The sequence below is a fragment of the Solanum lycopersicum genome, chromosome 9 (genome assembly GCF_036512215.1).
Source record: "Solanum lycopersicum chromosome 9, SLM_r2.1".
Taxonomy (NCBI): domain Eukaryota; kingdom Viridiplantae; phylum Streptophyta; class Magnoliopsida; order Solanales; family Solanaceae; genus Solanum; species Solanum lycopersicum.
In genome coordinates this window covers 37,013,472-37,157,650 of record NC_090808.1, presented here as the reverse complement: position 1 = coordinate 37,157,650, position 144,179 = coordinate 37,013,472, and the positions used below count along the sequence as shown (strand labels likewise).

General features: G+C 37.0%; 1 protein-coding gene across 1 annotated transcript; it reads right to left on the bottom strand.

Annotated features, from left to right (window-relative positions):
• Positions 1–61,715: 61,715 nt before the first annotated feature.
• On the bottom strand, positions 61,716–104,591 carry LOC138338492 (uncharacterized). Its single transcript, XM_069289458.1, has 5 exons — positions 104,465–104,591; positions 104,193–104,400; positions 103,774–104,076; positions 101,628–101,643; positions 61,716–62,054 (listed from the first exon to the last, which is right to left on the bottom strand). The coding sequence occupies exons 1-5, from the start codon at positions 104,589–104,591 to the stop codon at positions 61,716–61,718; spliced, it is 993 nt and encodes a 330-aa protein (XP_069145559.1).
• Positions 104,592–144,179: the final 39,588 nt, after the last annotated feature.

Below are 144,179 nucleotides of genomic sequence, written 5' to 3'. Positions count from 1 at the left end.
TCCTCAAAATCGTGAAGTTACTCCTAGGGATGGTGGAGATAGTATGGCGCGAGTTGAGGATATGTTGCACAAAATGATGAGGAGGTTCTATGCTATTGATGAGCACATTAAAGAATTAAGGGGTGATTTAGCTAGTATTGGGCAAAAAGTGGATACACACGCAATGTCGATTAAACAGATCGAATTGCAAGTGGCCCAATTATCTGCGACAGTGAACACACGGCAACCAGGCACTCTTCCTAGCAACACTATCAAAAATCCAAAGAATGATGCACACTGTATGGCAATTACTACTCGGGGTGGTAGGCAAACCATTGACTCACCCATGCCATCTGCTGAGAAAAATGTGAGAAAGGATAATGATAAGGTGGTAAAGGGTAGTGGTGAACCAGATGAAAGTAATGGAACAGATGCAGAAGTACCCATCAAGGTAATCCCCATGCCTAGGCCACCACCACCCTTCCCTCCAATATTAGTGAAAAAGACTGAGGATGGTAAATACCGGGGCTTCATAACAATGTTGAAGCAGCTCTCTATCAATGTCCCTTTGGTAGAAGCTCTAGAACAAATGCCCGGTTATGCCAAATTTATGAAAGATTTGGTCACCAAGAAAAGATCGGTCACGTTTGAGTATGATGATAGATTGCAGAATTGTAGTGTTATCGCTACAAGATCCCTAGTACAAAAGAAAGAAGATCCGGGTGCTTTCACTATTCCTTGTACAGTTGGGTCATTACATTTTGCGAAAGCATTATGTGATCTGGGGGCAAGCATAAATCTAATGCCCCTCTCAATTTACAAGAAGTTGGGTTTGGGGGATCCAAAACCCACTGCGATGCGGCTACTGATGGCCGATCGGACTGTGAAAAAGCCCATAGGGATAATCCATGATGTGCTAGTAAAAGTGGAGTAATTGATCTTTCCAGCAGATTTTGTTATTCTTGATTGCGAAGTCGATTTTGAGGTGCCCATTATTCTTGGAAGGCCATTCCTTGCTACAGGTAGAGCCTTAGTTGATATGGAGAAGAGACATATGAAATTTCGGTTGAATAATGAAGAAGCCATCTTCAACATTTGTAGGACCATGAGGCAGAGTGGTGAGCTCCAATCGGTATCTGCCATATCCCACAAAGGAAAGATGAAGAAGGGAACTGAACAACAAAATTAAAAAATGAGAGTTTATGGTCGGGGATTTAGTGCTTCTATTCAATTCCAGATTGCGCTTGTTTCCAGGCAAACTCAAGTCCAAATGGACTGGTCCTTACACGGTTACCCAACTATTCCCTCATGGAGCAGTCGAGCTGGAAACTAAAGAGGGTGTGCGGTTCAAGGTGAATGGACAACGCATAAAGCATGCTGAATTGGTGAATGATGTGATCGAGGCATACCATCTTGATGAAGTCTGAGTAATCAAGTGGCCCAAGTCGTGCCGCGACGTTAAATCTGGCGCTTGTTGGGAGGCAACCCAATACTTATCGTCTTTTTAATAATGGTAGCATTTTTCTATAAATGGGTTTTAAATTTGCAGGCACATCACCAGGAAATTCTGCAGAAAACTACTCCGCAGTAGCCATTGACGGATACAACGACGGACCGTCGCGACTGAAACGGACCGTCGTATGCACTGTCACACCAGGTACGTATTTCATTCATTTTTGAAATTAGGGCACGCACGATGGAAACCACGACGGGGCATCGCATGTGCGATGGACCGTCATCGGGGAACCGTCGTGCGATTAATGAATTAACCCGACCCGACCCGGCTGGACCCTTTTAAACATTTGACCGTTTATACTCTCCACCCGTCCATATTCAACCCCATTACTTCCAACTTCCTTTCATCTCCCCTCTCTTTTCCACTTCCACACTTCCCCCACTGATCATTACTCCCACAATCTCCCCAAACCTTATTACTATCAGTTACTTGTCAGTGCTGCTGCTTTTAGGTATCTACCTTGCCACCTGAATCATTCCCCACTTGTGTTTTCTCCATCTCCAAGGTATGTGTCTCTAAATTTATACTCATTTCTCTTGTATTTTTGTTTATTAGTTAGTATTAGATTCGTTCCTAGTCGTATCTTGTTCCGTTGATATGATTATGTCTAGACCTAGGCTCTAAATGTTTGAATTTGCCATGTTAATAACCCCAGACATAGGTGATTTCACATTAATAGTTTCCTAAGTAGTTGGGATAGACACATAGAGGTCCACAACACTACAAGACCATGTGTGTTCATTGGGGTTGCTTAGGGTACCTACAGTTCTGTCTCTGATATTCAGAACGAGACCCCGATGACGGTCCGTCGTATACACGATGAGCCGTCGTGGGGTCCGTCGCATAAGCCCTAGCACCCTCCCCCAACGACGCCTGTGACGGACCGTTGTCTTTACGACGGTCCATCCTGCACGGTCGTCATGATGGTCAGAGACCCCTCTGAAAAGGGTCTCCAAAAATTTTCCAAGTGTCCAACGATGGACACTTACGACAGACCGTCACACCCACAACGGTCCGTCCTGCACGATCGTCATGATGGTCAGAGACCCCTCTGAAAAGGGTCTCCAAAAATTTTCCAAGTGTCCAACGATGGACCGTCATACCCACGACGGTCCGTCCTGCACGACCGCCATGATGGTTAGAGACCCCTATGATAAGGGTATCAAAAAATTTTCCAAGTGTCCAACGAAGGACACTTACGACGGACCGTCACACCCACGACGGTCCGTCCTGCACGACCATCATGATGGTAAGAGACCCCTATGATAAGGGTCTCCAAAACTTTTCCAAGTGTCCAACGACGGACACTTACGACGGACCGTCACACCCATGACGGTCCGTCCTGCACGACCGTCATGATAGTCAGAGAACCCTCTTCTGAGGGTCTCCCATCATTTTCTAAGTGTCCTACGACGGACCCTTACGACAGACCATCATACCCACGACGGTCCATCCTACCTAACCGTCATGATGGTCAGCGACCCCTCCTTCAGGGTTCCTTATATATACATATACCAAGTATAACACGACGAACCTCATGAGGGTCCGTCATAGTCACGACGAGCCGTCATAGGTCCCGTCGTGTGATACAGTTTCAATATTACTAACACAATTTTTTTCAAAGTTTCATGTCAAATGATCTTGCCTGTTTTGATTGCCACTACTCATACTAATATTGCCCCTTTACAGGTACTATCGACTATGGCACCCAAGCAAGACCGCACTTATGCACGCGGGCAATCTAAGTCTGTCGCCCCGTCTGCCAGCATGGTCATCGACTCTGACGATGAGCGGGACCCTGAATACATGCCCCCAGGCACCTCTGCCCCTTCCCGTGCTACACGTTCCCCCAGAGCCACACCCAAGACGGTGGCGTCCGGCATAGTCACTGCCTCCCAGTCTGATGAGGAGCGCACACTGGCCGGCACACCCTCTGGGTCGGCCACAAACAAGGAAGGAGCGTCTTTCTCCTTGGGAGTATCTTGGTCCGAGGAAGCTTCAGGATCTGTTGAGGTTCGCGCACCCGCCACTGCTGCAGCGTCGGCCCCGTCTGATGAGGCTGATAGTTCAGACTCCACATCCGGCGCACTAGCCCCGGTCCCCACCCCAGCCTCTGACCAGCCAAACCGGTGGTGTGTTGAAGGCCAGTTTCAGGTTTACTTCGACGCGAAGTTCTTGACCGATAAAGGAGTAATGACTTGAACACTCACCCTGGAGCGGCGGGTACTTACAGTGAGTCTCCCCTCGATGCCGGAGATCCACAACATATTCACCAGGCATCGCCAAGAGTGGACAACCCGTCCGTTGGGACGATACAGTAAGGAGATGGTCCGAGAGTTCTACGCGTCCTACGTAACGACTCTTCGATCACAGATCGACAGGCGGGCTGCTCCCACGAAACAGGCCCCATTAGAGCAGGTTCTAGTCCGGGGCGTGCAGGTTGACATTTCCCTGCCTGCCATCCGCCGGTTCCTATACGGCGAGAGTGCAGATGCTACTCGGACCCCCACCACTGCGGAGTTTGACTAGCGCTGGCAGGTAATGAAGGATGGACATTTCCTGCGAGAGCCAGCACTGAGGGAGACCACCAAGCGGTGGATGGCCCTACACTTATTAGTCGACGGAGAGGGTGCCGATTGGGTTACCGAGCCGAAGGAGGCCATCAAGAAGGACAACCTCACGTTCGTCGCCAAGTTCTTGTGGCTTATCGTGCGTCACTGCCTTTCCCCCACAGCTGCTAATAACATAGTCACCTGGGATCGAGCAGTGCTGATGGTGGCAATGATAGCCGGCTTCGAGGTGGACTATGCATGGATTCTCCAGGCAGTCATGCACGAGAGGGAATTCAAGGTCACCACCACCTAACCCTTTCCGTGCATGATCTTTGCCCTTTGCAGGTCTGCAGGTGTGCCCATATGGCACATAGATCAGTTGAGGACCCCGCCGGGTACTGTTGACGTCGGCCTCATCAGAGACGAGGCCAATGAGATTGCTCGACGTCGAGGGCCCCGTCCAGAGCTGCCACCACTATCTGATGAACTTGCGGATACGGTGGCCCAGGCTCGCACAACTACACAGGCATCTACGGACACTACCCCAGTCGAGTCTATACGGGGTAGCAGCACAACCCCTCTACCGACACCGGCCCCGCTTGCCCGAGTCCAAAAACTGGAGGCACAAATGGGCACTCTTCTGCATCATATCCTGCCGTGGATGCAGAAGTCTATTGCTGAATCTGAGGCGCGTATGGATAGGCAGATGCAGCGGAAGATTGCTGAGGTTAATCAGCGCCTCGATGCCTTTGAATTGAGAGTATTAGCTCGACCAGCCCCTCCGGTAGATGTGTCAACTCTCTAGGCTGCAGTCGTCTGTCTTCGTGCAGACATTGACACGATCCTAGCGGCAAGAGTGTCAGAGTCTGTCAAGCCTGCTGAGGATACTTTATTGGTGTCTCTGTTTCCTACTCCAGACAATCCCCCATCTTCCCCGAGAGAGAGTGCCAAGAGGCGGAGGGGTCGATCAGAGGATGAGGCGCGAGCAAGAAAGAAGGAGCGTCGAGAGATACAGGCCGCGAGGAGAGCCTCACTTTCTGAGGCGGAGGCACACCAGATCAGAGCATCGCAGATAGCGGCTGGGGGGTCTAGCTCCCGCACTGTAGAGACAGCAGGAGGCACTACTGAGGGTGCAGTTGTTGCTGAGGACATCACTGAGGGTGTCCAGATTGCAGATGATGTGGGTTCTGGGAAACCAGACCCACCAGCTTGTTGATCGATGGCGCTATGCGCCACAAGTTTTCTTCACCTACCCCTCTAATCATTAGATTTTTTTTATGCATTGGGGACAATTGCATGCTTTTTTGTTGGGGGTGGGGTAAATGGAAAGTGAGTGTTACGGTGAAGTCTGAGTAGCCCAACTCACTATCCTCTTTTGGGGTTTTCTTGCCTGTTTTCTTTTTCCCCAAAAGACTGATTACTTTTTCTGTTGAACCGGCACGTTATATCTTTTGTACATAGTTTAACTATGAAGCATGATGGCTGAAATGATATCCCGATAAAACTGGAAAAGGTTGCACGAAAAGGCGTAGTAACTGATAATTGTGTGGATCTAAACATGAAATAGAGTTACACCATTGCACTACCCTAAACCTTCAAGTCGAACTAGGTGTCTGATAATCTGGTATAGTGATGAGATGTCAAAGTGAGTGTGAGGAAAGTTGAATAGTCCACTACTGATACAGAGCTATAACTTTCCTTGTTAGTCCTGTTAAAAGTAAGCTGTAACATACAATTAGGAAAGGATCATAGGCCCTTATTCAATATAGCCCATTTCTAGCCTAATTAAAAGAAACCATATGAAAGTTATCCTTCGTTGATCCAAATAATTTGAGCTTAAAATTAGACCTTTCTTTTTGACCACAAGTGATCTTTTCGGGGAACAATATGTTGGCCCTGGTCCCTCCTTGGACATGTGCACCTTAGCTTATGCCAAAAGCATAAGTTGGGGGTGGCTAATGTATAAACAACCTTCGTTATGGCCCTGACCCGATTTTGGGTATTGTGTACCTTGACTCATGGCAAAGCCATGAGTTGAGGGTGGCTATTTTGAGGATCGCTCTTGAAAGTGGGGTTGAAAGAACAAAGAGAGAGAAAGAACAAAAGTAAAGTGACTCAAGAACTCATTGAAAAAAAACAAATATTCAAGAATTACAAACAAAAAAAGAAAAGAGTCACTTACACAAATGAAGAAAGAAGGGAAACAACAAGGTGAAAGAATAGGAGAAACTGGGCGAAATAAAATGATATAGAGCGGAAGGTTTAGCCGATATGTCAAGGAGGGAAAAAAGTCACTAAAGTATACCTAAATATACCCTACCTGACTCTGAGCCTACGTTACAAGCTAAAAAAGTCCTATCGTGATCCTAAGGGTTGTATAGCGAAATTATGGCAGTGAAAATAAGGGAAAGCTTATGGCAATAGGTGTGAATGTGTGTGACTTTATTCTGAGAGCGAGTGTTGAAATGTAATCCATATACTCAAACTGAAATCATTGTGTGAAAAATGAGGATTTTGGTCTAAAGTGAGGACACTAGTTGCAATATCGGAATTGTTAGCACCTCGGTGAGAAATTGAAGAGGATAGGTGTTAGTGCATGGTGAGTCTGTGTCATGTTCGAATCCCACAAAAGTCAAGCCTAATAGTGATAGCATGCATAGATTTGATGGGATTAGTCGGGATTGATAGCCAAATGATTGCAAAAGATAAAACATGAATATTATTGTACAAAAATTGTGTAGTGAGTCATAGTGCGTCGCTTCAGGACAAACAACGAATTTAAGTTGAGGGTGTTGATATACCGTGGTTTCACGGTATAGTTAATACTTTTTCCTTAAGTTTAGTGTGTCCGAAAGTCTTTTTGTGCAAATTTTGATATAAGTTTTTCTTTGTTTTGCAGGAAATCTGTCTAAAGCTGAATGCGGAGATTTTGAGAGAAAAATGCAGAAGAGACCACATACGGAGCTTATGACGGTCCGTCGTGCTTGTGACGGTCCGTAGGTGGCAGCGTAGAGAAGCTGCTGAAGGAAGATGGGGAAGTCTGACCAAGTGTGGGATTACGAAGCTTGTGACGGTCCATCATGGATATGACAGTCCGTCCTGCAGGTTCGTCGCAAAGATCAGAGAAGTGATCCCAGTACCCAGATTCCAAGAGTTGAAGTATTTTGTAACGAAGACCCTCGATGGACCGTCGTGTCTATGACGGTCCGTCACACTTTCCGTCGAGGGGAATGAAGAAAGCAGCAGAAGAATTGCACCAAGTATGGGGCGACGGAGCCCACGACGGTCCGTCATTACCACGACGTTCCGTCGCGTGGTCCGTCGACCCAGCCGCGTTTTGGCAGATTTCCAGTAATTAGAATCCTTGTTTAATTAGGTTTTTATTTATTATAAATAGTTCAAAAAACCTCGTTTTGGAGGTTAGACTCTTGGAGATTAAACATCATATTATTAGACTTTGTTTTTCTGAGTGTTTGATTGTTGGAGATTCTTACAAGTAACTCTTGTTGATTAATTAAGCAAATTTTCAGACTTTATTCTTTCTCATTAAAGTAAGTACATGAATTCTTGTTTAATATATTTGAATATTGTGTTTATGGCTATGAGGAACTAAACTCTATAACTAGGGTTGTGGGAACCATAGGCAAATAATGATATAAACCCTAGCTAAAATAACAATTCTAGAATAGTGTCTTGCATGTATTAATAATTCTTTCGCTTAGAAGTCTTTTTAACGGATGATCAACGTTAGAACTCGTGTTAATGCTACTTGTCGGACGAAGGAGGTAGATAATAGGAAAAGAATTATTAACATAGATTTAGTGTATACTATTTAATAGGCTAGTATTGATTGGTACGAGGTAATAACTGAGTCAAATATCGAATATGATGCTTAATATGAGGTAAGGATAAGGGTTAGGAAAGCAACACACGTAGCCGGACCAAGGTGCGGAGTGAGATTTTCTAGATGCCGGACCAAGCATTTAGAAATACATAACTTATCACTTTGCATGCAAGATACTAGGAAAGAATTGTTATAGCTAGAATTATCAAGTTATGAACCTGTGGGGAACACGTAAACCCTAGTTACTTTGATTACTTGATTAAAACTCAACATTAAAAGGTGTTAAGTGTCTCTCTCAAGTTCGTTAGTTATTTTTATTGGGGATTTGTACTTCCTAATAAAATAAAAATAACTAACGAACTTGACAGAGACACTTAACACCTTTAAATGTTGAGTTTTAATCAAGTAATCAAAATAACTAGGGTTTACGTGTTCCCCACAGGTTCATAACTTGATAATTCTAGCTATAACAATTCTTTCCTAGTATTTTGCATGCAAAGTGATAAGTTATGTATTTCTAAATCCTTGGTCCGGCATCTAGAAAATCTCACTCTGCACCTTGGTCCGGCTACGTGTGTTGCTTTCCTAACCCTTATCCTTACCTCATATTAAGCATCATATTCGATATTTGACTCAGTTATTACCTCGTACCAATCAATACTAGCCTATTAGATAGTATACACTAAATCTATGTTAATAATTCTTTTCCTATTATCTACCTCCTTGGTCTGGCAAGTAGCATTAAGGCGAGTTCTAACGTTGATCATCTTTTAAAAGGACTTCAAAGTAAAAGAATTATTAATACATGCAAGACACTATTCTAGAATTGTTATTTTAGCTAGGGTTTATCTCATTATTTGCCTATGGTTCCCACAACCCTAGTTATAGAGTTTAGTTCCTCATAGCCATAAACACAATATTCAAATATATTAAACAAGAATTCATGTACTTACTTTAATGAGAAAGAATAAAGTCTGAAAATTTTCTTGATTAATCAACAAGAGTTATTTGTAAGAATCTCCAACAATCAAACACTCAGAAAAACAAAGTCAAATAATATGATGTTTAATCTCCAAGAGTCTAACCTCCAAAACGATATTTTTCGAACTATTTATAAAAAATAAAAACCTAATTAAACAAGGATTCTAATTACTGGAAATCTGCCAAAATGCGGCTGGGTCGACGGACCATGCGACGGAACGTCGTGGTCATGACGGACCGTCGTGGGCTTCGTCGCCCCATACTTGGTGCAATTCTTCTGCTGCTTTCTTCATTCCCCTCGACAGCAAGTGTGACGGACCGTCATAGGCACGACGGTCCGTCGAGGGTCTTCGTTACAAAATACTTCAACTCTTGGAATTTGGGTACTGCGATCACTTCTCTAATCTTCGCCACGAACCTGCAGGACGGACCGTCATATCCATGACGGACCGTCACAAGCTTCGTAATCCCACACTTGGTCAGACTTCCCCATCTTCCTTCAGCAGCTTCTCTACGCTGCCACCTACGGACCGTCACAAGCACGACAGACCGTCATAAGCTTCGTAGGTGGTCTCTTCTGCATTTTTCGCTCAAAATCTCTGCATTCAGCTTTAGACGGATTTCCTGCAAAACAAAGAAAAACTTATATCAAAATTAGCACAAAAAGGCTTTCAGACACACTAAACTTAAGGAAAAAGTATTAACTATACCGTGAAACCACGGTATATCAATAACCTCCTAAAGTCTACCTCTGGGGTATGAACAACTAAACTCACCTCCCTTACAAAACCTCTTAAATGTCGATGTTGTGGTGAAGTCGTCTCGCTTCACCCCCTCTACCCTTATCATAAAATAAATCACTTCCTGAAAGAATTTTTCTGCAGCAGCTACATGTAAGGCTGGAATCTGCAAATCTGACCTCAATCCTTTAACAAAGCGGCGAATCTGTTCTTGTGGACTGATGCAAAGCTGAGTGGAATACCTGGATAGTGCACAAAATTTGGCCTCATAAGCAGCAACAGACATCCTTCCTTGCTCTAGGCTCAAGAACTCATCTCCCATCTTATCCCTTAACTTCCGGGGTATATATTTCTTCATAAATAAGCAAGAAAATGATGCCCAAGTCATAGGTGGTGCCCTTGCTGGTTGACACTCAACATACGACCGCCACCACATTTTTGTATCCCCCTAAAACTTATAGGTCACAAACTCAACACCGAATCGTTTTACTACGTCCATCTTATGTAGCAGCTCATTACAATCAACTAGAAAATCATAGGCATCTTTAGATTCAACACCCTTGAAGACTGGATGTTTCAACCTTAAGAACATAATGAAAATTTCATGCAGATCACCTATCTTTATAGGCCCTATAGTCAATCGAGGAAATGAGCCTACTTCCAATGATGCATCCATGCGGGGAGCCACAATAGTTTTAATGTTGTACTCCCTGAACTTGAGGTGCTGGTGCAGAAAACACTGGAGGTGTTTGGCCTTGATCAGTTAACCCTCTAAGATAAGTAAGAGCCTGATTAATCATCTCAAGATAGGCTGGGGTTGTAATTCCTTATCCTGAACCTGCTCAATTTCCCCTTCCTCACCCTCTTTCACTACCTCATCAGTCGGTGGAGGAGTCACTGATCTATTTCTAGATGGACCAGGTGTTTTTCCTCTACCTCTAGTGGGTGTCCTCCTGTGACCTCTACCACGGCCTCTTCCACTGCTCCTCCTAGAGTTACAGCCTTAATAGTTGGCTCAGACGCACCCTATCTTGCCGGTGTTGGTGTTGGCACAGTTGTTGCTGTAGTTCTAACCATCTGCAAAATAGAGTGAGAATGTAGATACCAATTTGTATCACCTAGACACCAATTGGATCCAAGTAATAGCACGAAAGGAAGAAAGAATGGAGTTTTCCTAAAGTCTTATAGTCTCTCGAAGAAAAGTAAAGGCGTCCCCATTCCGTTCCTCAAGACTTTACTAGACTTGTCCTTTTGTGATGAGACCAATGAACCTAACGCTCTGATACCAAGTTTGTCACGACCCAAAACGAGCCGTGAGTGGCACCCACACTTAACCTACTAGGTGAGCGAACCAAAAAATCTAAACCCCAACATTTACCAATAGTTCAACTATGAATAATAAAAATAATACGGGAGATCCAAAACTTTTTACTTTAACCAATTAAATAAACTTCTAAAGTTTAACACTTACTATCCCCAAAATCTGGAAGTCATCACATCAAGAACAACTATCCTCAAATTACCAAGTCTAAGCGTAATTAAGAAACCAAAATAAGTAAAAAGATGGTCCATGTGCGAAATTCAAGAACATCAAGACGTGAATGACAGAATCCAACACGAGCTAGAAATAATAGCTCACCCTGAGCTCTTATGTGCTGGAGACTTGCTAGAGCTGTGGGCGAGTCAAAGCCGATGGTGTACTTGCTGCACTCCACAAAATAACAAAGACAAAAATACAAGTAGGCGTCAGTACAAGGAACACGTATTGAGTAGGTATCATCGGCCAACTCAAAATAGAAACCAATATATATTGAATAATAATGTAAAATCAATTTCAATAGTTAACAGGTGGCCAACAACAAACACCTGAACCATTTACAACAACACCATAATAGTACACCGACAATCACAACATCAAGCACACATGTGCGGACTCATGTCTCCACACCATACTCATTTGAAAAAATAGGTTCTTTGAGAATTAGTATATTGAGTTAATTCAAGATTTCTTTCATTTAATGTTATTGTGTCGGAACATGACACTCCGATCCCATAATACCATGTTCGAACGTGACACTCCGATCCAATAATACCGTGTCGGAACGTGACACTCCGATACAATTATCTCATTATTTTATTTCATCAAGCCTTCTTTATTCAAGGCGTCATTTTAATAGAGAGGTTTCAAGATTAGAAATTCAACTGTCTTATAATTTTAGGTCAACCACAAACCACACAATCAAAACGTACAACTAGAAAATCAAGTACATAGGAGACTTTACAATATCACTCAATACATATGAATCGCTACATAGAGTTTATCTATCAAATAGAAATAAACCATAACCTACCTCCACCGAAGAACCGAAGTCAAGCAACTACTTCTTCAACTCTTTTTCTTTCCTTATTGCCTCCGAACTCTTGCAATCTATCAAGTATAGATATATACATGAGGTGTAAGTTGACAATCCCATAGACACTCAGATTATTCTGTGTCCAACCTATACCCATTAATTTACCTAATTATATGATCAATTTCATAAGATTCAAATCTAAGATTAAGTCCTAATTCCTTCAGTTTATATAACTTTAATGGAATTTAAATAATTCGATACACCTAATACTTAATTACCTATCTCCATATATGAAACTTGAATCAAACAACTATAGAATATTGAATAGTTATACTTTGAATTGTGCCAGCACTAACCTTAACTACAGAAACAGAGGACAAAATATGGCAAAACACTTACACGCTCACAAACCAATTCCAATTCTAATGTTTATATATTAATTAACTTATCTCCATTTACTAACCATAATTCAAATTGTGATAATAATTATAATAATAACGAAGGTCATAAACAACTACTAACGAAAATAAGTGCAAAATTTTTAACACTAAAATAATTAATTCTAATCCACTAAGCAATATAATTGCGGTAATGTCCAATCCTTTTATAGTTACTGTAGGTACACTTCCTAACTTCCTTATGCATCTCAATATTATAATAATATATAATAATTCCTCCTATATACTTTATAATAATATTTGTGATTCTTAATAACAAACTATAGCTTTCCAATCCCAAGCTATATAAAATATATATATTAAATCAAGTAACACCCTATTAGGAACAATAATTATGCTATTAATTCCCACTTAAAATATGTAACGACCTGTTTAGTCATTTTGAGCAGTAGAGTTTATTTCTGGCAATAGTTGTCTAGGTCGACGAATCCCACGACAGACCCTCATGGGCACGACGGACCGTCGAGGGGGTCTATTTCCAAAACACTTAGACTCAGGAAATTTCTTCTTTGTTATTTGTGTAGTGCAGCAAACGTGCCATCGTCTTCAACTGGTCCTCTACTCTTGCTAGTCTTCATCACGTCAGATTTCAGGGTGAGCTATTGTTCCTAGCTCGGACTGGATTCTCTCTCATTCATTTCTTCATGTCCTTGAAGTTCGAACATGGACCATCTGTTTACTTATTTTGGCTTCCTAGACACTCTTAGATTTAGTAATTTGAGGATAGAATGTTCTTGTGGTGATGACTTCCAGATTTTGAGGATAATAATAACTATTGAATTTTAGAAGTTATTTATTGGTTATATTAATGTGTTTTAAGTCTTCCGCATTGTAATCTGTTTATTATGGTAGAAATTTTGGAGTTTAGATTGGTTGGTTCACTCACATAGGAGAGTAAGTGCGGGTGCCACTCGCGGCCCGTTTTGGGTCGTGACAAACTTGGTATCAGAGCATTAGGTTCGTTGGTCTCATCAAACAAGAAGGAGTCTAGTAGAGTCTTGAGGAACGGTAGGGACGCCTTTACTTTTCTTTGAGAGGCTATAAGACTTTAGGAAAATTCCATTATTTCTTTCTTTCGTGCTATTACTTCGATCCAATTGGTATCTAGGTTATACAAATTGGTACCTAACCATCTTCACTCTATTTCGCAGATGGTTAGAACTAGAGCAACAACTGCGCCAACACAAACACCGACAAGACAAGATGCGTCTGAACCAGCTACTGAGGCTGTAGCTCGAAGAGGAGCAGTGGAAAGAGGTTGTGGTAGAGGTCGCGGGAGGACGTCCTTTAGAGGAAGAGGACAAGCACCTGGCCCATCTTGTACTAGGGCGGTGACTCCTCCACCGACTAAGAAAGTATTAAGAGAGGGTGAGGAAGTGGAGAATGAACAAGTGCAGAGTGAGGAATTACCACCCCAACCAACCCCAGAGATGATTAACCTTGTTCTTGCTTATCTTAGCGAGTTATCCGATCAAGGCCAAACGCCTCTAGTGTTTTTTGCACCAGCTCCTCAGGTTCCGGGAGTACAACATGCAGCTGCTGTGGCTCCCCGCATGGATGCCTTAATAGAAATAGGCACGTTTCCTCGATTGACTACAGGGCCTATAATGATGAGTGATATGCACGAACTTTTCAATAGGTTCATGAAATTGACACCTCCTGTCTTCAAGGGTGCTGAATCTGAGGATGCCTATGACTTTCTGGTTGATTGTCATGAGTTGCCACATAAGATGGGCATAATGGAACACTTCGGTGTTGAGTTTGTTACCTATCATTTTCAGGGAAATGCCAAAATGTGGTGGCGATTGTATGTTGAGTGTCAACCAGCACAGGCACCACCTATGACTTGGGCATCATTCTCTAGCTTATATATGGAGAAGTATATACCCCGGACTTTGAGGGATAGGAGGAGAGATGAGTTCTTGAGCCTAGAACAAGGCAGGATGTCGGTTACTGCGTATGAGGCTAAATTTCGTGCATTATCCAGGTATGCCACCCAGCTTTGCTTCAGTCCACCAGAGCGGATTCGCCGTTTTGTGAAGGGATTGAGGTCAGATTTTATGATTCCAGCCTTACAGGTAGCTACAGCAAAATCCTTTAAGGAGGTGGTAGATTTTATGATAGAAGTGGAGGGAGTGAATCCAGACGACTTCACCATGACATCAGCACCTAGGAAGTTTCGTAAGGGAGGCGAGTTTAATGGTTCTTACTCCAGAGGGCAGGGTTCAGGACGTTACCCAGCCCGACCTATTCAGTCGTCACTGAAGGTTGTAGCTGGAGGTCCACCGCAGACCAGTCAACATTTCTCGGAGTTTTGAGGTTACTCCTAGACTTCATTATTCTCACAATTACCTATGCTTGAATCAACAGAGTGTTATGGATGTGGGGAGACTAGACATATTAGGATGTATTGTCCAAAACAGAGTTACAAACCCAGAAAAGTCAGAGGTAGAGGTGGTCATGGAAGAGGACGTCATTCTGGAGGATGTGGTGGCCGAGGTAATGGTGGTCACCAAAACAGCCGGGGTGACGGGCAAACTGGAACTACTGTAGTGCAACATGGTAGGGGAAACGGGCAGACAGGTGATAGGGCCCATTGTTATTCTTTCCCTGGGAGGTCTGAAGCGGAGACATCTGATTCTGTTATCACAGGTAATCTTTTTGTTTGTGATTGCATGGCTTCTGTATTATTTGATCTTGGCTCCACATTTTCATATGTATCTTCCTCATTTGCTACTGGTCTTAATTTACATTATGAATTGCTTGACATGCCTATTCGTGTTTCTACTCCGGTTGGTGAGTCTGTGATATTTGAAAAGGTGTATAGGTCTTGTCTTGTAACTTTTGTTGGGAGCAATACTCATGTAGACTTGGTTATCTTAGAAATGGTTGACTCAGATGTAATTATGGGTATGACTTGGCTTTCTCCAAATTTTGCAATCTTTGATTGTAATGCTAAAACTGTAACGTTGGCCAAGCCTGGGACAGATCCGTTAGTGTGGGAGGGTGACTACACTTCCACTCCAGTTCGTATCATCTCCTTTCTTCATGGTAAGAGAATGGTTAGTACAGGGTGTTTAGCTTTCATGGCACACCTCAGGAATGATACTACCCAAGTACCTTCAATTGAGTCGGTTTCGATAGTCCGTGAGTTTCTGGATGTGTTTCCTACATACCTTCCTGGTATGCCACCGGAAAGGGATATTGACTTTTGCATTGATCTGGAGCCGGGTACACGCCCCATTTCCAAACCCCCTTATAGAATGGCTCCCGCTGAGTTAAGAGAGTTAAAGGCCCAACTTCAAGAGTTGTTAAGCAAAGGCTTCATTAGACCAAGTGCATCTCCTTGGGGTGCTCCTGTTTCGTTTGTGAAGAAGAAGGATGGAAGTTTTAGGATGTGCATAGACTACAGGTAACTGAACAAGGTAACGATTAAGAACAAGTATCCTCTTCCTCGCATCGATGATTTGATCGATCAGTTACAAGGTGCTTGTACCTTCTCAAAAATCGATTTGAGATCTGGTTATCATCAATTGAAAATACGGGCAACGGATGTGCCCAAGACTGCCTTTTGGACCAGGTATGGGCAATATTAGTTCTTAGTAATGTCTTTTGGACTTACGAATGCCCCTGCTGCTTTCATGAGTCTGATGAACAGAATTTTTAAGCCATATCTAGATCTCTTTGTCATTGTATTCATTGATGATATACTGGTATACTCAAAGAGCAGGGAAGAACATGAGAAGCACTTGAGAATTGTATTAGAAATGTTGAGGGAGAAAAAGCTTTATGCCAAATTCTCCAAGTGTGAGTTTTTGCTAGATTCAGTGTCCTTCTTGGGGCATGTGGATTCTAAGGATGGAGTGATGGTGGATACTTCTAAGATCGAAGCAGTGAAGAGTTGGGTAATACCTACTAATGTTACAAAGGTAAGGAGCTTTGTTGGTTTAGGTAGCTCCTACCATCGATTTGCCAAAGGATTTTCTTCTGTTGCTTCCCAATTGACAAACTTGACTAAGCATAGTGTTCCATTTGTATGGTCGGAGGAGTTTGAAGAAAGCTTTCAGAAGCTCAAGACTATGTTGACTACTGCACCAATTCTTACCCTGCCAGTGGAAGGTAAGAATTTCATTGTTTATTGTGATGCATACTATTCTGGGTTGGGTGCAGTGCTAATTCAAGATAAGAATGTAATTGCTTATGCTTCGAGGAAATTAAAGGTGCATGAACGTAATTATCTGACCCACATTTTGGAGTTTGCTGTGGTAGTGTTTGCATTAACGCAACGGAGACACTATCTATATGGAGTTAAGTGTGAAGTCTATACTGATCATCGCAATTTACAGTATGTATTTACTCCGAAAGATTTGAATTTGAGACAAATGAGGTGGATGGAACTACTGAAAGACTATGATATTACTATCTTGTACCACCTAGGAAAAGCTAACGTTGTGGCAGATGCGTTAAGTAGAAAAGCAGGGAGCATGGGAAGTCTATCTTACTTGCAGGTTTCTAGACGCCCATTGGCTAGAGTGGTTCAGACTCTGGCTAACGAATTTATGAGGCTAGAAGTAAATGAGAAAGAAGGATTTTTGGCCTGTGTGGAGGCAAGATCTTCCTTTCTTGACAAGATTACGGGAAAGAAGTTTACTGATGAGAAACTGATCCGGATTCGAGATAAGGTATTGCCACGAGAGGCTAATGAAGAAAAAATCGATGAGGAAGGTGTTCTGAGAATTAAGGGAAGGGTATGTGTGCCCTGCGTAATTGACTTGATTTACACTATTCTTACAGAGGCTCATAGTTTAAGGTATTATATACATCCTGGTGCAACAAATATGTATCGTGACCTAAAGCAACATTTTTGGTGGAGTAGGATGAAGTGTGACATTGTGGATTTTTTTGCTCAATGCCCGAATTGTCGGCAGGTAAAGTATGAACACCAGAGGCCTGGAGGGACACTTCAGAGAATGCCCATTCCTTATTGGAAGTGGGAGAAAATTTTAATGGACTTCGTGGTTGGTCTTCCAAAGACAATGGGTAAGTATGACTCCATTTGGGTAATCATTGATATGTTAACTAAGTCTTCTCACTTTATTCCGGTTAAGGTGACTGACAATGCACAGAAGTTAGCCAGGCTCTATATCTCAGAAGTCGTTTGGTAGCATGGAGTTCCACTTTCCATCATATCAGATAAAGGTACACAATTTACTTCTAAGTTTTTGAGAACATTGCATGATGAACTATGTAATAGGTTGGATCATAGTACCGCATTTCACCCTCAGACCGATGGTCAGTCTGAGCAAATGATTCAAGTGTTGGAAGATATGCTTCGTGCATGTGTGATAGAGTTTGGTGGTCATTTGGATAACTTCTTACCCTTAGCGGAGTTTTCATACAACAATAGCTATCACTCAAGTATTGATATGGCCCCATTTGAGGCACTGTATGGGAGAAGATATAGGTCTCCCATTTGGTGGTTTGATGCATTTGAGGTTAGACCTTGGGGTACTGACCTTCTAAGGGAATCATTAGAAAAAAGTGAAATTCATTCAAGAAAAGCTTCTAGCGGCTCAAAGTAGACAGAAAGAATATGCAGATCGAAAGGTTAGAGACTTGGAGTTTATGGAGGGTGAACAAGTTTTGCTGAATGTTTCACCCATGAAAGGGGTGATGCGGTTTGGTAAGCCAGGTAAGCTTAGTACGAGGTATATTGGTCTATTTGAAGTTCTGAAGCGCGTGGGGGAGGTAGCTTATGAATTAGCCTTACCTCCAGGACTGTCAGGAGTGCACCTGGTATTTCATGTGTCTATGCTAAAAAGATACCATTGGGATGGAAACTACATTATTCGTTGGGATCCAGTTCTTCTTGATGAGAATTTGTCTTATGAGGAGAAGCCTGTTGCGATTTTAGATAGAAAAGTCCGCAAGTTGAGATCAAGGGAGATTGCATCCATCAAGGTTCAATGGAAGAATCGGCCAGTTGAAGAGTCCACCTGGGAGAAGGAGGCTGATATGCAAGAATAATATCCACACCTGTTTACAGATTCAGGTACTTCTTTTCGTCCTTGTTTTTCTTCTTGTGATCGTTCGAGGACGAACGATGTGTAAATTGATATCTATTGTAACGACCTATTTAGTCATTTTGATGAGTAGAGTTTTTTCTGGTAATAGCTGTCTGGGTCGACGGATCCCACGGTGGACCGTCATGGGCACGACGGACCGTCGAGGGTGTCTAGTTCAAAAACACTTAGACTCTGGAAATTTGGGTACTGAGATCGACTCTCTGAACTTCACGACACAATGGCAGGATGGACCGTCGCTTGTACGATGGACCGTCACACATCTTTCCACAAAATTAACTCTCTGAACTTCGTGACGGACCTGCAGTACGGACCGTCGTAGGCACGATGGACCGTCACAAACTCATCAGTGAATTCGACATTCTGAACTTTGTGACGGAAGCAGTAGGACGGACCGTCGCAGGCACGACGGGCCGTCACAGGCTGCATAACCCTGACTGAGTCGGATTTCTGTTAAAAGTTTTTAAGGGTTGTTTCGGACTATTCCTGTTTATGATTATAAAGTTAGTAGTTTAATGTTAATAATTCCATTTCTTGGGGGTTAAAGGAGATAACATTGAAATAAATAGTGGGATACTTTTACCATCTTTTATACTTAATTATATGATAATTAGGGTAAAAGAAAAAGAGGTTGAATAATGAAAAATAGAAAAAACAGAAGAAAAGAAGGGAGAAACGAGAGAGAGAAAGAAAAGAACGCAAAGGAAAACAAAGGTTTGGGGGATAGCTTGCTTGATCACGATTCTTCGGTGGAGGTAGGTTATGGTTTATGCTCTATCATAATTAACTCTAAATAGTGATTGATATGTATTGGGTAGTATTGTAAAGTCTTCTATATGCTTAATTGTGTGGTTGCATGATGTGATAAAATAAGCATGATGAGGCTGTTGAATCTCAAACCTTAAAACCTCTTTGTTAATGATGATGTCTTGGCATAAAGGAAGGTTGATGAACTGGAAATTAAGTAGATTAGAGGATCGGGTGTCACGAACCGACACGTAGTATTAGGGGATCAGAGTGTCACGTTCCGACACCAGGATAGTAGGGGATCAGAGTGTCACGTTCCAACACCAGGATAGTAGGGGATCGGAGTGTCACCTTCCGACACCAGGATAGTAGGGGATCGGAGTGTCACGTTCCGACACAAGGATAGTAGGGGATCAGAGTGTCACGTTTCGACACCATGATAGTAAGATGAATGAATATTGAGGGGATCGGAGTGTCATGTTCCGACACCAGGATAGTAAAGAGAATGAATCTTGAATTATGCTAAGATACTCAGGTTTGAAGAACCTAATTCCTAATTGAGTATGGTGTGGAGGCTTGAGTCCTCATAGATGTGCTTGGGTTGTGGTAAATGGTTATGGTACTTGGTGTTGTCACCTGTTTAGTGTTATGGTTGATTTTATGTTATTATCTGATATATATTGCTTTCTATTTTGAGTTGACCGATGATATCTATTCAGTACTTGTGCCTTGTACTGACCCCTACTTGTAATTTTCTTCTTTGTTATTTGTGGAGTGCAGCAAACGTGCCATCGTCTTCAACTCGTCCTCAACTCTAGCGAGTCTTCATCACGTCAGATTTCAAGGTGAGCTATTGTTCCTAGGTCGGACTGGATTCTCTCTCATTCATGTCTTGATGTCCTTGAAGTTCGGACATGGACCATCTGTTTTCTTATTTTAGCTTCCTAGACACTCTTAGATTTAGTAATTTGAGGATAGAATGTTTTTGTGGTGATGACTTCCAGATTATGGGGATAATAATAAGTATTGAATTTTAGAAGTTATTTATTGGTTATATTAATGAGTTTTAAGTCTTCCTCATTGTATTTTGTTTATTATGATAGAAATGTTGGGGTTTAGAGTGGTTGGTTCGCTCACATAGGAGAGCTAGTGCGGGTACCACTCGCGGCCCGTTTTGGGTCGTGACAAAATATGTCCAATTATTTGATGATAAATGTGAGTCATTACTGACATTGACCGACCTCTTAAGAAGAAAATATAACAACATTCTATTCATCTTTATATGCTAATACAAAAGTAGCTAATTCTTTCAACATTGAAGCATTATCAATTAAAAACTGTACCAGTTAAAAGACACTTTCGACGGCTCTTTCTCATAGTTCCTCTCCTCAATTTTTTTTCTTCAACAGTCGTGCGCCTCTCTTTTTATTTTGTTTTGTACTAGAGGTTAATTATACCCTAATTATTATATATAACTAATTATAAAAATAGGGAAAGTAACCCACTATCAATTTTAATATTATCCTCTTTAACCTCCAACTTTATAAATTATTCAAAACTACCCCACTAATTTCATAATTATATTTATTAATAGTCCAAAACACCCACTTAAATCTATCTAAAAGTATTTTCTAACATAGAAAGTTCTAATGCTAAAATCGACTAAATGGGTTCTTATACTTTTATACATACCTTATCTTAGCTTATCATTGATTGCCTCTCCATTAACCATACCATATGCTTCACCAAAATTCAAACCCTACTCATTTCTAAATTCAATAGTACAACAGAACTTGTCATCTCACTCAAGTTGAACGTCTCTACACTCCTCTCTTAAGTTTTATTCAATAGCTTTTAACCAAGCTGATTAACCTGTTATGCTATTACCTTACCAAAACAAAAAAAAATTATACATTTCTAAACCCAATTCTCAACCCCTTAGAAGATACATTTTTAGTTCTTAAAATCAGAGAAAATATTCCTTCTCTCACATATTTTTTCAAGGCTACACATCCCACAAGTTTTATCTTAATTTAATTATGATTCAAGCTCCTTTAAATTCTATTCGAGCGTTGACCCAACATCTCTTAAAACTTTTCATACACCCACATTACTCACAAAATAGTAGAAATCACAAACTTATATACTCTCAAGTCTTTATTACATACAAAATTTATTTAACCAACAATCATAATCATATAATTTCATCCCAATTACAATTTATCACGAATTTTTATTTCCATCATGCTCAGCTTACGCTTTTATGTCCATGAAGTGAAACTTTTCCTCTATTTAACACCTTAAACATAGGTATACCAATCAAATTCAAGTGACTAACCCAATTTATATGCACTTTCTTTCTAAATATTCAATTTACTTAACCCTAGTATATCCACCAAAAGTTTCTTTCCCTATAAGTTTTGTCATTTTAGTATCAATCTACCTTTTGAAGCTTAAGATAAAATCGTCAGTATTCAATCAGAACCCTCAAGATACATTTTACAACCTAAATGTATTAATATTGTACCAAATATCCACCACTAAAATTTTCCTTTAAAATAATGCTCAATCTAGGTTCCTGTAGTAATAAACTAGTTTGTTTCTCAAATGTGAATGCAACATTAAAAGTTATTATCAGACCATGTCGTACAACTTGTAACTCCTTTAGTAATTAGTATTCATACTTGACAATCGACGTACCTGTTTTAACATAACCCTAGTACTTCCACATCGCGAATGTCCGTTAGATATCTCACTAGAACACATTATACATGTCCATAATATGGTACTCAAATATACCACATATTTCTACCCATTGAATAATTGCAAAACATTATCGAATATGTTCTCTCTCTAGATCAAACAATTTGTTTTACTTCTTAGATAAATTCAATAACAAAATAACACACTTCCTAACTCTAACAAAGTAAGCATCGATGACTTTCTCTAATATACCCTCACTCTATGAAGTCAAAGTAGTGTCTCTATCAACCAACACTCAACATGAGACTACAACCACATTTTGCGATCGAGAAAATATATCTATTTCTAAGGACTTATTTTTTTTCTTTCTGTTGTTGCTATTTCAACTTCAAATACTATAGTAGTAAACATATTTGAAATAGAGTGAAGAAGTTTAGATACCAAATGGTATAACCTAGATACCAATTGGATTCAAGTAGTAGCACGAAGGAAAGAAAGAAATGAGCTTGCCTAAAGTCCTATAGCTTCTCGAGGAAAAGTTAAGGCGTCCCCTTTTCTTTCCGCAAGACTCTACTAGACTTGTCCTTGTGTGATGAGATCAACGAGCCTAACGCTCCGATACAAAGTTTGTCAAGACCCAAAACGAGTTGTGAGTGGCACTCATACTTACACCCCTAGGTGAGAGAACCAACAAATTTAACCCAACTTACAAACTACAAACATAATTCGGAAGCTCAAATATCTTACTAAATATCTTTTCCCGAAACCTGAAAGTCATCACAACAAGGACATCTAATCTGCAATTTCTGAGTCTACCACTATCAAACACTAAAATAAATGAAATAAAGTAATTCGTGTCCGAAAACTAAGGACATGAGGTTATGACTGAGAGAATCAAACTCAAGCTCGAATGAATAGCTCACCCTTGAATCTAATATGATGATACTTGATAGAGCTGAGGGCGATTCAAATTCATTGTTACGATTGTGGCACTCCATATAAGGAAAACAAAGAAAAATACAAGTAGGGCTCAGTACGAGGCAACATGTACTGAGTAAGTATCATCGGCCAACCCAAAATAGTAACTAACATACACTAAATAATAGTATAAAATCAACTATAGTACTTAATAGGTGACAAGCAACAAACAACATGAATGAGTGACAATTGAAGCAAGTACCTAATTAAAACAATATAAAGAACACATAAGGACTCATGCCTCCACACCACGTTCGTTGGGAAATGGGTTCTTTGAGATTGAGTACATTAATTTAATTCAATATCCTTTTTCTTTAATGTTTCTATGTCGGAACGTGACACTCAGATCCAACTATACCATGTCGAATGTGACACTCTCATCCAATTATACCGTGTTGGAACGTGACACTCCGATACAATTATATCATGTTTGAACGTGATACTCCGATCCAGTTATACTATTAATTTATTCTTTATTATCACCGCTTTCAATTTATTGTTATATTATTTTCATTAGGCCTTCTTTATTCAAGGCATCACTTCGATAGAGAGGGTTAGAGAATATAAATTCTACGGTGTCAGGATTTCAGACCAATCACAAACCACACAACTAAATCACACAATCACATAGTCAAATACATAGAAAACTTCACAATATCATTCAATGCATATCAATAACTATTGAGAGTTTACTATATAATAACATAAACCATAACCTACCTCCATTGAAGAACCGAAGCGACACCACTTACGTATCCAATACTTTTTCTTTCCTTAACGTCTCCAAACCTTTTCAATCTATCAAGTATATAATATATGTAAGTTAACGAGTCCATTGACATCCATATTACTATAATGTCTAGCCTAGAACCAAAAACTCTCCAAATCGATAGTCAAATTCCTAAGCTTTAATGCCAACTAGTTTATCAAATCTCATAAGTTTCAAATTTCAAACCTAGTGTTAAATCTCAATTTCTACATTACATACCTAATGCCTTAAAATTTTATTATCGATATTCAGATATAAAATTTTTAATCATTATATGATATGTTACGATCAAACTTCAACCCAATATACATGTCGTACCATAATATCTCATATTGCTTACGATGAATAATTGAAGGTGATTGTATTCCTTAGTAATTCTGATCAAAAGAGGAATTGGGAACTTCCAACGGAAACAACAAGGAAGAATATATAATAAATTATATGCATAACTTTGCTAGTTATTAATTCATCCCTTCTATTCCTTCTCAACTCATTATTCTTACCAATCGAATCAATCATTCCTTGTACAAAGATTCCCTTAGTTAAATTTTCAATCCAGTTGCTTTGTCCAAAATATATCCACTACCATTACGTATTCAGTTGGTTACTTTCCATTAAAATATAATAAACGCACATGTATGAATGAAACACCACAAATTTCTTACCTCTTAACATTACAATAACAATAAATATTATAGACATTCTTATATACCAATTTCACCCAAGATCCAACCTAACTCTACTATCTATTGTCTAAAATTAAGTATAAATAGTTTCTAATTGTAACCATTAATTAATTATAACATATATATATATATATATATATATATATATATAAATGAAAAATTTTATTCACCTGCACGAACTTGCGATTGTTCTTTGACATCATAGTCTTCTCTCCTTAAAGGATTAGAGCCACCATTAGTTTGTTTTGGAACACGAATAATAGTATCTTCTCATTAATCTAATTTAACTTTAATTACCCTAATTGTATACCTAACTAATTATAAAAATTATAAAAGTGACCAACTATTTATTTTACTAATATTTTCTTTAACCACAAACTAAATAATTATTAAAACTACCCCATTAATTTCATAATTATAATTACGAATAATCCAAAATACCGATTTAAAATCCTTGAAAATTATTTTATGAAATAGAAAGATCAAATATTTAAAACAACCAAATGGGTCGTTACAAACACTATTCAACAACGAAATCACATTACATGTTTGGAAAACTTAACAACTTTCTACGTCTAATTAGTTAAGTTTTAACTTACTTCTAACACTAGATTCACCAATTAAATCACATTGAGTATTTGTAGAACTTAAAGACTTTCTAAGTCTAATTAGTTTATGATTGATTTATTTCTAACAAAATTCACCAACAAAATCATATTACTTGTTTGGAAAACTTAAAAACTTTCCAAGTGTAATGAGTTATGTTTTAACTTACTTCTAACACTCTATTCACCAACTAAATAACATTAAATATTTGGAGAACTTAAAGACTTTCTATGTATTATTTATTAAGTTTTAACTTACTTCCAAACACTATATTCACCAACAAAATCACATTACTTATTTGGAAAACATAACAACTTTCTAAGTCTAATTAGTTATGTTTTAACTTACTTCTAACACCATATTCACAAACTAAATCACATTAAGTATTTAGAGAACTTAAAGACTTTTTAAGGCTAATAAGTTAAGTTTTAAATTAACTAAAACACTATATTCAACAACTAAATAACATTAACTTATTTGGAGAACTTAAGTTTTAACTTAATTCAAACAATATACTCACAAACTAAATCACACTAACTTATTTGAATAACTTAACAATTTTTCTAAGTCTAATAACTTAAGTTTTAACTTACTTCTAACACTATTCACCAACGAAATCACATTACTTGTTTAGAAAACTAAAAAACATTCTAAGCTTAATTAGTTAAATTTTAACTTACCTAAAACACTATATTAATAAACTAAATCACATTAACTTATTAGAAGAACTTAAAGACTTGCTAAGTCTAATTAGTCAAGTTTAAAATTAAGTCAACCAATATACTCCCCAACTAAATCACATTAAATTATTTGAAGAATATAACAATTTTTTTAGTTTAATTAGTTATGTTTTAACATACTTCTAACACTATTCACAAAAGAAATCATATTACTTGTTAGAAATCATAACAACTTTCTAAGTCTTATTAGTTAAGTTTGAACTTACTACTAATACTATATTTACTAACTTAATCACATTAAGTATATGGAGAACTTGAAGACTTTCTATGTCTTATTTGTTAAGATTTAATTTACTTCCAAACACTATATTCACCAACGAAATCACATTACTTATTTGGAAAACATAATAACTATCTAAGTCTAATTAGTTAAGTTTTAACTTACTTTTAATACTATATTCACCAACCAAATCACATTAAGTATTTGGAAAACTTAAAGGCTTTCTATGGCTAATTAGTTAAGTTTTAACATAACTAAAATACTATATTCATCAACTAAATAACATTAACTTATTTGGAAAACCTAAAGACTTTCTAAATCTAGTTAGTTAAGTTTTAACTTAATTCAAACACTACATTCACCAACTAAATCAGATTAACTTATTTGAATAACTTAATAATTTTTCTTAGTCTATTTAATTAAGTTTTAACTTACTTGTAACTCTATTCACCAATGAAATCACATTACTTGTTTGGATAACTTAACAACTTTCTAAGTCTAATGAATTATGTTTTTACTTACTTCTAACACTATATTCACCAACTAAATAACATTAAATATTTAAAGAATTTAAAGACTTTCTAATTTTGATTAGTTAAGTTTTAACTAAATTCAAACTCATTATTCACCAATTAAATCACATTAACTTATTTGAAAAACATAACATTTTTTCTAAGTCTCTTTAATTAAGTTTTAACTTACTTCTACACTATTTACCAACGAAATCACATTACTTGTTTGTAATTTTTTTTAACTCTCTATGTCTAATTAATTAAGTTTTAACTTATTGCTAACACTATATTCACCAACTAAATTACAATGAGTATTTGGAGAACTTAAAGACTTTCTAAGTCTAATATATTAAGTTTTGACTTACTTATAACACTATTCACCAAAAAAATCACATTACTTGTTTGGAAAACTTAACAACTTTCTAAGTCTGATGAGTTAAGTTTTAACATACTTCTAACACTGTATCACCAACTAAATCACATTAAGTATTTGGAGAACTTAACGACTTTCTAAGTCTAATTAGTTAAGTTTTAACTTACTTCCAAACACTATATTTACCAACAAAAGCACATTACTTATTTTGAAAACATAACAACTTTCTTAGTCTAATCAGTTAAGATTTAACTTACTTCTAACACAACATTCACCAACTAAATCAAATTAAGTATTTGGACAACTTAAAGACTTTCTAAGTCGCATTAGTTAAGTTTTAACTTACTTCCAAACACTATATTCTCCAACGGAATCACATTACATATTTTGAAAACTTAAGAACTTTCCACGTCTAATTAGTTAAGTTTTAACTTAGTTCCATACACTATATTCAATAACACTACATGGACACAAATCGATCTTGCAAGAAAATCAATTTTGTCATTAGTAGGACCATATAGTGTTGGTACTTATGCTTAATAAATATATTATATCTAAACTTAAAGGAAACTGTCAACACTAGATTGACACAAATCGATCTTGCAAGAAAATCAATTTAGTAATCCATAGGACCAACTAGTGTTGATACTTATCCTTAATAAATATATTATTTCTAAATTTAAAGCTATGTGTAAACACTAGATGGACAAAAATCAATCATGCAAGAAAAGTGATTTTGTAATCAATAGGATCAACTAGTGTCGGTACTTATTCTTAAAAAATATATTATATCTAAGTTTAAAACTAAGTGTCAACACTAGATGGACACAAACCGATCTTGCAAGAAAATCAATTTAGTCATCAATAGGATCAACTAGTGTTGGTACTTATGCTTAACAAATATATTAAATCTAAATTTAAAGCTAAGTATCAACACTTGATGGACATAAACCGATCTTGCCAGAAAATATATTTAGTCATCAATAGGATTAACTAGTATTGATACTTATCCTTAACAAATATATTATTTCTAAATTTAACTAAGTGTCTACACAATATGGATACAAATAAAGTAGATGGATACAAACACATTATATGAAATACTTGTACTTAAACTTTAGAGATTTATAATTATCAAGACTTATCTCCTTCTTTGATGAAAAAACAATATAACGTTGTATACTTTTTTATATGTTTAGCTTCCTGAGTTTCCTAGCACGAAAAGGGGTAAAAAAGTTATCACTAGAAAAAATAGAGTTTGAGCTTACTTACATGCACATGTTACATACAAGAAGATCATGTAGTGCACTGGGTCATACTCTTAATTCATTTGCATTTTTTATTTCAAAATAGTTCGATTTGATTGACTAACATCAATAGCTCAACTCAAGTATGGATTCCTACCAACCTACTAATTTATCCCAAACACGAGGATGTATGATTTTTTCTTTATGATAGAACCATTTATTAACAATTGAAATATTACAACTCTACCATAATAATAGTACTTCAAGAACTTCAACAAAGATAATTGGAAATATGTTTTCAACTAGAGATTCTAATAACACTTCAAGCACTTCAATTAAAAAGTTTTAAGGATGTGCATACAAAAATGCATGCAGAAAGTAGCAACTCCCAAAGTCAGAAAACTAGTTCCTTTAGGTGGTCCTAAAGACTGATGAACATCTATACAAAAAATTATGAGGTAATAATAAAAAAGGGATAACAAACTGTTGATATGTTATGAACAACATTAAGAAAATTATGAGGTAATAATAAAAAGGGAAAACAAATCTTGACAGATTGTTTGGTGCGAAATCACATGCATTTGAGTCTCAGCTTGAGCAGTAAGAGTTGTTGCTATCACCGTCTAGCCGAGCTGCTAGCTTGCTGTCATTGGTTGGAGCTGCTGGATGCCTAGGGTTCTGCCGGATGTTCGCCGATGGCTGGCTGTTGATCCTCACCGGAGTTCGCTGTGGGGAAGTGACGGGAGGGGGATATAAGAAGAAAGAACAGAGGAGGGAGAAAGAGAGAGGGTTCTAAGGAAGAGGAGAAGAGGAAGACGAGAGGGAGAGAGGAGTTATCGGGGCTAATGCTCGCCAATGATCCATTCGGAAGAGGAGAAGAGGAAAGTAGGGCGAAGGGAGAAGAGATGAGGGAAAGAGAGAGAGGCGGATGAAAGGGGTGGGTATGAGAGAGACATACATTTGAGTTAGGGTTTTGATATTATCCTTTTTCTTAAGAGAAGTATTTAATTTACTGATCACGGGGTGTTAGTTTTTTTAGAATAATTAATATATCGATCACGAAATGTCAATATTTATTAAAATAATTATCTATATTTAATAAATACCAACATCGTGAATTTAATATTATTTAAACTAAAATAATAATTTAAATAGGTCGGTATTATAACAACCCTAAAAATGGATATACAGAGTGATTTAATGTGTCAAGAATGCCTATTATTCGACCAGGGTTCACGCAGATTGATTCACGTAGAACCAGACTTCGGAACCCTTGCTACATCAAAGACAACTAACTTGGGGAGTTAGTTGATCTCGGAAAGGTTGGGTTCACCCATGTAGGGCTCTCAAAATGAAGATTTACTCGAAGGAGTTTTTACCGGACTTAAAAAAAGAAAATCTTAAGTTTGGAGGGTCTAGGGATAAATGGTCTTTTTCAAGGATAAGGGTGATATCTTAATTACCCTAAATATATAATTAGTTATTTAATAAAAAAGGTGTAGGGGTATCTTGGGTAGAGAAGGCCGAAATTGCCCTTTTAGCAAAATCTTGCTCCACTCGGTTCGAACCTAGGTGGGAGCAATGATTTATTTGGTTGTATTTAAATTGTTAAATTAATTTAATTAATTAACATTCAATATATGATTTAAGAAAAAGGAAAATCATATTTTAATTATTAATTATTATTTATTAATTAAGATATTTTATTTGACTAAGTCTTGCCTAAAGTCCTAGTTCTATAAGAACTTACCTCACATCTCTATCTCACGCCTATCTATCTATTTTCTCACGTTTGATTCTCTCTCAACTTCATGTTTTTCTCCCTAATTTTACAAAGCAGAAAATAAAACAAAAGTTGTTCACACTTGAAGAATTTATAAAAATACAAACGAACAATTCAATTTAACGAACAAAAAGTTAAATAAATTTCTAGTCAGATGAGGTGTTAGATTTGTTGGTGGACGTGAATTGTTTTTGGTTTTTGGGAAGCAAGTTCAAGTGTTGAAAGAAGTGAAATCAGAAATTGGTTTTCTTACTCTTGGTCCCTTTCCCAAGAGGTCCTTAAGGCTCGGATGTGTCAACTCGAAAACTAGGGTTGTTCCCATTATTGTCGAACCTGTTTTCCCTAGTATTCCTTTGATCTCAATGTGAAATAAGTTAGAGATCATGTTTTTGGTATGTTTCCTAGTAGTTTAAGTATTAATTTTTATTTATCTGATAATGTGTTCTTGATTATGTGTTTGGACATGTAAGCATGTTAAGTTATGTCAACCGAAAATATGTGAAAAATGATATGTTTTTATGGTTCAATTTTATGTGCGAATGTTTGTGTAAATCATGAGGTGTAAAAAGGGGTATTGTTGCTAGATGAAATGGTAAATCTTGTCTCAATATAATCATAAAATATTACGCTTAAAGATTCACCAAATGATCCACGAAATGACTTAGAATTAAGGTATGAATGATGATAAAAAGAAGCTGAAAATAGTGAATAAATTTCCAGCATTTGATAGGTTGGATTCGGCCAAACAAAATGGTACAAAATGCAATGAAAAATTAATGTAAAATAAGTGATATCACTAAGGATTGAACAAAAGACATCATTACATGAAAGCTACAAACAAAATCAAAAAAAGATTAAGACAAAAATGGATTGGAAGAGACTAAATTTCGAGCCTACTAGAAATTGTAGTCTCGGCCAACTTTTCAAAAAATGAGCTTCGTTCTAGCTTTTTTTTTTAATATGAAGTCATTGGGTATTTAACCCATGACATCACTAAATGAAAATTTCATAAAAATATTGTGAGAAAAATGCATGGAAAAATAGATGTGGTGAGTGGGGATTGAACCCAAAATCTCTTGAATAGATGGGAGTGTTAGTAGAAAAATAAAGGATAAAATAAATGTGGAGAGTGCGGATTGAACCCACAACCTCTTGGATAGGTGAGAAAGTTTAGAGAGAAATTAATAGAAAAATAATGAGCTTGTGTGGGATTTAACCCACAACCTCCTTGACATAAACAAAAAAGGTGATAAGAAAAAGAGAGGAAATATTATGGGGTTTATGCGTATCGAACTAGGGCCTCCCAAATCTGAAAAATGCGATTATCAATTTTAAAATAAGATTAAGTGTTTTTCAACGGATTCAAAATCGAGTTCCCTTTGCCCAATTCCGTATTGACACATAAGTCATATGTAAGTAAATATTTAATGAATGTTGCCTCTAAATATCGAAATCAACATCTAGGCATATTTACAAGATTCATAAGTCTTGTACCACAAAAGTAAATATGAATAACCTAGACAAACTATGAATGAAGCCCCATGGCTTGTATGTATAGACTCATAAGTCTAGCATATGTTTAGAAGTAAGTAAACCTATGTTGTATGTGATGAAATGATGTAACCCTAAAAGGGTTAAGTAAGAGTGTGAAACACACTAAATGGCCAAGTGCATTGGCGTATGATGAAATGAAAAATAAAATGATTATATGAACAAAGAAATGATGAAATGAACAATGAAATGATGAAACCCTAGAAGGGTTAAGAAAGAGTGTGAGACACACCAAAATGGCCAAGTGAATTGGCATATGATGAAATGAACATTCATGTACAATGGGGTGAGTAATAATGAAGAGCAAATATGCTAATTTTAATGAATGTGGTGACAATATGATATGAGGAAAATGTAAAAGATGAGAGCAATCTCAAATGAGCGTAAGTAAATGTTGCCAAAACGTACTCACCTATGAGAGTGTAAAGTTAATGAAAAGACCAATTTCTATGAACACTCTAATGAAAATTTTGAGATTAATACACTTAATTCTAATGATGAGATGAGATATAATCTATTGATCTATGATGTCCTCATACTAGAAGCCAACTTCCATAAAGTATGAGTTGAATGTAATGGAACTTTATACTGATCACCAATTGACTAGCTATAAATGGTGATGCGTTCTTTCTGGAAGGGCAGAGGTTCACGTAATGCTCATGAGATGAGACTGTCCGGCATGCCGGGTATGGGTCTCCTTATATCTCCTAGTCTTCGAACCGATACTACCTATAAAGGAACCTGGTGGGGTTCAATTCCCATGAACAATAGCATGTTTTGGATCTCTTTGGCCGGTGATTTCACCTCTTTTCGGTGTGGGGTTTCATGACACTGGATTTCATGATGCTCACATGATCTATGTCAGTTAGAGTTAAAGTTCCCAATTGAATGACTAAGGCCAGCCCAAATGAAGCATATAATGAATTGGATGTTACAAAAGGTTTTTGGATAGGATAATCAAGAGGTTAACTAGACTTATGTAATTACACTAGGTAATTAAACATCCTAGGTGTACTTGGTGTTTACACTTACCTATGAATGAAATGAAATAAACTACGTATAATTGAATGAAGCAGACTCTGTGTTTTCTAAAGAAGACTCCCTAGTTGAGGTCCAATATGTTGATCCCTCATATTTTGGAAGTCTTTTTTTCAAGTCCATCATTCCAAGATCTCATTGCATATGAACAAATGATATGAAGTATGTTTTGTGCTATTGATATACCCTGCTTTCACGGTATTTGTAATGCTCTTTCCTTAAGTTTAGTGTGTGTCCAAAAACCATTTTGCATTGATTCATATGAAAGTCTCCTCTTACTTGTAAGAAATCTGTCCAAAGATACATGCGGATGTTTTTGAGCATGAAGTGCAGAAATGTTATCACCTACGGAGCTTAGGACGGTCCGTCGAGCTTGTGACGGCCCTTAGGTGGCGTCATAGTGAATATGTTGAAGGAATATGGGGAAGTCTGACTTAAGTGTGGGATTAAAGAAGTTTATGACGGACCGTCATATCCACGGCGGTCCGTCCTGCTGGTTCGTCGCAATGATTACAATGTAGTCCCAATACCCAATTTCCAAGAAGTTTAAGTGTTATGGAACGGACACCCTCGACGAACCGTCATGTTTGGAACGGTCCGCCATACCTCCCGTCCAGGGTAATGAAGAGAGCAGTAGAAGAATTTGTAAAGTATGGGACGACGGAGGCCATGACGGCCCTTCATAACCATGATAGTCCGTCGATCCAACCGCGTTTTGGATGATTTTAAGTAATTAGAGTTCTTATTTTATTAGTTTTTTGTTTTTTAAAAATATTTCAAAAACCTCGTTTTGGGGGTTAGACTATTGGTTGTTAGACTCTTTGTTGGTTAAACTCTTTGATCTTAGACTCCTTGATAATAGACTTTTTGATTGTTACACTTTTTGTGGAATTGATTGTTGGTGATTTCGTTGACTAATCAAGTGAATTTTTGGATTTTATTCTTTCTTATCAAAATTTGTGCATAAGTTCTTAAATTAAATATATGAGTATTGTGATTATGACTATGGTAACTAAACTCCATAACAAGGGTTGTGGGAAACATGGGTGAATAATGAGGTAAAATCTAACTTAAATAACTATTCCAAAATAGTGTCTTGCATGTATTTATAATTCCTTTGTTTAGAAGTCTTTTTAATGGATGACCAACATTAGAAATTGTCTTAATGCTTCTTGCCGGACAAAGGAGGTAGATAATTGGAAAAGAATTATCAATATAGATTTGGTGTATACAATCTAATAAACTAGTGTCGATTGGTATGAGATAATAACTTAGTCAAATATCGAATACAATGCTTAATATGAGGTAAAGGTAAGGGTTAGTATAGAAAAATACGTAGCCAGACCAAGGTGCGGAGTGAAATTTACTAGATGCGAGACCAAGGATTTAGGAATACATAACTTATCACTTTTCATGCAAGATACTAGGAAAGAATTGTTATAGTTAGAATTATCAAGTTAGGAACCTGTGGGGAACACTTAAACCCTAGTTATTTTTATTAATTGAGTAAACTCCAAGATTTCTGTTAGTTGGTTACTTTAATTTAGTTAGTTATTTTCTTAGATTTAGAAATAAAAAGCCCCCTTTTATTGTCTTTTGTTTTCTAAGCAATTAATTGACTAAATAATAGTAATAATAGATTAAAGTTAAGTTTGAACTATTTTCGTCGAGGGAACGATCCCAACCTCCTTAGTTTGGTTGTTTACTTCATACAAAAACTTTACTTCTTATTTGAAAAGTAAGTTTGAGCGAATCAAATTTTGGTGCCGCTGCCGAGGAAACTAGCTTTTAGATTAACTTGAACTTATTACTAAAGTTTAGTCAACATTTTCTTAATTTTATTTTTTATTGTTTTTTATTATTAATAGAATTATCTTCCTTCAGTGCCAAATATACGGAGAGGGAGAGAACCCTTGTTTCCCTACCATTATGAATTAGAGCGTACGCTACACAATATGAATCAAAACTTGGGTATTAACGATGATGATCAGAACAAGAACATCACAGTTCCAGTTGATGTTCATGGTGAGTTATTACACACTCTTATGGTCCAATTGTCTTGCCCACTCTACCACTAGGCCACACCTTTGTGGTAACTAGTAGTCTGATTCAAATGCTCACTGCTAGAGGTTCGTTTTCAGGGCTACCTTATGAGGACCCACATGCCCATATAGCTAAGGTAAGGGTAGTATGTAAAAGATGTGTAGGGAGGCCTTATTTTGATTTGGATGTAATATGGCTAAGAGTATTTCCTCTCTCACTAACGGGAGAGGCTGCTATTTTGTTCACTAAGCTCCCTTATAACTCAATTTTTAGTTGAAACCAAATAAGGGAAGTTTTCTTAGCACGTTACTACCCGGTCCCCAAGAAACTAAAACACAAAGATAGAGTGAACAACTTTGTGGCACTACCAGAAGAGTTAGTTAGTAGTTCTTGGGATAGATTAACTTCATTATGGAGAAGTGCCCCCAATCACCGCATAGATGATGAGTCACTGACGGAATACTTCTATCGGGGATAGGATGATAATAATAAAGCGCTATTGGATACTATAGCGGGTGTTTCTCATAGGGGTGTCCTAATGCCGAGATTGCCAAAAAGTTAGAGAAAATATCCAGAATAATAAAGCTTGGAGTACTAGAAACTCAGATACTGGGAGAAATACCTTCGTAGTGCAATCCACTTACAACCCAGACACAGATGAGATTCATGAAGAGATGGCTCAGATGACAACTAAGCTTGGGTTTGTAATAAAACATGTCACTGGGGTGCAGAAAAGATAAATGCGGTTAACTACTTGTCTTAACCACCACCACCAAATGATAAATGTTATTATGAGGAGGATTCTTATGCAGTAAATGAGCAGACGGGGGTTTTTCGACCGAGTGCACAAGGCTCAAATCAGGAGAATTGGCACCAAGATCAAGGAAACCAAGGTCGGATCTATGGTAACTATAACCATGAAGTTCATTATGTCCAAGATGGAAATTTCAACCGTGACAACAACTTCAACAGGGGTAACTATGGTAAAAGAAATGATAGGAATGGTCCCTATGTCCCTCCAAAAAATCGTGAAGTTAATCGTAGGGATAATGGATATAGTATGGCGTGAGTTGAAGATATGTTGCACAAAATGATGATGAGGTTCGATATAAGTGATGAGCACATTAAAGATTTAAGTAGTGATTTATCAGGTATGGGCAAAAAGTTGATACAGATGTGATATCGATTAAGCAGCTTGAGTTTCAAATGGCCCAATTATCTGCGATTGTGAACACAAGGCCACCGGGCACTCTTACTAGCAACACTGTCAAAAATCCAAAAAATGATGGACACTGTATGGCAATCACTACTCAGGGTGGTAAGTAAACCACTAATCCACCTATGCCGTCTAATGAGGAAAAGGTGATAAAAGATAATTATAAAGTGGTAGAGGTTAGTGGTGAAGTAGAAGATAACACTAGACAAGATGCTGAAGTGCCTATAAGGGTAACTCCCATGCCTATAGGCCCCCCTACCCTTTCATCAAAGATTAGTGAAAAAGACCGAGGATGGTAAATATTGGCATTTTATAACAATGTTGAAGCAGCTTTCTATCAATGTCCCTTTGGTAGAAGTTCTTAAACAAATGCCCGGTAATGCCATGTTTTTAAAAGATCTAGTTACAATGAAATGATCGGACACTTTTAAGGATGATGATAGAATGCGGCATTGTAGTTCTATTTCTCCAAGATCTCTGGTACAAAAGAAAGAAGATTAGGGTGCGTTCACTATTCCTTGTACAGTCGGGTCATTACATTTTGCGAAAATATTATGTGATCTAGGGTCAAGCATAAATCTCATGCCCCTCTCGATTTACAAAAATATGGGTTTGGGTGATCCAAAGCCCACTGCGACGCGGCTACTAATGGCCGATCGAACAGTAAAAAGGTCTATAGGGATACTCCACAATGTGCTAGTAAAAGTGGAGTCGTTCATATTTCCTGCAGATTTTGTTATTCTTGATTCTGAAGTTGATTTTGAAGTGCCTATTATTCTTTGGACGCCATTCCTTGCGACGGGTAGAGCCTTAGTTGATATGGAAAAAGGACAAATGAAATTTCTATTGAACAATGAAGAAATTACCTTCAACATTTAAAGGTCCATGAGGCAGCGTTGTGAGCTCTAATCAGTATTTACTATATTCTATAAAGAAAAGATGAAGAAGTACGATGACCTATTAAATTGAGAAACGAGAGTTTATGGTTGGGGATTTGGTGCTTTTATTCTATTCTAGATTGCACTTGTTTCAGGACAAGCTCAAGCCCTAATGGAATGGCCCTCACCTGGTTACCCAACTATTCCTTCATGGACAAGTTGAGTTGGAAAACAAGGAGGGTGTGCGGTTTGAGGTGAATGTAAAATGGATAAAAATCTATTTCGGGCATGCTGAAACAGCGAATGAAGTGATCGAGGCAAACCATCTTGATGAAGTCTAAGTAATAAAGTGTCTTCAGTCGTGCCATGACGTTAAATCAGGCGCTGGTTGGGGAGGCAGCCCAATACGTATAGTTTTCTTTCTAGTAATGGTACCATTTTCTTCTAATGGGTTTTAAATTTGCAGGCACATCACCACGAAAATCTGTAGAAAAACACCCTGCAAAAGTCACTCATGGATACATCGACGGACTATCATGCTTGCGACGGATCGTCGCATGAATCCGTCGTGCCAAGTCTGTCTTTCATTTACTTTCAAAATTAGGGCACACGTGACGGAACACATGACGGACCGTCACATCTTTAATGGACCATCATCGGAGATCCGTTGCGTCATTAACCAGCATACACGACCTGACCCAGCTGAGGACTTTTAGAATTTTCAACCTAATAAACCCCCCACACCTTCATTTGAATGATTTATTTCCCTCTTTCACCCATTCCCTCCCTTTCAAACTTCAAATTTCCTACCTCTCTTTCAACTAATCACTTCCCCAAATCCCCAATTCAAGATATCTCCTTTCTACTGGTCGGAGTCTATTGTAGTGGTTCTGTTCTTGCTAACCAAATGCCTCTTTTGTTTGTTTTTCTCCTCTTCTCAAGTATGTGTCTCTGATCTCTACCCATTTATATTGCATTTTTGTTTTAATTGGTAATAGTCTATTACTTTTTGGTGGGTCTTCATTCTTTGCTTCAATTTTGTCAGACCTAGGTTGAGAATCCTCGAATTTCCTTGTTAAAACTCGAGTCATAGGTGCTTTAACATTTCTAGTTTGCTAGGTATTTGGGTTATAATCTTTTAGGTTAACACTAAGTATTCCATGTAAGGCAGAGAGAATGAATATGGCATCATCAGTTCCGTCATTGAATGATAGAACGAGACCCCAATGATAGACTGTCATACCCACGATGGACCGTCAAAGGGTCTGTTCCAACATCCTAATACCCCACTGTCAAATTCTCTCTTAGTGCCTGCAAACGGACACACGCGACTGACTATCATGCCTATGACGGTTTGTCCTACACAACCGTTCTGGTTGTCAGAGACCTATTCCTAAGGGTCTCTAAATTTTTCTAAGTGTGCTCTGACGCACATCTAAGATGGACTGTCATACGCGCGACGGTCCATCCTGCACAACCGTTCTGGTTGTTAGAGACCCTATTCCTAAGGGTGTTCAACTTTTTCTATGTGTTCCAACGAAGACATGCAACAGACCATAATCCCTATGGCGGTTCGTTCTTCACAACCGTCATGGTTTTTAGAGACCCTTGTCTTAAGGGTCTCCACCTTTTTCTAAGTATCCAGTAACAGACACATGCGACGAACCATCATACCCATGACAGTTCGTCTTGCACGACCGTCATGATGGTTAAAGACCACTCTCCTAAGGGTCTCTACAATTTTTCTAAGTGTCCTCACACGAACAAATTAGACGGACCATCATACCCATAAAAGTTTCTTCCTGCACCATCGTCATGACGGTTAAAGACCCTTCTCCTATGGGGTATCTATACTTTTTCTATGTGCCCCACGATGGACATCAATGATGGACTGTAATTGTCATGGCGGTATGTCCTACTTATCCGTCATAACTTTCAGAAACTTTCCTTCAGGGGTCTCCACATAAACATAGTTTAAGTAAGACATGACGGACCCCATGACTGTTCATCGTACTCACGATGATCCGTCACATGGTCCGTCGTGTTTCACTGTTACTGCAACAATGTCATTACAGCTTAGCTGTTATATTTATGCTATTTCAATTTTGCTCGTCTTGTTTTCTCCTTCTCGTACTAATATTGATTCTTTACAAGTACTATCTCTAATGGCCCCAAAATAAGATCGAGTTTATGCATGTGGGCGTTCAAAGTTTTTCGCCCCGTCTGCCCGACTAGTTATAGTCTTTGATTAAGAGCATGACCCCAAGTACGTGCCCCTGGCTCGGCCACTCCATAACGACCTGCACGTGCTATCAGAGCTACACCCAAAAAGGTGGAATACGGCGTAGTCACTTCCTCCCAGTCTGATGAGGAGCGCACACTGACCGACACACCTTCTTGGGAATCTACATATGAATAAGCAGCTTCTGGTTCCTTAGGAGTTTCGTGGTCGGAGGAAGCCTCCACGTCCGCAGAAGTCCCTACACCTACCACAAATGCACAGTCTGCCTCGTCTGATGAGGCTTACAATCTTGTTTCCACTCATGGATCACTGACTGGTGTTCTTACCCTGGTTGCCGACTATCCAAACCAATGGTGTGTCGATGGGCAATACCAAGGTTTTTGAGACGCCAAGTTTCTAAATGATAAAGGCGTCATGACACGGACCCTTACACTGGAGAGGTGGGTCCTTACGATAAGTCTCCCCACCATGCAAGAGATCCACATTCTCTTTTCCAGACACCGGCTAGAGTGGACAACTCGTTCTTTAGGCTGCTATAGTCAGTAGTTAGTCTGAGAGTTTTACGCCTCTTACGTGGATACTCTCCGATCATAGATAGATAGGCGGGCTGACCCTGACGAACAGGCCCCACTTGAGCATGTCTGAGTACGCGGCATACACGTTGACATCTCCCTGCCCTCCATCCTTCTGTATTTGTACAGCGAGGATGTTGATTCCAATAGAACCTCTCTTACCGCCGAGTTTGACTACCGGTGGCAAATTGTAAAAGATGGCCAATTCTTACGTGAGCCATCGTTGAGAGAAACCACCAAGAGGTTGATGTCCCTGCACCTATTTGTTGATCGAGAGGGTTCCACTATGTAACAGAGCCAAAGGAAGCCATCAAAAAGGCTAACTTGACCTTCACGGCTAAGTTCTTATGGTTGATTGTCCGCCACTGCCTTTCCCCCATGGCCGCTGATAATGTAGTCACATGGGATTGTGCAGTTCTAATCCCAGCGATGATAACCGGGTTTGAGGTGGACTTTTCTTCGCATCTATAGGTGATCATGCACGAGAGGGATTTCAAGGTCAGAACTACTTACCCTTTTCCATGCATGTTACTTTCTTATGAAAGTCCGCAGGTATGCCCATAAGGCACATGGATCAGCTCAAGACCCCATTGGGCACTGCTTATATCGGCTTCATCAGGGATGAGGCCAATGAGTTGGCTCCATGCAGAGGGCCCCGTCTAGATTTGCCTCTACTTGGTGAAAATATGGTGAATACGGTAGCACATGCTCGAACAGATACACTGGCTTCTTCAGGAACCACTGATACTACCCCGGTAGAGTCTATCTCAGGTAGTAGCACTGCCTCTAGCTCCTCTCGCTACGCGTCGTTCCCTTCTCTAGTCCCGCTTGCTAGGGTCTAGAAACTAGAAGCTCAGATGGCCACACTTCTGCATAACATCCAGCCTTGGATGCAGAGGTCTATTGCTGAGGCGGAGAAGCACTTGGAGCGTAAAATTGCCAAGCACACAGAGCGAAAGATCAATGAGGTTCATCAGCGCTTGGACGCTTTTGAGTTGCGGGAGCTAGCCCAGCCAGCCCCTCGAGTGGACGTGTAGACCTTTCTGAATGCAGTTGAGAGTCTGCAAGCAGAGATTGATATGATCCTAGAGGCTAGGGTGCAAGAGTCTGAGGCCCCTTCTATAGAGCCTGCTGAGGATACAGTGATGGCTACCTTATTTGCCACTTCTTAAATTCCACCACCTCCCCCTCTATAGCATTCTAAGAGGCGCAAAGGTCGAGAGGAGGATGAGGCTAAAGCACGAAAGAAAGATCATTGTGAGATGGAGGCTGCGAGGAGAGCCTCGCTTGCTTATGAGGTGGCGCGTCGGATCTTGACTATATAGTCAGCTGCTGGGGCATCTAGTTCCAGAGATGTGGAGACAGCGGTAGGCACTACTGATAGTGTTTTTGCTGATGAGGACACTACTGAGGGTGTCCATACTACGTATGTAGTGGGTTTCGGGGAACCGAACTCACCATCTTACTAATCGTCAGCGCTTTGCGCCCCAGGTTTTCTTAACCTACCACGCTCGTATTTCAGTTTTTTATGCATTGGGTATAATTGCATACCTTTTTGTTGGGGGTGGGGTAAATTGAATGTGAGTGCTAGGGTGAAGTCTAAGTAGCCCAATTCACGATCCTCTTTTGGGGTTTTCATTCCTGTGTTGTTTTTCCCTAAGAGACTGATTATTTTTATTATTGAACTGACATGTCTATATCTTGTGTACATAGTATAACTCTCAATCATGATGGCTAAACCAAAATTGATATACTGATGTAATGAGATTGATGCATGACTAGGCATAGTAATTTATAAATGTGTGGCTCTAAGCATGACATAGATGTACACCACTACATGACTCTAAGTCTAAAATTCGAACTAGGTTTCTTATAATATTGTAGAGTAAAGGGATGTCAAGTGAGTGTGAGGAAAATTTTGATTGTCCACTATTTGTACTAAGCTAGAACATGCCCGGTTAGTCCTTCTAAAAGTAAGTTGTAATATACAATTAGGAAAGGATCATAGGCCCTATTTCAATATAGCCAATTTTTACCCTAAAAAGAATTAAATTAATCCCTCTTTGATGCAAATGATTTAAGCTTAAACTAGACCTTTCTTTTTCAGCCCAACTGATCTTTGCTGGGAATAATGTGTTGGCCCTGGTCCGTTCTTGGACATGTGCACCTTAGCTTATGACAAAAGCATAAGTTGAGGGTGGAAAATGCAGTAAACAAACTTTTAATGGCCCTGACCCAATTTTTAGTATTGTGTACTTTGACTCGTGGAAAAGCCATGAGTTGAGGGTGGCTATTATGAGAAATGCTCTGGAAAGTGGGGTTGAAAGAACAAAAAGAAAAAAAACAAAAGTAAAGTGACTCGAGAACAAGTTGAAGAAAAGTGAAATAATCATAATAATAATAAATACAAGCAAGAAAAGAAAAGAATCACTTACACAAATGAAGAAAGAAGAAAAAACAGCAAGGTGAAAGAATATGAGAAATAGGGCGAAATAAAACGATAAAAAGTTGTATGTTTAGCCGATATATCATGGAGGCAAAAAGTAACTAAAGTTTCCCTAATAATACCCTTCCTGACCCTGAGCCTATTTTACAAGCTAAGAAAGTCCTATCCTTATCATAACAGTTATATGGAGAACTTAATGCAGTGAAAATAAGGGCAAGCTTATGGCAATATTTATGAATGAGTTGTGAATATGCTCTGAGAGTGAGTGTTGAAAAGTAATCCTTATACTCAAACTGAAATTATTGAGTGAAAAATGAGGATGTTGTTCTAAAGTGAGGACACTAGTTGCAATTCCCGAAATATTAGCACCTCGGTGAGAAATTGAAGAGGATAGGTGTTAGTGCCTGGTGAGTCTGTGTCATGGTCTGACTCCACATAATTCAACCTAATAGATATAGCATGCATGAATATCACGAGACTGATCGGGAATGATAACCAAATGATTGCATAAGATAAAATATGGATACTATTGTACAAAGATTTTGTAGTGAGTCATAGTGCGTCGCTTGAGGACAAACAACGAATTTAAGTTGAGGGTGTATACCGTTGTTTAACTGTATTTTTAATGCTTTTTCCTTGTGTTTAGTATGTGTTCAAAAGCCTTTTTGTATTGATTTTTATGCAAGTTTCTCTTTATTTGCAGGAAATCGGTCCAAAGATGAATTCGAAAGTTTTTGAGCAAGAAATGCAGAAAAGTTACCACCTACGGAGCTTATGACGGTCCGTCGAGCTTGTGATGGTCTGTAGGTGGCGTCGTAGTGAATCTGTTAAAGGAAGATGGAGAAGTCTGACCTAATTGTAGGATTACAGAAGTTTATGACGGACCGTCATAGCCACGACGGTCTGTCCTGCTGGTTGGTCGCAATGATTGGAGACTAGTCCCCGTACCCAATTTCCAAAAAGTTTAACTGTTATGGAAAGGAGACCCTTGATGGACCGTCGTGCTTGGAACACTGCGTTATTCCTGCAGTTGAGGGCAATGAAGAGAGCAGCAGAAGAATTTGTAAAGTATGGGACGACGGAGGCCATGACAACCCGTCATAACCATGACGGTCCATCAGAGGTCCCTTGACCCAGCCGCGTTTTTCCATATTTTCAGTAATTAGAGTCCTTCTTTTATTATGTTTTTTTTTAAATATTTCAAAAAACCTCATTATTGGGATTAATATTTTGGCTGTTAGACTCTTTGTTGGTTAAACTCTTTGATCTTAAACTCTTGGATAATAGACTTTTTGATTGTTACACTTTTTCTGGAATTGATTGTTGGTGATATTTTTGATTAATCAAGTGAATTTTTGTGTTTTATTTTTTTCTTCAAAGTAAGTGCATGAATTTATATATTAAATATATGAATATTGTGATTATGACTATGGGTAACTAAACACAATAACTAGGGTTGTGGGAAGCATGGGTCAATAATGAGGTAAAATCTAACTAAAATAACAATTCCAGAATAGTATCTTTCATGCTTTGATAATTCTTTCGTTTAGAAGTCTTTTCAACAGATGGCCAACTTTAGAAATTGTCTTAATTCTACTTGCTGGACCAAGGAGGTAGATAATAGGAAAAGAATTATCAACATAGATTTAGTATATACTATCTAATAGGCTAGTGTCGATAGGTACGAGATAATAACTTAGTCAAATATCGATTACAATGCTTAATATTAGTTAAAGGTAAGGGTTAGTATAGCAACACATCTAGCCAGACCAAGGTGTGGAGTGAAATTTTGTAGATGCCGGGCCAAGGATTTAGAAATACATAACTTATCACTTTTCATTCAAGATACTATAAATGAATCGTTATAGTTAGAATTATCAAGTTAGGAACCTGTGGGGAACACTTAAAACCCTAGTTACTTTTATTAATTGATTAAACTCCAAGATTTGATTATGTTAGTTCGTTATTTTAATTTAGTTAGTTATTTTCATTAATTTAGAAATAAAAACCCCCCTTTTATTGTCGTTTGTTTTCTAATGAAATAATTGACTAAAAATAGTAATAATAGATTAAAGTTAAGTTTGAACTATTTTACAAGTGGGAACGATCCCAACCTCATTAGTTGGGTTGTTTACTTGATATGACCGTTTTACTTCTTATTTGAGAAGTAAGTTTGAGCGTATCAGCTATACACAATATGTTATGTGCTATGTGCAAGATGTTATGTGTTGTGTGCAATATAATAAGTATGATGATGCATGTTACTCTCATTGCATGACTTTGCTAATCAAAATTAGGAAAGTTCACTCACTTTCCTAATCCAAATTTGGAAAGCTCACTAACTTTGCTAATCCAAATTTTGAAAGTCCATTGACGTGACTTTTCATAATCATGTTGTTAGGAGAGAGTTGTTCTTAATCATGCTTGTCGTTGGTGTGTGCTTGCAATCCCATACAACTCTATATTTTTAGGTGCAGCACAAGTAGACGCTAGAGCTACAAGTTGACGCTGAAACTATCTAGATGTGGAGCATTCATCCGGACTTGGTAGGCCCTCATGTATTCGAGGATGCTTTCCCATTATATTCTAGTTTATTTAAAGGATTGAGCTAGTGGAGTATGTTCCACTAGCAATTCTTTTCGCTTTTGTTCAGACATTGTATTGGTGTCATTTTTGCAAGTATACATTTAATTCTATATGAAACTATTTCTTTCATTTTATGATCTTAATGTTAGATGGTTAATGGTGAACAATTATAAATTTAATAGAATGATTAGTATGTATGTTAAGAAACAAAATGTTTATATGAAGCCGGTCTGGTCTGAAGTCTAGACTCCGGACATGACAAGTATATATATATATACATATATAATCAATAGAAGTTTAATTTAATAAAATCAATATATCGATCAAGTTAATTTTATAAATTTAAATTATATTGCTCCTAATTATATAAATTCAAATATAATATATAAATCTCGCTTTAAATTGATCATCAATATTTCTTTCATTGATGATGTATTTCATACATAACTACTAAATGTATTTCATACTTTGATGAAGTATCGTTTACATGTCATTATAATTATGAAGTAATCACTACACTTGACATACACTCAAGATCGAAACTATATAATAATAGTATGTCGTATTTCATATTCGAAGTTCACGATTAAACGACGGACTAATAGATTTGTATATTACTCTAGAAATATAAGTATAATTATGTTATATCCTAATTCATAACAACGTAGTTTCACACTCAAAATATAAATTATAGATACTTTGTTATTTATTCCATAGAGTCTAACTTGTCATTTATAAAAGTATACAAAATTGTTACACTTTTTGAACAATTAATTGTAATTTTCAAATGAAATTTTAATATTATGCTAAATAGAAAAAAAATGATTAATAGAAATACTTTAAACAAACCAATCTCTGTATGTCACATTTATTAAAAATAATAAGATATAATAAAAAACGATCGACCTCATGAGACCGGTATAATTTTAATTTATCCATCAAGTTAATTTTATAAATCTAAATTATACGCCTCCTAATTATATAATTATATTTTTTCTTGATAAACGAAAGTTTATCAATATCAATTCTAATATATAAATCTCTTTAAATTGATCATCGATATTTATATAATTGAGAATGTCTTTCATATATAATTAATTAACGTCTTTCATACACAGATTAAGTATCCTTTACATGTCATCATAAACTTGACATACATTCAAGATCTAAAGTATAAAAGAATACTATCTCGCATTTCATACTCGAATAGATTATAGGTTACCTCTTCACCTCTACATCATAACATGTGATATATATGAAGTTCACGATTAGAAGACGCACTAATAGATATTTGTACATTATTCTAGAAATATAACTATAATTATATCCTTATTCATATCAACATATTTTATACTCTAAATATGGGTTTATATATATATATATATATATATATATATATATATATATAATTTTTTCACGAAGTCTAACTTTTTATTGATAAAGAATACAAAATTATTACAATTTTTGAAAAATTAATTTGAAGTTACTAAATAAATTTTAGTATTATGCTAAATAACAAAAATTATGATTATTAGAAATAATTTAAACAAATCAATCTCCGAATGTCGCTTTTACTAAAATGAATTATATACCAACAAAAAAATTCCGATCTCCTGATGTCGGTATCACATTAAATTTTACGAAAATTAAAAGGAATGTAACGACCTGTTTACCCGTTTTGAGCAGCAGATTTTATTTCTTGAAAAACTGGCTGAGAAGATGGAACCCACGACGGACCGTCATGGGCACGACGGACCGTCGAGGGTGTCTCGTTCCAAAATACTTAGAATTTAGAAAATTGAGTACTGAAATTGACTCTCTGAACTTTGTAACGGAATGGCAGGACGGACCGTCGTGGGCACGACGGATCGTCACAGACCCTTTAATGGAATGGAGTCTCTGAACTCTGTGACAGAGCAGCAGGAAGGACCGTCTCAGGCACGTAGGCCCGTCAAAGGCTGCGTAATCCCAGGCGGGGTCGAATCTCTTTAAATGTTTTAAAGGACGTTTTGGACTATTCCGGCTTATAATTATAAAGTTAGTGGTTTAATATTAATAACTCAATTAGTTAGGGGTTAAAAGAGGTAACCTTGAGTTAATTAATGGGTTAATTCACCACCTTTTATACTTAACTATATGCTAATAAGGGTAAAAGAAAGAGGGTTTGAATAAGAAAATGAAAAGAAAGAGGGTTTGAATAAGAAAATGAAAAGAATAGAAGGAGAGGAAAAAACAATCGAGAGAGAGAGGAGAAACGAATAAGAAAGCAATGATTTTGAGGATTAGCTTGCTTGATCACAATTCTTCGGTGGAGGTAGGTTATGGTTTTTATACTATTCGTAGTGAACTCTTAATAGCGAATGATATGTGTTGGGTTGTGTTGTAAAGTCTTCTATATGCTTAATTGTATGCTTCCATGAATATGATTATATAATTGTGATGAAATAAGCATGATTAAGCTATTGAATCCCAAATCTGGAAAACCCCTCGTTAATGATGATGCCTTGATATAAAAGAAGGCTTGATGAACTAAAATAATGAGATTGATATGCCTTGATATGAAGGAAGGCTTGATGAACTAAAGTAATGAGATGATGATGCCTTGGTATAAGAGAAGGCTTGATGAATTAGTAGAATGATATTAGTGGAGCGGGTATCATGAACCGACACGTAGAATTAGGGGATCGGGTGTCACGAACCGACAAGTAGAATTAGGCGATCGGGTGTCACAAACCGACACATAGAATTAGGGGATCGGGTGTCACGAACCGTCATGTAGAACTAGGGGATCGGGTGTCACGAACTGACACGTAGAATAAAGGGATCAGAGTGTCAGATTCCGACACATAGTAGTAGGGGAGCGGAGTGTCACGTTCCGACACAAGAGGAATAAAGCTACTGAATCTTGGAATTATGTTAATAAATTCGAATGAAAAGAACCTATTTCCCAAATGAGTATGATATGGAGGCTTGAGTCCTCATGAGTGTACTTGACGTTATTTATCAAAGATTCTTGTACATGTTTTTGCTACAGATTGAGTATTGTAGTTTATTTATGATATGATCTGATATATTTTGTTTTCTATTTTGAGTTGGCCGATGATATCTACTCAGTACCCGTGTTTTTTACTGACCCCTACTTGTATGTTTCTTTCCTTGTTATTTGTGGAGTGCAGCACACGTGCAGTCGTCTTCAACTCAACCGCAACTCTAGCAAGTCTTCATTACACCGGATTTCAGGGTGAGCTAACGCTTCTAGCTTGGACTAGATCTTCTTCTTCATGTCTCGATGCCTTGAAGTTTCGGCATGGACTAGCTTTTTATTTATTCTAGCTTTCTAGATACTCTTAGCTTTAGTAATTTGAGAATAGATGTTCTTGTGATGATGACTTCCAAATTTTGAGGATAATAATAGTTGTCGAGTTTTTAGAAGTTATTTAATTGATTTTCATTATTGAGTTTAAGTCTTCCGCAATATATTGTGTTATTATATTTGAAATGTTGGGTTTGGTATTGATTGGTTCGCTCACATAGAAGGGTAAGTGTGGGTTTCAGTCGCGGCCCGATTTGGGTCGTGACAAACTTGGTATCAGAGCATTTGGTTCGTTGCTCTCATCACACAAGAACGAGTCTAGTAGAGTCTTAAGGAATGGTAGGGGAACACTTTTACTATTCTTTGAGAGGCTATAAGACTTTAGGAAAATTCCATTCTTTCATTTTTTCTTTCTTTCATGCTATTACTTGGATCCAATTGGTATCTAGGTGATACAAATTGGTATCTGACCATCTTCACTCTATTTCGCAGATGGTTAGAACTAGAGCAACAACGACTGCACCAACACCAACATCGGCAAGACAAGAAGCGTCTGAGCCACCACTGAGACTGTAGCTTAAAGAGGAGCAGTGGCAAGAGGCCGCGGTAGAGGTCGCGGGAGGACGTCCTCTAGAGGAAGATGACGAACGCCTGACCTATCTGCTACTAGGGCGGTGAATCCTCCACCGACATAGGAAGTAGTAAAGGAAGGGGAGGATGGCGAAAATGAACAAGTACAGAATGAGGAATTACCACCCCAACCTACCCCAGAGATGATCAATAAGGTTCTTTCTTACCTTAGCGGGTTATATGATCAAGGACTGACACCTCCAGTGTTTTCTGCACCAGCACCTCAGGCTCCGGAGGTACAACATGCGGCTACTGTGGCTCTCCACATGGATGCCTCACTGGAAATAGGTACATTTCCTCGTCTGACTACAGGTCCTATAATGACAAATAATCAGCATGAACTTTTCAGTAAGTTCTTAAAATTGAAACCTCCAGTCTTCAAGGGTGCTGAATCTGAGGGTTCCTACGATTTTCTAGTTGACTGTCATGAGCTACTACACAGGATGGGTATAGTAGAACGGTTTGGTGATAAGTTTGTGACTTATCAGTTTCAAGGGAACGCCAAAATGTGGTGGCGGTTAGATGTTGAGTGCAACCAACAGAGGCACCACCTATGACTTGGGCATCATTCTCTAGCTTGTTTATGGAAAAGTATATATACCTCGCACTTTGAGGGATAGGAAAAGAGATTAGTTGTTGAGCCTAGAACAAGGTAGGATGTCGGTTACTGCATATGAGGCTAAGTTTCGTGCATTATCCCGGTATGCCACCCAACAATGTTTCAGTCCACAAGAGCGGATTCGCCGTTTAGTGAAGGGGTTGAGATAAGAGTTGCGAATTTCAGCCTTACAGGTAGCGGCTGAAGCGAAATCTTTTCAAGAAGTGGTAGACTTCGTGATAGAGGTAGAGGGAGTGAAGCCAGATGACTTCACCATGGCAACGACATCAAAAAGGTTTCGAAAGGGAGGTGAGTTTAATGGTTCTTACTCTAGAGGACAAGGTTCAGGAGGTTAATCAGTCCGACTAATTCAGTCTTCACTACAAACTGTAGTTGGGGGTTCACCTCAGACCGGTCAACACTTCTCCGAGAGACCTATGCTTGACTCCAGGAAGTGTTATAGATGTGGGGAGACAGGACATATTAGGAGGAATTTTCAAAACCAGAGTTATAGACCCCCAATAGCTAGAGGTAGAGATGGTCATGGTAGAGGCCATTATTCTGGAGGACGTGGTGGCGGAGGTAATGGTGGTCATCAAAACGGTCGGGGTGACGGACAAATGGGAACTACTGCAGTGCAACATGGTAGGGGCAATGGGCAGACGGGTTATAGGGCCCATTGTTATGCTTTCCCTGGGAGATTTGATGCGGAGACATCTGATGCTGTCATCACAGGTAATCTTTTGGTTTGTGATTGCATGGCTTCTATATTGTTTGATCCTGGATCCACAATTTCTTATGTATCTTCCTCATTGGCTAATGGTCTTAATTTACATGGTGAATTGCTTGACATGCCTATTCGTGTTTCTACTCCGGTGGGTGAGTCTGTGATAGTTGAAAAGGTGTATAGGTCTTGTCTTGTGACTTTTGTGGGGAGCAATACTCATGTAGACTTGGTTATATTAGAAATGGTTGACTTCAATGTAATTCTGGGTATGACTTGGCTTTCTCCAAATTTTGCGATCTTGGATTGTAATGCTAAAACTCTGACGTTAGCCAAGCCTGGGACAGATCCGTTAGTGTTGGAGGGTGACTATACTTCCAATCCGGTTCGTATGATCTCCTTTCTTCGTGTTAAGAAAATGGTTAGTAAGGGTTGTTTAGCGTTCTTGGCACATCTCAAGGATGATACTACCCAAGTACCTCCAATTGAGTCAGTTTCGATAGTTCGTGAGTTTTTAGATGTGTTTCGTGCAGACCTTCTGGGTATGCCAACGGATAGAGATATTGACTTCTGCATTGATCTTGAATCGGGTACACGCCCCATTTCTATACCCCCTTATAGAATGGCTCCCGCGGAGTTGAGAGAGTTAAAGGCCCAACTTCAAGAGTTTTTGAGCAAAGGCTTCATTAGACCAAGTGCATCTCCTTAGGGTGCTCCGCTGTTATTTGTGAAGAAGAAGGATGGGAGTTTTCGGATGTGCATAGACTACTGGCAGTTGAACAAGGTAACTATTAAGAACAAGTATCCCATTCCTCGCATTGATGACTTGTTCGATCAGTTACAAGGTGCTTGTGTCTTCTCTAAGATTTACTTGAGATCCTGTTATCATCAATTGAAAATACGGGCAACGGATGTGCCAAAGACTGCTTTTCGGACCAGGTATGGGCATTACGAATTTGTAATGATGTCTTTTGGTCTTACGAATGCCCCTGCTGCTTTCATGAGCTTGATGAATGGGATTTTCAAGCCATATCTGGATCTCTTTGTGATCGTATTTATTGATGATATATTGGTATACTCAAAGAGCAAGAAGGAACATGAGGAGCACTTGAGAATGGTATTGGAAATGTTGAGGGAGAAAAAGCTTTATGCCAAATTCTCCAAGTGTGAGTTTTGGATAGATGCAGTGTCCTTCTTGAGGCATGTGGTTTCAAAGGATGGGGTGATGGTGGATTCTTCTAAGATTGAGACAGTGTAGAATTGGGTAAGACCTACTAATGTGTCAAAAATAAGGAGCTTTGTTGGTTTAGCTAGCTATTACCGCCGATTTGTCAAGGGATTCTCTTCAATTTCTTCCCAATTGACGAATTTGACTAAGAAGAATGTTCCATTTGTATGGTCGGATGAATTTGAAGAAAGCTTTTAGAAGCTTAAGACCTTGTTGACTACTGCACCAATCCTTACCCTGCCAGTGGAAGGAAAGAATTTCATTGTCTATTGTGATGCATCCTATTCGGGTTTGGGTGCAATGCTAATGAAAGAGAAGAACGTAATTGCTTATGCTTCAAGGCAATTAAAGGTGCATGAACGTAACTATCCAACCCACGATTTAGAATTGGCCGCAGTTGTGTTTGAATTAAAGCAATGGAGACATTATCTATATGGGATCAAGTGTGAAGTCTATACAGATCATCGTAGTCTACAGTATGTCTTTACTCAGAAAGAATTGAACTTGAGACAGAGGAGATGGATGGAACTACTGAAGGACTACAATATCACTATCTTGTATCATCCGGGAAATGCTAATGTTGTGGCAGACGCCTTAAGTAGAAAGGCAGGGAGCATGGGATGTCTAGCTCACTTGCAAGTTTCTAGACGTCCATTGGCTAGAGAGGTTCAGACTCTGGCTAACAACTTGATGAGGTTAGAAGTAAATGATAAGGGAGGATTGTTGGCTTGTGTGGAGGCAAGATCTTCTTTTCTTGACAAGATTAAGGGAAAACAGTTTGATGATGAGAAACTAAGCAGAATCCAAGATAAAGTATTGCGAGGAGAGGCTAAGAAAGAGCAAATCGATGAGGAAGGTGTTTTGAGAATCAAGGGAAGAGTATGTGTACACCGTGTTGATGATTTAATCAACACTATTCTGACAGAGACCCATAGTTCAAGGTACTCCATACATCCTGCTGCAACCAAGATGTACCGTGACCTAAAGCAACACTTTTGGTGGAGTAGAATGAAGCGTGACATTGTGGAGTTTGTTGCCAAATGTCCAAATTGTCAGCAAGTAAAGTATGAGCACCAGAGGCCTGATACACTTCAGAGAATGCCCATTCCTGAATGTAAGTGTAAAAGAATTGCAATGGACTTCGTGGTTGGTCTTCCCTAGACAATGGGTAAGTATGACTTCATTTGAGTAATTGTTGATAGGCTAACTAAGTCTGCTCACTTCATTTCGGTCAAGGTGACCTAGAATGCAGAGAAGTTAGCAAGAATCTATATCTCAGAAATCGTTCGATCGCATTGAGTTCCACTCTCCATTATATCAGATAGAGGAACACAGTTTACTTATAAGTTTTGGAAAACATTGCATGCGGAATTGGGTGCTAGGTTGGACCTTAGTACTGCGTTCCATCCTCAGACCGATGGCCAGTCTGAGAGAACGATTCAAGTGTTGGAGGATATGCTTCGCGCATGTGTGATATAATTTGGTGGTCATTAGGATAGCTTCTTACCCTTAGCAGAGTTCTCCTACAACAATAGCTATCACTCAAGTATTGATATGGCCCCATTTGAAGCATTGTATTGGAGGAGATGTAGGTCTCCCATTGGTTGGTTTGATGCATTTGAGGTCAGACCTTGGGGTACTTACCTTTTGAGGGATTTATTAGAGAAAGTGAAATCTATTCAAGAAAAGCTTTTAGCGGCACAAAGTAGGCAAAAGGAAAATGCGAATCGAAAGGTTAGAGACTTGGAGTTTATGGAGGGTGAATAAGTCTTACTGAAGGTTTCGCCCATGAAAGGGGTGATGTGGTTTGGTAAAAGAGGTAAACTAAGCCCAAGGTATATTGGTCCCTTTGAAGTACTTAAGCGAGTAAGGGAGGTGGCTTATGAGTTAGCCTTGCCTCCAGGGCTGTCCGGAGTGCATCCGATATTTCATGTGTCTATGTTGAAAAGACACCATGGGGATGGAAACTATATTATTCGTTGGGATTCAGTCTTGCTTGATGAGAATTTGTCTTATGAGGAAGAGCCTGTTGCTATTTTAGATAGAGAAGTTCGCAATTTGAGGTCAAGGGGAATTGCATCTATCAATGTTCAATGGAAGAATCGACCCGTTGAAGAAGCCACTTGAAAGAAAGAGGCTGACATGCAAGAAAGATACCCACATATGTTTACAGATTCAGGTACTCCTTTTTGCCCTTGTTTTTCTTCTTGTAATCGTTCGGGGATGAACGATGGGTAAATAGGTATCTATTGTAACGACCTGTTTAGTCGTTTTGAGCAGCAGATATTATTTCTGGAAAAACTGGCAGAGACGAAGGAACTCACGACGGACCGTCATGGGCACGGTGAACCGTCGAGGGTGTCTCGTTCCAAAATACTTAGAATTCTGAAAATTGGGTACTCAAATCGACTCTCTGAACTTCGTAACGGAATGGCAGGACGGACCGTCGTGGGCACGACGGACCGTCACAGACCCTTTAATGGAATGGAGTCTCTGAACTCTGTGACGGAGCAACAGGAAGGACTGTCGCAGGCACGACGGCCCGTCACAGGGTGCGTAATCCCTGGCAGGGTCGGATTTCTTTAAATGTTTTAAGGGACGTTTTTGACTATTCTGGCTTATAATTATAAAGTTAGTGGTTTAATATTAATAACTCAATTACTTGGGTGTTAAAAGAGGTAACCTTAAGTTAATTAATGGGTTAATTCACCACCTTTTATACTTAATTATATGCTAATTAGGTTAAAGAAAGAGGGTTTGAATAAGAAAAAGAAAAGAACAGAAGGAGAGGAAACAATGATAGAGAGAGAGAGGAGAAACGGAGAAGAAAACAAAGATTTTGAGGATTAGCTTGCTTGATCACAATTCTTCGGTGGAGGTAGGTTATGGTTTTTATACTATTCGTAGTGAACTCTTAATAGCGAATGATATGTGTTGGGTTGTGTTGTAAAGTCTTATATATGCTTAATTGTATGCTTGCATGAATATGATTATATAATTTTGATGAAATAAGCACGATTAAGCTATTGAATCCCAAATCTTGAAAACCCCTTGTTAATGATGATGCCTTGATATAAAAGAAGGCTTGATGAACTTATGTAATGAGATTAATATGCCTTGATATGAAAGAAGGCTTGATGAACTAAAGTAATGAGATGATGATGCCTTGGTATAAGAGAAGGCTTGATGAATTAGTAGAATGATATTAGTGGAGCGGGTGTCATGAACCGACACGTAGAATTAGGGGATCGGGTGTCATGAACCGACACATAGAATTAGGGGATAGGGTGTCACAAACCGACACGTAGAACTAGGGGATCGGGTGTCACGAACCGAAACGTAGAATTAAGGGATCAGAGTGTCACGTTCCGACGCATAGTAGTAGGGGAGCGGAGTGTCACGTGCCGACACAAGAGGAATAAAGATAATGAATCTTGGAATTATGTTAATAAATTCGAATGAAAAGAACCTATTTCCCAAATGAGTATGATATGGAGGCTTGAGTCCTCATGAGTGTACTTGACGTTATTTATCAAAGATTCTTGTACATGTTTTTTCTACAGATTGAGTATTGTACTTGATTTATGATATGATCTGATATATATTGTTTTCTATTTTGAGTTGGCCGATGATATCTACTCAGTACTCGTGTTTTGTACTGACCCCTACTTGTATGTTTCTTTCCTTGTTATTTGTGGAGTGCAGCACACGTGTTGTCGCCTTCAACTCAACCGCAACTCTAGCCAGTCTTCATTACACCGGATTTCAGGGTGAGCTAATGCTTCTAGCTTGGACTGGATCTTATTCTTCATGTCTCGATGCCTTGAAGTTCCGGAATGGACTAGCTTTTTATTTATTCTAGCTTTCTAGATACTCTTAGCTTTAGTAATTTGAGGATAGATGTTCTTGTGATGATGACTTGCAGATTTTGGGGATAATAATAGTTGTCGAGTTTTTAGAATTTATTTAATTGATTTTCATTAATGAGTTTAAGTCTTCCGCATTATATTTTGTTATTATATACGAAATGTTGGATTTGGTATTGATTGGTTCGCTTACATAGGAGGGTAAGTGTGGGTGCCAGTCGCGGACCGATTTGGGTCGTGACAAGGAATCATATTGAATAAATAATACTAACAGCGAGAGGTTGGTAAATTATATTAGTTTATTTTTAAAATTATATAAAACCGTCATCGAGAGTATAGTTTATTTAATGTTAATTGAACTATTTAAATATTTATATCAAAACTAATTAAATTGCATGATATTTAATTTTATCGATTTTTGGAAGTCGGTAATATAATTTTTATTTATTTACACAAAATCCTCCTCATGAAGTCGGTATTTAACTGAAATAATATCACAGACCTCATGAGGTCGATATTTATAAGAAGAAAAGATACTTACTTTATGAGGTCGATATTTGGATGATATAAAAATTCCGACTTCATGATATCAGTATATGGATGAAATAAAAATACTGACCTCATGATGTCGATATTTGGATATGGATGAAATAAAAATACCGAACTCAATAGGTCGGTATTTAGATGAAAGATAACAATCGATCTCACGAAGTCGATATTTAGATAAAGTAAAAATACTTACCACATGAGGTCGATATTTGGATGAAGAAAAAATACCGACTTCATGAGGTCGATATTTGAATGAAGAAAAAATATCAACTTCATGAGGTCGGTATTTGGATAAAATAAAAATACTGACTTCATGAAATTAGTATTTGGATGAAATAAAAATACCGACCTCATGATGTCGATTTTTTGATATGGGTGAAATAAAAATAATGACCTCATTAGGTCGGTATTTAGATGAAAGATAAATACCAATCTCATGAAGTAAGTAGTTAGATGAAGTAAAAATACCAAACTCATGAGGTCAATATTTGGATGAAGAAAAAATACTGGCTTCACGAGGTCGGTATTTGGATGAAATAAAAATACCGACTTCATGATGTCAGTATTTGGATGAAATATAAATATCGACCACATGATGTCGGTATTTATACTGACCTCATTAGGTCAATATTTAGATAAAAGATAAATACCGATCTCATGAGGTCAGTACTCTGATGATGTAAAAACACCAACCTCATGAGGTCGATATTTGAATGAAGAAAAGATACCGACTTCATGAGGTCGGTATTTGGATGAAATAAAAATACCAACTTCATGATGTCAGTAGTTGGATGAAATAAAAATACCGACCTCATATGTCAGTATTTGGATATGGATGAAATAAAAATACTGACCTTATTAGTTCAGTATTTAGATGAAAGATAAATATCGATCTTATGAGGTTAGTACTTAGATGAAGTAAAAATACCAATTTTATAAGGTCGATATTTGGATGAAGAAATAATACCGACTTCATGAAATTGGTATTTGGATGAAATAAAAATACCGACTTCATGATGTCAATATTTGGATGAAATGCCAACTTCATGATGTCAGTATATGGATGAAATAAAAATATGGACCTCATGATATCGGTATTTTGATATTGATGAAATAAAAATACCGAAAATAAAATATGTTTATTCATTTATTTTATTGAATACCGACGTCAAGAAGTCGGTTTTTATATAATTATCTTTTTCCGTGAAAAATACCGACATTTTGAGGGCGCAATTTTTTTTCCTCCTTATTTTGCCTAAAACCCAACTAGTTTTATTATTTTAAAAATATTGACCTCCGGAGGTCAACAATTACCGACATCATTTGAGATCTGTAATTTTTATGTCGGTATTCACTGTTATTAATAAGTGTTACTATCTTGTTTCGACAGTCTATGTTAGCATAAAATTTATGGAGCCAATCCATACCCAAAATTATATCAAAGTCAAGTATGGATAATTGTATTACGTCAGTATAGGTAACTCTATCAAGAACGATTATTGGGCAATATCTATATACTCTTTCAGCTCTAATGTTGTCTCCTATGGGAGTACCTACTTTAGTGGCCTGGGCTGTGGTAGCCTGTGCCTGAGCAGTGATGGCTTGGGTCATCTGAACAAGTGCTGCTCTCACTTCTCCATCCGTCAACGTAGCTGGGTTGATAGGCACTTGCACTCCAGCAACTATGGCATGAGGAGGAGCTTGGTTTTCCCCAGCAGATGCTTCTCCATCTTTCATGGCTATGTTTCATCTTGTGTTCATTTTTCCCACACAAAAAAGGAAGTTAGATGCTAGAATTACACTAAATGTCAAAGCCTTACACAATACAATAAAGAGTAGAGGAAGGTAAAATTCTTAATATCACTAAGTCTATAAGTAATGGTTGTGGTACACTTCACACCGATAAGCTAGAAACAACCCAACTTTATTGTTTTGACCCATTGTTCCTAGGTAATTTAACCTCATGCTCGATACCAAATTTGTCACACCCGAGTCTTAAACCCTAGATGAGACTGACGACGTTAACTTCTTAGAGGTCGCAGACAAGCCTCTTCTTAGCTTTTATCACAATCAGTTCAATTTGCAGAAAATTTAAATCTTTTTAGACTTATTGAATTATACGTAGACTTTTATATAATTTCTTCATAAGAGTGATATAATTACATGCTCAAATTAAACAACAATCTAGTATTAGATTGAACAATTGAAATGAAGAGTTCATAATATAAATAATAGTTAACCAAACTGGCCTTAATCCAAAAGCTTGAACAATGTTTGATATGAAATGCTAGGTTTAACATCCACTAGCTATGTCTAATATACTAAATCTTCAATATGAAGCGTAGGCATCCTCGAACTCAAGAGGACCTACCAAAGTTTGGACGTACTAGTCCAAACAGCTTTGAATGATCTTCAATCTTCTTCAAGGACCTACACCTACAAAAATAGTAATATTATATGGTTTAGTACAAACTTGTACTAAGTATGTGTTTATGCACACAAACAGATAAGGACTATGCATGATCAAGGACAGCTCTTTCTATAGCAACATTACATTTTCGGAAAGTAAAGTCAATTTACTTTCCTAAATCATTCTTTATCAATCATGATATTAATATGACATATTTTTATGCATTTAAAGAACAAAAATAATTTTCTATATTAACATAAGACCTTGGAATCGTGAACATAATTTTAGAACAACTCGAATAGAAATTAATATTTTTGCTCCCTCTTAGGCCGATAGCTCCTTAATCAAGAATTAGATTATTCTTCAGTCTTTTCTTCTTGTTCTTGTGTAAGTCAATGATCTCCTTTCATCCGATGTTATACTAACGAGTGCAATGATTCATGTATTCCAATTCCTACAATTAATCAAGTAAGTTATACAAAAGACTAAGGAAATGATTTGACTATCCTACTCACAAGTTGTTCTTTCCATTCTTGTTAAATTGGGCATGAAGTATTCATAAAACAATCTTTGTTAGTTATGCCACCATTTGATCATTTTCATAATATAAAGATTATTGGAAATTTCCATTATGTGATCATTGCATTATATATATATTATTGGCTATGCCCATTATTTCTTTTACTCTCTTTATTGGCATAAGCCAATAACTGTTCAAATTTTATTCTTATCAAACATTGATGATTTATATACTTACTCTTTTTCTTACAAAGTTCACTTTGTACTTACATCTCTTCTTCTTTGATCTCGTGTTCACTTTGAACATACTTTTTTTTCTTACTTTAGCCTGTGAACATAGATCATGTGAGCTAACATGAAATGCAGTATCTTCCCCATACTTAAAAGACGTGGTTCACCGTCTAAAGTGAAACCGAATCTGGAGCATATGATCGACATAGATCATGTGAGCTAACATTAAATCCAGTGTCTTCCCCACACTAAAAAGAGGTGGTTAGCCGAACAAAGTGATACCGAATACTACCTAGCTTTCTTAGGTTGATCCACTAGCTAGTAACCTATGCTTGCAACATAGTTCAAAGACTAGGAGATTTCAAAGACCCTTATCCACCTTGTTGGTAGTCTCAACTCATGAGGCTTACGTGTGCTTGCACGAGCTCATTTCTAGTCTATCGGTGATTATCTTAATTTATCATACTTTACACATTTTGGATTTGTCTCATACATTATGGGAGCTTGTTTTAGTGTGAGGTATTCTTATCTCAATGGATGACTTGTTACTTGATGAATGTGAACTTAAATCTTACATTATATTTATGGTGTGAATGAGACTTATCTCACAATTTCTAACACCCTCTTATGTGAGTATCTTTAACATAATTGCTTAGGTGCAAGTGTGACTTGTATCTCTTCCTTAAATACCCCATTCTTGGTCAATTTCATGACTCATAATCTTTTAGTTCTTTCATTACTCACCTTGTCTTGTTCAATGTTATTTGGTAGTCTTATACCATTCTTTATGAAAGTTATGGAGACTTTTTATTAAGCTACTATGTTCACAAGTTCATTTAGATAGGGTATGTTGGGACTTGTCCCTATCATTGGCATACCCTAGGTTATTAGGGCATTGAGTAACATCTTGTCAAGTTAATCTTTAACATGTATTTGACATTAGAAGAGCATGATAATTTACATTGGCCATAGAAGATTGAAATAACATAACCACTACCAAATTCTATTACATATTTTTGAATTAATATTGGTGGCCAATTTATTTGCATAAACCAAACTTTCACTAACAACTTGTCATGATTTTATCACTAGCGAAGTCAATTAACTTCATATATATACTATAGGAACAATTCGATGCTTAGTTTGGTCAAGCCATAAAGATGATTTGGCATTGATGATTCATTAATTAGTTTTTATTCTCAGTCTTTTTCTTCTTTGAAACATTTAATTCCAAACACTTACAAACATATCTACTGAAAAAACATACAATAGTCGAAACCTTCACTCTTTTCAAAAGTAAACTAAATTTCATAAGCGACTAATAACAATTTCATCTTCTCGAACAAAATTAGTCATTAATCATACGGATCTAACCTATAGGTATCATTTGACATTATCAAATCATAAACATTTACACATAATGATCAGTTAACACCACATACCACAACATTCTCGAGATTTATATTATACATACTACTAGAATCGTAAATAGGGAGAACTAGGGAGATGAACATTATACAATTTCATTGGGAACAACCCTAGTTTTGATTTTCTTGAATTCAAAGAGTTTGAAAAGCCTCTTGGGGAACGGAATCCAAGAGATAAAAACTCATACATTATTTTATAATTGAATCTATGAAGATCTCCCTGTAATTTGCACAAAAATCTTGAAGAAATTGCCTTGAGATCTCGTAAGGAGAACCAATCTATTTTTCTAAGTTTATTCACTATTTTCTCTGTCAGTCGAGGGTTTCTATGGATAACGTGATTCTAAGTCTTAAGAACTTATTATTGACTTATTCAATTTAGCTAATTAACTTAATTAAATAATCACTTAGCTAATTACTAAAATGCCCGTCCTAAATTGACTTAAATTAGGAGAGCATTTGAGTTAGCCAAATTTGAAAATTTTCAAAGTGTTCGGGTTTAACAATGATTTTTAATTAAATAATTATGTTGCTAATTTAATCAATTAAGTGACCTTGCTATTTACTAAATTATCCCTAAGTCACTAGGACCATAACAAACCCCTTTGGACCATCCTAGGTTACGTACTAGGATGTTTGTTTAGTTAGTTACTCGGCTAGTGTCACCCGGTTAGGTCTTAGGATTTCGGGTACACTTGTTAGTTTATTTTAGTTATTCCTAGATTAGTTATATAGTTAGCTATGTTTCTTACAGCCTAGTATATTTAGGAAGCTAGGCCCTACGTGGATTGACATATACACGTGCCTTCCCTAACCGCCTAATTGAATTCGGTTGGGCTTGGAGCTTGGTCCCTTGGCCGGTAGCACATGTGCTTGCACATGTGTTGGTTCCCACTTCTTGACCAAGGATCTTCACTATGTCCTTGGGCACTACTTAACCTACATTATCATTTTAAATGATTATGTGCCATGGTACCTAGGCTTGAAACTTTGATGCCTTGTACCTAATATGTGTAAGCTATGAAAACAAAATTTTTATCTTAGAGTCTTCATTGTAGGTACAATTCCTAAACATGCTTGGATTGGGGCATTTGAACGAAAGTGTATTTCAAGTTACTTGTTAATACATAGAAATTGGCTAACACCCATAAGCCAATATTCTCAAACGTGCACAACATTACTCAATATTAGGCATTAGGATGCCTATGTACCCAATGCGCATTCTTAAAACCTAATAAACTCTTCAATAGACAAGTACATTTTATAGAATGTTGTACACAAACTCACAATGTTGGCCACAACTAAGGCATAATGTCAAATTATTTCACCCTTTAAAATTGTATCCTAAGATCATTTCAAAAGGTTTCATCACATATTCAACCGAACCAACCGGGAAAATTCAAAGTGTCATCACACATGGTTCACAATAACATCATCAAACAAGGCATCAATATCAAACAAGACTCCACACTTTTTCTAGTGTGTAATGTTCATCATAAGAGACTAAATTTGATGACAACTAGTCACAACAAGATGAAAAAGTTAACACATTGCATATGCAAGTTCATTTGGCCTCATCGTAGCCCATTCATTTTTGTTCGATTAAGATCACTATTCAAGTCCTCACTATTGATCATGAGTGATACTCTAATTTGCATAAGAACAACCACATTCAAACACAATCGAGAGTTGGAAAACTTTTTTGGAACGGTAGGTATGAAAATACCTCACTTCACAACAAACAAAAAGAAATTTGTCCAAAAATGCAATAAAAACACTAAAGATCACTAAAAAAGACATAGTGGAAGGTAAAGAAGGGTCTTGTATACACTATCGCTCCATCTATTTGGAAATTATTGCTCGGTGTCACATTTGCAACACTTGATCCACTAGAGCCTACCATGGAAGTTTCGATCAACGATGTTTGAATCACTGACTGTACAAATATCTCTTCAAGGTCAGGAAAGTCTCCATAGATGGTCTCCTCCGGCAACTCTATCAGCTCCTCGTTGTTCTCTGCCTTTGACTCATCAACTCCTATGTAATCCATATGTACATCTCCGGTGGTAGAGACAGGAAATTGAGAAGTAGTCGAGGCATCCACATCATCAGCTTCCTCCAGAAGTGAAGTAAAATATGTTTACTTTAAGTAGTCCACATTCTTTCTCAAATCAACAACCTCAACTTTAAAGACGACACAAGTGAAGTAGTACTTTGTTACTTTCACACATCTCAACTCTCGCTGTGACAATGTCAATAGATGCTCGTAGGTGGTGTCAATGTATCGAGTATTTCACTCTCAATCATCCACAGCACCACAGTGTATAATTGAGTAGCCCTCACATCCGCAGAATGGGCTAAGTGCCCATCTTCAAGATCATGGCCTGCGTAATCCTCGGTGGATGGGTAGTTCAAGAACCATCAAGATCTTTGGAGGAAGAAGTGGAAGTAGGTGTATTTGAAGGACGGAGTAGGCACATGTTCCCCTACATGATTCATCTCAACATCAATCTCCGGGGATGTGTCCACTGTAGATGCTCTCCTCCTATCTGCCTTTTCCCGTTTGTACTCGACCTCTATACATCAGATGTTACTGGAGGATGTGGGAGTTACATTAGTATCTTTCACCTTATCACGAGGAACTCTAGTACACCGACAAAACTTTTTAATTAATATGGAGAATGCAAGAGAAGTTTGGCTCTTCTTGGCCCTCATGGCCATCTAGTGATCTATGATGAGTCCATGTCAATGCTTCTCCTGGATATGTTCAACTCAAGGCACGAAACCCTGGGATGGAATCGTTTAATACGACATAATACAACTGCTAATGAAATTGAATCAATATCTTAAAGCTACATTTAACTCATTCTTCTCAACTGGAGCTCCCGCCTCAATTCACCTTAGGGTGGTGTCAGAGATGATGAGGGAAATCAAACCCTTTAGATCATCTGAGGGATTCATAGTGTAGCTAAATTTTTGGGTAGTTAGAGCTTGACCCTCTCCAATCAAACAGTGATATGAACGCAGTTGCATCTCAATATATTCCCTGCATCAAAACAAGCTCTACCAACCTAAAAGTATTGGTTTTCTTCTTCCTTATGGGTACCAACTCCACATATGTTGTGTAGAACCCCATGATCCATGTATGAATATAGGGGTCTTTGGGGAAGATGAACTATTCAAATCGATGATACGTGAGCGTGTTTCTCATTGTGGAATATCTACCCACTAAGCACTTTATGTATAACAAATTCTCTTTGAGATTTGTCCGCAACCCAATGGATTTTAATCTGTTGAGTTGCTAGGGATATAATGGTGGCACTGAGACTACAGTCAGTTCCAGAAATGGCATTATATTTACTGAAGGAGGGGTAGACACTAGAGCTCTTTACAAGTCTGGGCGAGACCTAGCATTGATTTTTGCTCACATAGACTGTAGCGACTAGTCATCATCACGCTCGAAGAATGCAATTTCTGAGTCAAAGGACTTTCCTTTACTGCCAAAGTTGTGATCTAGAACCTCATATACGAGCCTCTTGACCTTTCCCTTGTCTCCTTTGGGAGGTGTCATCTTTCCCTTTTTAGGGGTATTTAATGCCCTTTCATAATCCTTAAGCCCCGTAAACTTTTATGAGGCGATTGTACAAGTTGGTTCTAGACATATCTAGAAAAAAATCATAGAAAGTTAGAAACATGTCAAGATAAATAACAGAAATCATAGTGCAAACAGACTCGCCGAACCGATGGGTGAGTCGCCGAATCACTTGGGCTAGCCAGATCATTCTTTCCAAAAGTATTAGATAAAATTTCCCAAAAAATTGTCACGTCGGCAATGGGAGAGGCCTTTCAAGAATCATCGACAAAATTCAGAGACCACAACCAAGCCCATCGAAATATACAATGTATTATAAGGGTCAGGGGCACATAATTGATGATAAAAGAAACTTTAAGTAAGTCATCGAGTTTACTTAGTGACTTATGGCTTCTTGCCGAAAGTTACATAGACAAAACTTAATATTTGCATGATAGTAAAGGTGATATTTTGATTTCCTAAAATGTGTTATAATGAGGTTAGTAAGTAGTAGTTAAAGTTTCATGATGTTTGGAGGTAAAACGTCCAAGAACGTACATGATGTTCGAAAGGTTTGCCTTCTAACGTCCTTGTGTGTCTTAGTTTGTTCCGTTGAGTTTTACGTGTTTGTTTTTGACGAAATTTATGTGAGAGTTCCTAAACACGTATACAATTATATTCAAGTTGGAAAAGTCTAGGCTAAACTCCCCAAGGACAAACCTAGGGTCCTTGAGGAAGGACCCATCATATTAGCAAAGCTGCCAAAACCAGCCCCAAATAATGAAGGCAATCGATGACTAGTAGGCTGGTCGACGCCCCAACTATGAGGGGTATAGGTTGGAACTTTGTTGTGGGGTATTAAGCCTTCTTTTGTGAGTCTCTGACCAAGACTACAGTTGCCAGAACAGCCAATCATCTGGTCGACGCCTCGTTGATGGGCCATAGGTTATTGGGTCTGTGTTTCACGCAGCCTTACTATGAAGTGTACGGGTGAATTGGTAAATTCAACCCACGTACAAATAATTCAAAGTTTATTTTCCTAAGGTTATTTTTGATATTATAAAAAGTTAGTCTAAAACACTTAGATGAATTCACTTTTAAAAATTTAAACCCAAATTCCCTAAAGAACTCTCTAGAACTCCATTGGAGCTAAAACTCAAGATAGAGCTTCGATTGAAGATTTCTTTTGTGATTCTGCGTCAATTCATAATCGAATCCATGGTCTAGCTTAAATTAAGGTATGTTCTTCATCATTGAGTCTCTTTTCTTCAAAGGGCCAATCTTCAAAGTGATTTCTAAAGTCTTCGAAAGATGAATTGTCCAATTTTTCAATCTATCCATGAGGTCTTGCATAAAAAAATTTGAACTATTGTATATTGATTGAATTTATGTTAATTAGATTATTTTAACCTAAAAATCTCTATGAACCCATGAAATTCATGCAACCCTAAATTTGACTACTTTGTGGGTGAATTGATTATGTCTTAATGCAATTGAATTATTGTGTAGTTTGATTGGGGATATTTAATAATGAGTGAATCATGCTAGAATTCTTAGTTGGATCCCCTAATTTCCTAAAATCATATTGTATTATCCTTGATTCATTATTTATTGTATATTATTGGATTTAATTGGTGATCGTGGACATTGGTAATGACCATTTTGTATTGTCTTGGTTGAATCGGCTATGGATTGAAATTGTGAGGTTGGATCAATGGTATGTTGACCTAACACCCTCTATGATGTGTAGTCTAGTTCTTATATGACGATGATGTTTGGTATGGTCCACTTATGGTTGTGATGCTTACGTGCTATACTCGTGACTAATGTGGCCTTGTCGGTATTACTTTATGAATTGTGAAACATTGTTGCCTCATCGATATTACTTTATTCATTATGTATTCATCATGTTATAACTTGATTATGTGGATAGTATGATTGTATTTATGATTTATGTGTTTAAGTGAAGTAAAAACTTGAGTTCTTCTAGTTGATGGTACGTGTCTCTAGTTGACAATAGAGTATTCATTATGTGTATTTCTTGGTATTGAAGTATGATGTTTATTGATAGAATATATGATACATGTGATAGTTAAGTTTTTGATATTTTAGTAGAGAATGGTGTAACCTATAGATGACGTTGGTATGCCTATGTGCTTCTTGAATGATATGTTATATGTCATATGGTGAAGTATGTGTGTATCTTGTTTTGGTTGACATGTGTCCCTTACTTAATACATGAACAATGTGAATATGAGTTATTGACATACTACACTAAAGCTTCTTTGTCTTGTATATATGATTGACATGTGACCTTAAACATGTTAAGAAGATCTTTTATGTGGAACCTTCAACCCAGTTGGAATGTAATGATTTGAAGTTGAAAGTCATAATTTTCCTTCTTGCATGAATGGTGGACTTAGGATTGACTGGATGGAATGACATGAAATCATCCTTAGGAAAGTCATTGAGCTATCCTCTTGATCATTGTAGGTAGGCATAGTGTTCCCACTTTGGTAAGGTGTAATGTGATTGAGTTGTGAACGAGATATGGAACCTCTTAATATACTTCTTTATTGAATTAATATATGAGAAGAAAGGATAGCACCGAGTTAGTATGGTTTGGGAAGTATCTCTAGTTATGGATGAGGCTAGAGTACGAGGAAACCCATCATACACTACTAGAAATTTGACTTACAGCAACGCATATGTAGCCACAGTTATTTAATCGTAGCAATAGCTCACCTATTACAACAGTTATAACCATTGCCAAATATCCTTGAATCTAATAGAACAATTCTTTAAATAAATTGTGGCATCATCCTTATAATCGTCCTACTGAGATTATATGTCTACAAATTGAGAATTGTTGCAATATCTAACTCTATGACAAGGGTTAGCGAAATCTATGGCAACAGTTATTTAAGAAAAATTATTTTGGTTCTGATTTTTATCACTAGAAAAATATTTCCCTCCTAAACAATATTGTTTCACATAAAAAATCTAAAAGAAAAAAAAACCTATTTCCTCTCTCAATGAAATGGCGAGGAACGACGAAGCAACACGAAACGATTGAAGCAGTTATTCAGAAGTTTTAGCGAGCTTTTGTTGATGAAAACAAGAGGGACCGATTTCTAATCTCTTGATAACAGGCTCTTGGACAACGAAGCTTTTGGTGAAGCTCGTTGGTTCTATTGGATAGCTAGGGTCAACTATAATTCTTCCATATAAAGGTGAATGATGTGTATGTTTTCTCTGTTAGTTCATGATTTCTAAGTCTCCGTTGGATTATTTGTATAAAAATCTTAAAGAGTAAACAATGGGTTAGTCTTAAATCTATGTTTTTTTTTAATTTAATCTATGTAGTGTATAAACTTTCTTTGTTTGAATTTCTGATATATACTGAAACAAGAAAAGAAATCACTTCTAAATTTAAGTGCAGAGGATTTCAGGTTAATCTTGATGATGATGTAGGGTTAAGTCATCCCTTGGTGAAGTAGAACTGTAGAAGAATTGTTAGAAAACTCTTTCTGTCCTCATTTCAATGTCGCTGCTTCGAAAAGATAATCCTTAAGACCTCAACTTGTTCTCCTTTGTTCGTATGCTTTTTTTCTTCTTTCATATATTGTTGGTGCCTAGTGATGGACATCTTGGCTTCAAATTGAGTGTGTCTTAGTTGTTTGAGGTAAAATCAGTGCTCTTGTGTTTATTGTTGTTTTGTCAGCTAGTGATATGGCTTCAATCATTGGTTTTTTCCTTTGAATGATTTTTATCAAGTATGTTTTAGGAGTTAGCTATCGACTTTATTTTAGTTTAGTTAGCATGGTTTCTAGTTGTCTGGTTGCTTTAATGTTCCTCAATTTCAGCTTGTGTCCTTGCTTCCTTTTACTTATCGAATTAATTTGAGTATTTATATTTCTCATGTTTGTTTGAATTTTTGATGAGTTTAAAGAGCATTGAACAGGGAGGCTGCGACTATCCATCTAGTTCTTGTAATTTCCTTGCTCATCTCATTAATCTTTGACCTATTTTCTCATTCTATATGACTGATTTAATTGTGTTTGGATTAGAAGTTTATGTGGTCTAGGAAGTATTGTTTCCATTTTTGATAGGACTTATTTTGATGTTAAGATATTACTTTGGCTTCCCCCATAAATATTTTGTCCTTTCTTCATTATTGAAAATTATTTGGATTGATCTTCCCATAGTTTGATTTGTGGTTAGTTCCTTGGAAATTGATCGTTAGATAAACTAGGTCTTAATTCGATGGGATTAATGTGTGTTGTGTGTTGCATTAGTTTTTGTACAATATGTCCCATTCTCCTTATTGCCGCATCTTAAATGTTGAGAAAATTTTGTTAGCTTAGAATCTACGAAAAATTAATACTTTCTGATTGGTGTATCCTGGTTAGACCTTTTTCTAGACAAAGTTAGGTGTACTATTAAAAAGACATCAAGCTTTAGAAGAATGATTAATGTAGTCCCCTCCACCCAAAAAAGTAAGAAAACATCAATCTTTAGAAGAATGATTTGGAGTTGGGATCCTTTCAAACAACTTCAATTTGGAGTTATGTTTTTCTGTACGGGACGTCTATGAAGTGTGATGCTCTTATGTGAAATAAATATTTTGTATAATACAATTATTTCTAAAAGATTTTGTATGATTTGAGAGGCAATGTCGAGGGAGGAACATGCCGACATAGAAGTGACCCATATATTAATAATCTGATAATCAATTTGTACCAGTTTTTGCAGCAGATTCCCTTGTAAATTGTGTGTGTCTGAGTTGTTGGAGGTCTAAGCTATGCTCTTGTGTTTGTTGTTGTTTTGTTGTGAGTGATATGGCTTTAATCTTGTCCGTGGAATTGTTTAGTTAATTATGTTTTAGGAGTTATCAATCGATTTTCTTTAAATTTGGTTAGCATGGTTTCTCGTTTAGTTTTTTTATTGTTCCTATAGTTCAGCTTGTGTGCATGCTTTCTTTTACATACCGGAAATTACTTGGTTTGATCTTACAATAGTTTGGTTTGTGCTCTAATTGTAAAAAACCACTCAATAGATGTCACTAGATTTATTCTACTATTTTCTCTAGCTCTAGGATAAGTACTACACTGAATGCTTTTATATGTACAGTTATTGTTAAACTGATAAGCCAACACCCTTGTGTGTTTTGTTATAATGAGATAGTAGTTGTTACTTTATGTTCTAATCATGTTGTCCACGTGAACAATCAACTCTGTTACTATTTTAGAATACATGAAATTGTTTGCTAGAATCAAAATAAATGTACTGATAGTTATCTGTTTTTCTTGATGCAGTCTATTGCAGTGTGGTGTGACTACTTATGTTTTGTACACTTTCTGCCTATGGAATATCTAAGGTGAGAAATCTATTCATATTGCTTCGATATTTATTCTAGCATGCATGCTTGTTCAATTAATGCATGCTTGTTCTCTGATAGTTTAATGTCTGAGTTGCTGCGTGTAGTCAGGTTCATGAGTTTTCTTGTACTTTCTGCTTGTAGTCTGATGGAAGACCAGTCGTAGATTCATGAGTTTTCTGGTACTTTCTGTTTGTAGTCTGGTTTATTGTTTCTTCTGATTAAACATGTCTCGTTTTCTTCCTTTTTATATTTTCCCTTCTTATCTATATGTTGCTCCCTTTTGTTGGGGTTCTTGCTTATCGGCCTAATATGCGACAGATGTAATAAGACAACTGCATAGATATAAGAACCTGTATATCTAGCATGATAGTGTTGAATCCCAACTTGATGAGTATGTGTAGCCAAGCCTACATAGTAGACATGAAATTCTTAATCAACTTTTCATATTTGTGCACATTCAAATTGATATAATGTTACTACAATTGTTACACTCATCTCGCATCATCAGAAGAGAATTTTTTAATTATTTTCGTTGTTGTAGATGCAGTAGTGACTGAGTTTGTGCCTTTAGATGGTGTTGAAGAAGGGAAAGGCAATTTCTTAGGCAACACTTGTTCCTAAAAAATAGAAGACTTTGTCAATCTTGATCCTTCTGAAATAACAATACTAAAAACAGAATAAAAATCAGACATTGCTTGCAACAACATAACATAATGAAAATATCAAAATTTGAGATTTGTATGTAGAGAGACAAAGAATTGTTGAATCAAGATTTGTAAAGAGAACTGAGGTTTTTGATGGTTTTTGATATGAGACATGTCGAGGAATGTGAGAAGTTGTCCAACTTGTTTGTTAAACTAAAGTTAAATAAATGGCAGACAACATTTAATTTAACAATTTTAAAAGCTAATGGTTGTTACTGTACTTAATTTCCAAAGCCTCCCATCTTACACTCATCACAGTAAAACATGAAATACTCATAATTAGATTATTCCATATTCTATATAGAGCCCGTTTGGATGGGCTTAATAAAAGCAGCTTTAAAAAAGTACTTTTGAAAGTGCTGAAACTTATTTTTAAAATAAGCAGTTATACGTTTGGATAAATGTGCTGAAGTTGATATGCCAAACGTGAAAAGGGAAAAATGGAAGAAAGAGATGTTAGGGTTATATATCTAATTTGGAGATTGTATAAAAATACTAAGGGCAAAAAGATACAAATGTGGTCAACATAAAACAGCTTATGAGCTAAAAAAAAGCACCCCTACCCCAGTTTTTAACTTTTGGCTTAAAATAAGTTTTTTTAACTTAAAATAAGTTATTTTGAGTATTACAAAACAGTTAATTAAGTCAAAAGCTAGCTTTTAAGTTAGTTTGACCAACTTTTAAGCTGAGCCAAACAGGCTCATAGTATATTATTTGATTTTATTGAGTTTATAAATGTATGTATTATATATAGATTAATAGCTTGTACTATATCACTTTTGTGGATCTATTAAGATTTTGCGAAAATTTTGCGAAATTAATTATATTTTTTCTATTTGTGTGTAGGCGATGAAATCGAAAAAGGCGATGAAAGCAGTAGAGAAGACTTGACATAGGAGCTGAAGTATTGATGTTCTAGAAATCATATATTTTTGAAGATTGAAATTGTGTGGTGCATGTGTTTCACCTTTTTTGAATGCTATAAAATGATTTGTATATTTTGCTTTTATTGATATTAGAATTACAGATATTGAATTCTTATTTTGGTAATGAACATTTATTCTCGTGAATGATTTATGTGTATTTTTATGTTATAAAATTACTGTTGCATTAGAATTGTTGCAATACCATGTAATAACCATTTTGATAGCCATTAAGCAACAGTTCTATAGTTGTTTAAAAGTGTTGCATTACCCTATAATAACCGTCGCAATAGAATGAAACGATGTGTTGAATCGAAAGAAAAACTGTAGCTATAGCCTCTCTAGAACTGATGCATAAACATCTATTACAACGGTTTGAAACTATACCAATACGACCATAACCATTGGCAATTAATTCAAGTGAGAACCGTGGCAACAGGTCCATGTATGGCTATGGTTATATGACCCGTCGCACCAAATCGTAGCAATAGAGCCATTGCTACGCGATCTATTGTAGCGGTTGAAGTAATCGTAGCCTTAGACCTATGGGTACGGTAGTAATTTCTATTGCAACGGTAAATGAACAGTGACGGTAGATCAAATTTCTAGTAGTGATATTACTTAACCATGTGCGAATATGGGATGTGTCCTACTTCTACCATTGGCTAGTAGAACAACCCTCCATTGGAGTAGTTTCATGACTCTTGATTCCATGGATATCTAGTATGGTCTATGTCAATTATTACCTATTCTCATCATATGGGATGCCTACTAGTGTTGGAGAAGTTCTATGAAGTTTAGGTTATGGTATGGGACTCTATCTAGGCATTGCACGATTAGGCTTTAAAGATGTTAGTGAGTGAGACCCTAGGTCTTCTGCAAGACCATTACTTGAATGTCCTTATGTGTTGAACTTCTCTTCATGAACATATAAAGATAATAAATAAAGTTTGAATGTATGTTAATGACTAAGTACTTACCTAGAGTAGTTTATGAGTTATTTAGTTAATTATGTTTAAGGAGTTATCAATCGATGTTCTTTAAATTTGGTTAGCATGGTTTCTCGTTTAATTTTTTTATTGTTCCTATAGTTCAGCTTGTGTGCATGCTTTCATTGACATACCGGAAATTATTTGGTTTGATCTTCCAGTAGTTTGGTTTGTGCTCTAATTGTAAAAAACAACTCAATAGATGTCACTAGCTTTATTCTACTATTTTCACTAGCTCTAGGATCAGTACTACACTAAATGTTTTTATATGTACAGTAATTGTTAAACTGATAAGACAACACCCTTGTGTGTTTTTGTATTATGAGATAGCAGTTGTTACTTTTTGTTCTAATCATGTTGTCCATGTGAACATTAAAATCTATTACTATTTTAGAATACATGAAATTGTTTGCTAGAATCCAAATAAATATACTGATAGTTATTTGATTTTCTTGATGCAGTTTGTTGCACTGTGGTGTGACTACTTATGTTTTGTACACTTTCTGCATCTGGAATATCTAAGGTGAGAAATCTATTCATATTGCTTCGATATTTGTTCTAGCATGCATGCTTGTTCAATTAATGCACGCTTGTCCTCTGAAAGTTTAATGTCTGAGTTACTTCTTGTAGTCTGGTTCATGAGTTTTCAAGTACTTGCTGCTTGTAGTCTGGTGGAAGACCAGTCGTAGATTCATGAGTTTTCTGGTACTTTATGTTTGTAGTCTGGTTTCTTGTTTCTACTAATTAAACATGTCCCTTTTTCTTCCTTTTTATATTTTTCCTTCTTATCTAAATGTTGCTCCCTTTCGTTTTGGTCCTGGCTTATCGTCCTAATCTACGACAGAAGTTATAAGACAGCTGCATAGATATAAGAACCTCTATATCTTGCATGATAGTGTTGAATCCCAGCTTGACGAGTATGTGTAGCCGATCCAATATAGTAGACAGGAAATTCTGAATCAACTTTTCATATATGTGCACATTCAAATTGATCTAATTTTACTCCAATTTTTTCACTAATCTCCCATCATCAGAAGAGAATTTTTGATTTATTTTCGTCGTTGTAGATGAAGTAGTGACAGAGTTTGTAACTTTAGATGGTGTTAAAGAAGGGTAGTAATAGAAGAATTTTTCAATCTTGATCCTTCTGAAATAACAATGCTAAAAAAAGAATAAAAATCAGACATTGCTTCCAACAACTTGGCATAATGAAAATATCAAAATTGAGATTTGTATGTAGAGAGACAAAGAATTGTTGAATCAAGATTTATAAAGAGAATTGAGGTTTTTGATGGTTTGTGATATGAGACATGTTGAGGAACGTGAGAAGTTTGCCAACTCGTTTGTTAGAGTAAAGATAAATCAATGGCAGACAATTTAATTTAACAATTTTAAAAGCTAATGGTTGTTATTGTACTTAATTTTCAAAGCCTCCCATCTCACACTCATCACAGTAAAACAATAAATACTCATAATTAGATTATTCCATATTTTATATAGTATATAATTTCAGTTTATTGAGTTTATATATGTATGTATTATATATAGAGTAATAACTTGTAGTATATCACTATTGTGGATCTATTAAGATTTTGGCAAAAAATCTGCGAAATTATTTATATTTTTTCTAATTTTATGTAGGTGATGAAATCAAAGAAGGGGATGAAAGCAGTAGCGAAGACTTGACATAGGAGCTAAAGTATTGATGTTCTAGAAATAATATATTTTTGAAGATTGAAAATTGTGTGGTGCATGTGTTTCACCTTTTTTAAATGCTATAAAATGATTTGTATATTTTGATTTTATTGATATTAGAATTACGGATCTTGAATTCTAATTTTTGTAATGAACATTTATTCTCGTGAACGATTTACGTGTATTTTTATGTTATAAAATTACTGTTGCATTAGAATTGTTGCAATACCATGTAATAACCGTTGTGATAGCCATTAAGCTACATTTCTATAGTTGCTTAAAAGTGTTGCATTAACCTATAACAACCGTCGCAATAGAATGAAACGATGTGTTGAATCAAAAGAAAAACTCTAGCCATAGCCTCTATAGAACTGATTCATAAACCTCTATTACAACGGTTCAAAACCATACCAATACGACCATAACCGTTGGCAATTAATTCAAGTGAGAACCGTGGCAACAGGTCAATGTATGGCTATGGTTATATGACCCGTCGCACCAAATCGTAGCAACAGAGCTATTGCTACGCGATCTCTTGTAGTGGTTAACATAATCGTAGCCTTAGACCTATGGCTACGTTTGTAATGTCTATTGCACCAGTAATTGAACTGTGAAAGTAGATCAAATTTCTAGTAGTGATATTCATTAACCATGTGCGAACATGGGATGTGTGCTACTTCTTCCATTGACTAGTAGAACAACCCTCCATCGGAGTAGGTTCATGACTCTTGATTCCATGCATATCTAGTATGGTCTATGTCAATTATTGTCTATTCTCATCATATGGGATGCCTACTAGTGTTGGAGAAGTTTTATGAAGTTTAGGTGGTGGTATGGGACTCTCTCTAGGCATTGCAGGATTAGGATTTGAAGATGTTAGTGAGTGAGACCCTAAGTCTTCTCCAAGACCATTACTTGAATGTCCTTATGTATTGAACTTCTCTTCATGAACTTATAAACATAATAAATATAGTTTGAATGTATGTTAATGACTAAGTACTTACCTAGAGCAGTTTATGAGTTGTTTAGTTATGGTATGAAGGGAGCACAGGAATTGTAACTTCATGTGTTACCTAGGGAAGTCTTAAGAATAAATGTAGATAGGGAAAGTAAATTGATAAAATAGACATGATCTTCTCTTAGGTTGTCTTAAGGATTATTTAGGTGATGTTGTATAGAGGGTACGTCGGTTATCTTCTTGATTTACTTAATAAGTCTTTTAATAACTTTTGTGAGGAGAATGTCATATTATATGTAAACTATGAGGGGAAGTGAGATGATCTTATCTTAAAGAGGGTCTCATGATTATATGTTTTGTATGATGTAGTTATGTGATATTGTAAGCTTGTTGTAGGTGTACTATAATTTTATTATAAATTGAATATAATTTTGTAATGTGTTCTATTTGTAATTTTTGGTACTTAATTATGGTTCTTATACTTTTAATATGATGTTTCAATGAAAAAGATCATGTTCCTCATAAATGTCTGTTTCTCATAATTTTATGCATTATGCCATACTTTGTACATCTATTGTACTAATTCCATAAATTTTGTTAAATCTAAAGGTGTAGGTGGACAGTAAAAAGTGTCATGAAGCAAAACTTTGAAACTAGGATTCTTTTAAGCAAGTTGAAGTATGTCCTCACTTGACTCGAGGCCATAACTATCTTTAGACTTTTTTTATTCAAATTATTGTAATAGACTAAGTATTTCACTATTCATAATGTATGGTGCGTGTCCCAAGTATTCTTGAGTCTAAGATTGGTATATGTTAGGACTTAGTATTTTCGTATGATTTTAATATGATAGATGTTTCAAGATATTTCGTGTGAAAAGTTTTAATTTCGCACTAGTTTTGATACATGTATGATATAAATGGTGTCAAAAGGATTGTGCAAGACCTCCAAGAGGTCAATTACATCGTGTCGCACTCCCAGAGTGCCATATCTTCTAGGGTGTGCTCTCGCGATGTGGTAGACGAACTGCCAAGTTGTTCGACGAGCTCGACCAGCTCATCCAACGGCCCAACATACCTATTTTGTACCCTAACTTCCAAAATAAACCCCGACACTCTCAAAAATGATAACAAAACATACTCCAACATATTTATACTCATACCCATAATACCTAAGCTCGAGTGTACTCAAACTTCTCCCGATTTGGCCAAAAGTGGCTATTTGATGACTTATGCCTTTAAGAATTACCTCAAATGCTCCATCATCGAATAGAGTGCGTTATTTAGCACAATTTTTGCTTACTAAAACTTTACCTTACTTGACCTAACTCAATTTAGCACAAGCCAAAAAATTATATCAATTTAAAGTAAGAAATTCGAGAAATCAACATTATAGGCAATTTAGGAAATATTTTTAATTTAAAACAAGCAAACAAGCACACTTAAACAAATTCAAAAGGCCCAGCACACATCATTAACAACAATCAACTGCTATTGAGTTAAAGCGCTTAGTGCAAGTTTGTGGTTTAGAAAACCAACCTTCAATACCAAATGCATAATTTGAAATGCTATGCGGCAATGATTTCGAACTCCAAGCAAAATATTGACGACTAGAAAGATGTGAAAACATGAAAATGTAGAAAAATATAATGCGCGTGTCATCTTGGGAAGTTAAAAAGTGAAGGAATGTGAAAGATTTTGAAAATTTAAAACTTTGGCCATGAAAAACAATCAATTTCTTGCCCTTTCGACCATATTAATTATGCTTGCCGAACCACTGGACGACACGCTAAGTGGTCAGTACCTCACCGAGTTTTAAAGGACCTTCTCGTTAATGTGGGGGTCCAAACAACAGTCAAAATCGGGGTCGCCAAACTGTGCTGCGATTCGCCGACTTACCCATGGGCCCACCGAGTTTTACATATTGCAACCTTAGAGTTTCTTGAGTCCAACTGCATACTTCTTGGAAAAAATATAAATGATCGCATGAACTATATTACCCAACTATGTGTCGGGGTCGATCCTACAGAGAATATGAGAAAATATTATCAATAGCAAATATTTAACTTGATAGTCGTTACATTTAAATGAGAGATTTTAAATTGAAATAAAATTAAAAGTATGAAAAATAATTTTAAGCTAACGATTTATTTATATCCAAATTATTAAAAATATCTAGGAATATATTTCTCATAAGCTCATAACGCGGTAATCCTATTAATAGCAATTATTTTCTAGTGTTATGCGTACAAAGTGATAAGTTATGTATCTCTAAATTCTTTGTCTAGCATCTAGAGAATTTAACTTCGTACCTTGGTCCGGCAAGGTGTGTATAATTTACTAACCCTTACCTTTACATCATATTAAGCATCATAATCGATGTATGGCTTAGTTATTACTTCGCCCAAATTGACACTAGCCTATTCGATAGTATCCCACAAAATCCGTGTTGGTAATTCTTGTCTTGTTAATTACCTCCTTGATTAGATAAATAGTACCAAGGCGAGTTTTAACGCGTGCACTCGTAAGAAAGACTTCTAAGAGAAATCATTATCAATACATACCATAACCTTTTTGGGAATTGCTTATCTACTATTCATAATTTTTTAATCTCTCATGGTTCTCACAAACCTAGTTGTGGAGCTTAGCTACTCATAATCTCAATAATACAATCAAAATTATTAAAATAAATATATTTGTGTTTATCATAAAAAGTTAAGAACAATAGCTAAACTATTTTTTATAAATCAAGAATACAACTAAATAGTAAAGGAGAAGAAAGAATAAAACACAATTCTCCGGACTCCACGGCGGCTCTTACAAAACTCCAAAGCTAGAAGAAAATATATATTATGTCTTGTATCTTGGTTCATGGCCTCCTCCCAAAAATAATAATTTTATGGACTATTTTTATATAAACAAAATCCTAAATAAAATATTTGAGTCCACTTTAAATTAAGAATCTAAAACCAAATGGAATTGAATTCCCTTTTTTTTCCCGCTACGTTCGCTGTCCATGCGCCTCAAAGATTCTCGTCCTCACTTGCTTCCACGTGGTACCAAGTTTCCCAATTGAAAGGTGAAAATTTTGTAATGTACACTTTATGTTTATACATTATTATATAAAATTTAATCCATTAAGATGTCTGCTTCATTTTCTTCTTCAACCTTCCATCTTTAATTCATTTTAGTTCCAAACTTCTTCATTCCCCTCACCAATTTAATCCTACAAATAAAATACACAATGTAGCACAATTCATAAAAATTATGCTCAAAATGGAAAAATATAATTAATAAATGTGAGGTAAATAATGATAAAAAATGTGTAGTTTAGCCTCACATTAACACCCTACACTTAAACTTTTGTTCGTCATCGAGCAAGCATTAGAGCTTATCTATAAAAAAACTTATACTATCAATATCATCAATTTGATTAATACAAACAATTGGGTCATATACCAATTTTAAAATATCAATTAGACTTCTCAATCATAATATAATACATCCAAGTAAACAACAAACCTCTAACCTCCTAACTTCAAAGAAGGACTTTGAACTCATAAAATTTATTCTTTCTCATCTACTCTCATAAAAGAAAGTTAATAACATCACATATCTATCATGAAACAAGTGCCCTAAAAAAATTGTCGACAAACTCAGTTCAAAACATTGAATATAAATTAAGGACATCATATCAAGAACAACTCTCACACTGACAAATAAAATTCACATATATGTGCAACGAACCATATGCTTGCCCGTTATTTACATCTCCACTAATTAAGCATGCTTGAATAGAGTCAAATAGGACTTTAATTGGTTGTACGTAAGCTAGGGAATGGATAGAAAAATAATATAATAGCGATTTCCACTTCCTTAAGCACTTTGCAATTATTAGACTTGATCACCCATATTTTCTTCTTTGTATTTTCAGCCCTCTCTTCAACAATAATTTCGCAAGTAATTCTCATCACCACAAGAATGTTTCAGTCATTACTCATTTTTTTAAAAAAAAATTATATTTTCCTTCATAAGAAACCTTCAACTTGGGTATTTTACATGAGTTAAGGTGCATGATATCCTTGGAAGGACCAGGGTCATCATCACAATAACTTCTTTTTTCTTTTTTTTTTATTTCACATTCCAATTATTTATTTATTTTCACATTCTTTCAAAGAGGGCTTTTAAGCACTTTGTAGCTATCCTCAAATACCTTTTCACTCATTTATCCTTTTTTCTCAAAATTGATAACTAAAATAAGTATGTGCTATTATTTTCAAGGAAGCAAGATGCAAAAATTAGGGATTCAACAAAATCGTTAAGGAACAAATATGCCTACCTACAAAACGCCACAAGGTCAAAAGGGCTAACTAATGATAAATATTTGAAAAGGCTAAAATTTATAAGACAAATCAAAGAAATCCTATTAAAATCTCGTAAAAAAAGGCAACACATTTTTGTTTTGCTCCAATAACATGTAGGGAAAGTTCTAGACTAAGATGCAAAACAAGGAATAAACAAAAAATCTAACCACACACAGCACAAGTATAAATCAAGATTGATCAATTCTACTTCTAAGAGAGACAAAATTCCAATAAACTATAAAATAAAATAAGCTATATACAACGTCACAACCCTGAACCTAGATGTCAAAAGGTTTGCAATTTCACTAGTAATCAAGCATTCACAAGAAAGTACTACTTAAAATTAGGACCAAATAGTAAGTATCACATACCTCAAAAGATTCATTTCTTTTCTCTCGAAAAATAACAATTAAAAAAAATTATTTCTAAAATAAATAAATAAAATACACTCGGGATAAAGAGACTATCTTTAGGAAAATAATCAAAAACAAAATCCAAGGAACCCATCCATAAAAAAATCAATAAAACATTAAAAACTAGGAATTCATTCCTCCACCCCACACTTAAAAAGATGCTATTTCCCGAAAGCGTTAAATAAAATATAAAACAAAGGTTAGGAAAGCTCCCTGAGGCCTTTAGCGTAGTTAGTAGCACTTTCTCTAAATTTATATCAAGGGTCATCACCCCACACTTAAACTCAAACATTCGACTTTCCTTTTTTTTGGGTTGGGTACTCAAACTTCCCATAATCTGCAAAAACAAGATAAAAAAGTGATACTGATAAAATAAAATAATATAATAATAAAATAAAAGCAATAAGTTATACTACTAATTGGGTTGCCTCTCAATAAGTGCTTAATTTAGCGGTGCAACGCGACCTATTAATTTTACTATTTTTCCTTCCACATTGAAGATATGAATTGCACCCCCAATTTTTAATCAATTTTTCTATTATGCTCAGGTGTGGTGGTACAAAAAGAAAGGTCTCAAACAACAAATATACATTATACACTTCTTGGATCCTAAGTGAGGAATCAATGTTGGAACAATAAATTCAAGAATATAGATACAATTTTCCTTCTCCATACACCCTCCTATAAGCTTAGATGACTCGATAATAATAATAAAAAAAATTAAAAACTAATCCTAAGAAACAAAAAGCCAAAAAAAAAATACAAGTTAAAATATATAGTACAGAAAATTTCGAAGCCATATTCCCCGTTAGCGGTGCCATTCTTGATAACGTTCAAATATACTTCTCGAAAGAAATATAAATGATCGTATGCAATATATTTACCCAACTATGAGTCTGAGTCGATCCCACAGAGCATATGGGAGAATATTATTAATAGCAAATATTTAACTTGATAGTCATTATATAGAAATGGGGGGTTTTGAATTAAAATAAAAATAAAAACAATAGAAAAATAGCTTTGAACTAATTATTTATTTGTATCAAAGTTAATAAAAATAACTAGGAATGTGTTCCTCATAAGCTCATGACGCAACAATCCTAGAAATAGTAATTCTTCCCTAATATTATGCATGCAAAGTGATAAGTTATGTATCTCTAAATTTTTGGTTCGACATCTAGAGAATTTCACCTTGTACCTTGGTCTAGCTACCTGTGTATAATTTACCAAGCATTACCTTTACTTCATATTAAGCATCATAATCGATGTATGACTTAGTTATTACTTCGCATGAATTTACACTAGCCTATTAGATTGTATCCCACTAAATCTATGTTGATAAATATTTTCTTAGTAACTACATCCTTGGTCCGGCTAGTAGCAAAAGGGCGAGTTTTAACGCATGCACTCGTTGAAAAGACTTCTAAGCAAAAGAATTATCAATACATACAATAACGTATTTGAGAATTTATTATTTCAAATTCATACTTTGTTAATCGCTCATGGTTCCCACAGACATAGTTGTGGAATTTAGGTACTTATTATCTCAAAAACACAGTTAAATTTTATTAAAATAAATATGTTTGTGTTAATCATGAAAGGTTAAAAACAATATCGAAACATTTTTTTATAATCTAGAATACAACTAAATAATAAAGGAGAAGAAAGAATAAAGTACAATTTTCTAGCCTCCACGGTGGCTCTTAAAAAGCTCCAAAGTTAGAAGAGAATTTATTTATGTCTTGTTTCTTGGTTCTTACCCTCCTCCAAAAAATAATAATTTTATGGACTATTTATAAATAAATAAAATCCTAACAATAATTAAGTCCACTTTAAATTAGGAATCCAAAACTAAAAGAAATTGAATTCTTTATTTTGTCTGCTTGAGCTTTCCGTGCGGCTAAAAAATTCTCTTGTCTTCGCTTGCTGTCACGTGGCAGAAAGTTTCCCAATTGAAAGTTGAAAATTTGAAATGTGCACTTTATGTTGATGCATTTTTATATTAAATTTCACCCATTAAGTTGTCCGCTTGATTTTCTTCTTCAACCATCCATCTTTAATTCATTTTAGTTACAAACTTCTTCATTCCCTCACCAATTTAATCCTACTAATAAAACACACAATGTAGCACAATTATATTAAATTTTATGCTTAAAATGGACAAATATAAATAATAATTATGAGGTAATTGTAACGACCTGTTTAGTCATTTTGAGCAGCAGATTTTATTTCTGGAAAAACATGGTGAGGCGACGGACCCCACGACGGACCGTCATGGGCACGACGGACCGTCGCAGTGTGTCGTTTCAAAACACTTAGAAAAACTGAAAATTGGGTACTGAAATCGACTCTCTGAACTTCGTAACGGAATGGCAGGACGGACCGTCACAGGTGTGATGGACCGTCACAGATTCTTCAGAGAAATTGAGTCTCTGAACTCTTTGACGGGCAGCAGGACCGACCGTCGCAGGCGCGACGGGCCGTCACAGACTGCGAAATCCCAGTCTGGGTCGGATTTCTTGATACGTTTTAAGGGACGTTTTTGACTATTCTTGCCTTAATTATAAAGTTAGTGGGTTAATGTTAATAAGTCTAATTACTTGGGGGTTAAAAGAGGTAACCTTAAGTTAATTAGTGGGGCATTATTGCCATCTTTTATTCTTGATTATATGTTAATTAGGGTAAAAGAAAGAGGGTTTGAATAAGAAAAATAGAAAGAACAAAGAGAAAACAGAAAAAGAAAGAGAAACGAAGAGGATAGCAAGGATTTTGAGAAGATAACTTGTTGATCGCAATTCTTCGGTGGAGGTAGGTTATGGTTTTCATGCTTTCATAGTTAACTCTTAATAGAGAATGATATGTATTGGTAGTATTGTAAACCATGTTATGTGCTTAATTGTATGCATGCATGAACGTGATTATATAATTGTGATTATATTAACCATGATGAAGTTATTGAATCCCAAATCTTGCAAAATCTTAATCTCTTTGTTAAAAATGAGGCCTTGGTATAAAAGAAGGCGTGATGAACTAAAATAATGGGATTGATGATGCCTTGGTAAGAAAGAAGGCTTGATGAATTGATGGAAGGAGATTAGGGGATCGGGTGTCACGAACCAACACATAGAATTAGGGGATCGGGTGTCACAAACCGACATGTAGAATTAGGGGATCGGGTGTCACGAACCGACACGTAGTATTAGGGGATCAGGTGTCACAAATCGACACGTAGAATTAGGGGATCGGGTGTCACGAACCGACACATAGTATTAGGGGATCGGGTGTCACGAACCGACACATAGTATTAGGGGATCGAGTGTCACGAACCGACACGTAGTATTAGGGGATCGGGTGTCACGAACCGACACGTAGATTTAGGGGATCGGGTGTCACGAACTGACACATAGATTTAGGGGATCGGAGTGTCACGTACCGACACAAGAGGATTAATGAATATTGAGGGAGCGGAGTGTCACGTACCGACACAAGAGAAATAAAGATAATGAATCTTGAAAGATGTTAATATACTCAATCTAATGAACATGATTCCCAAATGTGTATGGTATCGAGGCTTGAGTCCTCATGTGTGAACTTGACGGTAATTGTTAATGATATAGTATTTGTTGTTGCTACGTGTTGAGTATCATAGTTGATTTTATGATATTACCCGGTATATATTGATTTCTATTTTGAGTTGGCCGATGATATCTACTCAGTACCCGTGTTTTGTACTGACCCCTACTTTTATGTTCTCTTCTTGTTTATTTGTGGAGTGCAGCAAACGTGCCATCGTCTTCAACTCAACAGTAATTCAAGCCTGTCTTACTACATCGGAAATTCAGGGTGAGATAATGCTTCTAGCTTGGACTGGATCTTCTTCTTCAAGTCTTGATGCCTTGAACTTCCGGCAGGGACTAGCTTCTTATGTATTTTTAGCTTTTAGAATACTCTTAGTTTAGTCATTTGATCGTAGATGTTCTTGTGATGATGACTTCCAGATCTTGGGGAATAATAGATGTCGAATTTTAGAAGTTAATGAATTGGTCTTTATTTAATGAGTTTAAGTCTTCCGCATTACTTTCTGTTGATATTATATTGAAATGTTAAGGTTAGATTGGTTGGTTCGCTCACATAGGAGGGTAAGTGTGGGTGCCAGTCGCAACCCGGTTTGGGTCATGACAAACTTGGTATCAGAGCATTAGGTTCGTTGGTCTCATCACACAAGAACGAGTCTAGTAGAGTCTTAAGGAACAGTAGGGGGACGCCTTTACTTTTCCTTGAGAGGCTATAAGACTTTAGGAAAATTCCATTCTTTCTATCTTATTTCGTGCTATTACTTGAGTCCAATTGGTATCTAGGTGATACAAATTGGTATCTGATCATCTTCACTCTATTTCGCAGATGGTTAGAACTAGAGCAACGACTACGCCAACACCAACACCAGCACCAGCGGGACAGGGTGCGTCTGAGCCAGCCAGTGGGGCTGTAGCTCGAGGAAGAGCAGCGGCAAGAGGCCGTGGTAGAGGTCGTGGGAGGACGTCCTCTAGGGGAAGAGGACGAGCACCTAGCCCATCTGATACTACGGCAGTGACTCCTCCACCGACTGAGGAAGTAATAAGAGAAGGGGAGGATGGGGAAAATGAACAAGTGCAGAATGAGGGATTGCCACCCCAACCTACCCTAGAGATGATCAATCAGGTTCTCGCCTATCTCAGTGGGTTGTCTGATCAAGGTCAGGCACCTCCAGTGTTTTCTGCACCAACACCTCTGGTTTCAGAGGTACAACATGCAGCCACTATGGCTCCTCGTATGGATGCCTCATTAGATATAGGCACGTTTCCATGTCTGACTACTGGGCCTATAATGACAAATGATCAGCATGAACTTTTCAGTAAGTTCTTCAAATTGAAACCTCCAGTCTTCAAGGGTATTGAATCTGAGGATGCTTACGATTTTCTGGTTGACTATCATGAGCTACTACACAAGATGGGTATTGTAGAACGGTTTGGTATTGAGTTCGTGAGTTATCAGTTTTAAGGGAATGCCAAAATGTGGTGGCGGTCACATGTTGAGTGTCAACCAACAGAAGCACCACCTATGACTTGGGCGTCATTCTCTAGCTTGTTTATGGAGAAGTATATCCCTCGGACATTGAGAGATAGGAAAAGGGATGAGTTCTTGAGCCTAGAGCAAGGTAGGATGTCGGTCAATGCATATGAGGCTAAGTTTCGTGCACTATCCAGATATGCCACCCAACTTTGTTTCAGTCCACAAGAGCGGATTCGTCGTTTTGTGAAGGGGTTGAGGTCAGAGTTGCGGATTTCAGCCTAACAGGTAGCGGCTACGGTAAAATCCTTCCAAGAAGTGTTAGATTTTGTGGTAGAGGTGGAAGGAGTGAAGCCAGATGAATTCACCATGGCATCGACATCAAAGAGATTTTGAAAGGGAGGTGAGTTTAATGGTTCTTACTCTAGAGGACAGGGTTCCGGAGGTTACTCAGTTCGACCAATTCAGTCTTCGCTACAGACTGTAGTTGGGGGTCCACCTCATACCGGTCAACACTTCTCTGAGAGGCCTATGCTTGACTCTAGAGAGTGTTATGGATGTGGGGAGACTTGACATATTAGGAGGAATTGTCCCAAACAGAGTTATAGACCCCCAATGGCTAGAGGTAGAGGTGGTCATGGTAGAGGCCGTTATTCTGGAGGACGTGGTGGTCGAGGTAATGGTGGTCACCAAAATGGTCGAGGTGATGGGCAAACTAGAGCCACTACATCACAACATGGTAGGGGCAATGGACAGACAAACGATAGGGCCCATTGTTACGCTTTCCCTGGGCGGACTGAAGCGGAGGCATCTGATGCTGTCATCACAGGTAATCTTCTGGTTTGTGATTGCATGGCTTCCTTATTGTTTGATCCTGGATCCACATTTTCTTATGTATGTTCCTCATTTGCTAATGGTCTAAACTTACATTGTGAATTACTTGATATGTCTATTCGTGTTTCTACTCCGGTGGGTGAGTCTGTGGTAGTTGAAAAGGTATATAGGTCTTGTTTGGTGAACTTTGAGGGGAGCAACACTTATGTAGATTTGGTTATCTAAGAAATGGCTGATTTTGATGTAATTCTGGGTATGACTTGGCTTTCTCCGCAATTTGTGATCTTGTGTTGTAATGCTAAAACGGTGACGTTAGCCAAGCCTGGGACAGATCCGTTAGTGTGGGAGGGTGACTACACTTCCAATCCGGTGCGTATCATCTCCTTTCTTCGTGCTAAGAAAATAGTTAGTAAAGGGTGTTTAGCTTTCTTGGCACATCTCAAGGATGAAACTACCCAAGTACCTTCGATTGAGTCGGTTTCGGTGGTCCGTGAGTTTCTGGATGTGTTCCCTGCAGATCTTTCTGGTATGCCACCAGATAGGGATATTGATTTCTGTATTGACCTTGAACCGGGTACTCGCCCCATTTCGATACCCCCTTATAGAATGGCTCCCGCGGAGTTAAGAGAGTTAAAAGCCCAACTTCAAGAGTTGTTAAACAAAGGCTTTATTAGACCAAGTGCATCCCCTTGGGGTGCTCCGTTTTTGTTTGTGAAAAAGAAGGATGGGAGTTTTCGGATGTGCATAGACTACCGGCAGTTGAACAAGGTAACCATAAAGAACAAGTACCCTCTTCCCCGCATTGATGACTTGTTCGATCAGTTACAAGGTGCTTGTGTCTTCTCTAAGATTGACTTGAGATCCGGTTATCATCAATTGAAAATACGGGCAACGGATGTGCCAAAGACTGCTTTTCGAACGAGGTATGGGCATTACGAATTTGTAGTGATGTCTTTTGGTCTTACGAATGCCCCTGCTGCGTGCATGAGCTTGATGAACGGGATTTTTAAGCCATATTTGGACCTCTTCGTGATCGTATTTATTGATGATATACTGATATACTCAAAGAGCAAGAAGGAACATGAGGAGCATTTGAGAATGGTGTTAGAGTTGCTGAGGAAGAAGAAACTTTATGCCAAATTCTCCAAGTGTGAGTTTTGGCTAGATTCAGTGTCCTTCTTGGGACACGTGGTCTCTAAGGAGGGAGTGATGGTGGATCCATCTAAGATTGAGACAGTAAAGAATTTTCTAAGACCTACTAATGTGTCAGAAATATGGAGCTTTGTTAGGTTAGCTAGCTACTACCGCCGATTTGTCAAGGGATTCTCTGCTATTGCTTCCCAACTGACGAACTTGACTAAGCAAAATGTTCCATTAGTATGGTCGGATGAGTGTGAAGAAAGCTTTCAGAAGCTCAAGACTTTGTTGACTACCGCACCCATTCTTACCTTGCTAGTGGAAGGTAAGAATTTCATTGTCTATTGTGATGCATTCTATTCGGGTTTGGGTGCAGTGCTAATGCAAGAGAAGAATGTGATTGCTTATGCTTCAAAACAATTAAAAGCGCATGAACGTAACTATCTAACTCATGATTTGGAATTGGCCGCGGTAGTGTTTGCATTAAAGCAATGGAGACACTATTTATATGGGGTTAAGTATGAGGTCTACATGGATTATCGTAGCCTTCAGTATGTCTTTACTCAGAAAGATTTGAACTTAAGACAGAGGAGATGGATGGAGTTACTAAAGGACTACGATATCACTATCTTGTATCATCCGGGAAAAGCGAATGTTGTGGCAGATGCTTTAAGTAGAAAAGCGGGAAGCATGGGAAGTCTAGCTCACTTTGAAGTTTCTAGACGTCCATTGGCTAGAGAAGTTCAGATTCTGGCTAACGACCTTATGAGATTAGAAGTAAATGAGAAGGGAGGATTGTTGGCTTCTGTGGAGGCAAGATCTTCCTTTCTTGACAAGATTAAGGGAAGACAGTCTGATGATGAGAAACTGCGCCAGAATTCAAGATAAGGTATTGCGAGGAGAGGCTAAGGAAGCACAAATCGATGAGGAAGGTGTTCTGAGGATCAAGGGAAGGGTATGTGTACCCCGCGTCGATGATTTGATCAACACTATGCTGACAGAGGCTCAAAGTTCAAGGTATTCTATACATCCGGGTGCAACAAAGATGTATCGTGACCTAACGCAACACTTTTGGTGGAGTAGAATGAAGCGTGATATTGTTGACTTTATTGCCAAGTGTCCAAACTGTCAACAAGTAAAGTACGAACACCAAAGACCCGAAGGAACACTTCAGAGAATGCCCATTCCGGAATGGAAGTGGGAAAGAATTGTAATGGACTTTGTGGTTGGTCTTCCAAGGACAATGGGTAAGTATGACTCTATTTGGGTGATTGTTGATAGGTTAACTAAGTCAGCTCATTTTATTCCGGTTAAGGTGACTTACAATGCCGAGAAGTTAGCCAAGATCTATATCTCAGAAATCGTTCGATTGCATGGGGTTCCACTATCCATCATATCAGATAGAGGTACACAATTTACTTCTATGTTTTGGAAAACATTACATGCGGAATTGGGTACTAGGTTGGACCTTAGTACTGCGTTCCATCCTCATACCGATGGTCAGTCTGAGCGAACGATTCAAGTGTTGGAGGATATGCTTCGTGCATGTGTGATAGAATTTGGTGGTCAGTGGGATAGCTTCTTACCCTTAGCAGAATTTTCATACAATAATAGATATCACTCGAGCATTGATATGGCTCCATTTGAAGCATTGTATGGTAGGAGATGTAGGTCCCCCATTCGTTGGTTTGATGCGTTCGAGGTTAGACCTTGGGGTACTGATCTTCTGAGAGATTCAATGGAGAAGGTGAAATCTATTCAAGAAAAGCTTCTAGCGGCTCAAAGTAGACAGAAGGAGTATGCAGATCGGAAGATTAGAGACTTGGAGTTTAGGGAGGGTGAACAAGTCTTGCTGAAGGTTTCGCCCATGAAACGGGTGATGCGGTTTGGTAAAAGGTATAAGCTATGTCCAAGATACATTGGTCCCTTTGAAGTACTTAAGCGAGTAGGGGAGGTGGCTTATGAGTTAGCCTTGCCTCCAGGGCTGTCCGGAGTGCATCCGGTATTCCATGTGTCGATGTTGAAAAGATACCATGGGGATTTAAATTACATTATCCGTTGGGATTCAGTTTTGCTTGATGAGAATTTGTCTTATGAGAAGGAACCTGTTGCCATTCTAGATAGAGAAATTCGCATGTTGAGATCAAGGGAGATTGCATCCGTCAAAGTTCAATGGAAAAATCGACCCGTTGAAGAAGCCACATGGGAGAAGGAGGTGGATATGCGAGAAAAATACCCATATCTGTTTACAGATTCAGGTACTCCTTTTCGCCCTTGTTTTCCTTCTTGTGATCGTTCGGGGATGAAAGATGGGTAAATTGGTATCTATTGTAAAGACCTGTTTAGTCGTTTTGAGCAGCAGATTTTATTTCTGCAAAAACAGGCTGAGGCGACGGACCCCACGACAGACCGTCATGGGCACGACGGACCGTCGCAGGGTCTCGTTTCAAAACACTTAGAAAAACTAAAAATTGGGTACTGAAATCGACTCTCTGAACTTCGTAACGGAATGGCAGGACGGACCGTCACAGGTGTGACGGACCGTCACAGATTCTTTAGAGAAATTGAGTCTCTGAACTATGTGACAGGCAGCAGGACGGACCGTCGCAGGTGCGATGGGCCGTCACAGACTGCGAAATCCCAGTCTGGGTCGGATTTCTTGATACGTTTTAAGGGACGTTTTTGACTATTCTTGCCTTAATTATTAAGTTAGTGGGTTAATGTTAATAAGTCTAATTACTTGGGGGTTAAAAGAGGTAACCTTACGTTAATTAGTGAGGCATTATTGCCATCTTTTATTCTTGATTATATGTTAATTAGGGTAAAAGAAAGAGGGTTTGAATAAGAAAAATAGAAAGAACAAAGAGAAAACATAAAAAGAAAGAGAAAAGAAGAGGATAACATGGATTTTGAGAAGATAACTTGTTGATCGCAATTCTTCGGTGGAGGTAGGTTATGGTTTTCATGCTTTCATAGTAAAGTCTTAATAGAGAATGATATGTATTGGTAGTATTGTAAACCCTACTATGTGCTTAATTGTATGCATACATGAACGTGATTATATAATTGTGATTATATTAAGCATGATGAAGTTATTGAATCCCAAATCTTGCAAAATCTTAATCTCTTTGTTAATAATGAGGACTTGGTATAAAAGAAGGCGTGATGAACTAAAATAATGGGATTGATTATACCTTGGTAAGAAAGAAGGCTTGATGAATTGATGGAAGGAGATTAGGGGATCGGGTGTCACGAACCGACACGTAGAATTAGTGGATCGGGTGTCACGAACCGACACGTAGAATTAGGGGATAGGTGTCACGAACCGCCACATAGTATTAGGGGATCGGGTGTCACGAACCGACACGTAGAATAAGGGAATCGGGTGTCACGAACCGACACGTAGTATTAGGGGATCGGGTGTCACGAACCGACACGTAGTATTAGGGGATCGGGTGTCACGAACCGACACGTAGTGTTAGGGGATCGGGTGTCACGAACCGACACGTAGATTTAGGGGATCGGGTATCACGAACCGACACATAGATTTAGGGGATCGGAGTGTCACGTACCGACACAAGAGGATTAATGAATATTGAGGGAGCGGAGTGTCACGTACCGACACAAGAGAAATAAAGATAATGAATCTTGAAAGATGTCAATATACTCAATCTAATGAACATGATTCCCAAATGAGTATGGTATCGAGGCTTGAGTCCTCATGTGTGAACTTGACGGTAATTGTTAATGATATAATATTTGTTGTTGCTACGTGTTGAGTATCGTAGTTAATTTTATGATATTACCCGGTATATATTGATTTCTATTTTGAGTTGGCCGATGATATCTACTCAGTACCCGTATTTTGTACTGACCCCTACTTTTATGTTCTCTTCTTGTTTATTTGTGGAGTGCAGCAAACGTGCTATCGTCTTCAACTCAACAGTAATTCAAGCCAGTCTTACTACATCGGAAATTCAGGGTGAGCTAATGCTTCTAGCTTGGACTGGATCTTCTTCTTCAAGTCTTGATGCCTTGAACTTCCGGCATGGACTAGCTTCTTATATATTTTTAGCTTTTAGAATACTCTTAGTTTAGTCATTTGATCGTAGATGTTCTTGTGATGATGACTTCCAGATCTTGGGGAATAATAGATGTCGAAGTTTAGAAGTTAATGATTTGGTCTTTATTTAATGAGTTTAAGTCTTCCGCATTACTTTCTGTTGATATTATATTGAAATGTTAAGATTGGTTGGTTCGCTCACATAGGAGGGTAAGTGTGGGTGCCAGTCGCAACCCTGTTTTGGTCATGACAGTAATTAATGATAAAAACAAATATGTAGTTTGCTGTCATATCAGGCTCGCTGATAATTTTAGTTAGTCGCAGCCTTTTTCTTGGCTACATGCACTTTTCAAACATATTTTACACTTCAACCTGAAAAGATCAACACACAATTAATTTAATAAAAAAAGCAAATAAAAAATTGTGTTGCCTCCCAAGAAGCGCCTTAGTTAAAGTTGTGGCACGACGCAAGTCCTCACTCAAACTTCATTCTTGGGGCTGACATAGTTTCACTAGGAAACCTCCTTATTGTTTTGAGTTTAAATGAGACGAAATCTAACCTATCTGGGTCTCGAACGGCTTCATGGACATAGTGATTAACAATGTTTTATAGATACTTCATCAGATACTAAGAGTAAACTATCGTTAGTTAGTAATGTAACCTAGCTAAGTGAGTTGGGATCATTCTCATAGAATGTTGTACATATTTGAGAATAAATAGCCTCGTGAGAATATTCTCAAGTCAATTATAGGTAAAAAACATATTCGCATAAACGCATTATTAAAGATTAGGGTGACACAAATGTCAAATAGCCTGGGGAGGGGGGTAATTGTAATTGTCAACTACAACAACAAATAACACGAAAGTAACCAGTATAGAGATAGTTCCTGGGATGTATTTGATTATGGGCTAAGGTAGAGAAATCGGTGGTTGCAATCAATTGGGAATAGTTTTATATCAATGAATATGCTAAATTTTTCTCACATCCGGGGTGCACCCCCTAGAAGTAACAGGTGTCGTTGTCCTTGAAGAGAACTAAGACTAACCTCTTAGAAATGTTCACTACATTTAATAGGTCGAATTAGGGGAAAATTTAAAACTTTTTATCTACTTCTACATTGAGGTTTAATTAGACCTCTCTCTTACACATAATATATTTAGCGAGTATATATCACTAGAAACTCAAAGTGGCCATATATAGTTCAAAATAACATTTTTGGTATGTCTTCACCTCTCACCCTAAGTTGGTGATATCCCGACCTCAAGTAAATCTTAGAAAAGTAGCTTTCCCCTTGGAGTTGATCAAACAATTCATCAATCTGAGGGAGAGGATACTTGTTCTTGATAGTGAGTTTATTGAGTTGGCGATAATAAATGCACATTCTAAGTGACCCATCCTTCTTTTAACAAACAATACCGGAACACCCTATGCACAAATACTAGGTCTAATTAAGTATTTATCTAGTAAGTCTTTGAGTTGAGCCTTCAACTCTTTCTATTCAGCTGGAGCCATCTAATAAGGATGAATAGAAATGGGGTTGGTATCCGGTAGCAAGTCAATACTAAAATCAATTTCCCCTTACGAAGGAATTCCGGTAAGATCATTAGGGAAGACCTCCGAAAATTCCCTCACTACGAGGACCGACTCAACTGGAGGAACTTCGGAGTCTAAATCTTTGACTCTCACAATATGATATTCAAACCCTTTAGAGATAATTAATGGAATCAATGTAATCACACAAACAATCCATTCCAAAAATGACATCAAAATAAACCATATATAGTTCTACTTGTTCAACATAAGTAACTCAATTTGATAGCATTATAGGAAAATTTCTATATACCCTCTTACCCACAACCGAATCACCTTCCGGGATAGTTACCATAAATGGTTTATTTAGGACATCGGGCAAAATGTTAAACATACTATCTATAAAGGGAGTAACAAAAGATAATGTAGCACCCATATCAAGTAAAGAATAAACATCAATAGAGAACCCTAGTAAAATACCGGTTACCACATCGGGAGAACTCTCTTATTCAACCCTTGATTGGAGAGCATAAAAGTAATTCTTCTTTGGACCATCAACATTCGAACTACTTACTAGAGCTTTCCCACTTCCTTTGTCTTTCCCTTTAAAATTAGGGAAATCCCTAATCTTCTGACCATTCTTTCAACAACCAAAGAAATTACATGTTCACACTAAGAATTCGCCCACATGACCCTATCATAACTAGTTTTTCGGAACTTTGAAGGAACTTGATTAGAAAATATCTTTTTGGACATAGGTTTGTCTTGGATATAAAGCCTACCCTTTTGAAGAACCACTATCAAATTACTTTTCCCTATTGTCATCTCTACTCTTCCTTTTAATTCTTGCCTCCTCGACTTGTTGAGAATGAACCACAAGACAAAAAATATTCATATTATCAGGTATCATAGCCGAATGATATTCTTCTTTCAAGTAATCGGAGACTCTCGTCAAAAAGCGAATCATCTTATCCCTCTGGTCGAAAACCAAAGAAGGAGCATATTTTAACAACTTAGTAAATTTTGAAGAGTAGTCAAACACACTCATACGTTATTGACGAAGGTTGATGTATTCTTCCACCTTCGCTTCCATATTTTCTATTGAAAAGTACCTATATAGAAAAGCCTTCTTGAAATCTCCCATGTTACCGAACACCCCTCAAAGGCCTATTATATCCCCATTGGATGTACCAAGTTTGGGCCACATCCTTGAGTTGATAGGTGGCTAACTCGACTTCTGCACTATTATTCAACCCCATAGCATAGAGGATTTTTTAGACTTAATAAATGAACTTTTGGGGGTCTTCCTCTTCTTTTGACCAATATAAAGTGGGGGGATTCATCCTTGGCCATGGAGCTAACATGTTTGTTTTCATAGGGTACCACATCACGGTTAATAGTGGACGTCATGGTTTGACCTTGAGTAGTGATGGCTTGTGCTTGAGTTGTAATGGATTGGGCCATTTATAGAAAGTCTTCCATTATGTCCCCATCTGACAAGGCCTGAGGAATTGTCATGGCTTGATCCGTATTACCAACTTCTTCAAGAGGAGGATCTTGATTACCATGGGGAGGAACTCCCGCATTAGTAATCTCTTCATCAAGTGTTTGGGCAGTTATATTTTGAGTATTCGTACCCATAAACACAATACAAGATTTAGGTGAAAGCAGTTATAAAGTAGACTCTAGAGTCATGACATTGGATTTCTAAGAAAATTCATGTTGTGATACCATGTTTGTCACATCAAGGGAGCACCCCTAAGAAGTAACTAGTGTCGTCGTTTTCGAAGAGGAATAAGACTAACCTCGTAACATTCGTTATTACATTTCATTGGTAAAATTAGTGGAAAATTTAAAACTTTTTAACTACTTCTACATTGAGGTTTACTTAGACCTCTCGCTTACACATAATATATTTAGCGAGTATACATAAACTTCTTATATAAGAAGATTACATAGTTTTCTACTTTTATTTCACATACACAGTATAGGAATATAGATTCATAAGAATTATACAATACATCTCATATTAAACCATCCATATCAAATACAACATATTGGGTTCAGCCCATACTTCATTATAATAAAGGCCTGATATAGGCAGATAAAAAGTGAATAAAAAAAGAGAATGAACTAAATTGTCTTTAAGACTACACAATATCGACTACAAAGATACTGGAGTTGTCCTAGGAAATTGAAGACCTATCAAACACTTGGGAATTATCCAAGTAGTCTTTAAAGCCCTTCTATAAGCTAAATAGACTGATCCTACATATGTAGTAAACACAAAAGATGGGTTAGTACACACTTGCACTAAGTAAGAGTATATGAATATAACACAATTGAAATCATGCTAAAAGGAATATTTGTTCAAAACCATGCTAAGGTACTTTGAAAATCCTTATTCACAATCATGAACCCATGTAGAAAAACAATTTGAAAATTATTAAATCCAACCCATGTACAACACAAGACAAACCTCAATAAGTAATAGTCAAGTCAACAAGTATAAATTCTATGACCTTATCACATAAGAAGGACCCAAACTCATAACCCACCCTTTATCTTACAAGTTAAATGACCAAGCAAAGCCCATAACCTTAATTAATCAACTAAACCAAACAAAGGATCACAAGTAAGGTCTAACTCTACATAACATAGAATCAATAGTAATCATCATCATATTTAGCAATGTAGACCAAATACATATTCATAATTTAAACAAAAATTATTTAGGATCATCAACATGCAAAGTAAGCATACACATACAATTCACTTTATAAGATCATAAGAACATAATAACAACCTTCTAGGACTTCCCTCAAAGCCAACTAATGCATTGCCTAGGTAGATTTCCATACCCCTACCTAAACTAAGCAAAACCCTTAAGTTATCCATGTAAGTTTTCACATCATTAATTAATTTTACTTTCGGTAAACCTTGCCTTAACCGACACAGACCATAAAAGCAAAGTGTTGAATTCGTTGTTACAAAACCTTACACCGAAAGAAGGTGGTCTACCAGTCAAAGTAGAACCAAATATATACCTAGCATCTAAGGTGGATCCACTAGATAGTATTCCTATGGTGGAAAAATAGTTCAAGAACTAGAAGATATGTATTGAAACCTATACATGCCTATTGGATATTGGAGCCCTTATCTTATGAGAATCCATAGAGTGTATTTCTCTATAACACCTTGAAAATAAAAACTCAATGTAGAGCCCAACCTAGGGGTCATAAAGTCTAAACACAGGTTTAAAAACCAAAAAGTCCAAAAACATCTGGGAAGTTGGATCAAAGGGATGTAGAGTGGCTTAGCCTTTTGACTAACTATTTTAGGAGAAGGAAATGGAAGAAATTGGTTGAAAAGTAGCTAATGGGTTTTTCAATTGTTTCATGATTGAAACGTTTGGGTACGCCTCCCCAGGGACCAACAAAGGGCCCTTGAAGAGGACCACTGCAGTTTGATGCAGCACTACCTGACAGTGTGCATTAACGGGATAAACAATGGTCTGTGTGGCTTGATGGTGCGTCAAGGTCACCGTCATCCCACACTTAGAAAGATTCGTGAAGGCTCTTGCTTACCTAGCTACTGTTACACGCGACGGAAGAGGGTTGACAAGGTGTCAGTGGCTCGACGGGGCATCAAAGCTACCGTCATCCCGCATTTAGAGAAGCTTGGCGGAATCCCTCGCTTTCAAAGTCTCTGACATAGATGATAGAGTGCACGATGAAGGGGGTTTGTCCGTCGACTCACCAATGGACCGTAGATCGGGGTTTCGTCGGTGAGGGTCGAGTTTCACAGCTAAATTTTAAATGATTTCATTAAATTAATTAAGTGGTTTAAAAGCTAGTTAGGGATTAAAGGGAGATTAATTAAGTTAATTAAGCCCCACTATAAATACCCTTAACACTCATTAACCTAAAGACAACTCTCAAAATAAACTATGTTCCTTCTTTTTTATTTCTCTCTCTACATGAACTCACCAATGAAGGCTAGAAAGAACTAGGGTTTTGAGGCTGTAAAAAAGGGTGGATTATTCATCAAATTGTTGAGAAACATTAAGGTATGGGTTATATTAAACGGTAAGATTCTTTCCTCAAAGGGATCATTCAAATTATATTTATAAAAGATGAGTTTTCTTATGGATTTCATTGAATTACAAAATTGATGTGATGGATTGAGTTGTTAATGAACTAATAGGGTTATATTTAGTATATTAACATGTAATCCAACTTGTTAAAGTAATTATTGATGATTTTGTCTAAATTAAAGATTATGATCCTCTATCCCTAATCATAGGTAGTGATCTTGACCTATATTGTATGGTGATCATTCAATTGAGTTGGTTGTTGATTATATTGCTTTCTTATGGTGCTATTATGATAAATGTTAGATGAATTATAGGCCTATTATTCTAGTTCATGAGATGTGATTTAGGTTATGAATTATAATGTGAAATTAGTGTATGTACCTTGTCTCAAGTTGTGATCTAAAGATGAGTTGTGTTATAGAAATGGAATTGACCTTATTATTTTATTGGTTATCATTATAGAAAAATGTTACTCCCCAAATTGGGTTGAGTTAGGTGTTGATGGTAAGACCTTGATGATAGACTATGAGGAAGGTTTGGTAAGTCATATAATATCTATCTTTACTTCCAATTGTGATTAATTCTTGTTAAGTCATGATATTACATTTGGAGTATGCCTTGTACTAGGACTATAGGCTGGTATGACGTTTAATTGAAATGTCTTGGATATATAGTTAGTTTGTTTATGGTGTATGTTGGATAGTCAAAACTATCAATGTGCGTTAATATGTTATAAAATGCTAAAGTGATAACCTCACTTATATGAATTGTGATGAAAGGACTTATACTCATACAATTCTTATTGAGCTATTGATGATGATAATTATACAAGGGGTAGACCCTATGGATTAAATTAAGTTATGATTGACAATTAAAGCTTTCAAGACATTTCAATAGACGGATATAGCTTAGCAGCGACTGAACTTGACAATGGGAGGTGATGGCTTTCGATAGAGGAAGTTTTACCCTATAGGTCTTTAAGTGATATTGACTCCCATTTGATGGATACGTATACAATGATTCCTATGATGTGAGGACACAATAACAAAATTGTATGTAGAGGGAATATCTATCTCTTAGTTCCTTAAACTATGTTGCCACCATAGTATACTAGCTAGTGGATCCCACGAGAAAGCTATGTTTATATTAGGCTTCACCTTGGCCGGTAGACCACTTTCCATTGGTGTAAGGTCTTATGATACCGGATTCAACATTTAGCTCATGTGGTCTATGTCGGTTAAAGTGAGTGTAACCTAAACCAAAATAAAATAATGAAGTAAAGACTAACTAAAGTGACTTGAGGGGATTTACTTAGCTTAGGTAGGGGTATGGGACTCTACCTATTCCTTGCACTAGTTTGCCTCGATGAGAGATTTGGGAAGTTAATGTTTTATATATGGATGGTGCTAAATGAAAATGTTTTTATATGATGATTATAAAGGTTATGAACATGCAAATTCACTTAATTACTAAATATATGAATTTATGAATAAATGAGGTTATATTGTGTGAAGTATGATACTAATTATAGTTCTAGCTGACTCTATCAAAATTTATGATTTGTTTCCGTAATTTTATATTTATGTGATAACTCTTATTCATGCTTTGGATGATGTTACTTGGTGATAAAGTTTATGATATTATGAATTCAAGCATGATGATATACATTTGACTTCCTTAACTATTCGTTGTGCAAAAGTTTTTAAATGGGTAAATTGCCATGATTTAACTACATGTTCCTTTTTTTTACATGTTTTGGTGTTACATGTGCATATGGTCTCATACTTAGTACATGTGGAGTACTAACCTCATTTTCTTCCTTTTTCCCCCAAATATTTTAGGTTCTGGTCGTTGAAGAAGTTATTGAGGCGTCATTGTTGAAGGCTTGGATTCTTCCTTTCATCCAAGTAGGGTAGGTCCTCAACACTCGAGCGCAATGCCATCCTCTAACTTTGAATTATTGTTATGAGTTTATTGACTCTATCATCCCTTTCAATGTTATTTGAATATTTTACTTTTGTACGACCTATATATAGTCTTGTTGAATTGATGTAAGGGCTATGCCCACATTGTTATATTCGTATAGATGGTATGAGATGAGACAGTCATCGAGACTTTATTCCATATTCTTACATATGTATGTATAATAAAAGTAGAAGGCTATGTAACCTTACTATTGTCTGGACCTGGTAAGTTTCCCCGTGTTGAGTCAAATTAAGCCGCAGGCTCCACTCCTGGTGGTGCCCTTCCGTCAATTCCTTTAAGTTTCAGCCTTGCGACCATACTCCCCCCGGAACCCAAAAACTTTGATTTCTCATAAGGTGCCGGCGGAGTACTAAAAGCAACATCCGCCGATCCCTGGTCGGCATCGTTTATGGTTGAGACTAGGACGGTGTCTGATCGTCTTCGAGCCCCCAACTTTCGTTCTACTCATCGGGGCCTGGCACTTGCCCCGACGGCCGGGTGTAGGTCGCGCGCTTAAGCGCCATCCATTTTCGGGGCTAGTTGATTCGGCAGGTGAGTTGTTACACACTCCTTAGCGGATTTCAACTTCCATGACCACCGTCCTGCTGTCTTAATCGACCAACAACGTTTCCGCCTAACGTGGCTCTTTCGCATCATTTTCGTTACTTTTACGGTTCGTATGATATTGAAACATCTTTTGTTTGTGCAAATATGCATCTTATCATTAATTTGACATGTTGAGAAGTGTTTTCGAGCATTTCCATATTTTTCCAACTTTTAATCATTATTTTATAATTTATTTTTACGCTTTTTTGATTTTTACGTCTCTTTTTAAAAATTAAAATTTATTAAATTTTATATATTAAGGTTACCATATTTATTTGTGAATTTTCGGAGTTGATTTCATATTTTTTCGATATTTTCCCTATTTTTTATTAATTTATTACTAATTTTTCAGAATTTTTGAAAAAAATAAAAATTAAAAAAATTGTTGAAAAATATTTTTTTATACATATTAAAGTTAATTATGAAGGCTGATGTGTGTTTGTACCTTAGACCGCGCATATTTGGGACGGCATTCGGTCCTCCGGATTTTCAAGGGCAGCCGGGAGCGCACCGGACACCACGCGACGTGCGGTTCTCTTCCAGCCGCTGGACCCTACCTCCGGCTGAGCCGATTCCAGGGTGGGCAGGCTGTTAAACAGAAAAGATAACTCTTCCCGAGGCTCCCGCCGACGTCTCCGGACTTCCTAATATGATGGGTTTATGTATACTCGATATGAATATATATTATGTGTATGTAAAGGTCTACGTAAACCTCCAAGTAGAGAAAATAAATGTTTTAAATTTTTTCTCATTTTTAAACCCATGAATGTAATAACATAAAACTAAGAAGCTAGTCTTAGACGTTAAGAAGGATGACGACACCGGTTACGTCTAGAGGGCAAACCCGTATGTGACACCCTCATAGGGGAATCAACACCTCAACTGATACTATAGGGTGAATCTTCTTCCACGGGAAGCCAACACCTCTCATTGTCAAGTTCGCTTTCTGCTAATCTAAGTCCCATTTTGAATTGTCTTTCTTCAACAATCATAGATTATTTTAGGTCATTGGAGAATAGATCTTTTTATACTCATAGTCATTAGCTCAATAGGAATTTCATTAGAACATACTTTCAATACAACCCTAACATGTGAGATTACACAATAAATCTAATTGCATCAAAGTAAAGCACACATATACTTCATAAAAACCTTATATCATTATATCTTAAGCATAATCTCACAATCACATAATCAAGATATTTAAATTCAACATCATACCAATGCCTACTTAGGTTAATCACAAGACATGCTTCAGTTGAACTACATCATCACTCACAAGTCATCATAAATGAAGTAAAGGTTAGGATTATAAAGACTTACCCAATATCCTTCAAAAGCCATAATCATGGTCTTACCATCAACCAACTAATTTCAACCAATAATAGGTATAGTAGCATCATTCAATAGTAAATAATACGATAACTTCATCATACAAAAGTAGCTTTCCCCTTGGAAATAATCAATGCACATTCTAAGGGACCCATCCTTCTTCTTCAGAAACAATACCGAAGAACCCCATGGAGAAATACTAGGTATAATAAAGCCTTTATCTAGTATGTCTTTGAGTTGAGTATCAACTCTTTCAATTCGGATAGAGCCATTTGATAAGGAGGAACTGAAATGAGGTTGGTATAGGGTTGCAAGTTAACACAAACATCAATTTTTTGTTAGGGAGGAATTCCGGGAAGATAATTAGGGAAGACCACCGAAAATTCTTTCACTATCGGGACCGACTCAATTAGAGGATCTTCCTAGTCTAAATATTTGACTCTCACAATATGGTATAAACACCCTTTAGAGATCATTTTACAAGGTTTGAGACAAGAAATGATATGACCTCTAGGAATAGTATTCCCCCCTTCTAATCTAAAACGGTTTGATTTGGAAAATTTTACTTGACAATTCTTTTTCTAATATCAATGGAAGCAAAGAAATCATGCAAAAAAATTGATTCCCAAAATTACATCAAAATCAACCATATCTAGTTCTACTAGTTCAACATAAGTGACTCTATTGGACAACATTATAGGAAAATCTTAGCAATCACCGAATAACCTATAGGGGTAATTACAAGAAATGGTTGATTCAGGACATCGGGAAAAATATAAAACTTACAATCTATTATGGGAGTAACAAAAGATAATATATCACCCGGGTCAAGTAAATCATAAACATCAATGGAGAAGATTTGTAAGATACCGGTCACCACATTGGGAGAACTCTTTTGTTCACCCCTTGAACGGACAACATAAAAGTGATTCTTCTTTGGACCATCCATATTCGAGCAACTTGATTGATCTTTCCCACTTCCTTTATCTAGCCCCTTAAAACTAGGGCAATCCCTAAATTTTTTACCATTATTTCCATAACCAATGAAATTACCCATTCCAACTATGAATACACCCACATTATTTCCATAACTAAAGAAATTACCAATTACAACTAAGAATTAGCCTACATGAACCTTACCACACTTGGGACAAGTAGGTTTTTCACTAAGTGAGTTTCCACTCTTTCCCTTTTGGGTCTTAGTCTTAGGAACCCTATCATCACTAGCTTTTGGGAACATGGAAGGAACTTTATTAGAATATCGCTTTTTGAACCTAGGTTTGTCTTGGATATCAAGCCTACCCTTAGAAGAACCACTATCAAATGTCTTTGCCCTATTGACATCTCTACTCTTCATTAACCCTTGCCTCCTCCACATGTTGAGCATGAACCATGAGACGAGAAATATTCATATTATCATGTAGCATATCAGAACGACATTCTTTTTTCAAGTCAACGGACACTCTCGTCACAAAGTGGCTCATCTCATCCATCGGGTCAAAATCCAAAGAAGGAGCACATTTTGACAACTTAGAAAATTTCAAAGAGTATTAAAGCACACTCTTACCTCATTGACGAAGGTTGATGAATTATCCCCCCCGAGCTTCCATTTTTTTCATGGAAAGAACCTATCAAGAAAAGCTTTCTTGAAAATCTTCCATGTCACCGGACCACCCCTCAAAGGCCTATTATCGCTCCATTAGATGTACCAGGTCTCGTCCATACTTGAGTTTGTAGTTTGCTTACTCGGCCTTTTCACTAGTAGTCAACCTCATAGCATAGTGGATTTTGTAGACTTTATCAATGAACTGTTTGTGGTCTTCCTCCACTTTGGACACATAGAAAGTAGAGGTATTCATTCTTGTGGAATCCTTCAAACGGGAGTCCATGGTTCTAACATGTTAGTTTCCTTAGGGTACCACTTCCTACTTATCTGGGGATGTCATGAATTTAGCTTGAGTACTGATAGCTTGTGCATGAGCAATAATGACTTGGGCCATTTGGAAAAAGGCTTCCCTTATGTCCCCATCTGACAAGGCTGCATTAGCAATCTCTTCATCAAGTCTTCATGTGGCTAACCTTCGCGTATTGATACCTACATCCAAATACAAGGTTTAGGTTAAAGAACACATAAAATAGACTAGATGAACGACATTGGATTTTCAAGACGAAGAGAATTTCCTAAGCATCATATAACTTCTCATTCAAAATTGTGGTGCGCTTTACTATTTTTAATAAGAACTTACATAGATGTGGTTTAATGAGACATCAATCCTAAAGATATTCAACCTAATCTTTGATACCAAATTTTTCATATCCGGGGAGCAACCCCTAGAAGTAACCTGTTTCATCGCCCTTAAAGACAGTAAGACTCAAAAAATGACTTAGGTGAAGTATAGCTTAACATGTTTGTATTGATAGTATAAGGTCCTAAATAGATCTATTATATGTTATAGAGGAAGTGACTAAGAGGTTAGGTGCATTGGAAGTCAAACTTCAAGTGATGATTAAGTTACCTATATGTCTCAGTTGTGGTTCTATGTTTTTATATTTGATTCATGATGTTTTAAGGTCTTTAAATGATTTATTATAGAATATATAGTCAGTGTTCGAGTTTAATGGAGTTTTGACGTCAAACGTCCAAGAACTTTCATGACGTTCAAAAGTGTTGCCTTGAAATGTCCTTGTGTGTCTAAGTATGTTTCGTCGAGTTTTTTATGTTTGTTTTGGATGAAATAAGTGTCAGAGGTTCTAAACACATATACGATCATATTTGGAAACGTCCGGGAAAACATCCCAAAGGACCATCCAAGGGTCCTTTAGGAAAGACCCAAAAAGTGTTGCCAAGACTGTCGAAGGCATCCTCAAACGACAGAGGCAATTGATACGCTAAAAATATTCTTCCCTAAAGAAGTATAAGCGGTCGTATCGAGTAAAAAAAACCCAAATATTATTTTGGGGTCGATCCCACGAGGAAAATGGTGTACACATAACTTTAATCTACGATTCGTTCTATTTAGTCAAGTCCTTTCCAGAAACAAACAATTAAAGGGGGGATTTTGTGTAACAAAAGTAATTAATTAAGTCTTGGTAAACAAGTAGCTAGTTCAAATATTTGATGTTTATCAAAGGATGAGAGAAACTAGGATGTAAGTATTCCCCATTGGTTCGTAACGTAGTAACCCTAGCTATAACAAGACTTTTATAGTCTCTTTCATGCAAAGTTGTAAGTTATGTATTCCTAATTCTTTGGTCCGACAACTACTGAATTTCATCCGCACCTTGGTCCAGCTACATCTTTGTACTTTCCTAACCCTTACCTTTTACCGCATATTAAGAATCATAATATATGTATGATTAGTTATTACTTCGCACCAATCGACACTAGCTTTTTAGATAGTATATACTAAATCTACGTTGATAATTCTTTTCTTATTATCTACAAACTTTGTCCAGCAAGTAGCAACAAGGCGAGTTATAACATGTCCACTCGTTAAAAAGGCTTCTAAACGAAAGAATTATCAATCTATGCAAGAAACTATTCGAGAATTATTATATTATCTAGTTTTATTTTGTTAATTACTCATGGTTCCCACAACCCTTGTTATGGATTTAGTTACCCGCGTTAATAATTACACAATTCATATTATTAGACAAGAATTCATGTTTTGGTGCAATAAAGATTTTATTGTAACCCGAATAACCATTAAGAAAACAATACCATCCATTTCCTACAAGCCTATCTAACATCTAATCAATGAAGGTCATAGGAAAATGGTCCTTCTCAGTCCATGCATTCAATTATCGGTAATGTATACACACTCTCCATCCGGTCACCGGCTGCATTGGAACAAGCTTATATTTCTCATTAGGCACCACAGTCATTCCCCCTTTCTTGGGAACACACTAAATAGGGCATACCCAACTACTATCAGTGATCGGATATATGACTCCGGCATCCAACCACTTCATAATCTCTTTCTTCACTACCTCTTGCATAGGTGGATTTAAATATCTCTGGTTCTCATTACTTAGCTTATGATGAGGCATGAGTTGGATTTTATGTGATCAAATACCGGGAGGGATCCCAATAATATCCACAATAGTCAACCCAATAACTCTCTTGAACCTCTTCAACACTTCAAAAAAATATTCTACTTGTTGCTTATTCAAATTTGATGCAATAATTATCAGCAAAGTGTTACCTTTCCCCAAGAAAACATACCTCAGATGAGGCACTAGAGAATTAAGCTTCAATTTTGGAGCCTCCTCAATAGATGGTTTTGCAGGTGGAGACTCGCGATCCTTCATATCTAAATGGAATTTCTTTTGTTTGAACCGAACATTACCTTCATCAAGTGCCGCAACGAATGACCCATACTCTTCAATATAATAAATCTCAAAATTAATGTTCACTTCCACTAGTGACTCAACACCAACACGCTCTTCTATTTGTACCTCGGACAAACTCTCAATTTTGTAGGATATCACAGATACCGATTTGAGCTCACTATTCTGCCTCATGGACCTACAAATGTTAAAATTCTCATCATCATTGTTCAAGAGAAACTTCAAGTAAACTTTGTCCATATCAACTAAGGCACTACTGGTAGCAAAAAAAAGTCTCTGAAGAATAATAGGAACCTCAAAGTCACCTCACAATCAAGAATCACAAAATCGTCCAAAAAAATAAATGTCTCCACTTTTACTAGCACATCATGGAGTATCCCAATAGGCCCCTTCACCGATCGCTCCTCCATCAGTAGTCGCACCGCAATTGGGTCACCCAAATCAAACTTCTTGTAAGTAGAGATAGGCGTGAATTTTATGCTTTCCCCAAGTTCACACAATGCTTTAGCAAAGTGTAACAATTCGATTGTACATTGATGGAAAGTTGTTTTATGCTTTCCCCAAACCTGCTTTCTTTTGCACATGAGACCTTGTAGCAATAGCACTGCAGTGTTTCATCCGATCATCATCCTCAAAACTAACTGATCTCTTCATAGTGACCATATCTTTAACTAACTTGGCGTAACCGGGCATTTATTCAAGAGCTTTTATCAAAGAGACATTGATGGAAATTTGTTTCAACATAGTAATAAAATACCGGTATTTACCATCTTTTGTCTTTTTCACCTATCTTTGCAAAAACGGGTGTGGTGGTCGAGGAATGGGGGTCACGTTTTGGGGTGTCTCAGCTTCTTGCCCGGATCTATCCACCAACTCACCAATAACTTCCTCTAACTCATCATCTCCACTCTTATTATCTTTGACGCCAGATGGCATAGGTGGATCCATGGTCCGCTTAGCCCCTCAAGTAGTGACAATCATATAAAGTCAATCATTTTTTAGATTCTAGAAAGTATTGCTAGGAAGAGTACGTGATTGGCGTTGATTCAAAGTAAAAGACAAATGGTTCATTTGCAACTCAAGATGCTTGATTGCGATCGCATGTGCATCAACCTTTTGCCCAATATTTGCTAAATCACCTCTTAAATCCTTGGCGTGCTCATCACTATCATCAAACCTCCTCCTCATATTATGCAACATATCCTCAACTCGCGCCATACTACCACCACCATAGGGCCCACTGTTATCATTTTTGTTACCACAGTTACCCCGGTTGAAGTTGTTATTGCGGTTTTAGTTTCCATCTCGATCATAGTGACCCTCTCGGTTGTAATTCCCATAGTTCCTACCTTGATTTCCTTGACCTTGGTGCCAGTTTTCCTTGATTGAGACTTGGGCGTTCAGCCGAAAACCCTCAGTCTTCTCATTAAGTGCATAAGAATCTTCTTCATAGTCGTACTCATCAACCGGTGGTGGTGGTTTAGCCAAATAGTTCACCGCATTTACCTTTTCTGCACCCCCCGTGACATATTTTAACACTAACCTAAGCTCAGTTATCATTTCATCCATCACTTCATGAATCTCATTTGCCGCTAGATTATGTCAAGCTCGCACTGCAATAGTGTTTCTCCCAGTATCCGACTTCCTAGTGCTCCAACTTTTATTATTTCGGGTGATTTTCTTTAACTTTTCAGATATGTCTGAATGAGTACACTCCCCATAAGAACCACCCACAATCATATCAAGCACTTATTTATTATTATCATCTTTCCGCTAATAGAAGTACTTTTTCAGTGACTCATCATCAATGAGGTGGTTTGGGACACTTATTAAGAATGAGGTGAACCTTTCCCAAGGAATGCTTACTGACTTCCCTTGTTATGCCACAATGTTTTTAACCATATCTTTGTGGTTTAAATTTTTAGAAACCGGGTAAAACCTTGCTAGGAACGCATCCCTTAATTTCTCCCAAGTATAGATTGAATTGTAGGGAAACTCTAGTAAACCAAATTGTCGCCTCCCCCGTCAGAGAGAGATGGAACACCCTTAATCCAATTAAATACATGTCTATCTCTTGCCTCCCTACACAACTATTACACACCAAACATATTTTGGTGATGTGAGCATGTGGATCCTCATATGGTATCCCCAAAAACAAACTTCTAGCATTGAGCGTCTGCATCAAACTACTAGTTACCTCAAAAGTATGACTATGTGTTAGAGGAGGTAGGACAAGTGGTCCATCAGAGTCAGTGATGTTACCATTTCCCCTATATTACTCTTGAAGGCGTGGGGCGTGACATTGCCTCCTCGGATTACCGTCAACGGGGTTATCAAAAACCACTCAATTATGAGCATCAACTGGCGAGGGAAATTGCGGGCTGATCTCATGTTCGATATATGAAAGATTTTATTGAATGTTCATTCTGTGAAATATTCAGTTAAGTTCTGTATCAACTGGAAGTATTGGTTCTCCTTTACTCTGTGTACTTGACATACACTAAAGCTAGACATGCAAGTGACAAGAAAAAGAAAAATTAGAAAATTGTTGACTAAATTTCGGTATTGTGCTTAAAGTTAATATAAAAACAATTTTCCTCGGCAGTGGCACAAAAATTTGATACGCTAAAACTATACTTCCCTAAATAAGTATAAGCGATCGTATCAAGTAAAGAACCCAAATGTTAGGTTGGGGTCGATTCCACGAGGAAAATGATTTAGACTTAACTTAAATCTATGATTACTTCTATTTAGTCAAGTCCTTTCCAGAAAAAAATAATTAAAAGGGGGATTTTGTGTAACAAATGTAATTAATTAAGTCTTAACAAACAACTAGCTAGTTCAAATATTTGATGTTTATCAAATGATGAGAGAAACCAGGGTGTAAGATTTACCTATAAGTTCGTAATGCAGTAACCCTAGCTATAAAAACTCTATCCTAGTATCTTGCATGCAAAGTGGTAAGTTATGTATCCCTAATTCCTTTGTCCGACAACTAGTGGATTTCACTCCTCACCTTGGTCTGGCTATATATGTGTACTTTACTAAACTTTACCTTTTACCTCATATTAAGCATCATAATCGATGTATGGCTTAGATATTACTTCGGACCAATCAACACTAGCCTATTAAACAGTATATACTAAATCAACGTTGATAATTCTTTTCTTATTATGTACCTCCTTTGTCCAGAAAGTAGCCATGAGGTGACTTCTAATGTGTGCACTCGTTAAAAAGACTTCTAAACAAAAGAATTATAAATACATGCAAGAAACTCTTCGAGAATTATTATTTTAGTTAGTTTTACTTTTTTAATTACCCACGGTTTCCACAATCCTAGTTATAGATTTAGTTACCCTTGTTCATAATTAACCGATTCATATTAATTAGAAAAAAATTTATGTACATATATTTGTGAGATTGAAGAAAATCAAGAAAATCACTTGAATTCAAGAAGATAATATAATAAATGATTCTAGAAAAATGAAGTGGTTTCCATAACCCAATATTCCACAACAAATATAACAAATCCTAAAAAAACAAAGAGTCTAACCCCAAAAACAAGGTTTTTGGTTCTATTTATAACAAAAGAATCCTACACATAAATAGATACTTAATAATTAAAATCATTCCAACAATGTGTCTCATGTTGACAACCTGACCAACGGACTGTCGACGTAACGACGGATCTTTGACACCTCTGTCCGTCCATACTTCAACTCTATTTTCAATTGCTTTCTTCTCAAACTCTTTGTTACAATCGATGGACTAAGACGATGGTCCATTGACCGGACGATGCTCTGTGGATGGCCTTCGTTGCTCCATACTTAGAATATTTTTAGGTACTGAGGTTACATTATGTTAACACCAACAGATCACCACAACGAACCGTGATCCCTTCTGTAGTATCACACTTAGTCAGAATTTCCCGATCTTTCCTTGGTTGCATAACATCTTCGTGGCGATGGTTTCCACCACGACCGTCAATGGGTAGATGGACCTTCGATGGCTCCGTAGGATATCTTTTCTGCAATTCTCATCACATCTTTAGCATTTCATTCTGGTAAGTTTCTCTGCAAACACAAAAAAATACATTAAAACTACTTCAAAGAGGCCTTACGTACACACTAATCTTAAGGAAAAAACATTGAAAGTACCGTGAATCCACGGTACATCAGCAATCAATGGCTCATGGGCTAATTAACGCCCCGTCGATGGGTGCGGTTAGAGAAAACTTGGTATTGGGAGGTAAGAGACCTATGTTGAGTCTCTGAACTTAATGGCAGAAGGACATGACGGTCTGTTTGTGGAGAAAAAGTCATCCAATTGCCCACCATCGATGGATACTGTCATGCGTGCACATTTATAGTATGTTGAGGGGTGAACTTGTAATTGCATCCCACTTCAAAAAAACAGTATTGGAGGTTCATTAGGGGTCTTTTGGGTATTTTAAATGTGTATGTAATTATTTAACACTTAGAAGATTTCATTCTTAAAAACTAAAACCCTAAAATCCCTTAGAAATTCCCTAAGACTCCATTGAATTCCAAAGTCAAAGAAGAGCTTTTTGTGACAAATTGAGTAAGATTCTTCATAAAAGTGAACAATTAGATTCATCAAGGTATGAATTTTTTATACTTGAATCTCTCTTCATCAAGGATCCCAACTCTCAAGATGTTTTCTAATGTTTTGAAAGTTGAATTGTCCGATTTCATGATTATACATTCGGTCTTGCATCAATTAATTAAACGTTTATTATTGATTAAATTGTTATTATATTGATGATTTTAACCTAAATTACCTATGAACCCGTGAATTGGATGAACCTAGTTTTTGACTAAGTTATGGGTTACTTGATATTGACTTAATGTTGGTGAATTATGCTATTGATTTCTATGGGCTATCTAATGATGTAATAATTGTGTTCAATTGATATCTAGGTTGTATTTTATTGATGAATTTACTTTGAATTGACCTAGTTCATTTATTATTATAGTTTTTAGGTTGAATTGATGTTCATGACCATTGGTAAGGGTCTTATGTTATTGAATTGGATGATTTAGCATCGAAAAGAGATGTTGAGGATGGAGTGGTGGTACTCTTCCCTATTTAATTTATTTTGATATTATTTATACTTAATTTATGTTTTGCTTGGTATGGTACAATTATGATGGTGGTCTTATGTGTTTTCTTTGTCGTTGATGTGGCTTTGTCGATGTTACTATATGTATTATGAATATCATGGCCAGGTCAGCACTACATGAACTAATGTGATTATTTGTGTAGTTGATTGAATAATGTATGATGATATCTATCTACATGTTAAGTAATGTAAAAGTATATGTGTTCTATTAATGTTATGTAGGTGATCATGTTAGAGTATGAATGTGGCTTTGGGTGTATAGTCTTAGGATTGATGCATTTATTCCTACTTGACTATATCAGTCTATATTGGTCATAATGATGTTGATATAATAGTATATTAGATTTCTTAAAGATGATAATAGTTGCTTCTATGTGCTTCTAGAATGACATGTAATGTGTGCTAACGTGAAGTATGTGGTGTCTTGTGTTGGTTGACTTATGTCCCTTACCTGATGTATATATGAATTTGAATATGTGATATGTTGATTTAGGATGTTAAAATCTTAGTTTTTCATGCATGAATTACATGAGACCTTAAATGATGTTAAGAGTGTCTTTTATGTGAAAAACATGACTTAGTGGTAAAGTTAAGAATGTTAAAGTCATAAGCGGTAATGGTATCCTTCCAAGTAAAGAAATGATAGACTTAAGGTTAATTGGATAGAATGGAATCATATTAATCCTTAGGAAAGTCATCATGAGCTTCTTGTCGCCATGGGAAGGTAGACTTAAGAGGACCTCTTCGGTGTTGTAAATGTGATTGTGTTATGAACTTGTTATGGAACCCCTATATATGAACCTTAATGTGAATTACGATATGAGAACGAACGCTAGCACCGAATGACTTTGGTAAGGGAAGTAGTTTTAGTCATAGAATGAGACTAGAATACAATGCATGCCCTTCATATCCGTTAACCATGTGCCTACATCGGATATGTCTAAGATCTACCATTAGCAAGTAGAACAACCTCATCAGAGTAGGATAGAACTCCGGATTCCATGCCTTTCTATCATGGTATATTTCGGTTATTGCCTATTCTACTCATGTGGGATACTCACTAGTATTAGAGAAGTTCTATGAAGTTTAGGTGGTGGTATGGGATTCTATCTAGACATTGCACAATAGGCTTTGAAGGTGTTAGTTGGAGTCCCTAGGTCTTGTATAAGACCATTACTTGAATGTCCTATATGTGATGTATGAGTCTCTTATTGAACTAATGAACTAATGACTTACGTTATGAAGTATGTAAATGAATGAGTACCTAATATAAAATGACTTAAGATTCCTTAGCTAATGTATGAAGAGGTCATAAGAGATGATCTCTTCCTATCTTATATTTGGAAGTCTTGAGAATGACTCTAGTTAGGGAAATGGTTGATTTTGTGGACATGATCTAAGCCTTAGGTAGTCTTATGGATTACTTAGGGAATCTTGAAGAGGTCAAGAATGGAAGTTATCTTCTTGATTTACTTAAGTTTGTATTTTGATAGCCCTTTGAAGGAGAATGTCATATTATCTATGTGTTGAGGTTTGATGTCTTGTAAGTGTGCATGTGCCTTATTATAAGTGTTCTTCACAGTCATTTAGGTATTCTTAGAGAGGTTGTATAGGTGGTCTCTTTTTGTGTTGCTTAAGTGTGTGTTAGGATAGATTTTAGTGAGAAGACTACAAACAATAAAGGTTTTAAAAGGTAGAGAAAGTATGTCACTATTATAGTGAAGCAATTCACATACCGTGAAAGTAGTTTAATGTAAAGTGAGCTCAAAAATGTGAATAATTTGCTACATGTTATCTTATGTGTTTCTAAGTTGATAATTGTTTTTCTTATGATTATAATATGATTTTTAAAATAAAAGATGCATATTTCCAATAAATGTCCATTTTCATGCATTATGCAATACTTAGTACATGTGGTTGCACTAATCCAAGCTTTCATCTATCTCTATAGTAGTTGGTAGGTGAGGAGAATTTTGAAGGAATATATGGACCGTAGCATCGTTAATGAGAAGTCGAGTATGTCCTCATTTGATTTGAGGTCCTAGATGTCCTTTATGTTTCAATTTGAAATATTGTAATAGACTAAGTATTTCTATATTTTTGAGTATGTCTGTGTCCCAAGTATTTTTGTGTCTTAAGTTTGATGAGATTAAGACTTAGAATTTCCTATGACTTTATATGAAACAGGTTTTCAATAGTATGATATGTTTTGTGAAAAGTTTTACATTCCACACTACTTTTCATTATGTTTATGCGATGAATCATATGTAAGGGTTTGTAAAAGACCTCCAAGAGGTCAAGTATGCCAGTTGCAATCTTAGGTTGCCCCTAATTTCTAGGGTGTGGTTTCGGGACGTCACAAGCTTGGTATCAGAGCATAGGTTATGAATGTAGTATTACAAATCAAAAAATTCTCATCAAGTCAAGTCTAGTAGAGACTTGACCATCGGTGTGAGTCGCGACACATCTATGGGAAAGAGGAAATTGGCAATAGAGTTTCCCTTCTTTTCTACTCCTATGTAGTGTCGTAGAGTAAAAGTTATGTGTACTCTGTTCTTATGGTTTTTCTTGTGTTTATAGGAAGATAAATAAGAGGACACCAGCTAGGAGAGTTAAGAAAAATGTGGTGCAATAGGAGATTCCTCCTCAAGTTGAGGAAGTTGAGAAAGTTCCTCAAGGTGATAAAGTCCCTATTGTGGCTAGAGGTGATGATGTCCCGGAGTTGAGTAATAAGGATATTAGAGAGGCATTTCTTGTCTTAGCTCGAGCCATGACTACGTAAGTAAAATTTGAGTATGGTGACTAGGGTGAATGTTGTGCCGCTATGATGTCTAGGTTAAGATATTTTAGGTGGATGAATCCTCCTATATTCATTGGCTCTAAGTAGGGAGAGGATCCCTAAGAGTTCCTAGATGGAGTGTAGAAGGGGTTGAGCACTATGGGAGTTCAATCTAGGGAGAAAGTGGAGTTGGCTTCGTACCAATTAAGGGATGTTTCAAAAATATTGTACACTCAATGGAATGATAATAGGCCATAGTAATAGGGTCCTATTGAGTGGGAAAAATTTAAGGATGCTTTTCTTTGTGAGTACTTTCCCCGTAAGAGGAGAGAAGTTAAGGTGGAGGAGTTTGTCAATATCAAAACAAGGAAATTTGAGTGTTGAGGAATACTCTTTAAAGTTCTGTATGTTATATAGATATGTCCCTTACCTTTTATCTAATCCAAGGATTAAATGAGTCATTTTATGACGGGTGTGGCTGATATAGTGAGGGAGGAATATCGTACGACGATGCTACAAGATGATGTGACCCTATATAGACTCATGGTTTATGAACAATCAATATAAGAGTCTACCCTTAAGAGGATGTCTATAAACTTGAAAAGGAGTTGTGCTAGTGATCAAGGACAACCTAGGTTTAAGAAGAGGGCCTAAGGTCAAAACCTAAAAGTGTTAAGGTGAATTTGGAGAAAAGAGGTGGTTCTGAAAATGCAAAACCTACATGTGTCAGTTGTGGCTACAAACACTATGGTGAGTGTCTAGTGGGTACCGGAAGTTGCTATGGTTGTGGTAACGAAGGACTTAAGGTGAGAGATTGTCCTACCATTGCATCTAGAGGAAGAGAGAGTATGCAAGTTGCTTCTAGTGTTCCAAAGGATGATGCTTCAACAAAGAGGAGTTTCTATGCACTCCGTACAAGAGGATCAAAGCCACATGATAATGATGATGATGAGGGTAAGTCCTTGCATTTTTCTTATAGTGATATGTGTTCCTTCTAATTGGGGGAGTATGGTTAGTAGATAGGATAAAAAGTAATAGATGTATGGTGCATGTGAAGGGTGTTTAGGAGTTTTGTTGAAATTGAATTACATTAACTTCTTGCAAGTTTGTTTCATGAAGCCATGGTTATGTTCTAAGAGTGTTTATATAATGTTACCTTGCATATTATCTTGTTTCTAACATCAATTGCCTAAAAGCTGCATTTTTTAAAAGTTGCACAAATTCAATGAATAAAATTGTTGTAATGTTGTTATAAGTGATGTATATAAGCATAATATTGAATATAAAATTAGTTTTTGTTATTTGGAATGAAGTATGTGAGTTTTGTAGCATGATGAGTTATAGAATGTTTTCTAGTTTCTTGTTGTATTTGAATCGCTTGACTATGTGAAATTGATTCTTTCTTCTTGATTATGTGTTATGCAGTATGGTCATGAGATTCTAGTTGAATCTCTATTTTTGGAAGTATTCATAGAGTGACAAGTGTCATTCGAGGACGAATGTCGTCCATATGTGGGAGATTGTAAGACCCCGAAAATGAATTAGGTGAACTAGAGCCTAACATGTTAATGCTGATGCTATAAGGTCATAAATAGGTGCATTATATGGTATTGAGGAAGTGTCTAAGAGTTTAGGTGCATTGGAAGTCAAACGTCAAGGAATGACTACATGTTTGACGACTAAGTCACCTATGTGCCTCTTATATGGTTCTATGTGTTTATGTATGATTCATGGGGTTAAAAGGTCTTTAAATGAGTTATTACATCATATGTAGGCAGTGTGTTGAGTTTCGTGGAGTTTGGAGGTCAAACGTCCAAGAACATCCATGACGTTGGAAAGTGTTGCCTTGAAATTACCTTGTGTGTCTAGGCATGTTTCGTCGTGTTTTATGTGTTCGTTTATGCTGAAAGTCATGTGAGAGGTACTTTACTCGTATAAAATCATGTTTGCGTTGTAAATGTCCTGGAAAAAATCCCCAAGGACCATCCAAGGGTCAGGAGGACCCTAAAGGTTGTGGCACGAGTGTCCAAGGCTGCCCCAAACGACGGAGACAATCGACGGCTCGTGGGCATATCGATGCCACGTAGATGGGTGAAGTTGATGTAGATTTTGTATTGGGATTGAAATGACCCATGTTGAGTCTCTAAACTCAATGACAGAAGGATAGGACAGTTCTTTTTTGGACAAACGGTCCGTAGCCTGCCCAACCGTCGATGGGCACTGTCCTGCGTGCAGCTTCACTGTAAGTTGAGGGGTGAACTTGTAATTTCACCCCACTTCAAAGTAAGAGTATTGGAGGGTTTTTATGTTTATTTTGGGTATTTTAAATGTGTATATAAGTGTATATCACTAAGAAGATTTCATTCTTCCAAATCAAAACCCCAAAATCCCTTAGAAATTCCTAGAGAGTCCATCAAAGTCCAAAGTCAAAGAAGAGCTTGGTGTGACGAATTGAGTGGATATTCTTCATCAAAGTGAATAATTTTCTTCATAAAGGTATTTATTTTGATCAATGAAAATTTTTTCATCAAGGAGCCCAACTCTCAAAATGTTTTCTAATGTTTTCAAAGTTGAATTGTCCAATTTCATGATTCTACAATTGGCTTAGGCCCTCCTCAGAAACTCTTCGACGGGTCCTCTCGGAGTTTATTGAATGTTTGGACACTTTGTGATATATTATACCTATTTAAAATCTTTTTATATGTTTTGGACTTCATATGACCCTCCCAAACCTTCCCAAAATATAGGGACGTTAACTAGTTCGATTTAGCTAGTTTCCGAACATCATGGATGTTTCTTGTTTTTATGATTCTAAAACTTCCTAAATAGTTTATAAACATTATTTTAGGCTTAGAAATAGTGTTTTAAAGTTCAGTTTATCATGTGATTCTGTAGCTTATTTCATGGATTATAGGAGTATTACAACTTTGGTGGGGGTTGAAATTTCTCTCAAACAATTTACCCCGAATCAAATATGCTTCTCTCAAACACCAATAAGAATCAATTATGAACAACCTTCACTTTAGAAAATTCACTCTCTAGATTTGAATTTGTGCAAAAGGGTTTAGGATTCACTCCCTCGAGCTGAAATCATGAGAACGGAATACCCATAGACAATCAAATTAGGTAAAGTTGCATTTGCAACTACAACCATTTAGATTAGCCACAATAAGTAAATAAAATAACTTTGAAACAACATCTACTCTATCAATTAATAACACACAACAACTAAATCAACCAAAAATAACTTAGTCACACCCCATGAATTTGGGTTTTAGCAAGACATAATAAAAAGATAGAAATAATTACCAAATTGTGTTTCAATCAAATGGATAAGAGTAAATTCATATTCCAAAGGTATAATATTCATACCTTAAACACCCATTTCATATTTCTCAAAAATTGAAATCTTCAGAGCTAAGGATATATTATCTAAAAACTCATTTATAAGCTCTAAACATCAAACTGGTACAATAGCTGAAAAATGAATTCTCCTAATTGGGAACAAATAATAAACTATAAATGTAAAAATGTATTTAGAGTTTCCAAAATCGGTACCGAGACGGACCATTCGACGCAATAAGTCAGGATCGCCGATACACTGGACAATCCGCCCTTTGGTCAGTTCCATTCACCATTTTTCTTTGCACTTCAAAAAATTCAAGTTTTGTTACATTGGGTGATATATCACTGCATCGCGGAATCAATCGCTGACGTGCCAATAGATCCTTTCCATCGCCGACTAGATTTTATCCCTCAGATCTTGGTACATTGGAAGATTAGGCGAGGCCATGTCCATTTGGCAACTCGCTCAATTCTTTAGGTGATCCTCAAACCTTCTTTTCTTCGGTCTATCACATGCCTTGTTCCTTTTAGATTATTACTTTCCATGATTTTTCCTCAATCGAAATACCTGAAAATCAAGGATTTATATCACTTATTGTCACAAAATATGCATTTGAGAACACTAATTAAAATAAAACCCTTAAATAGTCCAAATCATGGACTGATCAACATCCCTAACTTAAAATTTTGCTTGTCCTTAATTAAAACTCAAGTTAACAATTTAAAAAATATGTCTCAAATAGTTCTACACAAGACTTTTAAATAAATGCATACAAAAAGACTGAACTTACTCATGCAAGGATCAATTGTGCAGCCAATAATTCAAGTTGTTATTCACCATTACTAAAGAATTGCAAGCTGAAATACCTCCTTCAAATGCAAGTTAAAGTTCAACAAAAGTAATCATATGCCCTCACACAAAGCATGATTCCATATTCACACAATGTTTCACAATTTAAAGCTCCAGAATCAATTGCAACGGTCACACTCACAAAGATGAACATAATGCACGATTTCACCCGTAGGGTTGTCCGTATTTTTCAATTGACCCTTGTTTCTGCTCACTAAAAATGAAAAAGGTCTTTTCAATGTTTGTAATGGGTCTTATTTCAAAGGTATGACAATTTAGGCTCTATGGATATAATCCTCATGAAATGTGGTGTGAACAACATTTCCTTTTCTTTTAAACATCATCTTAATTCGTGCTCACAAGTCACCTCATTATTTATCTTCCATGGACTATTTCAAACTTCATTTTCTTTTCACCTTCATAACTTTATCCCACAAATTTTTTTTTCTTTTTCATTCTATATATATATATATATATGTATATATGTATATATATATATATATATATATGTATATATGTATATATATATACATATATACATATATATATATATATATATAGAGAGAGAGAGAGAGAGAGAGAAGTTTTGTTTTTTCTTAGACCATGGGCCAAAGGGAACTTTCTTGCACTTCTTGATTTGTCTTCTCTTTTCACTAGCCTAAGTTGGCTATTAACACAAACCACAAATCATGAGGATTATGGCTAATAGAAAAGGTTAATGTTCAAACGATGTTCAAGCATAGTTCACACACTAACAAGGTATAATGTCAAATTGTTTCACCCTCTTCAAAGGTGCCTAAGATCATATTAAGGTATTCCATCACTTATTTAATAGGACAAACATGGAAAATTGTAGGTTTAATCACTCATGGTTCAAGGTAAGCTCATCAACTAAGGCGTTCACACCAATGTAAAACAAGACTCCACACTTTTGCTGGAGTGCAATGTTCATCACAAGAGACTTAATTTAGTACTCAACTAGTAATAATAAATTGCAAAACGTTCAGATATTGACTATGCAACTTCATTTAGCATCATAGTAACAACACATTCATTTTCATTCTATTATGAGCACTATTAAAGTCATCGGTATTGATCAAGACCGATACTCAAATTTTCAAAAGAACACTCACATTCGTACACATACAAGAGGTGGTACAACTTTTCTGGAATGTTCCAAAAATAATTTATAATTCAAAAACAAGGAGAAACAAGCTTCATTATCCACACAATGCAATAAAAAACCTATTAAAACGCAAAGCCCAATATATAAATAAAACCATAGTCACAAAAGGTCAAAAAAAATTAAAACAATATCAAAAGTAAAAAAGTAAGACAAAGAAGGAGGTAAAGTAGAATCTTATCTACAGAACCCTCATTTTTCTAGGAATCAATGCCCGGTGCATCACTCTGAACTTGGGTATTAGTGCCCTTAGTTACCTTACAAGGGCCCACTTAACTGGACTCACCCATTGATGTCTCTACCAGCTATGTCTGGATCATTGACTGCACAATCATCTCCTACAAATTTGGTAAGCCCGACAAGTCTATATATATGCTCACATCCATGATCTCAATCAGATCCTCGTCGTTATTTACTCTAACTCATAAACTTCAACATCATACCTATACACATATTCAGTGGCAGCTGGAGGAATATTGAAAGTCTCAAGAACGTCCAAATCATCTGCAACCTCTAGCAATAAAGTGAATTTAGTACAATTTAGATAGTCAATGTCCTTCGTTAAATCTACAACTTTTGCTTTTAAAGACGTCAGCTCGGAGGTCTCTCACCACCTACTCTCGCAAGACTCAACTCTCGTGAGAGTGTCAATAAAAGTTTGGAGGGGATCAGTGAAGCAACAATGACACTTTCAATCATCCATGGGATGGATCTCACAAGAGAGGTAGCCCTCACGTCGTCATGGTGGGATGGGAGGAGGTAAAAAGTTTTGGGGCCTGTGAGAAAGAAAAAGGGAGAGAGGTACCTAATAGATCGAACGACGGAGTAGGAAAAAACGCCTATGTAGGTATCAAATAAACTTCCACCTCCTGGGATGTGTTTAGAAAAGTTGCCCTCTTTCTGTCAGCCTCCTCTCAAGAGTACTTGACCTCAATGCACCGAAAGTGAATTATCATGACCAAACATCACCCTCTAGTCGTAATTGACGTCTTCGTTCTCGAAAAGGACTTAGACAAGCCCTTAGAATACATCATCACATCATTGATAAAATAATGCGGAAAAACTAAAACTTTTCTTTTGAAGTTCAACTTCACTTCAAATATCAGATAGAATCTATTATTATCTCACATGATCATCTAAACATAAGAGTAAGAGAAACGGGGCGTAGCCCTTGCATCATTACAAAAAGTAATATAATAGGAATTACAATAAAGTCTTGGAACAAAGACATTCGAAACTAGATTAAATCAAGTGCATCCTCGTACTTGATGACTCAATAACTTGGGGATAGCAATCCATGATCTTAAAGAAGGACTAGAAACCCTTGAATGGCCCGAACGTACACGTTATGTAGAAAATAGAAGAGATGTGGCTTAGTAGAAACCACGTGTACTAAGTATTGATATATGCAATTAAAACATTTGAAGACATGTCCTAAGGGAAATTTTAATATAAACATGCAAAGTTCACTTTAAAAGCTTTTATATACAAGTTCATCACACAAAAACAATAAGGCATATTCATATTCATCTTTAAGAGTACCATCGTAAATAATGCATAGTTAACATTTATTGTTTAGAGTCCATTTCATCAATATATCACAAGGCCTTATTCATAACCCCAATCCAAGTCAATTAGTGCAATTTGTATGTGAACCCCCATAACCCCACATAAACCAATATAACTAGCAAAGAGACCATAAACATTGACCTTACCTCATATAACACATAATAAGTATAGTCGGCATCTTACATTACAATTTAGAAAAATATCATATATATTTAGTGAAACCAACATCATATCAGGCCAATATTATACATTTCATTCATAACATTTTTTCTATAAATAATCCACCCTAGAACTCCACTCAAGGTCCACATGTGCAATGTATAGGTAAAGTCCCACATCCTTACCTACACTAAGTAACACATCTTAAGTAGTCCTAGGTATATTTCATATTCTTACTTCGATTCAATAATTTTAGTTTTGAGGTACTTTTCCATAACAGACATTACACAATGTGTGCTAAATATGAAATTCGGTGTCAAGCCCTTACACCAAAAGGAGGGTATCCTACTTAGCAAGCTAGGGCATATACATCATAATAGCATCTAGCTGGATCCGTTAGCCAAGTTTCCTATGGAGTCTCATAGTTAAGGAAATAGGAGGTTGTTACTAGAAACCCTCTTCATGCTAATTAGCATTCTAGTTTCCACCTCATGATAGAATATAGCGTAAACCTCCCTTACTTTGTAAAGGAACACCTCTCATTGTCAAGTTCACTCGATGCTAACCTAAATTTCCTTTTTAATGTATCTTTAGGTCTTTCTTAACAATAATACATATCATAGGTCGTAGGAGTTTAACCCTTCATATAACATGTTCATATGTCAGGTTAGAGGTTACAGGATGAGAAAGTCCTTTCATCACAAACCCAACATCATGTGAGAACATTGCATCATAACATAATAATAAGATGCACATAGGAATTACCTTCAATCCCTCATAATAGTACACCCATGGGGTAAGTAGACAATTCCCGGTTTAGACGTTGGCACGCTCGTTCCTTCCATTGGATTCGCTTAGACTGTGTGACGTAGAGTTGGAAACAATTACTTCACAAAGAAGTTCTTATTTCCGTAATAATCTTTAAAGTGGACATTTAAGATCAAGCATGGTGTTCTTCTCTCCACTAGATAATCCATACCATATACACTCTTAATTATTTATGACTACTCTACCATGTGTAAAAGACTTCGAATATTTAAATTAACTACCATATATGGTAGTAAATTAATAACTAAATATACTAAGATAAAGGGTAATAAATTAATAAAAGATACTACTTAAGTAAAAAGAAATTTAAGAATTGTACTAGTATGATTCATTTGTAAGAACCTTCTGAAGCAGGTTTTAATTATTTAAATAAACCTTGGACTAGTTTAGAAAATTCTATTAAAGAGCAATGATATATACAATGACATTCTTTATCAGAAAAAATAACATTCACAAATAAATGATTTAGTAATATGAAAAAAGGTTAAAATGTAATATAGAGTTTTTAAAAAGGTTTGAATACACAGAAAATTAAACGATCAAAATGAGTCGTTAGAAATACTTATTGATAATCGTATACTACTAGTACTAAGATAGTTGAATCTAAAATTCCGCCTGTAGATGAAATTAGTCTACCCACAGATGGTAGAATTATTACGAACTCACCTTTACAAATTAATATAATCCTTACTAAACAAGCTAAAACAAGTCCTTCCTACAAGGATAAACTAAAAATCTAGAAACTTATCCAATATTTAAATTACGCAAATTTTCTAAATTAAAATTCCCTATGTTTTAAGAAAAGTTGGAAACCACAAATAATCTCATCAATAAAAAACTAAAATTCAAATTAAAAATTATTAATCCTTTATTAAAAAGCAATGATAATGATATTGATAAATAAGCTATAATTATCCTACAGAAAAGAATTACATTTTCCAAATATACAATATGAGGAAAATGAGAGTTTATCTAATACTTCGCATTCGAAAAAAGAATTAGCTAAATTAAATATTGGTAAACTCATTCAAATCAAATTTATAGTAAAATACATAAAAAAAAGGAATAGCCATTATGACTTATAAAATGAAATATTTTTCGAATAAACAGTTAACTACTATATTTACAGCTGGATTTACAGGCACATTATATGATTAGTTTTAAGGAAAAATACATTATAAACAATTTAACTATAATGATCTCAAAATTTTTATGAATACTACTAGATTAGAAACAAGTAAAAACCTAACAATGAATTAAAGAGGTCTAAACATCGTCAGAAAAATTATAACGATAAATATGAAAAACCTGAGTATTACAAGAGAAAATCTAGATTAATTAATAACGATACTAATGCATGTTGGAACTATGGAAAACTAGTAAATCATGCTAAGGATAATCAACCCCCTAACTAAAGGAAGGATAAGATAGGTAAGTTCGAACTAGAAGACAATATTAAAAATATATTATACTCAATTATTTATGAGAATCACACTAGTTTTGAAAGAAATTCTAGTAGAGATGTCCATCTTAATATGAGAGATAGTTTTAAAAATAATAATTCGATATACGGGGATGTAACAGTGCATTTTTCACCTACAAAAATCTCTCCATCAATATCATTAGAATTAGTAATAATGAAATTTTCATTAATATGATTGATCATATCGATGATCATGAATGTAAAAAATATTTATTAAGAGCATTAAAGGATATAATTCTTGATCAACTAATAAATAATCATATTGTTAAACCTTTTAATATGACAAACTGTAACGACCTGTTTAGTCGTTATGGGCAGCAGAGTTTATTTCTGGTATTAGTTGTCTGGGTCGACGGATCCCACGATGGACCGTCGAGGGGGTCTTGTTCTAAAGCACTTAGACTTTTGGAAAATTGGGTACTGAGAACAACTCTCTGAACTTCGCGATGGAAGAGCAGGACGGACCGTCGTTGGCACGACGGACCGTCACAGAATCTTTAATGAATTTGACTCTCTGAACTCTGTGACGACTCTGCAGGACGGACCGTCCTAGGAACGACGGACCGTCACAGGCTGCGTAAACCTGACTGGGTCGGATTTCTTCTAATGTTTTTAAGGGGTGTTTTGGACTATTCCTGTTTATGATTATAAAGTTAGTTGTTTAATGTTAATAATTCAATTAGTTGGGGGTTAAAGGAGATAACCTTGAAATATATAGTGGGTTACTTTTACCATCTTTTATACTTGATTATATGATAATTAGGGTAAAAGTAAAAGAGGTTGAATAAGGAAAAATAGAAAGAACAGAAAAGAAAGGAGAAACGAGCGAGAGAAAGAGAAGAACGCAGAGGAAAGCAAAGTTTGGGGGATAGCTTGCTTTATCACGATCTTCGATGGAGGTAGGTTATGGTTTATGCTATCTCATAGTTAAATCTAAATAGCGATTGATATGTATTGGGTGGTATTGTAAAGTCTTCTATATGCTTAATTGTGTGGTTGCATGATGTGATTATATAATTGTGATGAATTAGCATAATGAGGCTGTTGAATCTTAAACCTTAAAAATCTCTTTATTAATGAAGATGCCTTGATATAAAAGAAGGCTTGATGAACTAAAAAGAATGAAATTAATGGATCGGGTGTCACGAACTAATACGTAGAATTAGGGGATCGGGTGTCACGAACCGACACGTAGTATTAGTGGATCTGAGTGTCACGTTCCGATACCATCATAGTAAGGGATTGGAGTGTCACGTTCCGGCACCAGGAAAAAAAGGTGAATGAATATTGAGGGGATCGGAGTGTCACTTTCTGACACCAGGATAGTAAAGAGAATGAATCTTGAATTATGTTAATATACTCAGGTTTGAAGAACCTAATTCCTAAATGAGTATGGTATGGAGGCTTGAGTCCTCATAGATGTGCTTCGTGTTGTGGCCAATGGTTATGGTACTTGTTGTTGTCACCTGTTAAGTGTTATGATTGATTTTATGTTATTATCTGTTATATATTTCTTTCTATTTTGAGTTGGCCGATGATATCTACTCAGTACTTGTGCCTTGTACTGACCCCTACTTGTAATTTTCTTCTTTGTTATTTGTGGAGTGAAACAAACGTGCCATCGTCCTCAACTCTAGCCAGTCTTCATCGCGCCAGATTTCAGGGTGAGCTATTGTTCCTAGCTCGGACTGGATTCTCTCTCATTCATGTCTTGATGTCCTTGAAGTTCGGACATGGACCATTTGTTTACTTATTTTAGCTTCCTAGATACTTTTAGATTTAGTAATTTGAGGATAGAATGTTCTTGTGGTGATGACTTCCAGATTTTGGGAATAATAAGTATTAAATTTTAGAAGTTATTTATTGGTTATATTAATGAGTTTTAAGTCTTCCGCATTATATTCTGTGTATTATGGTTAAAATGTTGGTGTTTAGATTGGTTGGTTCACTCACATCGTAGGATAAGTGTGGGTGCCACTCACGACTCGTTTTGGATCGTGACAAACTTGGTATCAGAGCATTAGGTTCGTTAGTCTTATCATACAAGAACGAGTCTAGTGGAGTCTTGAGGAACGGTAGGGGGACGCCTTTACTTTTCTTTGAGAGGCTATAAGACTTTAGGAAAATTTCATTCTTTCTTTCTTTCGTGCTATTACATTGATCCAATTGGTATCTAGGTGATACAAATTGGTATCTGGCCATCTTCACTCTATTTCGCAGATGGTTAGAACTAGAGCAACAACCACGCCAATACCAACACCGCCAAGACAAGATGCGTCTGAGCCAGCCACTAGGGCTGTAGCTCGAAGAGGAGCAGTGGCAAGAGGTCGTGGTAGAGGTCGCGGGAGGACATCCTCTAGAGGAAGAGGACAAGCACCTGGCCCATCTAGTACTAGGGTGATGATTCCTCCACCGACTGAGGAAGTATTAAGAGAGGGTGAGGAAGGGGATAATGAACAAGTGCAGAATGAGGAATTACCACCCCAACCTACCCCAGAGATTATTCATCAGGTTCTTGCTTAACTTAGCGGGTTATCTGATCAAGGCAAGACACCTCCAGTGTTTTCTGCACCAGCACCTCAGGTTCCGGGAGTACAACATGCAGTTGTTGTGGCTCCCCGCATGGATGCCTCATTGGAAATAGGCACGTTTCCTCGATTGACTACGCGGCCTATAATTACAAGTGATTAGCACGAAATTTTCGATAAGTTCTTGAAATTGAAACCTCTAGTCTTCAAGGGTGCTGAATCTGAGGATGCCTATGACTTTCTGGTTGATTGTCATGAGTTGCTACATAAGATGGGCATAGTGGAACGATTCGGTGTTGAGTTTGTAACCTATCAGTTTCAGGGAAATGCCAAAATATGGTGGCGATCGTATGTTGAGTGTCAACCAGCACAGGCACCACCTATGACTTGGGCATCATTCTCTAGCTTATTTATAGAAAAGTATATACCCTGGACATTTAGGGATAGGAGGAGAGATGAGTTCCTGAGCCTAGAGCAAGGCAGGATGTCGGTTACTACGTATGAGGCTAAGTTTCGTGCATTATCCAAGTATGCCACCCAACTTTGCTTCAGTCCACAAGAGCGGATTTGCCATTTTATGAAGGGATTGAGGTCAGATTTGCAGATTCCAGCTTACAGGTAGCTACTGCAGCAAAATCCTTTCAGGAGGTGGTAGATTTTGTGATAGAAGTGGAGGGAGTGAAGCCATACGACTTCACCGTGACATCAACACCTAAGAAGTTTCGTAAGGGAGGCGAGTTTAATGGTTCTTCCTCCAGAGGGAAGGGTTCAGGAGGCTACCCAGCCCGACCTATTCAGTCTTTACTGCAGGCTGTAGCTGGGGTTCCACTGCACACCGTCCAACATTTCTCAGAGTTTGGAGGTTACCCCCACAGTTCTTCATTCTCACAGAGACCTGTACTTGAATCCAGAGAGTGTTATGGATGAGGGGAGAATGGACATATTAGGAGGTATTGTCGAAAACAGAGTTATAGACCCCTAATAGTCAGAGGTAGAGGTGGTCATGGAAGAGGCCGTCATTCTGGAGGACGTGGTGGCTGAGGTAATGGTGGTCACCAAAACAGCCGGGGTGATGGGCAAACTAAAACTACTGCAGCGCAACATTGTAGGGGCAATGGGCAGACATGTAATAGGGCCCATTGTTATGCTTTCCTTGGGAAGTCTGAAGCGGAGACATCTGATGCTGTTATCACAGGTAATTTTTTGGTTTGTGATTGCATGACTCTTGTATTATTTGATCCAGGCTCTACATTTTCATATGTATCTTCCTCGTTTGCTACTGGTCTTAATTTACATTGTGAATTGCTTGACATGCCTATTCGTGTTTCTACTCTGGTGGGTGAGTTTGTGATAGTTGAAAAGGTGTATAGGTCTTGTCTTGTAACTTTTGTGGGGAGCAATACTCATGTAGACCTGGTTATCTTAGAAATGGTTGATTTTGATGTAATTCTGGGTATGACTTGGCTTTCTCCAAATTTTGCAATCTTAGATTTTAATGCTAAAACTGTAACGTTGGCCAAGCTGTGACAGATCCGTTAGTGTGGGAGGGTGACTACACTTCAACTCCAGTTCGTATCATCTCCTTTATTCGTTATAAGAGAATTGTTAGTAAAGGGTGTTTAGATTTCTTGGAACACCTCAGGGATGATACTACCCAAGTACCTTCAATTGAGTCGGTTTCGATAGTCCGTGAGTTTCTGAATGTGCTTCCTGCAGACCTTCCTGGTATGCCACCGGATAGGGATATTGACTTTTGAATTGATCTAGAGACGGGTACTTGCCCCATTTCCATACCCCCTTATAGGATGTCTCCCGCTGAGTTAAGAGAGTTAAAGGCCAAACTTCAAGAGTTGTTAAGCAAAGGCTTTATTAGACCAAGTGCATCCCCTTGGGGTGCTCCTGTTTTGTTTGTGAAGAAGAAGGATGGAAGTTTTCGGATGTGCATAGACTACAGGCAACTGAATAAGGTAACGATTAAGAACAAGTATCCTCTTCCTCGCATCGATGATTTGTTCGATCAGTTACAAGGTGCTTGTACCTTCTCAAAAATCAATTTGAGATTTGGTTATCATCAATTGATAATACGGGCAAGGGATGTGCCAAAGACTGCTTTTCGTACCAGGTATGGACATTATGAGTTCTTAGTAATGCCTTTTGGGCTTACGAATGCCCCTGGTGCTTTCATGAAATTGATGAACGGGATTTTTAAGCCATATCTGGATCTCTTTGTCATTGTATTCATTGATGATATACTGGTATACACAAAGAGCAGGAAAGAACATGAGGAGCACTTGAGAATTGTATTGGAAATGTTGAGGGAGAAGAAACTTTATGCCAAATTCTCCAAGTGTCAGTTTTGGCTAGATTAAGTGTCCTTCTTGGGGCACGTAGTTTCTAAGGATGGAGTGATGGTGGATCCTTCTAAGATCGAAGCCGTGAAGATTTGGGTGAGACCTTTTAATGTTATAGAGGTAAGGAGCTTTGTTGGTTTAGCTAGCTACTACCGTCGATTTTTCAAGGGATTTTCTTCTGTTGCTTCCCAATTGACAAACTTGACTAAGCAGAGTGTTCCATTTGTATGGTCAAACCAGTGAGAAGAAAGCTTTCAGAAGCTCAAGACTTTGTTGACTACTGCACATATTCTTACCCTGCCAGTGGAAGGTAAGAATTTCATTGTTTATTGTGATGCATCCTATTCTTGGTTGGGTGCAGTGCTAATTCAAGAGAAGAATGTAATTGCTTATGCTTTGAGGAAATTAAAGGTGCATGATTGTAATTATCCGACTCATGATTTGGAGTTGGCCGCCGTAGTGTTTGCATTAAAGCAATGGAGACATTATCTATATGGGGTTAAGTGTGAAGTCTATACGGATCATCGTAGCCTACAGTATGTCTTTACTTAGAAAGATTTGAATTTGAGACAGAGGAGATGGATGGAACTACTGAAGGACTACGATATCACTATTTTGTATCACCCAGGAAAAGCTAACGTTGTGGCAGATGCGTTAAGTAGAAAAGTAGGGAACATGGGAAGTCTAGCTCACTTGCAGGTTTCTAGACGCTCATTGGCTAGAGAGGTTCAGACTCTGGCTAATGACTTTATGAGGGTAGAAGTAAATGAGAAGGGAGAATTTTTGGCCTGTGTGGAGGCAAAATCTTCCTTTCTTGACAAGATTAAGGGAAAGCAGTTTACTGATGAGAAACTGATCCGGATTCGAGATAAGGTATTGCGAGGAGAGGCTAAAGAAGCAAAAATCGATGAGGAAGGTGTTCTGAGAATTAAGGGAAGGGTATGTGTACCCTGCGTAGATGATTTGATTCACACTATTCTTACAGAGGCTCATAGTTCAAGGTATTCTATACATCCCGGTGCAACCAAGATGTATCGTGACCTAAAGCAACATTTTTGGTGGAGTAGAATGAAGCGGGACATTGTTGATTTTGTTGCTCAATGCCCGAATTGTCAGCAGGTAAAGTATTAACACCAGAGGCCTGGAGGGACACTTTAGAGAATGCGCATTCCTAAATGGAAGTGGGAGAGAAATGAAATGGACTTCGTGGTTGGTCTTCCAAAGACAATCGGTAAGTATGACTCCATTTGGGTAATTGTTGATAGGTTAACTAAGTCTGCTCACTTCATTCCGTTTAAGTTGACTTACAATGCAGAGAAGTTAGCCAGGCTCTATATCTCAGAAGTCGTTCGGTTGCATGGAGTTCCAGTTTCCATCATATCAGATAGAGGTACGCAGTTTACTTCTAAGTTTTGGAAAACATTGTATGCTGATTAAGGTACTAGGTTGGATATTAGTACCGCATTTCACCCTTAGACCGATGGTCCGTCTGAGTGAACGATTAAGGTTTTGGAGGATACGCTTCGTGCATGTGTGATAGAGTTTGGTGATCATTGGGATAACTTCTTACCCTTAGCACAGTTCTCATACAACAATAGCTATCACTCAAGTATTGATATGCCCCATTTGAGGCACTGTATGGGAGGAGATGTAGGTCTCCCATTGGTTGGTTCGATGCATTTGAGGTAAGACCATGGCGTACTGACATTCTGAGGGAATCATTAGAGAAAGTGAAATTCATTCAAGAAAAGCTTCTAGTGGCTCAAAGTAGACAGAAGGAATATGCAGATCGAAAGGTTAGAGACTTGGAGTTTATGGAGGGTGAGCAAGTCTTGCTGAAGGTTTCACCCATGAAAGGGGTGATGCGGTTTGGTAAGCGAGGTAAGCTTAGTCCGAGGTGTATTTGTCCATTTGAACTTCTGAAGCGCATGGGGGAGGTAGCTTATGAATTAGCCTTACCTCTAGTACTGTCAGGAGTGCACCCGGTATTTCATGTGTCTATGCTGAAAAGATACCATGGGGATGGAAACTACATTATTCGTTGGGATTCAGTTCTTCTTGATGAGAATATGTCTTATGAGGAGGAGCCTATTGCTAGTTTAGATAGAGAAGTCCGCAAGTTGAGATCAAGGGAGATTGCATCCATCAAAGTTCAATGGAAGAATCGACCGTTGGAAGGGTCCACTTGGGAGAAGGAGGCTGATATGCAAGAAAGATACCCACACCTGTTTACAGATTCAGGTACTCCTTTTCGTCCTTGTTTTTCTTCTTGTGATCGTTCGAGGATGAACGATGGGTAAATTGGTATCTATTGTAACGGCCTATTTAGTCGTTATGGGCAGCAGAGTTTATTTCTGGTAATAGCTGTCTGGGTGGACGGATCCCACGACGGACCGTCATGGGCACGACGGACCATCTAGGGGGTCTCTTTCCAAAACACTTAGACTCTGGAAAATTGGGTACTGAGAACAACTCTATGAACTTCGCGATGGAAGAGCAGGACGAACCGTCGTAGGCATGACGGACCGTCACAGACTCTTTAATGAATTCGACTCTCTAAACTCTGTGACGACTCTGCAGGACGGACCGTCGTAGGCATGACGGACCGTCACAGGTTGCGTAACCCTGACTGGGTCGGATTTCTGCTAAAGTATTTAAGTGATGTTTTGAAATATATTTGCTTATGATTATAAAGTTAGTGGTTTAATGTTAATAATTCAATTACTTGGGGCTTAAAGGAGATAACCTTGAAATAAATAGTGGGTTACTTTTACCATCTTGTATACTTAATTATATGATAATTAGGGTAAATGAAAAAGAGGTTGAATAAGGAAAAATAGAAAGAATAGAAAAGAAGGGTGAAACGAGCGAGAGAAAGAGAAGAACGTAGAGGAAAGCAAAGGTTTGGGGGATAGCTTGCTTGATCACGATCTTCGGTGGAGGTAGGTTATGGTTTGTGCTATCTCATAGTAAACTCTTAATAGTGATTGATATGTATTGGGTAGTATTGTAAAGTCTTCTATATGCTTAATTGTGTGGTTGCATTATGTGATTATATAATTGTGATGAATTAGAATGATGACGCTGTTGAATCTTAAACCTTAAAAATATCGCTATTAATGATGATTCCTTGATATAAAAGAAGGCTTGATGAACTGAAAAGAATGAGGTTAATGGATCGGGTTTCCCGAACCGACACGTAGAATTAGGGGATCGGGTGTCACGAATTGACACATAGTATTAGTGGATCGGAGTGTCACGTTCCGACACAAGGATAGTAAGGGATCGGAGTGTCACGTTTGGCACCAGTATAGTAAGATGAATGAATATTGAGGGAATCAGAGTGTCACGTTCCGACACCAGGATAGTAAAGAGAATGAATCTTGAATTATGTTAATATACTCAGGTTTGAAGAACCTAATTCCTAAATGAGTATGGTGTGGAGGCTTGAGTCCATATAGATGTTCTTGGTGTTGTGTCCAATGGTTATGGTACTTGTTATTGTCACCTGTTAAGTGTTATGGGTGATTTTATGTTATTATCTATTATATATTGCTTTCTATTTTGAGTTGGCCGATGATACCTACTGAGTACTTGTGCCTTGTACTGACCCCTACTTGTAATTTTCATCTTTGTTATTTGTGGAGTGCAGCAAACATGCCATCGTCCTCAACTCGTCCTCAACTCTAGTCAGTCTTCATCGGCCAGATTTGAGGGTGAGCTATTGTTCCTAGCTCAAACTGGATTCTCTCTCATTCATATCTTGATGTCCTTGAAGTTCGGACATGGACCATATGTTTACGTATTTTAGCTTCCTAGATACTCTTACATTTAGTAATTTGAGGATAGAATGTTCTTGTTGTGATGACTTCCAGATTTTGGGAATAATAATTACTAAATTTTAGAAGTTATTTATTGGTTATATTAATGAGTTTTAAGTCTTCCGCATTATATTTTGTGTATTATGGTTTAAATGTTGGGGTTTAGATTGGTTGGTTCGCTCACATAATAGGATAAGTGTGGGTGCCGCTCACGGCTCATTTTGTGTTGTGACACAAACATCCACCCAAAATCTGAACAATGCTTCAAGATCATCTAACAGAATTAATACATGTAAAGAAAGAAATCAAAATAATAAAATAAAAGGTGAAAACTTCTTGAGAAACATCCACCCAAAATCAAAGTTTACCTTTAGAGTTAAGACCGTTAGAAATATTCAAATGATAAAATCAGGAGTCAAGACTATAGGATTAATAGAAGCTCATAACTATCATATAATCATTACTTTAGCTATAAATAAAAAAAATACCTATCCAAAAAATTGCTTTATTAGTAACTAGTGCAAATAAAAGTCCCATCATTGAAGGAATTATCCCTACTAAGTATCTTGAAAAAACTACTACTCGATTATTTTTTGCATCAGAAGAAAGACTTAAATAAATTATAAACTCAACAAGACATATATGTAACGATGGAATTTGTTTCATAAATGATTTTGTAATAACTAAAAATATAAATGAAGAAATAATTTTAGGCATTCCCTTTATAACACAAGTAAAACCATATAAGGCTATCCTAGATGGAATTCACACCACTATCTTGGGAAAGAAAAGATTATTTTCCTATATTTAAATAGTATATCAACATGGGAAAGTGACCATATAAAAATAAAAATATATTTATAATAAATCTACTCTCACAACAAATTAATTATTTAACAGAATATATCAAGATGAAGAGAATTCAATCCTCTTTAAAAAATCCAGAGTAGAAATTAAAATTAAAAGCTTACAAGATGATATAGAACGATAAGTTTGTTCTGATTTCCTAATCAATTTTGGGAAAGGAAAATACATTTTGTTGAATTACCTTATATTGAGGGATTCTATGAAAAGATCATCCCCACTAAGTCAAGACCCATTCAAATGAAGCTGAATTTGTGGAATATTGTAAAATAGAAATTAATTATTTGTTTGCTAAATATATTATTAGACAATCCAATTTACCTTGGAGTTGCTCGACCTTTTATGTAAATATTAGTGCCAAAAAGGAAAGAAGTGCCCCAAGACTAGTTATCAATTATATGCCCCTTCATAAGGTATCAAAATGGATAAGGTATCCGTACCTAGCAAACGTGATCTACTTAAGAGAACTTACAAAGCTAATGTTTATAGTAAGTTTGACATAAAATCAAGATTTCGGCAGATATAAATCGCCAAAAATGACAAATATAAAAAAAACTTCAAAGTTGTTTTTGGACAATACGAATGGAATGTAATTCCATTCATACTAAAAAATGTTCCACCTGAATTTGAAAACATCACGAATAATATATTTTATGAGTGTAGTCATATTTATATAGTCAACGTAGATGACGCATTGAATTAACAGATAAAACAAAGCTCCGGAGATTTTCAGGGAGTCTCAATTATGTTGCTGATTTTATTCCTAATATTAGACAGGTTTGCAAGCCTCTTTATCAATGCCTTAAAAAGAATCCAGAGCAATGGGGATTAGATGACACAAGTGTAGTCCAAAAAATAAAACTAACTGTCCAAAAACTCATGTATATGTATACCACATCTGGAGGCTTTTATGATAGTAGAAACAAATGACTCAGATATAGCGTATGGAGGTTTACTTAAACAAAAAATTACCGTAGGATCCACTGAAAAATTAGTAAGATTTAATTCAAGAGTTTGGAATGATACTTAACAAATTATAGTACTATTAAAAAGGAAATTTTTTCTATAGTACTATGTACTACAAAATCTCACGATGATTTATTGAAAAAATAACATTTATTAAGAGTCGATTGCAAAGCAGCCAAAGATGTTCTGAAAAAAGATGTTAAAAATCTATTTCTAAAAAAAAAAATTCCAGATGACAAGATTTATTATCTAGCTTTGATTTTGAAATAGGATTTATAAAAGGAGAAACTAATTCTCTGCTCGATTTTTTGAAAAGATAAATTTTTAAAGGAAATAATTAGACGAGGAGTACCAGGAGAAGGCCTCCGAGGCTCCAACTATAGCCCTTCAAACCAGAAGATAATATGAAAATAACCCTTCAAAGAGGGCGATAAATAATGAGAAAATCACTACTCAGCTCTGGAGGAATTTTCAAATCTACCTAAACCCAACTCCTCATCATCAAATCAACCCTCATCAACAACTATTTTTGTCCAAACAAAAGATAGTTATGAAATCAAACAACCAAAAAGAGACAGATAGGCGGTAGTTCCAACTACCCCAACAAAAAATAAAGAAAATGTTATTGAGTCAGATAAAAAGGATTTTCCCATTACACTTTTTTAGGTACTGCCAATGATGGCGCTTGACAAAGAATATGAATGCTTTTGGAGTACCCGACCTCCTAAAACCATGTACACTAACTGTAACACCTCTAAAATTACTTAGATATAAGAGTTTAACTCTTTTGTATTAATGTTTCGAAGTCCTTAATTGTGTATAATGAGGTTAGAAGGCAATGTTTAAAGTTTCATGAAGTTTGGAGGTCAAACGTCCAAGAACGTCTATGACATTCGAAAGGTTTGCCTTGAAATGAAATTTTGTATATTAGTGTGTTTCGTAAAGTATTACTTGTTTGTTTTGGATGAAATTGATGTTAGATGTCCTAAACTTGTATACAAATATATTCGGGTTGTAAATGTTTAGTAAAAATTCCCCAAGGACCAACCAAGGGTCCTTGATGAAGGACTTATCATTTGATGCAAAACTGCCAAACACAGTCTAACCTACTAAGTACAACCTGCGCCCCGTAGTTGGGAGGCGTGGGTCACTACATAGCCTAGAGATCTCAAGCTCCCAAAGCCATGTCTTTGATCCCATTGACGGTTACACAGGATAACCCATCAAGGGATATATGCCCCATCGATGGTGGCCTGCAATTGTTCGTTAGTAACTGATAAGTGTAGGGGTGAATTGGTAAATTAACCTCATGTCAAAATAAATAAATGTGTGCTTTCCTAAGTCTATTTAGGGTAATATAATAAGTTTATTAGTCTAAAACACAAAGATGAATTCATTATTCTAAATCAATTCCAAATTCTCGATGAATATTCTCTAAAACTCCGTTGGAGCCAAAACTCATAATTGAGTTTCGATTGAAGATTTATTTGGTTATTCTTCATCAAATTCGTTCTCTAGCATCAACTAATGTAAAACCTTAATACATGAAAATCTTTTCTTCAAAGAGCCAAACCTCAAAGTGATTTCTAAAGTCTTACAAAGCTGAACTTGTCCTATTTTGCAATCTTTCATGGGTTCTTGCATAAAATTATTTGAATCATTTAATATTGATTGGATAGTTATGAATTAGGTGATCTTAACCTAAAAGCTCTATGAACCCATGAAATTCATGTAACCCTAGATTTGACTACTTTGTGGGTTAATTGGTTATGTCTTAACGCTATTGACTTATTATGTAGTTTGATTAGGGTTATTGAATAAGGAATGAGTCATCCTAGAATTGTTAGTTGGCTGCCTTAATTTTATAAATTCATGTTTTATTGTCCTTGATTTATTATGTATTGTTATTATTGGGTGTAATGGATGAGCACGACCATTAGTAAGGATCTTGGTATATTTTGTTGGATGAATTGACTATGAATTGAAGTTGTGAGGTTGGATCAACAGTATGTTGACCTCACTTTGTCTATATTGTGTATTATGGGTCTTAGTTGATAATGATGTTGGTATGGTCCACTTATTGTGGTGATTCTTATGTGCTATGCTTGTAACCAATGTGCACTTATCGACATTAATTCATGAATTGTGAATGATGTGTCCTCGTTGGCATTTCTTCAAGAATTATTGATTTATCATTACATTATTATGTGGATATTATTAATATCATGATGACTTATGTGTTTATGTGGAGTCAAAGAAGGAGTTCTTCAAATTGAAAATGTGTGTCTCTACTGGACTATCGTGTAGCCATTATGTGGAATACTTGATGTAAAGTATGATGTGTCTTGATAGATTATATGATATTTGTGATAATTCGATTGATGATATTATAGTAGGGAATAAGGTTACCTATAGATTATCTTGATTATACCTATGTGCTTTAGAGTGATATGCTATATGTGAAGTATGTGTGTGTCTTGTTTGGTAGACTTGTGTGCATTACTTGATACGTGTAGAATGTGAATATGAGTTCTTGATCCTTAGCCTTATATATGTGATTGACATGTGACCTTCAATATTGTGAAGAAAGTCCTTTATGTGGAACCTAAAACCTAGTATGAATGTTATGATATGCTTCAAGTTCAAAGTCGTAATGGTATCCTTCTTATGTGAATAGTGGACTTAGGATTGATTAGATTGAACGAAATGAAATCATTCTTAGGAAAGTTATTGAGCTATCCTCTTATCTATTCTAGGTATTCTTGGTAGACGCTCCTTGGTTAAGTGTAATGTGATTAGGCTGTGAACTAGATGTGGAACCTTTTCATGTACTCCTTCATTGAAATACTCTAGGAGAACAAATTCTAGGACCGAGTATTATGGTTTGGGAAGTATCTCTAGATAAGCATGAGGCTAGAGTACAAGGAAACCTTTCATATTCCTTAACTATGTACCTATATGGGACGTGTCCTATTTTGACCATTAGCCTGTAGAACAAACCTCTAACGGAGTAGGTTCATGGCTCCGAATTTCATGCGTAGCTAGTATGGTCTATATCAATTATTTCCTGTTCTCATCATATGGAATGCATACTAGTATTGTAGAACTTCTATGAAGTTTAGGTAATGGTATAGGACTCTATCTAGACATTACGCGATTAGGCTTTGAATATGTTATTGAGTTAGTCCCTTGGTCTTCTCTAAGACAATTACTTGAATGTCCTCATGTTTTAAATGTATTTTAATGAACTAGTAAAGATATGACTTAAGTTGAAAAGTATGTTAATGACTAAGCACTTAACTAGAGTAGTTTAAAGGTTGCTTAGTTTAGGTTTGAAGGGGGCATAGGAAAGGTCACTTCATGTTTTCTCTTGGGAATTCATAAGAAGGCCTTTAGATAGGAAAGTAAATTCATAGAATAGATAGGATCTAAACTTAGGTATTTTTAAGGATTATTTTGGACTCACGGAGAAAGGGTATGAAAATTATCTTCATGAATTACTTATGTAAGTCTTTTGATAACCTTTGAGAGGGGAATGTAATATTATATGTATACTCTCCTGGGAAGTGAGAATGATCTTTTATAAGGCAGTCTAAATTATCTCTTAGGTATGTGTGAAGGGATTGTATGGGCGGTCGGTTCATAACGCACTCCAGTAAGTCTTAGAATCACCTTTGATATGAGGATCTCATGTTTGTGTGTTTTGTGGGTGTTATTTATGCTATATTGAAATATGTGAGTTTATGAAATGTTACAGTGAAGTTCAATGTAAGATCATTTTAAGGTTCATTTAAATTGATATAAATTGCCTTCGACTTGTATTTTGTTCTAAATGTGATGTTTGGTGGTTAAATGTCATGTTGATGCTTTTAATATGATTTTTTAATAAAAAAGAGCATGTTTGTTATAAATGTCTGTTTCTCATGCTTTATGCATTAAGCTATATTTAGTTCACGTATATACACTAATTCCATTTTATTATATCTAAATGTGTAGGAGGAAGGTGATAAGCGTCTTGAAGCAAAACTTGGAAACTAGTATTTTTTCAAGCAAGTTGAAGTATGTCCTCACTTGGCTTGAGGACATAACTATCTTTAGACTTCTTTTATTTCGAAATATTGCAATAGACTAAGTATTTTTATATTCGTATTGTATGAGTCGTGTCCCAATTATTTTGAGTCTAAGATTGACATATATTGAGACTTAGTATTTTCCAATGATTTTAATATGAAAGATGTTTTCAGATAATTTATGTGAAATTTTTTAATTTTGTACTACTTTTATACATGTATGCAATGAATGATTTTAAAGGGTGTGTCCAATACCTCCGAGAAGTCAAATATGCGACGTTGCACTCTAAGAGAGCCATATCTTTTAGGGTGTGCTCTCGGCGTGTGACACTAATCAGAATTACGTTGAAACTGAGAATCCACTAAAAATACGAAGGTATTATTAGTCTATATTAAAAGATACTGACTCAGTCATGATTGAGCATACATTAGCTTACAAGAATGATCCATATAGTATTGAATTTTCAAGATTTACAATTAAAATAAAATTAAGTCCTTTTGAGTGGTTTGTAGATCATCTACATAAACCCATTCAACTATCAACATCTTATCATTCCCAGATGTATAATTGGTATCATTACAAGGCGGCTTGCTATAATTTTATTTATCTCTGGAAAAATACCCATAAATGCTTTGCTAAATATTTAAAAGATCCCTCGGCGGTTTTAGAAATGGTGGAGCTAGTTCGGAGGCAATAAAACATGTATTATCACCACAATTTGGAATGCAGTTTGAGAAGTTCCACGCAGGCCAAAATATCTCTAAACTCCCAAAACATATTAAATAGTATAAGTTATTTATTTCCAACAAGAAAATTTTATAATATTAGTTGGTCCTTTTGATATTCATGAAATTGAAAGAATCAAGTAGCAAGACTATCAAGATTAAATGATGCAATTCGAAAGATCATGATGAAAAATTAGTTATTGGCTTTTCATCATGAAGGAAATATGACGTTTCAAAAGAAGAATTTAATAGAAGGCTGGAAGAAGCCTTATTAAATAATGGCAAAAATACCAATCATGAAAAGATAATGGAATTATTAGGCGTTGAATCCTCACATACCAGTAGAAAATAGCAATGAGGATATGTATCATCTTCAATAAAGACAAGAAAGGGCCAAGCATATGTTAATATTTATTATGTCAACAAACAAGCAAAAAGGTATACCGTGCAGGAATAAAGCCAAAAGCTACAAAGTGAAAAAAGGACCAAATAACAAGGTATATATTTTGAAGACAAATTTTCAGCAAAAGAAGATAAACATGGGTGAAGGCTACGTGTTACTAGTTCCAGCTACGTGGCATCTATCAAGCCATGTACAATTACCATAAGTTATTTGTAATAAGTAATAATTATGTGTAAGATAAAAATGTGTATTAGTGTATGCACACATGTAAAATAGGTAGCATAATAAGTTAGGAGTCAGCACTTTTAAGGCCTATTTAAGGCTTTCAACTTCAATAAGTAGGAGGCATTCAAAATCATACGACTTTGACACCTCTCTACCATTCTCTCCCAATTTTCCATATTTCCCATCTTTTCAATTTCCCATAATCCATATTCTCTATACCTAAATTAATAAAATTTTATAAGTATAAATTTTCTCTACGTTTATTAATTATTGAGTTTATGATTTGAATTTACAATTTACGTTTTTTACTGCTCTTTGTTCTTCTGTGTTCTTCATGTTTTTTAAGCTTTTCATTGTTCTTTCTCCCTTCTGTTTCTCTTTCAATATTTCTTTAGGATTTCATCCCAAAACTCGGTAATTTCTACCTTTCGTAACTCTTCCCAATTTTTTTGAGGATTCTGTTCCTTAACTGTAACGACCTGTTTAGTCGTTTTGAGCAACAAACTTCAATTCTGGAAAAACAGGCTAAGGCGACGGACCAAACGACGATCCGTCATGGGCACGACGGACCGTCGCAGGGTCTCGTTTCAAAACACTTAGAAAATCTGAAATTTGTACTGAAAATCGACTCTCTAAACTTCGTGACGGAATGGCAGGACGGACCGTCACAGGCGTGACGGACCGTCACGGAGACTTCAGTGAAAATCCATTCTCTGAACTTTGCGACGACCTGCAGGATTTCTGGTGAAGTTTTAAGGGACGTGTTTGGACTATTCTTTCCTTAATTATAGATTTCGTTGGGTTATATTAATAACTAAAATTCTTGAGGGGTTAAAAGAGGTAACCCTAAGTTAATTAGTGGGGTATTATTGCCATCTTTTATTCTTAATTATATACTAATTAGGGTAAAAGAAAGAGGGTTTGAATAAAGAAAATAGAAAGAACAAGAGAGAGAGAGAGAATCGAACGAGAAGGGAGAAACAATGCTTTGGGAAAATTCTTGCTTGATTCAACTCTTCAGTGGAGGTAGGTTATGGTTTTCATGCTTCATAAGTAAACTCTTAATAGTGAATGATATGTATTGGTAGTATTGTAAACCCTACTATATGCTTAATGGTATGTTTGCATGAATATGATTATGTGATTGTGATAAGATAAGCATGATGAAAATATTGAATCCCAAATCTTGAAAAGAAACTTTAATATACATTATTAATGATGATGCCTTGGTATAGAAGAAGGCTTGATGAATTAAAGTAATGGGATCGATGATGCCTTGGAATTCAGAAGGCTTGATGATTTACAGAATAGTATTAGTGGATCGGACTGTCACGTTCCGACACATAGTATTAGTGGATCGGAGTGTCACGTTCCGACACATGTAGGGGATCGAAGTGTCACGTTTCAACACATGTAGGGGATCGGAGTGTCACGTTCAGACACATAGAATTAGGGGATCGGAGTGTCACGTACCGACACATAGTAGTAGGGGATCGGAGTGTCACGTACCGACACATGTAGGGGATCGGAGTGTAACTTTCTGACAGATGTAGGGGATAGGAGTGTCACGTTCCGACACATAGAATTAGGGGATCGGAGTGTCACGTACCGACACATAGTAGTAGGGGATCGGAGTGTCACGTACCGACACAAGAAGAGGAAAGATAATGAATCTTGAAAGATTATAATATACTCAACTTAATAAACTTAATTCCCAAATGAGTATGGCATTGAGGCTTGAGCCCTCATGGATGAACTTGATGGTACTTATTGATGATTATAATACTTGTTGTTGCTACATGTTGAGTTTTATAGTTGATTTACGATAATATTGATATATACTGTTCCCTATTTTGAGTTGGCCGATGATATCTACTCAGTACCCGTGTTTTGTACTGACCCCTACTTTTATGTTTTTCTTCTTGTTATTTGTGGAGTGCAGCAAACGTGCCGTCATCTTCGACTCAACAGTAACTCAAGCTAGTCTTCGTCACACCGGATCTTCAGGGTGAGCTAACGCTTCTAGCTTGGACTGGATCTTCTCCTTCATGCCTTGATGCCTTGAACTTCCGGCATGGACTAGCTTCTTATGTATTTTTAGCTTCTTAGAAACTCTTAGAATTAGTAGTTTAAAGTAGATGTTCTTGTGATGATGACTTCCAGATTCTGGGGATAATGATAAGTTTTTGAGTTATAGAAGTTGATTATTTATTTTTACTTATGAGTTTAAGTCTTCCGCATTACTTTCTGTTGTTATTACATTGAAATGTTAAGGTTTAGATTGGTTGGTTTGCTCACATAGGAGTGTAAGTGTGGGTGCCAGTCGCGATCCGATTTGGGTCGTGACAAACTTGGTATCAGAGCATTAGGTTCGTCGGTCTCATCACACAAGAACAGGTCCAGTAGATTCTTAAGGAACGGTAGGGGGACTCCTTTACTTTTCCTTGAGAGGCTATAAGAGTTTAGGAAAATTTCACGCTTTCATTCTTTCTTTCGTGCTACTACTTGAGTCCAATTGGTATCTAGGCGATACGAATTGGTATCTGACTATCTTCACTCTCTTTCGCAGATGGTTAGAACTAGAGCAATGACTACGTCAACACCAACACCGGCAAGACAAGAAACAACTGAGCCAGCCACTGGGCTGTGGCTCGAGGAAGAACAACGGCAAGGGGTCGTGGTAGAGGTCGTGGGAGGACGTCCTCTAGGGGAAGAGGACGAGCACCTAGCCCATCTGATACTAGAGCAGTGACTCCTCCACCGACTGAAGAAGTAATAAGAGAAGGGGAGGACGGGGAAACTGAACAAGTGCAAAATTAGGAAATGCCACCCCAACCTACCCTAGAGATGATCAATCAGGTTCTGGCTTATCTTAGCGGGTTATCTGATCAGGGCCAGACACCCCCAGTGTTTTCTACACCAGCACTTCAGGCTCCGGAGGTACAACATGCGGCTACTATGGCTCCCCGCATAGATGTTCCATTGGAAATAGGCACGTTTCCACGTCTGACTACTGGGCCTATAATGACAAGTGATCAGCATGAACTTTTCAGTATGTTCTTGAAATTGAAACCTCCAGTCTTCAAGGGTGCTGAATCGGAGGATGCTTATGATTTTCTGGTTGACTGTCACGAGCTACTACACAAGATGGGTATAGTAGAACGGTTTGGTGTGTAGTTTGTGACTTATCAGTTTCAAGGGAACGCCAAAATGTGGTGGTGGTCACATATTGAGTGTCAACCAATAGAGGCACCACCTATGACTTGGGCCTCGTTCTCTAGCTTGTTTATGGAGAAGTATATCCCCCGAACTTTGAGGGATAGGAAAAGGGATGAGTTCCTGAGCCTAGAGCAAGGTAGGATGTCGGTTAATGCTTATGAGGCTAAGTTCCGTGCACTATCCAGATATGCCACTCAACTCTGTTTCAGTCCTCAAGAGCGGATTCGCCGGTTTGTGAAGGGGTTGAGGTCAGAATTGCGGATTTTGGCCTTACAGATAGCGGCAACGACAAAATCCTTCCAAGAAGTGGTAGACTTTGTAATAGAAGTGGAAGGAGTGAAGCCAGACGACTTCACCACAACATCGACATCAAAAAGGCTTCGAAAGGGAGGTGAGTTTAATGGTTCTTACACTAGAGGACAGGGTTCGGGAAGTTACTTAGTCCGACCAATTCAGTCTTCACTACAGACTGTAGTTGGGGGACCACCTCAGACCGGTCAACACTTCTCCGAGGGGCCTATGATTCACTCCGGAGAATGTTATGGATGTGGGGAGATTGGACATATTAGGAAAAATTGTCCCAGACAAAGTTATAGACCCCCAATAGCTAGAGGTAGAGGTGGTCATGGTAGAGGCCGTTATTCTGGAGAAAGTGGTGGTCGAGGTAATGGTGGTCACCAAAACGGCAGAGGTAATGGGCAAACTGGGGCCACTACATCACAACATGGTAGGGACAACGGACAGACGAACGATAAGGCCCATTGTTACGCTTTCCCTTCGCGGTCTGAAGCGTAGGCATCTGATGCTGTCATCACAGGTAATCTTCTGGTTTGTGATTGCATAGCTTCTGTATTGTTTGATCCTGGATCCACGTTTTCTTATGTATCTTCCTCATTTGCTAATGGTCTAAATTTACATTGTGAATTACTTGATATGCCTATTCGTGTTTCTACTCCGGTGGGTGAGTCTGTGGTAGTTAAAAAGGTGTATAGGTCTTGTTTGGTAAACTTTGTGGGGAGCAACACCTATGTAGATTTGGTTATCTTAGAAATGGATGATTTTGATGTGATTCTGGGTATGACTTGGCTTTCTCCGCAATTTGCAATCTTGGATTGTAATGCTAAAACGGTGACGTTAGCCAAGCCTGGGACAGACCCGTTAGTGTGGGAGGGTGACTACACTTCCAATCCTGTCCGCATCATCTCCTTTCTTCGTTCTAAGAAAATGATTAGTAAAGGGTGTTTAGCTTTCTTGGCACATCTCAAGGATGACACTGCCCAAGTACCTTCGATTGAGTCGGTTTCAGTAGTTCGTGATTTTCTGGATGTGTTCCCTGCAGATCTTCCTGGTATGCCACCGGATAGGGATATTGACTTCTATATTGATCTTGAACCCGGTACTCGCCCCATTTCTATACCCCCTTATAGAATGGCTCCCGCGGAGTTAAGAGATTTAAAAGCACAACTTCAAGAGTTATTGAACAAAGGCTTCATTAGACCAAGTGCATCTCCTTGGGGTGCTCCGGTTTTGTTTGTAAAGAAAAAGGATGGCAGTTTTCGAATGTGCATAGACTACAGACAACTGAATAAGGTAACCATAAAGAACAAGTACCCTTTTCCTCGCATTGATGACTTGTTCGATCAGTTACAAGGTGCTTGTGTCTTCTCTAAGATTTACTTGAGATCCGGTTATCATCAATTGAAAATACAGGCAACGGATGTGCCAAAGACTGCTTTTCGAACGAGGTATGGGCATTACGAATTTGTAGTGATGTCCTTTGGTCATACGAATGCCCCTGCTGCGTTCATGAGCTTGATGAACGGGATTTTTAAGCCATATTTGGACCTCTTCGTGATCATATTTATTGATGATATATTGGTATACTCAAAGAGCATGAAGGAACATGAAGAGCATTTGAGAATGGTATTGGAAATGTTGAGGGAGAAAAAGCTTTATGCCAAGTTCTCTAAGTGTGAGTTTTTGCTAGATGCAGTGTCCTTCTTGGGGCACGTGGTTTCTAAGGATGGAGTGATGGTGGATCCTTCTAAGATTGAGACAGTGAAGAATTGGGTAAGACCTACTAATGTGTCAGAAATAAGGAGCTTTGTTGGGTTAGCTAGCTACTACCGCCGATTTGTCAAGGGATTCTCTTCTATTGCTTCCCATTTGACGAACATGACTAAGAAGAATGTTCCATTTGTATGGTCGGACGAATGTGAGGAAAGCTTTCAGAAGCTCAAGACTTTGTTGACTACCGCACCTATCCTTACCTTGCCAGTAGAGGGTAAGAACTTCATTGTTTATTGTGATGCATCCTATTCTGGGTTGGGTGCAGTACTAATGCAAGAGAAGAGTGTTATTGCTTATGCTTCAAGACAATTAAAAGTTCATGAAAATAACTATCCAACTCATGATTTGGAATTGGCTGCGGTAGTGGTTGCATTAAAGCAATGGAGACACTATTTATATGGGGTTAAGTGTGAGGTCTACACGGATCATCGTAGCCTTCAGTATGTCTTTACTCAGAAAGATTTGAACTTAAGACAGAGGAGATGGATGGAACTACTAAAGGACTACGACATCACTATTTTGTATCATCCGGGGAAGGCGAATGTTGTAGCGGATGCTTTAAGTAGAAAGGCGGGAAGCATGGGAAGTCTAGCTCACTTGCAAGCTTCTAGACACCCATTGTCTAGAGAGGTTCAAACTCTAGCTAATGACTTGATGAGATTAGAAGTAAATGAGAGGGGAGGATTGTTGGCTTCTGTGGAGGGAAGATCTTCCTTTCTTGACAAGATTAAGGGAAGACAGTATGATGATAAGAAACTGCGCAGAATTCAAGATAAGGTATTGAGAGGAGAGGCTAAGGAAGCACAAATCGATGAGGAAGGTGTTTTGAGGATCAAGGGAAGGGTATGCGTACCCCGCGTCGATGATTTGATCAACACTATTCTGATAGAGGCCCATAGTTAAAAGTATTCGATACATCCGGGTGCAACCAAGATGTACGGTGACCTAAAGCAACACTTTTGGTGGAGTTGAATGAAGCGTGATATTGTTGATTTTATTGCCAGATGTCCAAACTGTCAACAAGTAAAGTATGAACACCAGAGGCCCGGAGGAACCCTTCAAAGAATGCCCATTCCGGAATGGAAGTGGGAAAGAATTGCAATGGACTTTGTGGTTGGTCTTCCCAAGACATTGGGAAAGTTTGATTCTATTTGGGTAATTGTTGATAGGTTAAGTAAGTCTGCTCACTTCATTCCGGTCAAGGTGACTTACAATGCAGAGAAGTTAGCCAAACTTTACATCTCGGAAGTGGTGCGATTGCATGGGGTTCCACTATCCATCATATCATATAGAGGTACGCAGTTTACTTCTATGTTTTGGAAAACATTGCATGCAGAATCGGGTACTAGGTTGGACCTTAGTACTGCGTTCCATCCTCAGACCGATGGTCAGTCTGAGAGAACGATTCAAGTGTTGGAAGATATGCTTCGTGCATGTGTGATAGAGTTTGGTGGCCATTGGGATTGCTTCTTACCCTTAGCAAAGTTTTCATACAATAATAGCTATCACTCAAGCATTGATATGGATCCATTTGAAGCATCGTATGGTAGGAGATCTAGGTCTCCCATTGGTTGGTTTGATGCATTTGAGGTTAGGCCTTGGGGTACTAACCTTTTGAGCGATTCGATTGAGAAAGTGAAGTCTATTCAAGAAAAGCTTCTAGCGGCGCAAAGTAGACAAAAAGAATATGCAGATCGAA

Coding starts and splice junctions, on each gene's coding strand:
- LOC138338492 (XM_069289458.1), bottom strand. CDS start 104,591: ATGCCCGGTTACGCCAAGTTAGTTAAAGATATGGTCACTATGAAGAGA. Junction 104,401..104,464: donor TCATGTGCAAAAGAAAGCAG/GTTTGGGGAAAG, acceptor ACTTTGCTAAAG/CATTGTGTGAACTTGGGGAA. Junction 104,077..104,192: donor GATTGTGAGGTGACTTTGAG/GTTCCTATTATT, acceptor TAACATTTGTAG/GTCCATGAGGCAGAATAGTG.